This window comes from Amphiprion ocellaris, chromosome 16 (genome assembly GCF_022539595.1).
Source record: "Amphiprion ocellaris isolate individual 3 ecotype Okinawa chromosome 16, ASM2253959v1, whole genome shotgun sequence".
Taxonomy (NCBI): Eukaryota; Metazoa; Chordata; class Actinopteri; family Pomacentridae; genus Amphiprion; species Amphiprion ocellaris.
Genome location: NC_072781.1, coordinates 9,625,798 through 9,769,032, shown reverse-complemented (window position 1 = coordinate 9,769,032; position 143,235 = coordinate 9,625,798). Strand labels below are relative to the sequence as shown.

The 143,235-nt window shown below is 40.5% G+C and overlaps 8 protein-coding genes and 1 long non-coding RNA gene across 23 annotated transcripts; 3 read left to right on the top strand and 6 right to left on the bottom strand.

Moving 5' to 3' along the window:
- Window positions 1–10,110: 10,110 nt before the first annotated feature.
- Window positions 10,111–40,419, top strand: pax2a (paired box 2a). Of its 13 annotated transcripts, none has more exons than XM_055018399.1 (13): window positions 10,112–11,239; window positions 12,695–12,860; window positions 13,417–13,437; window positions 13,917–14,114; window positions 17,634–17,719; window positions 17,877–17,996; window positions 18,959–19,003; window positions 25,816–25,991; window positions 27,981–28,101; window positions 33,955–34,170; window positions 35,791–35,892; window positions 37,319–37,405; window positions 37,552–40,419. In XM_055018399.1, exons 1-13 carry the CDS (start codon window positions 11,197–11,199, stop codon window positions 37,671–37,673), a joined length of 1,503 nt encoding a protein of 500 aa, XP_054874374.1. In that variant the 5' UTR covers window positions 10,112–11,196; the 3' UTR covers window positions 37,674–40,419. The 13 variants fall into 13 exon arrangements, with proteins under 13 accessions (XP_054874377.1, XP_054874374.1, XP_054874375.1 ...); XM_055018401.1 differs by having other exon boundaries at window positions 10,118–11,239; window positions 37,533–40,419; XM_055018402.1 differs by lacking the exon at window positions 18,959–19,003 and having other exon boundaries at window positions 10,111–11,239.
- Window positions 40,420–77,211: 36,792 nt separating this feature from the next.
- Window positions 77,212–85,630, bottom strand: LOC118470858 (uncharacterized). Its single transcript, XR_004848030.2, has 3 exons — window positions 85,126–85,630; window positions 78,570–78,672; window positions 77,212–78,040 (listed from the first exon to the last, which is right to left on the bottom strand). It is a non-coding gene; the product is annotated as an uncharacterized LOC118470858 (long non-coding RNA).
- Window positions 84,448–89,234, top strand: cuedc2 (CUE domain containing 2). Of its 2 annotated transcripts, none has more exons than XM_023278252.3 (9): window positions 84,448–84,584; window positions 85,352–85,434; window positions 85,525–85,668; window positions 85,776–85,837; window positions 86,515–86,648; window positions 86,731–86,898; window positions 86,982–87,046; window positions 87,128–87,188; window positions 87,286–89,234. In XM_023278252.3, exons 2-9 carry the CDS (start codon window positions 85,361–85,363, stop codon window positions 87,430–87,432), a joined length of 855 nt encoding a protein of 284 aa, XP_023134020.1. In that variant the 5' UTR covers window positions 84,448–84,584; window positions 85,352–85,360; the 3' UTR covers window positions 87,433–89,234. The 2 variants fall into 2 exon arrangements, with proteins under 2 accessions (XP_023134020.1, XP_023134021.1); XM_023278253.3 differs by having other exon boundaries at window positions 84,461–84,584; window positions 85,264–85,434.
- A 105-nt stretch (window positions 89,235–89,339) lies between these two features.
- hif1an (hypoxia inducible factor 1 subunit alpha inhibitor) lies at window positions 89,340–98,381 on the bottom strand. Its single transcript, XM_023278250.3, has 8 exons — window positions 97,973–98,381; window positions 94,981–95,231; window positions 94,290–94,438; window positions 94,014–94,159; window positions 93,655–93,761; window positions 92,678–92,741; window positions 92,466–92,576; window positions 89,340–92,163 (listed from the first exon to the last, which is right to left on the bottom strand). The coding sequence occupies exons 1-8, from the start codon at window positions 98,150–98,152 to the stop codon at window positions 92,107–92,109; spliced, it is 1,065 nt and encodes a 354-aa protein (XP_023134018.2). The 5' UTR covers window positions 98,153–98,381; the 3' UTR covers window positions 89,340–92,106.
- Window positions 98,382–104,224: 5,843 nt separating this feature from the next.
- On the bottom strand, window positions 104,225–109,719 carry wnt8b (wingless-type MMTV integration site family, member 8b). The gene is made up of 6 exons (XM_023278251.3): window positions 109,495–109,719; window positions 108,792–108,825; window positions 107,587–107,725; window positions 106,870–106,995; window positions 106,615–106,757; window positions 104,225–105,485 (listed from the first exon to the last, which is right to left on the bottom strand). The coding sequence occupies exons 1-6, from the start codon at window positions 109,563–109,565 to the stop codon at window positions 104,916–104,918; spliced, it is 1,083 nt and encodes a 360-aa protein (XP_023134019.1). The 5' UTR covers window positions 109,566–109,719; the 3' UTR covers window positions 104,225–104,915.
- A 2,486-nt stretch (window positions 109,720–112,205) lies between these two features.
- scdb (stearoyl-CoA desaturase b) lies at window positions 112,206–123,982 on the bottom strand. 2 transcript variants are annotated; one of them, XM_023278268.3, is made up of 6 exons: window positions 123,826–123,982; window positions 120,000–120,242; window positions 117,193–117,323; window positions 116,621–116,826; window positions 115,362–115,594; window positions 112,206–113,832 (listed from the first exon to the last, which is right to left on the bottom strand). In XM_023278268.3, the coding sequence occupies exons 2-6, from the start codon at window positions 120,223–120,225 to the stop codon at window positions 113,633–113,635; spliced, it is 996 nt and encodes a 331-aa protein (XP_023134036.1). In that variant the 5' UTR covers window positions 120,226–120,242; window positions 123,826–123,982; the 3' UTR covers window positions 112,206–113,632. The 2 variants fall into 2 exon arrangements, with proteins under 2 accessions (XP_023134036.1, XP_023134037.1); XM_023278269.3 differs by having other exon boundaries at window positions 123,774–123,926.
- Window positions 123,983–124,337: 355 nt separating this feature from the next.
- On the bottom strand, window positions 124,338–128,473 carry trmt2b (tRNA methyltransferase 2 homolog B). Its single transcript, XM_023278245.3, has 2 exons — window positions 127,433–128,473; window positions 124,338–126,737 (listed from the first exon to the last, which is right to left on the bottom strand). The coding sequence occupies exons 1-2, from the start codon at window positions 128,297–128,299 to the stop codon at window positions 126,117–126,119; spliced, it is 1,488 nt and encodes a 495-aa protein (XP_023134013.2). The 5' UTR covers window positions 128,300–128,473; the 3' UTR covers window positions 124,338–126,116.
- Window positions 128,474–128,534: 61 nt separating this feature from the next.
- dnajb12a (DnaJ heat shock protein family (Hsp40) member B12a) lies at window positions 128,535–134,131 on the top strand. The gene is made up of 9 exons (XM_023278247.3): window positions 128,535–128,692; window positions 129,050–129,227; window positions 130,031–130,176; window positions 130,273–130,443; window positions 131,504–131,583; window positions 131,709–131,818; window positions 132,176–132,348; window positions 132,663–132,805; window positions 133,514–134,131. The coding sequence occupies exons 1-8, from the start codon at window positions 128,560–128,562 to the stop codon at window positions 132,782–132,784; spliced, it is 1,113 nt and encodes a 370-aa protein (XP_023134015.2). The 5' UTR covers window positions 128,535–128,559; the 3' UTR covers window positions 132,785–132,805; window positions 133,514–134,131.
- A 402-nt stretch (window positions 134,132–134,533) lies between these two features.
- LOC111573893 (DNA damage-inducible transcript 4 protein-like) lies at window positions 134,534–137,164 on the bottom strand. The gene is made up of 2 exons (XM_023278248.3): window positions 135,639–137,164; window positions 134,534–135,399 (listed from the first exon to the last, which is right to left on the bottom strand). The coding sequence occupies exons 1-2, from the start codon at window positions 135,796–135,798 to the stop codon at window positions 134,900–134,902; spliced, it is 660 nt and encodes a 219-aa protein (XP_023134016.1). The 5' UTR covers window positions 135,799–137,164; the 3' UTR covers window positions 134,534–134,899.
- Window positions 137,165–143,235: the final 6,071 nt, after the last annotated feature.

Below are 143,235 nucleotides of genomic sequence, written 5' to 3'. Positions count from 1 at the left end.
CCAGGCCATTTTTTTTCCTGTTATTGTCGGTGTGGAGGTGGGGAGAAGAGCAGAGAGGAGGCGTCCTTTGGATCCCCTGGGAGTGAGGAACCCCTCTCCATATTCAGAATATTCCCTATGAAGTTCAGAAAGAGATATCAATCTCACTTTGAGGCTCTGGGCCTTCATTTGTTTGTGAGAGATGCGGAGCGCTGCTCAGATGACTGTGCCAATTCTTCAAATCCCACTTACAGTAGGAGTTCACACAAACACGCACACTATACACTGCAGAGCATCTGCCACTTTCCCCAACCTCTGTGTCTCAGGCATCAGTGTCTGTAGCGGTGGAGTCTGCACTGTGGCGCTCGAAAGCCTTGATTGAGGAAGCAGTAGTAGCTCTGTCAGCAGCTGAGAGTTCGGAATGAAAAAAGCATAACATGGTTGTTTGGGCACAAGCAACACCATTGTTTATTGGATAAATGGGTTATCTTTTTGCCCGTGTGACATTGTTTAAAGTAAAAGGTGAAAGAAAGAGAGGGGGCCAGAAAGACGTAGCTTGCTGTCAGTGCAATTCAGATTTCCTACTGGGATATTTTTCTCTCTCAATAAAGGGTTGATAAGCCACTGACCTTCCAACACTTGTATTATTTCGGTTTCATGTCCTTCCAAATTAAAACACACACTCAGACCTCCCAACTACTCTCTATCTGGAAGCAGTATTTCATATACTGACAGTGAAACATTAACCTGACACACCAGATGGATTCTAACACAGAGTTTTCTGAAGTTGTCCTGGGAAACTTTTTGGAAAAAGGAAAGCCACTTTCAAAATGTATTTGTCAAGTCACTAAATGAACTGTCTGTCTATCATGGGTTAACTTCAACTGTGGCACCTCAAACATGTCAGCAGCTGGCAGTAGTTACTCATAGAATGCTAATCTGTGCATATCTTAAATCCTTGCATGATGGATTCTTGCATGATCTTGTGAATCTCGTGAGAATCCAGCTGCGTTTCAACATAAATGAAATACACTAATTTAGCAAATAAATTGTGTAAAATGGTAACTGTAACATCCCTCATCTGTATCTGGTGAGCTAATTGAAACAATTCTACCAAGCTGAAATACAGGTGATGTGACAGAATGAAACATGTCAAATAAGGATTAAAGATCACGCATGCATTAATATTTCCATGAGCATTATTTTCATTGTGTTCACTATTAAAATTAGAATCATGTCTCAATGTTTTGTTCTCAAACACATACCGCCTATTTGTGTGAGATGAAGAGAGCGTTCGCCCCTTTTTGGCGCTCTGGGCTGATAATCATGATTAGAGGTAAGAGAGCAATTTGAGGGAAACACATGTTAGATTGCCACAGTGGAACATAACACTCATGCTCCTCTTGTAGATGGGAGCTTCCCAGCTACTGACAATACAGCAAGAAGGGCCAATAATGATTCTAAGAAGTGAAATAATTACATGCATCCCTACAAATACTGCCATTGTTCACCTCAATGAACACTCCCTCTCTGGGTTTCTGCCTTTCTCACACTGTGTTTGGTTCATGCTCATGTGCAATAAATGAACCATCACTCTTGCCAGATACTGACATTTCAAAAGGTAGCGCTTGACAGATTGAAGTGTATTTTTGCTTTGCTCCTATTTTTAATGCCTTTATTATTTTCTTAAAATCGTACATTTCTGCTCTGTCTGTCTTTATTGGTCCCTCTTCGCACCAGCTTTGCTGCTCTCTCCTAAAGACACCGCTGTGTCAGGTGTCCAACCTGGCTGTGGTTTGGTTTTAGCAAGGCAATGGGCCATGCAGGCCTTTTTTCCCCACAGTGGGATTCTGAGTGGAGTCTTTGCCCTCACATGCATTCAGTTGGGCCTGCTTTACCAACACTATTGATTGCAGGTGATGTTCTGGACTCAGTCCAGCTGACCTCGACGGGGAGTTAGATATATCATTGTCCGAACAGGAACCTCCAGAGACCAGACAGAAGCAGCAAACGTGTTAAGCAGTCTGACTTTGTCCAGCCACTACATCTGTCAGCGCTTTGGACACATGCATCTGGCCGCTCAGCACAGAACATGAGACTCAGTGATTTCAACTGTGAAAGCGAGAATAGATCCTCCACAGAAAAAGGTTCACGTTTCGGCTGCTGTGTTACTTAAATGACCATCCATGCACCACGTATTCTTCAACTGCTTCACCTTCTCCTTTTGCCCGCTAATTAGAAATCTTAATATGCAATCATGTTAACATTGGGTCTAATTTGTGCTCGGCGCCTCTTTGTTTCATACACACCTCACAGCAATTGATGGATATCCAATGAGACGCAGAGTCCCTGCCAAAGGGAGTAGCTCTGCAGCTTGTGACACATCGCTGAGGCTGGGGGGAAGTACGCCTTAAATTAATTAACATCGGACCTCTTGTAGCTGTTCACTTCTGTAAACAAACATTTTAATATGCAGTGATTAATTAAATCTGCCAAGCTTCTCTGCCCCTCCCATAGATCTTCCTTCACTCTTACTTTCCCCATCCGGTTAAAGAGTTTATTATGTGCTGTGTAAGATTCACATCTCTTCAAGTTGCAGATTTCAAAATGTTTAACTGCAACCTGATGAGAGACATTATATTTCTAGACTCCCATTTGCATCCAGAGTTCTCATTTCAAACAAGGTGGATGCTGTAAGGAGAAACGGTTACTTGGCACTTGTGAGGAATGGACCAATAAATCGCACATTGCACCAGTCCTGCCCTCTTTAATAGCTTGTGGGTTCTGGCTGTGAGAGAACAAAAAGGTAGCAAAGCCTCTTGGGCTACTTTGACCGACTGCAATGAATAATGGTTGGTCTGACAGATATTCACAAATGTGTGTTTTTGACATCCAATATACTGTACTTGTCTACTATGTGTGTCTTATTCTCTCAGTTCAATATGATGTTAACAGGAAATGAATCTTAAATTCTAAAATGCAGACGAAATTTAGTCAACTGTGATCAAAGTTCCCTTTTTCCAAGCACATGCAACATATAACTGTTTATCTGACTGCACTATAAGTATAGGATTATGTGTAAATAAGGTCAGACAAATAGTAATACATGTTAATTCTATAAATGATTAAACAGGCATTGAGTGGAATCTGTGGGCCAACTATATTAGAATACAAGTGTGCCAAAAATCTATGGCTTAAGCAAGATTTCTTAGTCAAGATAAATAAATTCAAACACCTCAATAAATCCCTCAAATTATCTACAGTGGATAGTTTTGCATTTATCACATATTGGAGAAAAATAAATAAATAAATGAAAAGATTGCACGAGTTTATGGAAATCCAACATCAGCAGGGAATGGATGCGGACTCAAGGGGCATCACTGCACAGGTAAGCTGCTTTTGGAGGGTTCATGTAAATCCTAAAGTCCAAAAGTCAATTACTGGGGCATCTCAAGCGTGTGTTACTGAAAGACTCTGATGTTTTATTGAAGAGAGGCTTTAATTCATCAGGCTTCTCAGCTCCCTTTCATGCGGCTTGGAGAGGGAGAGCATGGTACCTCCTTCAGATGGCCAGTGTCATATATCACACACACACATAGAAAGAAAAGAGGGAGAGAGAGAGAACACACACTAATGCCCAAAAACAACTCTCAGGTGGTCTGCTTCACTCCACTGACCAGACCATTACCCCCTACACACACACACACACACACACACACACACACACACACACACACACACAACACACACACAATACACACAGACCACACAGACTAAACAGGAAACTCTAACTCGACCATTCAGCATCTTGTGTTCTTCCTGTGCCCCATTATCAGCGTTTAAAATAAGCCAAAGACTAATTTTGTTTAGCAAAAACACCCCATATTGCCATCATGCAGTACTTGGCCCTAAGATTTAACTGTAGCGCCTCTTTTTTGTTACACCTTGGTAGCTCATTTCATCACAGCTGGCTCGATAGTTTAGGGAGGTGGGAGATACTGTGTTATCCTGCCATCGCTACCTGCTGATCACAGCGTGTCTCTGTGCTTAAGTCCCACTGGAATATTCATAAACAAATACTCTTTGCAGGCTGACACACACCATCACAACAGAATGAGCGCTCTGTCTGTCTCTAATGTCTCCACAGCTGGAATTAAGTCTCATGGTGGCATTGCCCAGAGTAAGGCAAGCAGACAGCTTATTTTTCCACTGTGATTAGCCAAACTGTGCTCCTCATATACAAATGGAAATGGGATGTGCATGAGTGTCCCCCTCTCCTCACCCTCTCTCTCCCATCTGTCAAGACAATAGATTTTAATCTTTAATCCATGAGCAGCCATTGAATACTGGGGAATTACAAATTACAGATGTTTTACGGTGTTTTTTTTTCTTTTTCCCTCCTCCCAGAAGATGTCCTGCCCACTGTCTGTCTCCCCTGTTTGGGCCCTTCAGCTACATACTATCATGATGTTAGAACACACAAAGGTGTTCGCACTCTCGCGCTCGCTACAAACAAACACGCACAGCGGAGAGAGGAGAGAGACACACACGACGTACGCACATTTCACACACTCATTCTGTGCCATCATGGTACCATATGACACTGTCATCATTTGGTAATTAAACCCTTGCTGGCTTTAAATATGAAAAGCTGGCAAGAGTTGATGATGATGATACTGGCTGTCGCTCAGCCCAGATTTCCAACAAACCATCCAGACACCAGGCAGGAAACATATTGTCACGTTGTTGTCTTAGTTTGGCCATCCATTTCCCCCCAGAGGGAAAAAAAAGATGCACAACAAGATACAAGATATATAATTGGCTATTTATATACTGTTTAGAAATTTAACAGCAATGGAAAAGTGTTGAGATTTTTTGTTAATATGCTTGAAAAAACTGGAAAAAAAAAAAAAGAAATATATCTGACTTGAAGCCGGTGTATGGTGTGATAAATGATGGGCACAGCCTGGTGCATAGAGTTACAGTGGCCTCCGAGCGAGGAGAGGGAGGTGGTGCCAGGGAGAGACGGGGGGCATGAAGGGTGAAGGGAGGGAGGTTTATTTAATGTTCAGCCCATGAGCAAGTGGGACACTATTTTAAAAAAAAACGGGGGGAGGAGAAGGGAGGAGGTGTGGCGGTGGCAGTGGCAGTGTGGTTGTGGTGTGAGGATGAAGGGTGGAAGTGCAGGTGAGAACTTTGGCTGTGTGTGGAGGGGAGGCAGGAAGAGGTGGGGGTTTTTAACAGACACATACCTCAACATTAGCCTGGCCCCCCCTCATGATTCACCACCAACACACCCTCCCTTTCAGCCCGCTGGCAATCTTGGACAGAGTAGATACTGTTGACCAGTCTAATGGACTACGCCATAAGATCTCTCTCTCTCCCCCCTCTCCACAACACCATCCCACCAAAATCACTCCACTCCTTCAATTTTCAATCTGCCTCTCCTGCAGACTCCGGTCATAACCCGTAAATGTGGTGTGTGGCTCTGAGAAGAGCTTAGGTTCCATTACTGACAGCCCACACAGCTTTATGGCCATTTAAGATCCTCGATTTGGGTTCCTCCTATTTGGATGCTCCTGCAGACCCCCAGTGTGTAGCGTGAACAGATAGAGGGGGAAAAAATACTTCAGAAGATCACTAATGTCCAGGTGTTTTTAATACTCACAGCAAGTGTGTTATCTTTGCCAGTCAGCTTTTGTATCATTATAAGCTACCATAAATAACAAAATAAATAATTACATATAATATAAATATATATAAATATACAATTTGAATGATATTAAAATCTACAAAACATAAGAATAGTTAATGAACACAATTTATGCTTCCATATTTACTTTGTTTTTGTAGTTAAATAAAAATGTGTGTGTTTTTCAGTCACATTTTAGGTGAAATAATGTATTTTTACATGATCTATTTTATTGTTAAAATAAGTGCACCTGTCATGAAAAGCTGATGTTTTCAAAGGCACCCAGTCTCCTGTTGAAATGGCATTTTAAGTAAGGAACAGATCTTTTCAAGCTCAGTGTAAAGTGTTCCATAATATCCATTACTGGTCCTTGGTCCAGTGGCAGTCTTATTGCCATTTCTGAACTTCAAGCACTGTAAAGAGTCTTATAATACAAAATGTTTGTTAAATAGCCGATAGAGAAGCTATAATCTTTTAATGTTGGATTTTATAGCTTTACCACGCTCTGTCGTTCTTGTGGATATTGTAATATTGCATTTTTACTGGTTATTCATCTGTTAATGTTCCAGTTACTAAGTTTTATACTCTCCCTTATACATTTTCTTTTTTGTATTCCCTTACACTGTTAAACACACAGAAAGTTTCCTGTGGGAAGTTTGTCTATAGGTGAAATCTGGCTGGACTGAATGTGCGGTTTTTAGTTTAGTTTAGACGTGGGGGAAGCTGAAAAAGATCAAGCATTGAAAGATGTACTGAAAATGAAAAATTAATAGTACTAGTGTGTGTGTGTGTGTGTGTGTGTGTGTGTGTGTGTGTGTGTGTGTGTGTGTGTGTGTGTGTGTGTGTGTGTGTGTGTGTGTGTGTGTGTGTGAGTGAGAGAGAGAGAGAGAGAAAGAGAGAGAGGCCTGCACACAAACTGCCATAGCCTACTTCCAAAACAAATATTACCACATCATTGCTATTAATAATCATAATTTCCACACGTGCTTTTTCTTTTGCAAAACAGCTCTAAATAATTTCACATTTTAACAATTAAAATAAAATATTTTATTTATTTATTTATATATGTATGTATATATATATATATATATATTTATTTATATATATATATATATATATATATATATATATATATATATATATATATATATATATATATATATATATATATATATATATATATATATAAAGTTAGTTTTCAAACATATAATATTTCACATTAAAAAAATAATAAATAGGCTACATACTAGCTCATGTGAAATACGATGTTTAATAATTAAACTGAGTAAAACAATCGATGATGCAGCTGTTTGCAAACTAAAATCGTATTTTTTCCCCTTTTCTTTTACACATTATAGGCAAGTTTTAGATCCTTTTAATTCAGCACCTGCAACAGTCTGTGTTCTTTTGATTTCTATTTTTCTCGCTCCTTTATCAATTCGTAGCTCATTGGAGCAGGGTTGCTTCCTCTTTTTGTTGTCGCCTAAACCGTTTAGTTTTGGATGATCGGTCAAAGATTCTGACAACCAGCGGGGAGAAGCTCGACGCCCAGCCGGGGAGGGAGCGCAGGAGGCCGGACAGATCTACTGGGCTGCATCGGGGAGACGCACCATTAGACAAGGGAGAGCCATGCCTCACAGCGCGGGTCGATCAGGTAAGGATTTCTCCCTCTGACTCATACTAATGTCACTGCTTGTTTGCAGGTATGCTGGCTGCACTGTGCGGGACAAGACTGTGTGGCGGATTCAGCTTTGCGCTCAAATGCTCATCTGGATTTTTATTTCATGTCATTATTACTAATACTTCAATCAGACAAAGAATTATGCGGTTTTCTTTCTGTATTGTGCAATAATTTTACACTGATTTTTGTTGCCATATAATGTCAGAAATTAAGGTAAGAACAATGCATTTGTATATTATTATTATTATTATTATTATTATTATTATTATTATTATTATTATTATTATTATTATTATTATACAAATTGGCTTAATAGTCTATTAGCATCACCTATATTCTTGGGAGTGTAATTGAAAACATAGATCACAATCTAATTCACCTCTCAATTTTGGGTTTAGATGGGAAGATCAATGGAAAACAGTTGTAATGATCTAATTAATTATGGCAAAATTAAAAGCAAGTACAAAATCAATCTGTGATGGTGTCGAGAATGGAGTCAAATTGATATCCATCTGCTCCCGTTATAAAGCACATGAATAGGCAATCTAAGGACGCAGCTGATATCCTGCAGTTTGGCATAGCCTACCCATATGGCTTTGAGTGTCAGGAGACTCCAAATCATTGTGGGATGTTGCAAGTGGCTCCTGATATGATGCTGATGTTTTAACTAATGGGGGGAAATATATTCAGGGGAGATGTGTGGAGAATTAGCTCGAATTTTGTGAGGTTTGAGGTCAAAATTGGCTTAGAAATGTATTAAATTGAAAAGATGAAAGTAGTAAGTGTGCCACAAATGGAAGGAAAAAAATTAATGGTGTTCATAAATCTAATCAAATTGGGATTTATTTATTTTTAATAAATTGTAATATTGCCCCATTCTTCAGTATCCCACACCAAAGTTATACAAGCTTTTCTCTTTAGCCCAAAGTAAAAGTTGCAGTGTAATAACGTAGTGTAGTTAAATTTATTCTAAATTCCTCACTGATTAAAATGGAAACATTCTCATATTTCTATTCACTCTAATTTGGTAACTTCCACATCTGCAAAGAGATATTCATATTCAAATAAATATCTAGCTTTTTAAAAATATTTTTGCAATTATAGCTTTAAAGTGGGCAATAAAAGGACTTAAAATATTTGTGGACCTCCTGCATCGTCTCAAACAACAAGAAGGTAAAAACAGAAAATTAATTGCTGACCTGAACGTGCGTTGCAGGCCATATTTTTCAAAAAAAAAAAAAGAAAGAAAATGATTTTCTTTGGAAATGAAACACCCTTCCCTCCTTGTGTCTCTTTCTTGTCTGTCTTTCTACTTCAATATTCTTATTAAAATTATTATTATGATGACAGTTATTACTTAATATTTCCATTTACAATAGGGATGCTGTGGACCCTTTTTTTTAAAGGAAACATTAAATGAAACAGGAGACAGGCCTGCAGGATCTATAACTATTTAACCTCTACTGATTTCAATAAAAGCATTGTGCTTAGAAAGCTGGAACGTTTGTGTAATTGTTTTAAGTGTGAAATATATTAAAATCAGCTGTTCTCATAGTGTGTGACAACTGTCCCGATGCTCTTTATTCTATAATGTAGACAACAAAAAAGGGGAGAAAAAAATCGAAAACAATAATCGCATTAAGTCCTTGGTGACTGGAGCTTTTAAAAGAGGGTGAAGTCAGGACTAACAGTTTCTTAATTATCACGCCGTTTGTTTTCGCTGTAGCGCCGTGACACGGGGACGTCACCGTGGCAGCACAGAGGAGGTACGGGGGGCAAATAGGGCTGTTGTGGGCGAAATAGCAGCAGCTTTAGGGCAAAAGTGCACTGACGTGTGAAATTACAGCCCATGGTGCTACATATTGTACCAGAAGCTCCCTCCCCAAAAAATGCAGAAACAAAAAAAAAAAAAAAAAAAAAAAAAAAAAAAAAGAGGAATCGTCCTCAAACTTGTCCAGAGGGTGAAGCTGGACGCAACACGATGCCATGAAGTCCACGAAAGCTCCAAATAACAATTAAAGATCGTTGCTGTTGCTGCTGCAAAAATAAATACATACATTCACGCAAGAGCTGCACGCACGACCACTGTAAATGTCATCTATATGGAGAAATACATAAAACCGCAGCTAAATACCAACTGAATTTTGCATGCAGAAGTTATTAACCACCTGCCTTTTATTTTTAATGTATGGAGGCTCTTTGATTGCATGTTTTTCTCTTTGTATTCTTCTGGATTGGCTCTTACCAGAGAAGATTAAGAGTGCGTCATTCACAGCAGTCCTACCATCAACCCTTGACCCGGACAGCCTCAGCAGCATCCTGCCCTCCTGCCTGCCCTCCTGCCTGCCCTCCTGCCTGCCCTCCTGCCTGCCCTCCTGCCTGCCCTCCTGCCTGCCCTCCTGCCTGCCCTCCTGCCTGCCTGCTGTCTGCAGGAGCACAGCGGCCCCTGCGGAACTACACTGTGTGAGCGCCATCTACAGAGCGATGCTGCGCACAGGCGGCGAGCAAATGATGAGAGGATGATGATGATGATGATGGCCTACTGACTGGCTCTCCCTCTGCAGGCTGCAGCTCACCTTGCACACCTCTGCTCTGACCACACAGACAAATACAGTGTGGGCATGAAGCACTGCAGCTTTATTTTACACCTGAAAACTAGTTTTTCACTCGATCTCATCCACGCGTAATTCACAGTTTTGTTTGCTTAAATATGTTTGGAGAATAATTTAGGATAAAGACGCTGGGGGGGAAATGCAATCCATCCCTACTGCATATTTGAAAAAAAATATTTTAAGACTCTTCACTCCTCACAAGGTGAAAATGAGGAATGATTCAATCTCATTATTATCTACAGAAACATTTTGAGGATCTACAACTGATTGTTTTAAATGTCTTGTTTTAGGCTCTGTAACTAAAATCTTCCACGTGTGCATCCCTGAGTCCCAGTCTCAAGTGTTTCTAGTGGGAGTCCTGCATGAAAACGTCTGATCGCAACACAGCCTGGCAGTGCTTTACCTCTCTTCTACCCCCTGCCTTTAATTTCCTTGATTCCTCACCCCAAAGTCTCATCATTTCCCATTTCGTCTCCCTCCCCTTCCTGGCTGTCGGATGCAGGGACCTCCTCATTTGAGCTGCAGGTTTTTACGTGGGCGAATCACAAAGTGTTGGAATCTATTGCCTTTGTCTGACAAGTCATCCATCTCTATGCAAGGGGATCTGTAGGATGGATGTAGGAGGGGGGTGATCTGTGGGACTGCAGCTTTTAGAAACAGACACACAAGGAGAGGGGTTTCATTCTCAGCCCAAAGCTTCGCTCAGGCACAGCCCATTCCGGAGGAGAGGGGGACACACTGCTCTGTACTCCGCCGTGTCCATGTTGTTGTCATCTCCGCCCCTATCTGATTAAACCACAGAGCCTGCCGCTCCACCAAGCCGTCCACAGGAGAGGGGATTTTTTTTTTCCCGGCCGCAGATTGCAGATCGGAGCTGTGGAGAATCAGCAAATCTTTTGTTTTTGTCCTCACGATGTCCGTTAAACACAAACAGTGACCCGGTTTGAGCCAATGTTGCTGCGACTGGTGCGCTCTGCACACGCGTGGGTCATGCTCTGCACCTGACAGCTCCTTCTGCAGACTTTTGAGTTCAGACTTCAAACAGGAGGGAAAACTTAGCATCGCCCCAAGAAGTTGTTCACTGCTGCAGCCTGCGGACTCTTCCACACGGACTGTTTTACACCAAAATATAAATCCTTGTTGTTGTTGTTGTTTTTTTTACTCCTTTAAAGCTGCATCACCGAGGCGAAACGGCGACTTCAGTCGATTACCTTTCTTTCCTTTGCTATCCAATGGATATTCACTGCAAAGCAGACCCCTTCTCAGCGATGCACCGTGAGTATGCTGAATTAGTTTGCACACCGAAACATCCCTGCGATGTGACTTAAATACCTGCACAAATTAGATCCAGTGCGTTTGGAACGATTGTGCTTAAATTAACGCACAAATCAGGCAGTTGTAAATACCTAAATGTACATATGAATATATATTTATTTTAAGTTCATTAAGGCTCGTTATTCTTGGACGTTTTATTTCTGTATCAAAGGTGAACACAGCTCTTGAAGATTTAAGATATTATTTAATTCCCCAAGTCGTTTCCTTCCCTTAAAAACATTGGCGTTTTATCCGAAGAGTCGTTTTTTTAAAAATAGTTTTAAACGTGTTAATTTTGAAATAATAAAACGAGATTAAGACAGAGAAAATAACAGCTGCTGAAATGTTTTATCTTTTAACTTTTAAACGCACATGGCACACTGGAGAGTTTAGTTTTTACGCTTATTTTTTCGTGGAGTTTGTTGTGGAAACTTTATTAACTCGGAGTTCAGTTTAAACGGGAGGATATAAGCTGCTTCATACATTCACTGTTAAGTGAGAAATTAGAACAATTTAAATACAAAGCTTTTTATTATGCGTGAAATGACAGTTTCCTTTAGGGGAGACAAGAGCACGTTGTGTGTAAATTGACGTTATTCTCTCACTTTAGATGTGGGCGGTAAGAGAATATATAAAACAATAAGCCAAAAAAAAAAACAAAAAACTGACGGCTGTAGTTGTTGTTGTAGTAACTGCTGGTTTTTCTTCACGTTTTCCTCCATATGATATGCGTAAAGAAGACCCGGACCTCTGCCTAAATTATTTATCCCCTCCTCATTCGCACAATCCGCGTTGGTAATATGAGTTATCAAAGCTTATTTTAATTATTTACAACAATTGTGCAAGGAAAATTAAACAGGTTGAAACATAATATCTGCGACATGTGTTAGGCTGCAGTGCAGTGGAGATGCTCTTGGAAAATATTGCCTAAGCAGGCCAATGTACAGGGAGAGGGCAGTTTTATGTTGGATAGCTTCTTTAAATAAAATAAAACAAAATAAAAATATAGGGGTGTTTTGATTTTTAGTAGAATGTATTTAAATTTAAAATTTTGCACATTGCATTTGACAGCAACATGAGATCTTTAAAATGATGTGTATTTTATTTTGAAAGCTACAGTTAAACACCTATCATGATTTAAACCTTTATTATTATTATTATTATTATTATTATTATTATTATTATTATTATTATTATTATTATTATTATTATTATTATTATTATTACTATTATTATTATTATGTGCAGATTTAAGATATTTCAGGCTGCAAACATTTCAATGCGTGTGTGTTTTGCTATAAACACAATCAGCACAAAATAAAAGCATTGCACGCACACGAAGGGAAAGCGCGTATTCCATTCTGCAGGTATGTAATGTTATGTCCTCCGCCTGTGTTGCTGTTGTATCCCACGCAGGGCACGGCGGTGTGAACCAGCTCGGCGGGGTGTTTGTGAACGGCAGACCCCTCCCGGACGTGGTGAGGCAGCGGATCGTGGAGCTGGCCCACCAGGGCGTCCGGCCCTGCGACATCTCCAGACAGCTACGGGTCAGTCACGGCTGTGTCAGCAAAATCCTCGGCAGGTAAAAGGGGGGATCCACTACCAACCAGAGCCCTTATGTGTGTCAAACATCAATCTTTCTATAGCTCCTATATATGCGCACCCAGCTCTATTTCAGCCTCAGTCATCGGTTATATAGGCAGGTCATTTTTTTCTCTTTTTTTCCCCTCCCTTCTTTATTTTATTTTATTTATTTTTTTTGCTTGAACACAGCAGTTTTGCGTCCGAGATTTTTCCATCCATCACCTGCAGCCTCGCAAGAGAAAAGCATCATAATCATGAAATAAATGTTAGGAGGGGAGTTTAAAAAATATCCAAGAGAAATATGAGGCTGTTTAATATTACAGGAGACTGTGGATAAAATACTACAACCATGAGACGCCAATTGGAATATTAGGCAGATTAAGAAAACCACAACGGCCAGGATCAACCCAATATTACAAAAATATAGCAATACGTACTGTCCGTTTCTACATTTTTCATCAGTGTAAAAGCTACTTGAAACCTGAGAAATTAGGTCATTTTTACTTCAGAGCACAAATGCTGTGAGATAATATTTTGAAATATATTTTTTTCAGCTATCAGAAGGCATTTCAGAGGTATTTCATTTCACACACACTGAATGTTTGTCACCAACATTTCCCAGTAGGTCATGGTGGCATGTCGTGCATGCTACTGTAAGCTCATGCAGACTTGAAAAAAAAAAAACAGGTCCAAACTGTGCTCTTACAGCTAAACTGTCTTATTGTTCTGTCCGTCTCACTGCTCATATTGTTTCATTTTAATTACACTGCTTTTCGTTGAAAATCAGCTCTGTTCGCCTTCCAGCTGACACTCAATTAGGCCCATATTACAGCACATTTCCACGCCAATTAATAGATTAATGCCGCCATCATATTCGTAGGTTTTTTTTTTTTTTAATTGTGCAGTATATTGTAACTGCAGAAGGTCGATGGAGATTTGTTTCCACACAGACGATTTTTAAAAGTCACCTTTCTCATTGATCACACGAATGAGTTGATTTTGTTGAATGAAGGAGGGATCCAGATTCAGGAACACTCGCTCTGTCCCCATGCAGGTACTATGAAACCGGCAGTATTAAACCCGGAGTCATTGGTGGCTCCAAACCAAAGGTCGCAACTCCGAAAGTGGTGGATAAAATTGCAGATTATAAGCGCCAGAATCCAACCATGTTCGCTTGGGAGATAAGGGACCGACTACTGGCTGAGGGCGTCTGCGACAACGACACGGTTCCCAGTGTTTCATCCATCAACAGGTAGGTGGTAATACTTTTTTTTTCTTCCATTTTATTATATTCTGGAAAGCGTGCCAAATTGCGTAAAGGCGCGTAAATTCGTCTTGAAACGAAGCTTACTCCTTTCTAAATGTGTGCATGCACATAAGGTTAAAAGAAAGTGTACAAGTGAGACAAACAGGATTAATCAGGTGGCATTTTCTTTGCTTAAATCATCACCGAAATAAGCAGATAGCTCCTTTATCTTCGCACACAAGGCTGAACTATAGTCAATTCCAGCCGAGCCTATCCGGGGTGGTCTCACAAGTGCAATTCAATCCCCTGTGCGGCCCTCCACAACACAGCCAGCACGGGAGCTGAGGCTGGGGCCACGAAGAATCACATCTGTCTCGATAAAAACCGATCAATACCGCGTAACCAGATCCAGAGGCAGAAGGAAATACCCAACAAAGTCGTTCAATACGCGGACCACACTGCGACACAGGAGGCAGGAGCCTCTTTATTGCCAGACAATTGCTCTGTTTTCCAACACCGAGGTGTGGAGCGACAACAGAACACACATTTAGGCTCATAATATGGTTGAACAATTTCTGAATTATTATTATTATTATTATTATTATTATTATTATTATTATTATTATTATTATTATTATTATTATTATTATTATTATTATTATTATTATTATTATTATTATAAGTAGTATAAACGTGGAAAATTGGAGAAAATTTAAATTTCCCTGTCCTGGAAAAGTGTTGATTAAATGGACTATAAAAGAGTTTCTGTTCTGGTGAAGCAGCTAAAGCAGCAGACACCCTACACCTTCACCTTTCCCACATGAAGCGGTGCAGCAGTGGACAAAGTATCTTTAGACAGAGGACGGTGCTGGTGAAAAGCCCCACTGCATGTGTGCAAAGTGAAAAAGCCCCGTAGTGCTCTGCCAGTGATGAACTTTGGTTAGGAGGCACTGTTCCAGAGAGCTGGTCATCAGCATTACATTTTAATGAGCTGAAGAGAGTCTCATAACACATAGCAGCTAAATGCAGGAGAGAGATGAATCTTTGCAGAAAAAGGAAAAAAGAGAGAGAGAGAGAAAGAAATACTGGGAATCTGCTGTGGAAATTATGGTGTCAACAGGTTCGATGGCACAATTGTTTGTTTTCACCTGTTGTGCATAAAACTGAGGAAATAAATTTATGATTCAGTTTTTGTTTTAAATGTTACTAGAGGAAATGTTTGTGATAATAAGTTCACTTTGAGCTTTGTGTAAGAGCACAATTAGGAGAAACTGTGTCCTTTGAAACCACGTTGGTTTCAACAGTAATGATTAACATCGGACTTTGTGAAAAGCATGGCCTCACAAATCACAACAAAACAATCAGCGGACTTTACTCTTGACTTTTGTTCCCTAAATTTTGCCTTAAAATAAAGGTTAATCAACATTTTTTTTACTGCACAAAACGCACTGGAGTATTTTGATATTCTCAACATTAACTCCACTCATCGCTATAATTTTCACATTTCAGGCTTTTTAAAATATTGTTTTAATTTCTTGCTGTTGTTGTTTAGGGAGGGTTGATGTGGAGGAGGAAGAAAGGGAGGAATAGAGGCAGGCAAAGGGAGAGAAATAGACAGTGGACCCCTGGTGGTCTCTGTGGTTAAAGAGCTGACCTCTGCTCTGTTGACTAAAGAGGATGTCCTGGCTTTAAACACATTTTTCCTGCATGAATTATTAAAGATTACACAGAGACTGGGTTGCACTTTGTTTTGTTGTCGCAGAGAGGAGTTTCCACCCGCTGCACTATGCCCAGTGGACAAAGGCGTACCCCATAAGCGGCTTTCAATCATATTGATCCACATTTTAATATTTCTTTGGGGCTTTTTTTTTTTTAACATCAGCCAAACACCAAAGTCGTTAATTCAGTCATCCAAATTGCTTATTCAATATCAACAACACAGACTCGAAACAAAGTCCTTGAATTTATGAGACTCCCTCGAGTCATGAGGTCAGATAACTGTTGTGGTGAGATGTTAGAAATTCAAATAAAATATTGATGTGTGTTTTCTGGAGGAGACTACTAGCCTTTGTTGCCCTGCCTGAAGGAGAGAGTATGGAGGACACATGAGATAGTGAGGGGAATGAAAAGAGTCTGATGTACATTTTTTGCCCCAGAGGAAGTTAACCCCATAGCTGCCTGATTCAGAATTGATAGCTTATTGCTGGATGCTGCATGCACATGTGGACGTCATTCGCCTCATCTGCAGTCTGTAAAAGTCTGTTTTTGTCACACCTCTCGAGTGAGAGGGCTTCCATGTGGGATTTCTGTTGGTGTACAACGCTGCCTGTTATTCAATGATCTCACGTTCATCTGTCAATCAAAAGATTACCATAGTCATGGTTTAATGTAATGCGATCATGTCCCATAAGAGCTAAAGCTGAGCTCGTGTAAATCCCACTGTTACAGCTTGTTTTGCTTAAAGAATTACAGCAGTCATCAAATTTACGAATGTAAAATCATCTCCGATTTAATCAGCATAATTTTTTAGATTATTGTGACACCTGCTTTTATTTAGTTTTCTATTTCAAAGTGCACCACGGATTAAAAGACACTGGATGTGGCAGTGGTCTCAGCTTGGCCCAATAAGATACTATTGCTTTCCTGTCACATATAATTTATAGATCACCATTTGCATCTGCTGTTCCTTCGCCAGCATTTGTTGTCAACTTTTCTATCTGGGACTCCCAGTCAATAGGCTCTGATCCTCAGTGAGCCTGGAGGATTCCTGTGTGCTACACTTAGCAAAGTAAAAAGACACACAAAAAAAAAACTACAACAGACACCTGAGAGGTGGCAGTGAAATAGAGACAGAAATACAAAAATTGAATTGGAGGAGAGCAAAGAGAAAGAAAGGAAAGAAAGTGATGAGGGTTTTTTGAAAGACAGCCATTGTAAAGTACAGTACAGCAGATAGCACCAGTGGACAGCAAAGTATAAATGAAAAAAGAGGATGAGGGTGGGAGTGAAAGATCAGGTTTGAGAGATGGCGAGAGAAAGAGAGAGTGAGGAGAAAAGAGGGAGTGGGGAGCAGGAGAGGGAGATTATTAGAGTTGGCCAGGTAGAGCCAGTGAAGCTGATCATTGAGGTGAATTGATGTGATTTCATGCTTTGTTTGCAAGATCATTCAGACCAAAGTGCAATGAAGACTTTCCCGCCACATCACATCTTACTGGTATAGGGACTTTATCATATTTCTAACCTCAGAATCCAGCTAGATTGAATCCACAATCTCAGGGGGCAGCCCCTATTCAGCCTCACACAGGAGCTCAGAGATTGCCCCCAAAGCCCCGAGATTGGCTATTTGTGACAGGGGCCTGAATATGAGGATACAAGCGCCCCAAACGATGGAGCACTTGTACATGCACAGACGTAAGTGGACGTGATGTGCCGCGTTTAAGTGTCCCGCGGTGCCTGGTCCGGTGTGAAATCTCAATTCTCTGGAAGCGCTATTGATTGATCCGTGTCTGTTGTTCACTTTGCCAGGATTATCCGCACCAAAGTCCAGCAGCAATTCCACCCGTCCCCCGATGGATCTGTTACGCCGCTTTCCACGCCGGGCCATACCATAGGTGAGTGCGACACAGACAGATTACAGTCAAATGAGCCAATCAGGGCGGCAGAAACAGGGAGAAACTACGACCCGTATGCACCCAAACACACACACAAATAGCCCACTCGCTCCGGCAGATGCTGTACACACACACTAACTCAGCTTTCTCCCATCAGTGCCCAGCACAGCCTCCCCTCCTGTGACCAGTGCCTCGAACGATCCCGTAGGATCCTACTCCATCAACGGCATTCTGGGTATTCCCCGCTCCAATGGCGAGAAGAGGAAACGAGACGATGGTAAGGGAGACACAAGATCCTTTTTGTTTTCCATCCTTTTAATTCTCTTCATCACTCATCTCCTACTTTTTTTTTTCCCTGTGTGTGAAGAAGATGGCATTCATGACAGCACTGCAGCCAAGTGTGTTTCTGTGTGCTGTCTCCAGTGACTTGTTATGTTGTATATCAGGCAGGGCAAGTGTTGAGAGAGCGCTGTGATTCAATCAGCTTTTTGATGCCCGACGTTTTACCATACAGATATGCCTACAGAGCTGCATCTCAATTTTATACCACGCTCAGACGTACTGTAGATATTCCATATAGCTGTCATACAACTCTAATCCCCCTTGGCAAAGCATCAACACTGCTGTTCTGTGCTTTCATTCCTGCAATGCAACAAAAAGCAGAAAAAGAAGCTCCTTTTGATCCCCTTGCCCAGATGCTATCAGCTAATATTCTGCACTTTATAAGAGTACATTTTTGATCAGATTTTTTCCTTCTATTTTACTCAGTGGTGATGCATTAAAATGAGGCAAAAAAAGAAGCATGAAGACATCAAGTAATAAAGTATTTTTTTGACTTTACACTAGCAACGGACTGGCAAGCAAATAGACCTAGATACGCTCAAAGATTAAGTGGAAGCCTATCCGGTCCAAGCCAGAATTTCTCATTCCTAGGCAAAGAGAGTGGACACACACTGCCTGAGGGCTAATAGATTATCGGTTGTGCAAACAATTGGCTTTTTTTAATGCCTATGAATTAACATGTCCCTGGTGGAGGCCTGAACAGGTGTAGGAACAGACCGGTGGAGGCAGGGAAGGGGCTGCTCGTGTGCCTGTGTGTGCCTGTGTGTGTGTGTTTGTGCGTGCAAATGTGTGTTTCTGTGCTTTGAGGTGGCTGATGGGATGATATGGTTGACAATGATCTCAAAGAGCACTTATCAAAACAGGCCACTTCCTTCTTTTATGTTTCTGTCTCTTTAGTTCTCTGGAGTGGCAACCACTTGGATGGAAGGAAAATAGGACATTGTAAGTTCAAGTTAGACAACCTTCTCTTCTGCTTTGGTCAATCAGACCACAATACTCTCCTCTCTCTTGCTGTTTTTTTTTTTTGTTGTTGTTTTTTCTTTTTTGCTCTTCCAGGGTTATGAGTTTATGAGATGTGGCGGGGGAAGATTTTTTCCAATAAATAATCTCCCGAGAAATTAAAATGAATTACGCTAAATGACTGTGGAAAATCATATTTTCCATGTAATGGCATGCAGTTCAATATACATTAATGCGCAGCGTAGCTTATTTAGAATTGTTACCAGGCAAATAATAGCTGTGGATTTTCAAAAACAAGATGCAGTTTATTGGAAACTAAAATTCATTTATATTTTTAATGACTCTAAACTTGACAATTCGCTTTAATTTGGGCTGTGATAACAAGAAACCCGCTGCAGTTTTTGTGTTTGGTTATTTGTGGTAATTTTCAGTTTCCCACAATTTTAGATCTGTGCCTGGGTTGTTGTATTTTTTATTGTTTTCTACAAAGTAAGTAGGGGGGGGGTCTCAGCAGCAGCAACATGTTTCTCTGTCAGATAACTTAGGAAACATATAATTAAGCAAAGACATAAGAAAATAAATAAATGTATTGGAAACAAGCAGAGATCCAATACAAATGGTTTTCACATTGTGGACACTATTCTTTGGACTTTTTTGCATTTCTGTACCTAATCAAAGACTGTAAGCTTCAAGGTGTCACATGTTTGTGCTTTTATTGTGATAATTTTACCATGCTAAATAGGAAAAACAAGCATTGTACAGTCTTTCTGGCGCTGGTGTTGTGAGGGTGGTGTCTGTGATCCTGGTGTGACTGAAGTCGGTGGTTGCCCTTTTAGGAAGAAAAAGGTCCCCATTACTGCAGGGCTGTAGAGATAATGTAGTGTGACACGCGTTATGTACACCAGGTCCCCGTAAGACGAGCTTCAGGGACATAGGTGCCATAAGAGCTATTAATCTGTCCTTGTCATGTGTTATTGCAAATTAAAAGTAGCATGTTACACTGGACGCCTTTGAGTGAAGATGGGAGGTGGAAAACGAGAGACAGAGGAGCAGGGTAATGAGAGAGGGAGAAAAAAAGTGGGCTTTATGAGGGGAGGAGGGAAGGAGGAGGTCCTGGCGGCCTCAATGAGAATTGAGCAAGGATTAGTTTTAGGATCTGTGCGTGTGTACGTACACACCTATGCACGGGAAAGCGACTTTTATGTGTTTGTGAGTAACTTTTGTGGCTTCCGATGCTCTTCACATAGCGAACATAGTGACATTTAAAAAGAATTTGCAATTCTGCAGAGAAAAGCTATTAATTCACAAATTAACATCTCTCCCCCCACCTACACTCCCTGCCTCTATCTTGGATGTGCAAGCTATCGAAAAGACAAAAGAAATAGCCTTAAGGGGGGAAAAGAGAGAGTCTCAGTCCTATCTGTGGAGAGATTGGTTTGCATGTCTGCAAGCAGCGATACCAATTATGCCTGTGCTGGGAGAATGCGTCTCAATGCGCCCCCTCTCCTTTACCCCCCAACACCCCCCACCTCCTTCTCCCACCACCGCCGCCCCCCACTCCGAATCTATCCATAGCCAGATTTATTTGTGTATCTCATTACAGGAAATGGAATGTTGTTCCTGCCAAATGCATTAATAGTGAAGTGGGGAAATTAGCCTGTTGTACAGCTTGCTCTCACTCAGTCATTTAAACCTATGGTGAAGGTGGAAGCCAAGAAAAGACAGAGAGGATTGGGTGACAACTGCTGTGTGATTTCAAAATGTGTATTACAGTGCTAGAAGTTCATGCACTCGTTTAAAAAAAAGTTTGAGCTCTTTCTCGGAGTTAATTTGGAGTTAATTAATATGTGAAATACCTGATGTAATTTGTTCGTTTTTTATTAGTGCTGCGGCTAAATTCAGTACAGTGGCAGGTTACTGCTGACCTTCCTGCTGTTTGCAGTCAGGTTGATGTGACCTAACTGTATGTTTCTCTCATCACTGGCTCACCACGTCCTGGACGGAGCCCAGTGGAGCTCCTGGGGAGGACAGGCAGTAGGGTGCTACGGTGATAAATTAGATGGAGAAAGGAAAGGTCATAACTTGTGATTGTAGCGTGGGTGTGGGATGAGTGTAGAAGGAGCTGATGAGTGTGTGAGAGGGCAGAAAAAAAATATGGCCTAGCAGGTTGTTCATTCATGACATAAAAGAATGATCGCAGGCAGCAGCCGGAATCATATCAACCTTGTTCAATAGCTTGAAAAAAAAATGAATACAGTCGCTGTTTTGATTTGTTCCCATTTGATATTTGGCCCCTTTTGGAGAATGCCCAGAGAGTATCTTTTGACACATGTGACCCATTTGCAGAGTTTAAATCAGTTAGTGTATGGATTTGAACCTGGGCCTACACTGGTTGACTAGTCAAGCCACTCCATGACAATGAGTCAATAGAGGATCACTTTAGAAAATAAATGCATCCAGAGCGAGACAGAAAAAATGGAATCATGAGCGCCATGATGGCCCTGATGGGGTGTGTATGAGAGAGAAAAGCCCAGGTTTGAGAGGGGCCACAGAGCGTAACATAGAGACAAGAAGCTGTTAGGGCCCTGACAGTAGAGGAGGCACAAAAGGGTCCACATTGCATTCCTCCCCCTCCTGCTTCTCCGCTCTATCTGTCTTTCTCCTCAATGTTTCATTTCTCCTCTTATTGTCCCCCTTCTTCTCGCCTGAGTTTTGCGGTTTCACCATTTGCATCGAGCAACGCGGCCGTGTGAGACCCCGGTTGTAAACAATATACAATGAGATCAGTTGCACAAAAATATAAAGAGGAGGGAATTCACTCAATGGAGAGGAATCGTGTCAGAGAAAAGTCAATTACGGGCAGCAACGCCGAGAATTAATGGAGCGATGCATTACTCAGCTTGAGGAGGGAGAAATGGCATGAGAAAAGTAGGGATACGTTAATTGCATTTCCACAAATACCCACCACACAGGGTGGCGACGTTAAACGACTAGCTGGTCCAGAGGAGGGAGATGAAATCAGAGGAGGACAAAGAAAAATAAGATGGGAGTTAGGTCATATTAGAGTGGGAGTGGGTGCAAAATGTCTTTAATATAAAGTCATTTTTGGTGGTAATCGAGTCCTAAATTGCATATTTTCTTAAAACCAATGAAAAAAAAGATTATTTTAACTTGTTTTTAATGCAAAGGCCTATTTTAACAATACAGTGCAGCAGTCTGCAGTCTCTTTGATAAAATTTAGATTTTTGCAGTGTGTTTTAAACAGTGTGTAAATATTACCTTACATTTATTTGATACCTTTGTCCAAATCTAATTTTTCTCTCCAAACACACAACCGTGCGGACAGAAGTATCCAGGAATCAAAACGCCAACCTTTACATTTAAAGACCAACTCGCTCAATCACTTAATGTCATGGACTTGCAAACTGGATCCAAATATTCTCTGACTTTTATTTACTTATTGTAAACTTTCTGCAGTTTCAGAATATAAAATAAATGAAAACAACTGGAGTGCTTCAAAATACTATCGACGCAGCCTCAGTGCTGGCAGTGAGAGCAAATATCAAATAAGCATCACTATGCCTGCTGACAGTCAGTACACTGGTTGGTGGTGCTAAATCGAATTAATAAAGCTCTTAAACATGCCACAACATAACAGGATCTTAACAGCCATGGCAGTGTTGCTGCCTCTCTCCTCTCTCTCCCCCACCCCACCCACCTCTCTCCTTTCCGCTTCAGAGGTTTCATAAATATAGCTAGCTTACAGGGAAGGAGTGTTCACCCTCTGGGTATACCAGTTTGTTTGTGCTCGCTCTCTCTCTCTCTTTTCTTTTTTTTCCCAAGCTAAACAGCATTTTTAAAAGCATCAACGAATGATCCACAATTTGCAATAGCATCATTTCACCTATCAGCGCAGGACGAATAAGTAAACGGTTGACTCACAGCCTCTGATCTAGGGAACCCCATGTCATTGATTTACGGCGAGAGCCAGGCAGTGTGTAGGAATTCATTTGCCTTTCAAACGAGCCTCCACCTCTACTCTTCTCTGAGTTATCTTATCACAGGAACAGGAGAGATGAAAGAAGGACATTAAGTGCCACCATGCCACCGCAGGACGTTAACATCCCCCTTAGAGACAAAGCAAAACACAACAGCTTTTGATACCACTGAGATCTGTTTTACAATACTGACTGTCACTAGTTAACTGAGTGTGTGTTTGTGTGTGTGCGTGTACAAGCGTGAGTATAAGTTTGTGAAAGGAGTACAACAACTTTTAGATTTTTACAGCATAGTCCAAAAAAAGACCAGTTGCAATTTCATATCTGTTGTTGATTTGGTTGTGCAATGAGTTGATACAAAACTGCGCATTCCACTGAAAATGTTCAAATCCGTGATAAAATATCTCACTCGTAGGCACAAAAAGGTCACAAAGCATCTACTCGAGCTGATCAAAGACGGTATTTACCAGAAAGTGCACCACGTGTTATCGTCACCATTGGAGATTCTTGTTTTTATATCACTTTGTCTCCTCACACGTTGGTGTTAAAACAAAGAGACGCAGTCAGCTGGGGCTGTGGGAGTGATAAGAGAATACCTGCTGAGACACCCAAAGGGGTTGAAGAAACACTGAGAGAACGAAACAAGCCAGTCAATGAGACACACACACACACACACACACACACACACACACACAATCTGACAGTCGGGCTTCACACTCCACTTGACACGCTGACTGTCAAAGGATGAATCAGATTTATTGCAGCTATCTTATGATATGTGTCAAACATGAGCCACTAATGGCAAATTCTGAAAATAAATGATTTACTGTTACTCCTTTTTAAAAGCTAAATCAGGATTTTTTGGCCACATAAATTTGAAACATATTCACATAAATAATTTTGAAAAGTGAGAGAATAATGAGAATAATGTGCGTATAATGTGATCAAACATTCTGTAGCACTTTGTTTTATTTTTTAAACCTTTCGTGCTGCTAATACAGGTTTAAATACCTGCCCATCAATTAACAGTTTCCAAAATCCGCTTCTTAGTTTTCTAGTTATGCTTTTATTTAAATTTTCATCACAGAAATTGCACCAAAAAGTATTCTATGATGGGAATCTACATCCTTTCACTGCCAGTTCAGAGGCCTTATTAGGTGTGTAAAGGGGGTGCTGAGTATAAGCATGCTCCTCTGTGCTGAATGACAAACACTTGCTATTGATCAAGCTTGCCTCTTTTCTCAGACCAGCTGATATGAGGTAATTAATGACTCTATTTTCTTCTGTACCACAGACAACAGTTGAGTTTCATACAGCAACACAACTGCTGCTCCACCCCCAGCACCCCAAACCAAGGGAGCTGTTTGAAAAGAAAAAAAAACAAGAACCTGTGCTAAAATATTCTGTAACTCGTAGCAGAAAAAACACACGTGGCAGGAGAAAAATCTGATTCCTTAATAAATGTTACACAAAGCTAAAGTCAATATATTTTACTGGTGAAACACACACACACACACACACTCTGTCATACACAATTGCAGTCCTCTATTCCATTCTCTCCATGGATCTATTTCTTGGTGCGAATCGGGTTCATCCTCTGGCCTCAGCCATTGAAAAAAGGTCAAGCAGCCGAGCAGAATGGCAATAACGCCCCTGAAATGGTACCATCAGTGGAACATGATTGATCAATTGAATTCCATAGCACAGAAAAATGTGGGATTAAGTAGAGTATTATACGCACAATGAGTTGAGGCATGATGTTCATTCCAAGTTCATTTCGCCTCCCTCCTCTGCTAGCGGATCAGGCAATCAATAGCGGCCTTGCATATCATATATCACCGCTGGCTCGCCCAGGAGAGAACATAATCTGCTGCAAATTTAGAATGACAGATTTGTACGGGAGCTAAAGCCCTCATCCGCTGTTGGTGGCGCAGTATAGAGGAGGAAAAGGGGAGGGTGGTGGGAGGCTGCCAGGAGAGTGGAGGTTCCTGGAATGCTGGCTGGAGGTTTTAGCTGTAGATTTTTTTTCTCCTCTCGGTGCTCAGGACATGATGAGTGAGCAGAGGGAGAGCTGCAGTGGCGGCGTTGGGCTCCCTGGCCGAGTTGATAGGGTCAGAGATCAGAAGAACGAGGGAAGCACAGGCTCATTTGTTTATATAGAGTGTGACCAAGTGAGGAAATGCATACGCTTGCCCTCGACGCCCCGTCCTCATTGGGCCCTGAGTACCATCCCCACTCCATTCTGTTTTCCACAAGACAGGCAATATGTGGGGGATGGAAGGGGAGAAAGAGAGACAGAGAGAGGCAAGGGTAATATGTTCAGGAGGAAATAGTACAGTTAAATAATGGCTCTCCATTTCCCGCTGGCAGAATGAGAGGCTCTGTATGTAATCGCCAGCCCGACTTTCTCCTCCTGAAACACACGGTCTCCCTTACAAGTATATATTTGCACTGAAGGTAATCCATCAATTACCATAGACCTATCACATGATGACCGCGCTGATGGTGGCTGCGATGGGGAGGTGGGGGGAGGCAGGGAGCTGAGCGAGTGAATGCATGTGAGAGAGGAAGAGAGAAAGTGAAAAGAGGGAGATAAAAGCCAGACATGATGGTGGGTTTTCCTGAATTTACTACTGCTCCTCATGCCATCACTCTCATACCCGTTGAGCTCAGAGATTTTTTTTTCCCCTCACGTTTATCTCACAATGCTAGAATAATACCAAGTAAAAAGACTGGAGTCTGATGCAGAATGCTGTCTCCCTTTCCTCTCCCTCCTTCTCTTCTTCTTCCCTTCAGATGGCTCTGATGGTTCAGGCCCGGGCAGCGACTCTCAAGGCAGCGTGGAAAGTTTAAGGAAGCACCTGCGAGCAGATGCCTTCACCCAGCAGCAGCTGGAGGCCCTGGACCGCGTGTTTGAAAGGCCTTCCTACCCCGATGTCTTCCCCACTTCAGAACACATTAAACCCGAACAGGTGTGACACTCAGATTTCTTTCTTCATATTGAAATTCAACCGACTTTCTTCCATGCCTGTCTGTGAAATAATTTACACTGACTTCCAACAATTATATTGTGAATTTGGTAAACATGCTGACACAGGTGACAAAAAGCTCCATGCAACTTCTTGCTCATAGCAGCCTACAAGCCTACAGCCTATTACAGCGGATAACCTTTATTTACATTCATTAGACTGTTAAACAACAAGAGACTATTAATTTTTGCATTGGAACTCTATGTGGGTGCCCATGCAGCCTTAGCAGTGCCCTAATTGAGTTCATTTTCATCTCTGCGCGATCGCGGGGAATTACAGCGGCGATAAATCAGAGGGACAGCCCCTCAGCCTGCTATACAGCCCCTTAATGCAGCTAATTACCAAAGTGATTTCTACGGCAAGATCAATACCAAAACGAATTGGAAATGACTTGCAATCACAAAGAGTGGAGGAGAAGGTATTAAAAAGGCGAGCGGGGGGTAGGGGAGGGGGGGAGAAAAACGGCGTCAGAATGGTCCAGAAAAATCAGTTTTAATTTAATGTAATATTAATCAGACTGCTTTCCACTCTTTCCGCGCACCTCCTTTTTTCTCCCTGTTTCCAACACCCCCTCCTTTTCTTAAACTGGTGAAAAGGTGGGATATTAGGCTATTAGGGGCTTGTCTGGTGTCTGCGTCAGGGCATTAAAAAGCCATTTTGAAGAGGCCAGGCTGAATAGGCCTCATCCCTCCCACACTTCTGGCAGCCATGTGGTCAGGTCATTCAGGCCCCTCTGTGCTTGCCACTCGCCCTCCGCCCAGCCCTGCCCAGCCCTACCCACAGCCCATCTGCATGACAAAATGGCTCTTGTGCTGCTGAGGCCCAGCGGAATAGAGAGGAACATCCAGCCTAGTGCCAGGGAACAGTTGTAAGCAGACAATTAGAGTTTATCTCGGATAGAGGCAGACAAGACTGGGGTCACCAGCTCGGCCCTGTGGGACCCCAACCCATTGAGACAAACAGATGCACACACGCACTCTGAGACAAACACTCGTAGACACAAATGTGTGCACACACACTTATCCTTTCAAAAGAAGAGCTGGGTCAGGAAGTGTCATCTCATTAACAAACAGGATTCATCACAACGGCAAGCGGAGTCTTAACCTGAGATTAAAGTGGATAAATACTAAAGAGACTAGTGGGAAGTCTGATCCTCACATGAAGTTTCGCTACTGCAGCGCAACAAACTGTGAAACTGCACAAACATGAAAGATGGCTGAAACTGCACCGAACGTTTTATTACAGCGAAAAACAAATGCAATGAAATCCTTCGATATAAAGTAAGAATACACATAAAAGACTGAAAGTTATAAAGCAATACATGCTATTTTAACATTTTATTAACCTAGTTTTATGTGTTCATCCTGGAGGCAAAGCACAAAGGCTGATTTTGAGGTTGTACTCCCCTTTAAAAAAAAAACACACCACATGTCTCTCCTGTAACAAAGCCCTGAATGTCTCCTCCCTTGACTGGTCACAGGGATGACTGCAGTGGAGCACAAAGAGCCAGCTGACACCCCGTCCTTTGACTCCTCTCCCAATCCCTCTCTCATCCCGCGCTCCCTTTCTGCCTTCTCCTCAGACAAGCCCTAATGCATGCATACATCATCATAGGTCTTGGTAAAGCACAGGGAGCGGGGACGGGGGGCGATGTTCACAGAATCCACCGGAAATATTCAGAGTGAAACACAGCGAGAGGATCACGCACAGCTTCCTCAAATACACCAGGGGAGCTCACACAAACGTATTTCATATATCGTCACCCAAAGCGGCGAATCTGCTCCAAAGGTGGCATGCTAAATGAGCTCACCTGCAGTGCATGAGTGATATTAACCAGATCGTGACCTGATCTAGTGGAATGTTTAATTTAATAAAGGCAGTGTGAATTGCTCCCTTTGACTGCCACCTGCTCACATGTGTGTTTGTCTACAGGCGAATGAGTACACTCTACCATCCCTGAATGCTGGCCTGGAAGATGTAAAGCCGAGCCTTTCCACCAGCGCCAGCTCCGACCTCGCCTCCAGTGTCTCCCAGAGTTACTCTGTTGTGACAGGTACAATCTGACTCATGCTACACTGAACCCTAAAAGAATACACACGGCTGCAGCAGGCCAAAGACATGTGCACCAAGGTGATCAAATTTAGTCAGTTCTAAGCACACAAGCACAGCATTTATGCAATCAAATTCTTCTGACTTTTCCTTTGTCTCCTGCGACCAGCCAAGTTAACCACCTTTCTAAAAGTAATGTATACCAATTATCGCCACATGTAGTTAGTTGCAGCTGGAAACGATGATAATCCTTATTTTCAATATACCTCTATGGTGTCATTTTACCCTCAGGCTATGGAAGATAGGGATACTTTCTTTCACTTTTACACTATTAGTACTCCAACTTAAAAAATCCACTTCTCCATCATCCTTGAATCATCAAAAGTTTGACTCCTGTGGCACGCACATTTTCCACTAATACAAAACTCCTCTCACCAAATGAAAACACTCTTTCAAGGCACTTTTTGAGGCTCTCTGTTTATTTCTAAGACACGGAGCGAGGTGATATATCATCTGAGCCCATTAAATCCTACAGGTCTTTCACACACCGCTCCTAACTGGCTATTGTGTTAGCCTGGATTGGCCCGCTAACAGATTGACTGGGGGCACTTCTCATAAGAGACAGCTGCTGTTCTGCCACGACACGACGTTGTCATCAAAGGCTATCATAGCCTGTTGATTGACAGCGGCTGGAATGGCACTGTGGCTGGCTGGCTGCCTCACGCTGTGGAGAGAGAGAGCGACCCAGATACAGATGAGATGCAGACAGTGAAAGAAACACTGAAATTACAGGGGGTTTTTTTCCTGATTGCTGTTTGTAGTAGTAACTCCCACTGAGAGCCAACATGCAGTGGCAGGTGCAATGTATTGAATATCTTGTAGTATCTGTATCATCTAACCCACACCAACCCACCGTGGCTTCTTTTGCTCAACTGTCCAGGTTGATGGCCACCTGGTTAATTGAAATATTGTTTCATTGTGGCTGTGGAGGCTCTTTCCCAGGAGAGGTTAGGTTTACTGATGGCCACACCGACTCGAGAATAATATGTCAGCCTTTTAATAAAAGTCCCATAATTATGCAGTGGGAATCAAAGTCAATGAGTACGCTCTGTGTGTGTTCGTGTGTATGTGTGTGAGAGAGTAAGCAAAGAGGAGGACAGCATGATTGAAAACTGCAGCCGCCCTTCTCATATGATCCCTATAGTCCAGCCACAGACTCGGCCACAGAGCTATGGGAAAAGAAAGACCCCCTTTTTATTCCTGAATATGTGGGAGGTAGCTTTGCCCCAGAAAGTTGGGCCTCAGGAGAAGAAAGGTGTGTCTCTGTCTTTTATGCTGGGCTCCTCCTATGAAAGTGGTCTCGCTCTGGGGAGCACACTCATAGCAGGTGGCCTCCAAGCCACCTGGGGGCCTGGGGCCTCCTAAAGCGATACATGTGAGGGCCACAGATTGCATAAAGAGGAGGCGAGCAAACAAAACTTTCTTTAAAGTGGAATATGACAGCATGTTTGGGCGTAGCCATTTTTTTAAAAAAAAGTGCTTGAGTATTTTGAACACCAAATGAAACTCAGAAGTAATATCCAGTAAACTTTTATTACTCAGTTTCTACTAGTATGCAAAGTAATGCATGAGGCATTTGATTGTGTGTAGGTTATTAGCGCATAATATTATCTTTTCTGCCATTAGCAAACCCTGTAAATAGGAATGTGTGCCAAGGCTGAAAAAATGCTAAATTACCTTCCTCACTTAGGCTGGGATCCAATTATCAATAAATTATGTTCTCATACTGGATGGAGCTATGAGATTATATTCATTCTTTAAGTGTTTTCTGCTCCCAATTAAAATTCATGCAGTTATTGATCTTGTTGATTTTTATGTCCTGGAATTTGCATAATCTATTAAAGATGAATGATTAATGAAGTGCTCAGTTTTCACATTCCAGGGGCGCTAGTGAAAGCAATGTCGACAATCTTTTGTGTCCTCTGTTTACCCTAATGTGTGAACGAGATGGTTACCTAGAAGGGAGGGTGGCAGGCAAATCAGGGAGAGATTTACTGTACTGAAATGCACCACTGAGATTTAAGCACCTATGTCCTTAGAAAAAAATCCTCACATGTTAATATCTCTAAATTTAAATATGTAAATGACATTGCAATGGAATGATGCTATTCTAGTGCAACAAAAATGATAAAATTTGAAGGAAAATATTTTCCATAAGAGAAATAAAATGAACCTAGCTGTTGCAAATACTGGCATATATATATAAAAAATATATTGAATGGCTTCATATATTTACTTATTACCTCATTTAAAATAGCAATGGCTGTGACCAGTTGGGTAAAATTTAAATGGACTGCTTGTTTCTACTAGTTGTAGAGAAGATGTTGTGCCTGTCTGGTTTTGTTTCTAGTAGATGAACACTGCATTGTTCAGTGGATACAACATGCCATGATTCACCGCTGGTCTCTGGCTCTGATCCAGCATTTTTGTGTGTCTACGTAGTTTTTCTACTGATACCTAAACAAAGCAAGCAACATAAAGTATCCTCTAGATCCTGCACATACAGCTATTTCAATTCCAGCAACTTTACATGTGGAACACAGATATTATTGTATATTATATTTTAATATGCTTTACAGTACTTTAAAAGGGTTACACCCAATGAGAGTTCTGTGGTCTCTATGCAGGCTGGGCAAGATATTCACTCTCAACAGAGCCTGTGGGACAGCTAGGTGTAAATGGGCACCCCTCTGATCTACTACCACTCTAGCAGATGTGACGAATCGGTGGTTTTACGTTTTTATCTGTTTAACTGTTTCTCACTCTCTCTACGAGCAAAAAGTGACGAAACTTGACAGACAAAAGAGGTGAACGCTTTATTTGAGGTTAATTTTAGCTGAAATGCAGACCACACTGAGGCTCTTTTTATGTGTTGGCAGTACCAGCTTTTCTCTGCTGGGTGGCAAACAACAAGCAGCCACCGAACCTGCGGTGCCTGGTGTGTGGCCTGCTGACAAACGGCTTGTCTCAGCTCAGTTAACACCTGCAGCCCCAAGCTTGGAAATTAATGTTTATATCACACCCTCCTCCAGCAATAGTACACTAACCTTTGAGCACACATTTGATAATGTATGGCGTTAAAGCTGTGGATGGGGAATTCAGGCTATTTGGCGCTGCAAATATTCCTTACTCATTCATAATTAGATGGAGACTTTGACCGTTGGTTGAAGGAGTTATAAATACTGCTACAATGTAAGAAAGTAAAATACTGTACTTGAAGTAAACATGTCCCTGTCAGGGTAAATTTAACATTTAATTCTCTACAGACTCCTCTCCAGATGACAGTTCCCTGACTACAGAAGAGGGAAGTTTTGCTTTGAACATACTGGTGGAATGGAAAAAGTTCTCCGTATAGATTGAATGTCAGCCTTTCAAAGCGAGAGTTCTACCTTAAATGGCTTGCGCGCTGAAGTTCCTCGGTGTACATTTAAAACTGAAATGCTCACTTGAGGGAAGCCTGTTGTAGCTATATCTGGAAACATCACTCCCAGGATTGTTGTAGATTCTTAACAGTCCATTTCTATGGTTGATGGGGTCTGTAGATGTGGTATCAGTGGAGGAGCAGAGACAGATGTTGGAGAACTCTATACCATCTCCCCTCTCTCGGAGATGTGTTTGCTGAGGAGAAAAGTCCCCGAGGACCCTAAGTTTATCTTCCATCTCCATCATCAGGGCCTGTGATTTGACAGACTCCCTTTACCCGGGCGCTGCCTCGTCTCCAGGACAATAAGCAACACCATGTCTGATTAGTTTCAGAGTTCAGTGGTCTTGAACGCAGCATTTGTATCGGTTGTTGTTGCGTCGTAACCCCTGTCTGTTTGACAACGGTTGCTCGGGCGCTGAGAAAACACAAGCCTACAGTAGTATGCAGGAAGTCTCAGATACAGTGTAAACAGACTTGACCTGTTCCTCGTGTTTGATGCCCTCATTCTCGTCGGAAAGCTCAGATTAATGTGTTAAAGGTTAGCTTGGCAGTACCCTGACAACAAGGCGTTACTAAATTTGATAATATACCTACATGAGCAAGGTGCACTTAAACAATCCATTTGAGGCCATAGCTGCACAGTCCACTTCCTGAAACTATGATACAGAGTGATTGGATTATGTTTCCCTGAAGCCAAAACTAGAGGAGAATGCCATATTTATCATGTTTACATTTTTTTATTCTGATATTTTAAGGTTGGCTGCAGTGTTGTTTTCGGCTTGCTGTGCATGAATGTGAGTAAAAATTGCAGAGCCTCTATTTTAAGTGTACGTGGAATATACTGTAATGCTGTTTCTCACTAAAGCTAACTGCTCCATTGTCTTTTATAAGTGAGTTCCTGTTTTGTGGATATGTGCATGTGTGCAAATCAACTGCAGCGTAACTGGACTTTGGAAAGCTGTTCTCACTTTAAAGATTTTAACAGTCTACGTGTTAGCTATAATTAACTGAAGAGCAGAACTAAGCACAAGGGATTTGCCGTCGTTCCTACATGCAGACCCCATTTCCAATAAATCTATGACATACTTAGACAGTGCATGTGACAAAGTTTTGGTCCGTCCAATTAAATGCAAAGCCCACTCATTAGAATATTTCTGTTCTAGACAGAGATTCATAGCAAGCATCCTTTTTAATGATCGGCTCATACGTTAAAAACGTTACATCGTGTTGTTCTATAGCAATGACATTTGTCAGAGATTAGGTGGGATGAAGGTTTTCGCTGTAATTGCTGTACCTCTGTGTAAATCCACATTTACAGCTGTCACAAAGAGGGAGAATGAGATTTGGAGAACCTGCTACGATTTTTTTCCCTCTATGGGAAAGCAGTGAGTTACATTGCCTGATTCTCTGGTATTAGGTTCTTAGGGCTGACAGTGTTGCGTCCCCCTTCCATAGAACAGCCCTTATCTTAATGAGGAATCGCAACACACAGTCCTGTTGTAAAACAACAATGATGGGGGAAGCAGCTAATGAGGCTATCATGGTGTCGGGGAAAGAGCCATCTCTCCCTACAGGCCCCAGCAAACAGAGCAGCCTCATGCAGTAGGCATGAAGAGGCCAGAGACAGAGTTCACATTGATTGCATAGGTTCGCGAGGCAGAGCCGATGAAATGAAAGATGCCAAGACTCATCAGCCAAATTAGATCAAAGTGTAGAGTTTTGAACTGTCTGCAAGCCGATTGTTTGGTTATTTGTGGGAGTGATTTTGTTGTGAGAAAGCAGCCGTGAGATTATGTTGTTTGTTTTCCCAAAACCTTGGGGAAATTTTTTACGCATTTGAGCTTGATTGATCAGGCGCGATGTGTTGTTGCAACATTTCACTGGTGTATGTTTCCACTTAGTCGAATGAATTACTGCTGGGTGCATATGAGATTATTAATATAAGCTATGTAAATGAAAAAATCAAGTGCTAAAGACTGTTTATCAATTCAGTATTCATATAAAATGTCTAGTCTCTAGTTCTTAGAAGCTAGGAAGTTAATGTATAATAGCAAGTACGCGTCTAGTAAAGTCTTTAGATTCTCTTTAATTCATACGGCTGATAAGGACTTGAAATCTAGACTGTTTTCTTCTTGACTCTGTGGCAGTATTTGGCTATGTGCATGACAAATCTAAAAGCTTCTGCCATGAGAGATATGATTTTTTTCTGTCATTTCTTTGCCTTTTTTTTTTGTTATTTGGACATTCATAAAACTCTACATTCATCTTATCATACATGTGTGATTGACTTAAACATGTGTACAGTATGTGTGGAGTTGTATGTCCATGGCATTATATCAAGTTTTTTCTTTTCTTTTTTTCCCTACCTGCCAGAATCTCACCCGTCATATCCACCTTCCATGTGTGTAAAGCGGGAGCCCCATGAGGCATCCTTTGCCCCCTTCACCCCCTCCTCTGTTGGGGATTCTGCTCTAGCTGACATCTTGCCCCACCAGTCCAGCCTCTCTGTAGATGCCTCTACTCCCAGCTACCTTGCTCATGCCCACGGTCCCTGCTACAGCCAGTATGCCAGCCAGCCCTTTATAGCAGGTACAATTTCACCCATAAGGCCCCGTAGCCGGATAAAAATCCAATCAGTCTCGCTCTGTTCAGTTGATTTGCCTTTGTGTTCATTTTTAGCAATTTCGCAATTCTCAATTATACACCAGATTAAAATGGCCGCCTCTCACGTTGTTTTGTGGCCTAACTGTTGTGTATACAAGAGCAAAACTGACTGTTTGGCCCTCATTAAGAGCAACTGCTCTTGCCCCCGTTCCACCCTGCTTTTCTCCACATTTGACCCCTTGCTCGTCTCTCGGGTTAACAATAGCACTCCCAGTCTTTCCAGCCTCGTGACAGGCCCAAAGTCTGGGGGGCCAGAGGAGGCCAAAAGAGAACAAGGGCGGGAGGGAGAAGGGGGGGGGGTTTCAAAAGCAGAGATGTAGGGCTGATGCTGGGCCTGCTTTGGACCAATATCTCCTAGTTCTGTGTGCCCCTTCATCCGGCCAGGCCCGATGCTGTCACTGTTAATTACAGGGGTGAATGTGGAGCAGAGAGCAGAGAGAGCTCTCATTGGCCTGATGCTGCTGTCACTTTTAGCTGGCGAGAACATTAGTGCATTACAGTTACGTTGTTGTAGCCTCTGATTAAAGGATTTTTTTGAACACAAATAAGTCTTCTCCAAATTTCATGCAATTTGTTTTATGATAGAGACGAGTGACATCTTTAGGTTTGTAGTGCATCTGCCCCCTGCTACCCCGAGCGTACTGGGAAATAGATGGACAGCTTACAGCTTATGATGGTGCAATATTTTACATATTTAAGGTTATTTTTTTAGCTGACCTATTTTTCTTTAGAAAACCGCAAATTGATCTTGCATAAGAAATTAAATGGTCTGATGGACTGCAACAGACAGGGGGGGCTTGTTTTTATATGCATCATTACACTTTGGTGATTTTTTTGTGTATGTTTTTCATTAAATACCATAATTACAGTAATGCAAGTTTTAAAAGTTGTAAAAAAATGTGTATGGAAAATACAATAATACAATGATACTGTTGCTATGGGAGAAGGTGTAGAAAAAAGGTTGCTGGTACCTCGGTAAATGACATACCATCTCTCTTAAATATTAGAGATTAAGTATACATACAGCAAATTCACAAAAGCAAATGTTTTTAAAAAACTTGCCATGTGCATGACATTTTTTAATCAACAGTATAAGAAAGCTTTAATTAATGGATCTGGCATGTCACAGAATGTTGATAATGATCCTACCGGTAAAATGTTCACTGATAATCTATATTCTTTGCTTTCCTACAATATCTGTTCATGCAGTACAATTTCAGCTCACACCAAACAAAGCATGATATAAGCACACTTTTTAAAAATCCTTTTTATTCTTACGTTTAGGCACTAGGTTGAGGTTAAAGATCGATGAAATTAAGGTCAACAGCGATTTTAAGCTCAAAACACAACATGTGAGGTGCATTGATTTGAAGCTGGGGTCTCTTTCTCTAAATTCTTTTGTTGCCTAATCCTAATCACACATGTGGCTCGGGATGCAAACCCTGGACTGGTTTAACTTGAACTCTCTCAAGTAGAAATGAAGGTTACAAATTAAGCTCCCTTGTGCACCCTTGTAATACAGAGCATCTTTCTGTGTACCTGCAGGTCGAGACATGGCCAGCACCACCTTACCTGGCTACCCGCCTCATGTCCCCCCCACAGGACAAGGCAGCTACCCCACCTCCACCCTCGCTGGAATGGTTCCTGGTAGGTGATGCTACTCCCCTTTTTATGATGCCATTAATTTCACTGTTAGAGGTTTTGTTTCTGCAGACAGTCCCCTTCAGGGGATCTCGTAGAACTTGAGGTCACTTAAGAGTACACATGTATACTAACAAAAAAAGTATATTTAAAAAAAAATGGAAACACACAGTCAGTGTTGAGACAGGGGGAGGAACCTTATAGCTTTGTTCTTGACTCAAAGGATTGAAGCGAGCTTGTTATAGCTTTGTTAGACTGCGGTTAGCGTGTGGTTAGCGTCTGTGGATGAGGACATTAGATGAACTCGATAGGCGATCACCACAATCAGTGGCCGTGAGATAGGACAGTTCCTCTCAGTTACACTCCAGCTCCCAGCGCTCATTACCCTCGCCGTGTCCACACAGCGCACTCTCACCAGCCCCGTCGATAAACACTGCTTTTGCTCCTCTCCTCGCATCCCCGGACACCCAGGGCTGCAGAGCGTATCTCTTTCCCCTCTACTTAACCTGCAGTTCAGGTTCACAGCAAACAGTTAAGGGTCAAAACACAGAGGCGTGGAGGGCCTGTAAATATTTAAATCACTATCTCTCTCAGGGATGAGCTCAAGTTACACAACCAGCAGTGAGGATGCTATAGATGCCAGCATGTGTAGATCTCTCCTCCAAACAACTGAAAACACAATTCCCCTTTATTGCTGGGAGACATGTACCTTTCACACTGACCAACAATCAAAGCTGGTGCGCAGCATTTACAGGTGAGGGCAGTGTCCGTGAAGGCAACATATCAGAATATAAACAGGGTTTAAAGTTAATTTTTAAAACTAAATTAGGAAAATTTCATATGCTTCTTAGATTGTATCCTGGACAGTATAGATAAACCAAAAAAACAAACAAAAAAATCCAGCAGTTGTGGGTTTTTTTCACCTGGTGGCGAATGACTAAGATTTAGTGACCGGCTCCAAACACTGTTAAAGCAAAAGCCATTCTTCAGCAGCTTCATATAAAACCCAGCCTTTATAGTCTCGTAAAAGAAGGAAACCTGTGGACCCCCAGCATCGCTCTCTGATATCCCCTCACCCTCCCGTCCTTTCCACTGCACAGGGAGAAGGACAATAACGGTCTCCGAGAACCTATTAGGGAGTTTTGAAGCAGAGCATAATTGCTTAAAAGCAGGACAACAAAAGCACTGAAGTCCTAACTTAGGAAAAGAACAGAGAAAATCCTAAAGACTAACAGAGAATTAATAAAACGATCAATTCACTTGAAGTGACTGTGGAGTTAAAGCAGCCAGGACAAAAATTCCTTGTTGTGTGAGAGGATTCGAATGTCGCTGCAATGCAACTTGGTGAAAATACAGTTTTGAAGCTTAGTATTTTAGAAAATACCAGTTAATTCTGTTCACTCACGGTTGTTTGTACCTGTTTGTTGTCTAGGAGGGGACTTTTCCGGAAACCCTTACTCTCATCCACAATACACAACTTACAACGAAGCTTGGCGGTTCAGCAATCCAGCATTACTAAGTAAGTGGCTTAGTGGAGTAATCTCCAGGCTCCGAATATTCTCTGTTGTTGGAGTTTTACACACATTTGTCTTCTATGATATTTGATCTCGTGGTTTCCAACGGCTCGCTCTTCTGTTAACTTTCAGGTTCCCCTTATTATTATAGTGCCGCATCCCGTGGCTCCGCACCTCCCACTGCTGCCACTGCCTACGACCGCCACTAGTTACCCTGGAGACCAGCTCAAACTGCAGGGCCAGAGCTTCGGCCTCCATATTGTCCCTGTCTGAGAAACACTGAGGTCGAAGGGAAGCGAGGTGGAATCCTAAACGAAAGCCCGTCATCTTGTGGAGGAAGAATGGGCGAGGTCGACGCCGGTGCACCCAGCTTCAGCGTTACACTCTTTGGATCAAAAAAAAAAGGGGCCCATGGGCGTTGGGAGCTCACCTATCATGCCCTCACTCTCTCACAGGCCTGAACATTTCCAGAATGACTTTAAGAGATTATATAAATATATATATTATAAAATATAAATTGAAGAAAAACAGTGTGAAGAATACCATGTGGAAAAAAATGTTGTGGGTTTTTAATTTTTGTTTCTTTGTTGCTGTTGTTGTTGTTGTTATTTTATTCATGGATCCTCACATTCCTTTATGTAACGAACTGCAGTATTTTTCTGCTCTGAAGAGAGAAGTCCAGGGGAGTTGACGGTGGTCCCATGGCTGGATAATGTAGCGACTTGAACCAGTGTTGTGGGGCCCCTCTGACACTTAATGAGATCCTGGCTCCACACTGTAGAACAGGCTTTACTCCGGTGCTTTGACTATGTCTTTTGCTCCCATTTGACCTAAATTATCAGATGAACACAGCATGCCCTGCAACATCCACCGACCCTATAGACCGATGGCAACATCATACTCCCTGTGGCAAACAATCAGATGTAAAAAAGTAAATCATCTTGCAAAGTATTAAAAATGTGGCGACCGTGACCTGAAAATGGTCCTGCCATAATTTTAAATACTTTAAATTATTTTTTATGTCACAATTTTTTAAAGTTTTATCAAAGGCTTTTCTGAATCGCTGTCACATTTCCCTCATTTTCCAGTCATGTCCATGTCCGTGCATGGTATCCTCATTTGCTCTTTTTTTTGCACTATAACCTCTGTTTATTTGACTCTTTTTTTTTTGTTATTCAATTTGGCACATTCGCTTATAATTAAGTTTATTTAACCAGTTTCAAAGCATAAATTGAAAATATTTATGTTGTATTGGTGTAAAAAAAAACCACACACAAAGAAAACAAACATCTGTTTCTGTGTGAACATCTTTTTCCAGAGTAAAAGTGATGCTTCCAAGTTTCTGAAGACATTTGCAAGTCATAGCTCTTTGGCTACACCAACAGATCCTTCCAGTTCAGCTATACTTCATTCAGCTACTTAGTCATACCACTAGATGCCTACACAGTTTAGAAAGCTGTATGCAGTTGTGCAAGCCAACTGCAAACTAGCTTCAACAATTGCCTTACAAACCTGTTTTTTCAACCTAAATTCATGCCTGTTCCATGAAATTAATTGCCTTTAAAAACATGTATTCACCACCCTCCATTAAGTTCCACTCTCCATAGGGGCTGAAAGGAAATACTGTTTCATTTTGCGTTTTGGAAAATATGTTGTGAATGTACTCTTAACTACATTTGCCAAAGACTTAGTTTGATATTTAATATTTTATTTACAGTATATGTATGCATAATTAAAGCAGTATTATCTTTTAAATAAGTCAACACTGAACATGTATGTCATGGCTTTTCAACAGGTGAACAACATGATGCATATGACTGTAATGGAAAAGGTGAAATTCAGTGACTCAATACTCCAACAATTGCAACTCAGTGCTGCTTTATAGAATGATTTGTGAATAATGTGAAGACAATTCTTCTCTGTAAATATAATGTCTCTCACACACACACACACACACACACACACACACACACACACACACACACACACACACACACAAATACACACACCATCGCAGTATCATACTAATGTACTGGCTCCCTTTGTAGATATACAGACTGAAAAAAAAACACATGCATTACATTTGTGTCTTAATGTAATGTTGTGCTCTAAGGAAAGGCACAACTGCTGTATAACCTATGGCTACGTCAATAGCAGGTTTCAGATGCTAACATCACATAGGTTGTCTTTGTCATTTTATTTTATTTTCATGATATCGTCATGATGATATTTTATGTCACTATGCAATGAGTTTAATGGCTTTCTGTATCATCTTTTGTTGTCGGGCTCAGAATAAGTAATCCCCATGGAGAACAGCATAAAAAGTACAAAAGACCTCCAGTGTGAAATGATTATTCTCTGGTTTCACTTTTGCTCCCCCCTAAATGAAGATGTGATCAAACTGAAGTCCTTGGCAATCGAAGATATTGTCCTGATTGCTGTTTATAGATGTTGTGGTCATTATGTTAATCCAAATTACAGTGATCTGTGCCTCCATGTATAGAAACACATCCATACTTATTCCCAGTCACCCATCTCTCCTCCCTCCACTCTCCACTGCTACCAGTACAACTATTTAGCATAAGGCATTCAAGATTTCTTTACTACTACACAAGCTAACGCATCATCTGTTACCGGGGTTAACTGTCATTGCTGAGGGCACCAGATAACAGAGAAACAGACTGCGGTCCTGCTCTTCAGGAGAAGCTATCCTCTACAAATTGCACTTGGGATTTGCCTATTTCTGTCTACTTGCAGCTCGACATATCTGAAAATGAAACACTGGCGCAGAGTGCGAGCCACCGTCATTTGGGCAACGTCTTTGCTTTAGGAAGTGGAGCACCTCTGCAGGAATGAGTCTTCTGCTGTTGTAAAGATGATACAGGAGATGTGTCATGGACATAAAAAGGATTTCTGATGAAAATCTATGTGGAAAGCCTTGTGGCCTCAATCATTGTTCTGTTTCGGTTTCTGTTCCAATTCTTTTTGTGCACATGAGAAATAAATTCTTTTATATGTCTGTCGTTGACTTGGCGTCCCCTCATTATTAACCCCATAAGAAAATGATTCAGGGTTCAAGGTTCCCGGGAAGGTGTATCGACGTTTGATTTTATGAACAGTCGGTACTACACAAGGCACTCATACGGGTTACAGCTCTCCAATATGAAATCTATGAAAGCCACACAATACACAGTTATGTCTGGATGACATATAAATGATGATTACAGTTTAAATTTGCCCCAGTCTTCAGTAAAAAAAAGACAATTTTGTGTATTAACTGACTGAAAGAAGGGGGTTAAACAATGCAGCTGGACAGTAGAGAAAGCAGGAGAGCTTTTCCCCAGCTTCTGACTCCAGTATATTTAATGATGCATTGGTTTGATCCTGCTATACCACACTGCTGCTGTCTCACTTCCACTCTCCACTCTGAAACGCACAAGCTCAGCCAGTTGTAATTCAATTTCTCTGCTTCCTCTGCCTATTGTTTATTTCATGGATCCCCTGTGAAGCATCAAAAGCTGCTGTTTCTGTCAGCCCCTAACTGTCCTATGTGTTTGTCATTCAGGCCTTGTTAAAAGATAAAAAAAAAAAAAAAAAAAAACACACATACATAGACTCTAACACTCCCTCTTCTCCCAGCTGAGAATTCCCAGTGGTAAAATTATTCCGTTTAGATGGGAACTTTTTTGTCACTACCCTGTCTAAATTGGCATATCTGGCTCTCTCGTAGAAACCAATAAACTGTGAACCCGAATGCATCTGTCAGTCAAGCTCATCTTTACTTTAGCGGGCCAGATGACAACAACAGGAGAAGAGACACACACCAGCAGAATGGAGCCCACTGATTGGCTCTCATCAGTTAGGCATTACGAAAAGCACCTGTCATCTTCGGGGCTTCTCAAACCGGCACAGAGAGGCCCTGCCACAGGGGCCAATGGGCCTCGCGCAAGATTTACTCAAACACTTCACCCTCATTGTCAACTTGGCTTGGTGATGCCCTACAGCTAGGCCTCTCTGGCATGATTCGTGTCTGTCACTGATAATATATACAGCAAAATAAGCCAGTTTTAAAGAGCTACTAGGTGGCCACAGTATGAAGCAATCCCTTGCAAATTTAAAGTTTTAGGCACCAATATGCTGCATTAAATTATATATATATTTTTAGATTCCAATTCTAACTCAGTTTCTAACTCGGACTTCGTACGTATCTTAAAATAACATGGGTGACTGACAGCACTGGAGGACACAGATTTACTCAAGTACTGTAAAAATTTGCAGAGACTTGAGTATTTCCATTTTTGCTACTTTATACTTGGATAACACTTTATTTCTTGGAAAAACTTGCAATATTTACACTGACATTTAACTGATAGTTGGAGATAGCATTTATTTTTCACTAGGATTATCTAAAACTACAAACTGACAAGCTTACAACATACAAAATACATCCATAAAAGAAAAAACAGTGTGCAACTCAAGCCCTTGTCACAGGTTTCACATGTTTTGAAATGGTAAACATTCTCATTAAAGTGACATTATCCCTCTAAACTTCCGTGACAGTTTCATTTTAACTCTTAAAAGTCACTAAGGTCAAACACACTGAATATTTCACATTAATATTTTATTTAGAAATCCCCAAAAAATCCACGTTTGTGTCAGAATGTTTACTTTTCTTCTCGCACACATGCTCTTTTCACAGATTTATCTTGTGACCCTTTAGACAAGGAAACATTGGACTAAGCTGGCTAACACTTAACAATCAATGCATTGATTCATTAATATTAACAACTAATACATCGTACAGTAATAAATGCTTCATAGCTGAGTAAAGATTCATTCACCGGTGGTGAGCAAGGTGTTCACACTGAACACAGATGCTAAAAAACTACAGTTTACACACCTTGAATTTAACATTTAGCTCCTACTTTTTGTGTAATTATCTATAATTCAGAACTCAATGAATCCTATGGTGTCATACAAATGCAGTATTTTTCAAAGGCAAGGAGTGGTGGTGGTCTGGCAGTGACGTCCTGTCATCTGCCTGCATGGAAGCCTGTCATCAGCCTCATCATGTGGCTGTCATAGTTGATGCTAGTGAGGGGAGAGGCCAACCCTGCTGCGTCAATCAACGAGCCCTCATTAGAAGCAGTTTTAATTAGTGGCTGCACGGGTGCAGTATTGTTCACAATGCTGCCTTCGTTAACTCTGTTAACCCCAAATGGATTTGTGTTGGGGAATAGAAGCACTACAGTGGTCTAGTGTTGTATCATGAAGCTCACATGTGTTGCGAGTTACAAAGATTTATTTCTTGAAGTGTTCCTGAAGAAGTACCTGCGTGTTTACTGGTACCAAGAATAAAAGGTGTTGAAAATTTAAATAAAGGTTGGCGAAAATGTCCTTGTAAAAATAAATCATCATCGCACATGAAGATTATTTCAGAGCGGCACAGGAGCCACGAGAGTTCAAGCCTGGTGTCTGATGATCCAGATCTTGACAGAACAATGATTATGAGGTTATTTTCACTGTCGGCGGGTGAGACCATCCAGGCGACAAGAACATGACTTTGTGATGTTTGTAATGAGTGAGCATTGATTGACTCAACACAGCCTAAAGAGGTCTCCTCCATGTTCAAGCTCAAGCGATGCTCCGGCTCTTTGTGAATCCTGTTCTGTAGCATAGTTTGCAATTAGAGTAATGAGCAGTCGAAGAGCTGTCTGGAGAAATGCAATTGCTGCGTTTCTCAACCTAGGCCTCATCTGCCAACTATATGCTATTATACCATTCCCATCCCTGTTAGATCAGTCGGCACCGCAGTGCAATTTCCCTTCAGGAGCTAAATTATCGTTTTGAACAGCGATTGTGCGACACATTGTGTAATTAAGAACTAAATATGCCTCGCTACCTGGTTATGTCACTCTGTTTAGGAGTTGTGGTCCGAAGGATGGCGTTGCCGTGTTTCTGTGCGCATATCAAGAGGTGGGGAGGGATTCAATGCTGGGGAGGAAGTGTGTAGGGGCGTAACAAAAGGCCAAAATGTGTAAAATGGGGTAGCACTGACCTGCGTGCCCCCTTCAAGCTGAGAGAGCGTCTTCTGTCTGACAGAAGGGGTGGGATGGGGGGGTGGGATGGCAGAGGGGGGGCTGATTTGTTTGAGTCCCAACTGTTTTGGTAAAACAGTTCAACAAGAGCATCAAGCCTTTTGCAGCTCGAGCAGGACGGAGGAAGAGACGAGGCAAAGAGGGGAGAAAGAAAAGTGGGAGGCCGCAACCGCCAACCCCCACCACCACCTCTGACTGGCTCCCCACACCCCACACTTCATACCACCCCCCCATCCCACCCTCTGAACTCACACACACACACACAGACACACACACATGGAGAAACACAAACTCCCCAACACCTCCACCCCCTCCCCTACCCAACACCCAGTCACTGTCAGGCCAAACACATGATGAATTGCCCTGTCAACAGAATTCATTCAGGGACCAATTAATTCAGCAGAAATGAACTAGAGCCATCAGTCGCTGAAAAACTCAGTGCAAAGAGAGCAAAGTAGCCCCACTTCAGAAAACGAGGAAGCGAGGGAGGGAATGGGGGAGAGAGGGGTGAGAGTGTAGTGGAGAGACGAGAGGGCAAGCAAAAGAGAGAGGGAGAGAGAGAACCGGAGAGAGAGCGTGGTGGAAGTTAGTCTGACAGAAATTGGTCATTTAATGCTTTAGCGCACTGGAGACAGCCCCTGTCATAGACGAAGGCATGGCAGGGGCTCCCCTGGTATTTTATTTATTAATTATCCTATGCAGCGAGGGGCCTTTAACTGTCTCAGTCCAGCCCCGTCAGCCCGACTCCCTGTCATTTTCTCTCCACAAACAGATCCTTTAACACCGTGCTCCAGGTTAATGGAGACAAAGCCAATATCCAACCAACCTTGCCTTCTCCCCCAAATACAGTATTCATCTGTACCTTATCCAGGTAATTATGTCTCAGACGATCTCCTGAATATGTCGTTGGGATGCTAATAAACCACTTTAGAGCTGGCGTGCAGAACACGTCTGACCTTTTCAACTCACTGCTTCATGGTGGCTACACCTCCCGAGGACGGCAGCAATTATTTACACCTTATTGGGAACTGCATATCATTGGGAATAAACACAGTCCCAAATAATTTAATGATGACTGCATATATTAGTCAGGAAATAACCAAGACAAACTCGTGCTTATTTCCTCATAATTGACTGCTGATATGTAACATGATTCAACGTGAAATCTTCGTTGATAAGCGATAAGGCTTGGCCAAGTGGAGCTCCCTGTCAGGGGAGATTTGCTCATAGATCTCAAACATTTGTCACCTTAAATGCTCCGTCGCTGTTTCCCAAGCTCTGCTGACAAAATTCAGAACAGAAAGGTGCTTGCCAGAAGCTGTTTTGTTGGTGGTGACAAATTAGCGCTGTGAAGGACGATATCAACACCAGCTAATTAAGGTGTCGTGTGATTTTGGGCTCCAGATCAAGAATCTGCTGATTCATCCCACGGGTGATTATCGTGTCCATATGGTCAACGTACAGCGCGCTATGCTCGGAAACACTATCAGCCCGCTGCGGCGCAGGCTTTGCCAAAAGTTTGATCTTGTCTTTTGTGGCTGTGTTGGGTGGTGTTCATCACGACTCTGAATTATTAATCGCATCTTTTCTTTAAGCCCAGGATCCTCTAGTGGAAAACACGGGATGAGGGGCAGCTGGGAGGCTGCCTGCGACTGGCTGCCACTCTTCTCTGACATCAGGAAGTGAAATTCAACGCTGTTTCCACTGTCGTTCATTGATGGGCTTGTGTATCTTGGATGCCCCCTTCTTGGTGTCACTTAGTTTTAAGAAATTATCACACCTCATGCAACATAAAGGTGACTTAAGGACAGGTTTTCTGCTTTACATGTAAGACTGCAGAGTGTCTCGAGAGTAAACAAACCTACAAATATTCTTTACTACTGACTTCAATTTCATGTGTCAAATTGATTAGCAATTTCTCTGGGGACTCATTCCTTTTCTCTCTCTCCCCCCTTTCTCATTCCTCTCCATTCAGTCCTTTACTGTAGTGCTAAGAACAGTGAAAATAAAACCTAATAGACAACAGTGGCATACAAGCCAAGTGAACCTGACAAATGGAACAGAAAAGCTAACAGAGAAGAAAGAGGTGCTTAGGCCAACTGTCACAGGTAAAGTGCTTTCCTGATTTCTGTTTACTCACCATGCTTGAAACTTGACTTGTTTTCCTGCAGCTTACTGAAGAGATTCTGTTTGTGAGTCAGCTGGTTGTCAGCTTGTCTCACAAGCAAAAAAAAACACTCATTTAGTGTCAGATGTGAGAGGGAAAGAAGCTACCAAATGCATCTTCTCAGAGTGTGATCGCACAGCCCACTAAAGGAGATTGTTTTGTTGCATTTTAAAGCCTTAATTCAACTGTTGTTCAGTATTTAAGAACTGCCTCATTCAACCAGGAGACGGTATATTACCAGCAACTGAAACTCACCCAAACACAACCTCTGCTTTGCAACAAACTTCCATACAACTGGAATACACGCCATGTACAGAGCCTCTATTCTCTGCAATGTAGAGTGTAAGGGATTAGAAGAGCATAAGGATGGGAGTGAAACCTACAGAAAGAAACTGCCTATGAACAGAGAGGAGATGTGCTGTAGAATATAATTAATTAAATGAGACTAATTAGGAACATGAGAGCAGGTGCCAGGCTATGAGCTGACAGGGAAGACAGCGAGACAACATGCCAGCACAAAAAAAAAAAAGAAAAAAGAAAAGCACAGTCACAAACACACATATGTGCACAACCAAACACACACACATTCGAACACATATGCACACAAACACACAGCTGCGGTTATGAGGGTGGATCGTGACAGGCACGGGGACAAAACAACTTTCTGCGTTTTGTCATGTGAAACCCCGCAGGAATACTCATGACAGGAAGCAAAGACCCAGGCACCATGGGGGTCTCTTGCCTTTGTCTCACACACATTCTCTTTATTATTTTGTTCTGCAATGGTGGAAGGAAGTTTGCACAAGCCAAAGATTTCTCTCTCCTAATTATTTCAGCACTTACTCAAGACTGCAAGCTGTGTAATTCACAGACTGCTTTTCCTCCTCTCAGACCTCTTAAAATGCACCTCATTGTGGAGCTGCTTCAACAGGGTACTTCTAAAATGATGAATTTAAATCTGACGGGGTTGAAATTCATTGAGAAAAGTAGAATTTTTTCGGTTCGATGAAAATTTGCATCGTTATAAAAGCATTATTCACTGAAAATCATGGTTATTAATATAAATCCAATAGAGGATAGAGTTAATTAGAGCTAAAGCAATTAGCTGCTTTTCAAAAAATTGCAACTATTCTAATAATCTAAAAACATCTGGAGTTTTCAAGCGCTAATTCCACATATTTGCTGGTTCCAACTTCTATAAATCGTATCTCTTTGGGGTTTTAAATTTTTGTTTGGACTAAAGAAGTAACATTAAAACACCATCTTGGATTCAGATCACTCTAAACAAGAGTAAACAATTAAATAAAATAAATAATAGAAGGATCTGATAATGAAAACAACTGATATTTGCAATGAAATCCAACAAGTTGCAGAATTACAGGCCACCTAGCAATTAGCATCAGTTTCTTTACCACCTCGTTCTTCTAAAGAGAAAAAACAAAAGTTGACCAAAAGGCAATCAACATGCACCGCAGATTTTTTTTAAAAAAAGTCCTACTACTGCCACAAATGCTTCATACATAACATCCAGCCTTTTCAGATATGTGATACATAAGTGACAGCGTCAGCATTCTGTCATTCAGACATAGGTCATTTTTCTGTTCCTCTCACTTAGCCAGCCCATTCGGTACAATGTAAAAGTCTGGTTGCATCTCTGTATCATTATGCTATAGGGGGAAAATGCTCTGTTTTCTTTGTATTTCTTTACACCAATCACAGTCATCTATGACTGCATTAAGTGAAGGATGCGGCAACAGCCTTCCTTCAAAATAGTGACTAATGGCATTGTTTTGGTGGAACATTTTCATGCAAGGAGACGGGCACTGTGATTCAAATGGATAATCCACTGGAAGAAAAAAAAAAGCGAGCAGAGCTGCCTTACCATATGATCCAAATCCTCAGCCAAACTTGGTAGGTTGCTAGAGGTTGTTGTTTTCTGCAGCCAAGTAGATTTTGAAAACAGTAACCTGCAGGAAGTAGAGTAGAGATTACTTTTTCATTAATGTTCCTCACTGCTTAATTCAGAACTACCCACCACAGTGACAGAGTGAGCCACTGTATGCAGGCAATATTTTGCGTTCACACGAGATTGGACAACACATCAAATGATTCATAACACATAATAATGTACGAATAAACAAAAGGACTACTGTAAATCAAAACTGATTGCAAGCTTATCGAAGCATCCAAATAACACCCTGGTTTATTTAAGATTTTCCTCATCACTGAAAATTCTGTCCAAGCGTGCTAATGAGCTACTACTTTATGAAAAGTAAAATAAAAATATCAGCTGTAATTAAGTTCAGAACACAACCTGAGAATCGTCAATATGCAACAAATGATTTAACTGCAGTTTCATGCAACTCTCTCACTTTAGACACGCTAGCATGGATCCTGCTGCTATTTGATGTGGCAGGTATGTAATAAACTCAGAAGAAAGGCTCCTACAAACAACTGGAAGCAACACACTACACTTAAGCTCCTGATAGTGTGTTGTGGAAATAACAAACAGATTACATTCATTAATGGTGACTGGTGTCTGTTTTTAATTGCAGTAAAGTTGTATTATCAGGAACATTTTAGTTTGTAGCCTGATAGGTGCAAAAACTTGAAGCATTTCTCCGTGCCTATCAGTTGACATGATGGCATAAAGACCTGTTGAAAGAGATGCAGAAATGATATGAGGTCCAGCCTAGTAAGATTGCCATCGCAGTGCTAGCATTCTAAGGACAAATGAACCTTTCCTGTAAGAAAAATGAAATGGCACAAGTGTGTTTCAATTTCAATTCTGACTTAAAATTGATTTGCAAAAAGTAAAATAAAATGTTGGCCTTTTGGTGCAGAAGTAAGTTTAATTATTTTGTGAAGTGAATTTCAGCTAATTTTAGTCCAACGGTATCAACAGGGAGTGAACAGGTTCTCCACAGAAGGGCTGTTGTTTCTTGTCTATTTTCTGGTTTACCTGGATGAAGAATCTCAATCCAACTAAATTTTGATTGGCTCGCTGATAAAGAAAGATAGTAAAGTAAGCAAAAATATCTTGATTTGAAACATATTTGGGATACAAAAAAATCACAGTCCAGCAGAAAATACGTCTTCTTCCAAATGTAATTGAGAATGCAGTTTATTTGTATAGGAATGTGATATTTCTTAGACAGAGCTGTTCCATTGCACTTAGGGGCTTTTATCTTCAGGTGAAAGAGTTTTACACCCATACCAAGCAGTTTCCACTCAGGTGTTTTTATGCACAAATTGAAAATGTACAGAAAAACTGCTTGATGAAAACATAGCTTGTGATGGATGGATGGATGGATACAGGATCTGTTTTATTTCATCACTTCAGTCAAATTATGAAATGGATAAGAATATGCACAATGTGTGAAGAGGATTTCAGAAACAGCATTTTCTAAAAATCTTCCAACTGGAAAGTAACGGCTTCTGCAATGTATCAAAAGGATGGATTTTCTTTTTTTGATGTTACAGTTAGTTACAGTTTAAAATTAGTTCTTTTAGCTTCAGGGAGACAAACAGGAGAAGCAGTTTTGACTGGGAGAACTTGGTGAAACCTTTGACTTTTGGACCATCAATCACAGTGGAACACCAAGGATCTACACCTAACTTTCTTTCTAGAAAACACACAACATAACAGCATGTAAAGGGCTACATGGTCCTGCAGCCAAGGCTCTACGAAGCAGACAGCTCAATATCTGGCCGTAGTGCGGCTTGTCAATGCAACACCAAACTCAAGACAGAGAGAGATGGGGGGTGGGTGCAGGGAAGGCTTTTTTAATTATCTGTGGTTGGGTCCGACTGTGCATCATCATTAGAGAGACTAAATAGCAGTGGTCACTGACTCAGGTAGTGGTAAACGGCACAATTAACAAGCTGAGGAGGGAGAACTGTATTCAATTTGAAAGCCTTCTCTCCTAATCCATCTCCGGTGATCAGCAGTGCTGCTGAGCTACGCCCTTTTACATTCAATTACATTAATCAGGTTATTACCCAGCAAAAAGTCAACATTTTAATCAAGAACTGGCAAAGTAGGGCAGGACATTATACCTAAACAGCAAAGTGGCAAAGCATGGAAAGCTTTTTAACTTCTGGAAGCCTATATTTTGTTATTAATCACATTCTAAAACCCTCAATTTTTGGCATTCACCAGAATACATATGTCATCATGTCTACATTTGTACAAGTCTGAATTAATCTCATCTTCATCCATGAGCGCGCACAGCACCCGTCAAGAATTCAGGCAGGTTTTGTTTTTTTTACTCGTCTAGGCTGCAAATCCTCTTGGATATAATCCTTGCAGGTGTGTAAAAAAACACCTGCAGGGTTCACATCCCAATAATTCCCTTTATAGTCACAAATTCCTTTGACATACTCTGGAACTACATTCTCTAACATAAGTCATTATTAATATATGGATATCGGTTGAAACAACTTGTCTAAATGTACGCCTCGCTATCCACTGCAGTCAGGTAGGGGATTATTTCATTCACAGCAGAAAAAAGCCAATTAATATAAATATGTGCTTACTTCACAACCAGTTCAGGTTGACTTTGCTGACTGATTGCTGACTGAACACACAAAGTGAATCTAATTTAGTAGAACCTCTGGCTAAGCAGTAGTTTCTCACCCATTTTCTCCCACTAACAGGGAAGAAATCAATTCCCTGGCATCTATGACATTCAGGAGATGCTTGTCTTGTTTTTATTTTATTTATTTTTTATCTCCACACTTCTTTTTGCATTTTGGCTTGTTAGGAGTTCTGTGATGGTTGACCCAGGGATTGGGTTCTGATTAAGGGAGGGAAATTCTTGTTGTCCACCCCATAATGAGAGAAGACAGAGGTGAGAACAGCTCAATAGGAGAGATAACCACTCTTTGATCCAAACGGTCATGCAGAACCTATACTCGCTGCATCGTCAGAAAGTGTGCTGTCGAGCTTCACGCTTTTAAATTCCCCCTCAAAAACTTTCAAAAGGAAGAACATGATTAGAGAAAGACGGGTTTGTTATATTAGTAATAATGTAAAACTAAACCAATTTGAGTTTGTCTCTTTTTTTAAATAATAAAGCTGGCAAATGATCATATTGTTTCCAGGTCACAGCCTGCAGACTACTGCAATATAATAATTGACTTCTTACACTCAGTTACACACAAACAGCAGCCCAGCGATACGGCATCTTCACACATTTTCAAAATATTAAACTGTCTAAGTGCCATTTCTGAATCCCCACTAACAAGACCCATCTCAACTTAAGATGTCTTGTTAAATTGAGACCTTGTTCCCCAGTGGACTTAAATGTAAAACATATCTCTACCCTTGACAAGCAATGTTAATCCATTTAGTGTAACGAACTAACATGTCCCTAATTAAAATATGCCTTTTAATGATACATACTGACATCCTGGAAAACACTGTCACGCTTCCCTCCTTTAATACAGGAATATGCTAATTGCTTCAGTAACACTGGTGTTCAAATCCCAAGGCTACCACAACATCCTGAGGGAGTTAATGTGCTGGGGTTTTGAAACCTTTGTTCATAAAAAAAAAAAAAAAAAAAAAAAAAAAAGCCCCCCTTGAACGTACTGTTTCATTATGACCATTTTGGCCACAGGAAAAATGTCAGGGAGCTTGAGGGACTGGCACTGTTGATTTCCATTCATTTACAGACATTCAATTTACCATTCAGGAACCTCCTGGCCTCATTCTACACCTTTTTAGTCCACCACCTCGCCTATAGGTGTTGGAGGGCAGAGAGAATGCATCAAGCTTCCACCCCATCCCATGGCAGCTCATTTAAAACAAATCAGGTTGATTGCTGAGTTGCTGCGCTCACAAGCCCAGGTGATAAAGCAATTAAAACTCTCTAATTCTGCAGTTCGGAAAAGGGCAGTAGGTAATTAACTATATATAATGTAATCCTTTTGTAAGCCCCTCCGCATCTGATTTTTGTTTCGTGATGTGTGAGGATGTTTGATGGGCAGTAAGGAACTGGTTCATGTGGGTGGGGTTTGCAGCCCTCTGTGGCAGGGACCCTGGATGAGAGTAGGGCTTCAGTTAATAGGCTCTCTCTGGACAGATGAGGTCCATTAGGAGGTTAATTTAAAAATGAATAGAGGACATACAGAGAGAAAAAAGTGACAGAGACAGAGAGAAGGCTGAGCACAGACCATACACTACATAAAAACAACAACAACAACAAAAAAACAACAGCATCAAATATGTATTTTCCTGTGGAGCAATGTTGCTAATTAAACATGCCACCATGAAATAACTGCAGACCCAGAAGATCCATTTAGCCATATTCTCACAAATGACCAAATGAAAAGTGCTCCACAACAACCACAAGTGAACCCTATCACTTCCCATCCATGAGGCCACTTCTTAAACATTGAGGCATTGTTCAGATGCATGGACTGCAGCCCCTGCCTCCCAATTTCCATTTCTTTCCCCCCTGCAGAAAGGCTGAATCTGATCCGGACCCATTGGTGTGTGGATAATGAAGGGGTTACCAGGAGCTGGGAGAGGCCCAGTAATTCCCTGCACCAGGGGACTGGGTTTTTGGGTGGGGTTTGGATGAGTACCCCTGCTCTGTGATGCATGCACTCATGTGAGCTTGTGACAGCCTTTACCCAAATCCAAGGCCAGACATAGACGCTGCATGTATTATATAGAGATACAGTACAGAACCCAGCTTCAAACGTTTTATTGCTGCAGAGATGCTTTCTTTCCATACAAATGGAGCCCATGCTGTATAAATTAGTATTTTCATTACTTTAATCTTCTGCCTATATTTGAACCGGCGGCAAAAATCATTGCATCTGGTTGAGTTTCAGTGCAGCTTTTAGAAATATGTCTCACTTGAAGTCTCAAGCAACTGATAACAACATGGAATCTAAAGGACGTAAATAAAATCTTAAATGTTGAGCTGAGTTCATCATCCTTTTTTCAGCAGATGTGGGAGTAACCCCACTCAATCTAAGGTCACAAAAATTAGCATATCATTTGGCAAAATGGTTAGGCAATATGTGGGCGTCTCCCTAAGGGGGGTCACCTTAAACATCAGTGTTAAGGCACCAAGAGACCCCTCCGTACTCCAGGGTTAAGTATCTCCACTTCATTATGATAAAGATGTGAACAACTAGCCAACCTACCAACGCTTTCAATAGACAATGAAATCCTGACTCATCCTCTCTCAGGACCCGGCATGAGCCTCCATCCATCATCTGAATACTCCAGGCCCGAATCATTGCCGATCATTATAGTAACAGAGAGAGTCCCGATGATTGGCCGTGATTATAAGATCACAGGGATCTAAGGGGTGATCCATCATGCCTGGTGGCACACTAACACCTCTGTGTGATGGGGTTCACCTCAGGGGTCAGGGCCAGGTCAGTCAGACGAGAGCCCCTCCACACAGAACACCTCCACTGCTTCCAGTTATCCCCCAATGAACTCCCAAAGAGCCAGGGACAACCTGTGCTATGTACAGTTTGATTAATTAATCCCAATGAATTAGCAATCAGTAGGAATATAGGTAGATAGATAGATAGATAGATAGATAGATAGATAGATAGATAGATAGATAGATAGATAGATAGATAGATAGATAGATAGATAGATAGATAGATAGATAGATAGATAGATAGATAGATAGATAGATAGATAGATAGATAGAACTACTCTCTCAACAGAGGTGCCACTGACCCCATCCGACTGAAAAACTGGTGCAACACAACAGTAACCCGAGGCTGTGTGTTGTCATCCAAATGAGATAAGTTTATTTTCTCTACACCAGCATTTGTTCCATCAGCCTGTAGGGTCGCAGACCACGCTAGGAAGCAGTGGGGAGTCCCTCTCAGCACCTGCAGCTCTAGCGAGGTGGCCCGCTAGCAAGGAAAGGCTTTGGCCGCAGCCCAAATATCTGCCTACACCTTCTGTGCAAACGCTCCAGCCTTAGGAAACCAGGAGGCAGCAATATTGTGGAACAAATGTCCTCTAATCTCAACCTGCTGGTATGGGTCCTTGGTGGGGCCTCCTTGTTGTTCCATCCTTTGCCTTTTTGCTCTTAAAGTGTGATCCTGGATGGTGGTGACACCGTGCAGTGTTACTGGTTAAAAAAAAACAGGCCACGCCTGCAGAGGAGTGACGACACCATCTACATCCATCTACATCCATCTACATCCAGCTGCATAGTATTTATTATTATCAGCACATCATGCACTCATCAGCAGTTATGATGTGCTAATGATCTATGGACAGTGAAATAATTTCATATGATAGACCAAGGAATGTAAGATTGTTGACTCATAATGAATAACTACAACGCCTCTGTATTAAATTATTTAACCACATTAATACATTCTGCTTCTTCACAGGATATTTTAGAAAAGTGTATAAGTCCATTAACATGTATTTCTGAAATGATTATAAAGCAAGAACTAAATTATATTCAAGCAGGATACTCACTTTTCAATTGAATTCTGTAGTTAATCTGTCAGATGTGCTCATAAAATCGCATTTTTTGTGATGCTCTCTTTTGCTAGACTTCTCAAGAGTATATATATATATATATATATATATATATATATATATACAGATTTTTAGCTTGATTAACCTGGAGCATAACTTGTGAGGATCATAGCAGCTCATTAAATTCGTGAACCTGATTTTAACATTTGCTGTTGTAAAGTTTAAAACATTTGGGGGTGATGTTCGCTGCTCAGGGAACATTCAGTACTCTTGCAAATAGAGTGCAATATGATCAAATATATTCAGAAAATATATACAATATTCAGGCTTGCAAAGATTTCCCACACAGAGGTCTTGTATCTGTATGCATCCTAAAAGAGAGATGAATTGTGGGAAAGCAAGGTCACCCAGTGATTTTGAAGTGTTATAGTGTAGTCTCTTCATAAATCTCCCTGTATATTATCAACATGTTAAGTTCATGCTAATATTTTATTCATCAGGGCTGAATCATCACCGGAAGCTGCCTTTGAAAATAAAAAAATGAGAATTCTGTCTAAAATTTTGATTGTTTTGTGTTGAGAAGACATTTTGGGTAAGAAATTGTAGTGCAGATGAAAGAATGATACAGTAATAACACTCAGTTTTGAACAACCACTACTCTCCCCTGTGTACTGAGGCTGCCACTCATCAATACAAAGGTTAATGCACACTGAGGTTACAGGCCTTCATTGGTCTATAGATCTCCTAGACTTTTCAGCTACAATCAGTATTACTCTATTAAGATCACGACATGTGGCCAATCAGAGAAGTAGCTGAAGATGTTATCTATAATTCTGAATTGGTAAATAAAAATTTGTCAGTAAATACATTACCAGACATTTAGTGTGGAGCTGTTTATCATGAAATAATGAATTATGCTCATGATACCAAGTGAGGCTCAGTGTTCGTTTAGGCTAAAGAAATTTATAAGACAAAATCGTACAGATATGAGACTGTTCATTTAAATTACTAAGGGCTATACTAGTGCATACACAAAGGTGTTTAAATATTTGAATGAGAGAAATACAAAGTAACTAGCATCACCTACGGTAAATTACTTACCGAGCCGTGTTTCTTTTTTAACAATAAATATGATGCACATTGAAGTGGATTACACTTTTGTCTAAGTGTCACTATTCAGGATTTATTTAACATCATATATCATTTGATGAAAAATTAGAACTCACTATATTTTAATTGCAAACTGAAGTAAGTCTTTATCAACAACTATAACAGCTTCTGTGGGCACCTATAACAGGAGTTTTATAGGGTAAGTTGTTGACAAATACTATACACTGTGTACTATTTATTAATGAACACTTAAAATGTCTTTAAGCTGTGGACTAACATGTTACAATGCATTAAACATCATTATTAGAATGTATTCAATATTTATACTGCTTCAGAATGCTAAAGTACCCCGCATGACCCCAACAATGTGTCAATTTATCATCTTGCTGTGTGGTTTTAATCTACCATTTATTGTATATATAAATAAACTAAATATGTCTGATACAACTGGAAATAAATATAAATTATCCTGGCTTTGGAAATAAATTATCCTATATTATTTGTACATTTCAAAACTTAGATTTTTATCCGAGTTCCTGCATGCAAAGTCAATTCCAGTCCATTCATTCACTGAACAAGACCTGTGTCTTTTGTAGCCCGGCACACAGGAAGATGCCCTGTCAAGTGTGTTATTGGAAAATAATATTTGAAATTATTTTCCTGATCACTGACTTATCTCTTGGAATTTTTCCACCTCCAGTGAAAAGTTCTGCAATTTGAACAAAACAAACAGAAAAGCACTCATCTACAGTGACTGAGATTTATTTTTACTGTTCCAAAAACTGACTTTCCATTTTTCATAATCAGTTCTAATAGATAACAATTAAACCTTAGAGCGCATGAAAGAAAGGAGTTTTCTGCTTTGGGATTCAGTATTCGCATTGTTCAATGTTCACTTTTTTGTTAAGTTTTTTTTTTAGTTTAGCTGCTAAAAAGGAGGAGACTATAAAGGGAGCAACACATAGCAAAAGGGCCAAAAAAGACCAGAGATCAATCATTCTTAGCTGATATGCAGTATATATATATATATATATATATATATATATATATATATATATATATATATATATATATATATGTATATATATATATGTATATATGTATATATATGTATATATATGTATATATATATATATATATATATATATATATATATATATATATATATATATATATATATATACAGTATGTGTGTGTGTGTGTGTGTGAGAGAGAGAGAGTGAGAGTGTGAGAGAGAGAGAGAGAGAGAGTGCATTTACTTCAAATGAGCAGTTGACTGGGGGTGGAGAGTGTATCTATGGCAACAGTCTGGTCCCCAGCTGTCACGGTGAAGAAGAAGATAGGTGCCATGAACGAGAAGACCACTTAACCTCAGCTGCTCCTTAGCTTAGGGGAGTCAAGATGCGGCAGAAACCCTTACAGAACCTCACTTAATATGTAGACAATAACCCCCCCTCAGCAGACAAAAGATGACTTCAAACCAGCTAGTGGAGATAAAAAAAAAAAAAAAAAAGACCATTGCAGAAGCTCCTTTTCAGAGTGGAGTTCACTATCACAAGCTCCAACACAGCAGATGGAATGTTTTAGGGGTACGAGAGGGGGGAAATTGGCAAAAGCTAATTCAGTCTGGTTTAACTGGAGAAGTGCTTTAATTGTTAACTGTTAACTTCTGATAGAGGGATGCCAATTTGCAGCAGATTTTTAACTCTGCTGTAACCATCTGCCAGACTTACATCAAACTACACAGAGTGAATACAAAACAAACTGGTGGAAATCAGGAAGCAGGAGTTTGTGTGTCTGTGGAGGTTTCTTTAAAAACAGAAAGATATACTTTATTCAATTGCAACTCAGGAATTCTGTTCATATATTGCTATTTTGCAAGAGATACTATGTTTTGAGTGGTATGTAATTGCATCTCAGTTACAGTCTTGGTCTGTGTAATGAGGAAATGATGAAGTCACAAAATGTCCTGTATTAACATTTTGTGACTTTTAGGTCAGTGAGGTCATATTTCATTTCATTTTCTTATGTTTTGTGTCCTCAAAGCACTGAGTATTTTTTAAACCAATCTAAATCTAACCACACAGAGGATTTAGGGAGCCCAGCCTATATGTATACAGTATATAGCAGTACACATTCACATAGATCACAGTATTGTTTGCTCTAGTTATAATAGCAAAATAATAAAAAGTAGCACATAGTTATTCAGATGCCATGCAAATTAAATGCCTTCTGTGCTGTAATCTGAGTTATAAAACCATTTTATGAAGTACATTTGTTTGCAAAGGGGGTCAGTATAGTACCTGTAGAAAATTAGAGACACTACAGAGACAGTAAACGCACTGGATCATAACACCGAGGGCTGCAGCCAACAATTATTTTGATTTTCCATTACTCTGATTAATCGTTCAAGCATTAAAATGACAGGAATTAGTTACTCACAATTTTCTGTAGCCCAAGGTGATGTCTCCAAATGACTTGTGTTCTCCAAACAACAGTTCAGAGATAAAAACATATTAAATGTACCATGATATGAGTCAGATAAAAGCAGCAAATGCTCACAGTTGAGAAGCTGGAGCAAGAGAATGTTTGATGTATTTGCTCAAAATGACCCTAACAAAATATCTGCTACTTAGTTTGCTCTCAGTTAGTCAATAAATGAATCAACTGATCATTTACAGTTCTAATAATAGCATAATCATTTGCATTCATTATATGTGTGTTGCGGAGACTTTAAAATGACTATTTCTTAGCAGCGCTAGTTATTAGAAATGAAACTTGACACTCCTGTTTTGTGGTAAAAAAGGTGTTTGTAACTTACCAACTACTTCTTTATCAGCACATAGAACTTTTACGTAACATTGTACCCCAGTTAATGGGTAAAGACACCGTAAACAAAGAACGCAAAACTCCCTTTATTACACCTGCTGTTGAAAAAGTGAATAATTTGGGGGTCACCAGCTAACAATGCTGGAGTGACTGACTTGACGTCGGAGGGAAGGTGGTGGGTGATGGTGGGGAGGCGGGGAGGGGTGAGTCTGACAGGGTGTCGTCGTGGCTGTGACACGTATTGCCAGTGACAGAGGTTAGAGGGTCAGACAGGAAGGTCTGTTGTTATGAAGGGGAAGCGGACTACATTGTGGAGCCCTCTGACTGAGCAGCGATGGCCTAATCAGGCTTTGTGGCTGCTGTCTGACACAAACAACACAAGCTCTTTCTGTGTTTCCTCCTCTACCTACCACTGTCTCTTTGTCTGCTCCTGTCTCCAACCCTCGTCTCTACATCCCAAAACCCTCTCCTCATCCTTTTCCCACAAAGCAATCTTTCTTTTCCTCTCTCTCTGTTACTTCTTTTTACATTTTTCCCCCCGTTTCTCTCTCCGCATCATTCTATCCCTCTGGCATCACTTACTCTGGCTTTCTGTATGTGCATGCATTTGTGTATGTGTGTGTGCCTTCGCCTCAGGCCTTCCCATGGGAGGCTTCACAGGCTTTAGAGGCCAAATGAGGTGTAAGTCTATTAAAAAGGCAGCGCCAGTGTGCAGATTCCCGGTATGGTATGTCACTGAAGTGCAGTTAATTTCCACTTGATCAACAGTAGATGTGTTGCAGAAGTGAGCGCAGGGAGACTGACAGGTCAGCATCAACATATCTACCAGCCTTCTGCTTCTCTTAGCAGCCTCAGGTGAACCTTTAAGGCATTCCTATGCTGAAGATATAGCTGTTAATGAAGTTTACGTTGCAAAAGCAGCCCACTGATCTTGTGGCGAGGTCGGAGCTCATTCCAAACACTGTCAAAGTTTCCACATAAATTCCGGGAATGACAGATTGGTACTGCATCTCCCTGCAGTTCATTTGCAATGGAGATTCTGTTGATAACCATTCAATAGAAACAGGACAAAAGAAGTATGTTTGTAGGCACCACATAGTCTGCTGTTAGCATATATGTGCCGCAAAATCCCATGAAAGGACAGAGAGATTAAATAGGCCTGTTTATTCATATGAAGATGACAAATGTAGCGAGCTGGAGGAAAACGAAAGGCTCCGAGGACACTCTATTTATTATAAGAGCGCCTGTGGGTCATTGTGTTTTTATCTAAATCAGGTCCCAGCCCGTTTTCCAACCCACACCGCCAGGCCAGATGCATGCATTTCTGCTTAACCTATTTTAGTTGTTTAGGCATTTTTTGAATACATTTTTCTGTGAACATAAAGAACTTCTAAGGTGCATATACGGGCAATGAAACACGCCGATGACCCCCAAAAACTACGGGAGATGATACTCTGTTTCATTAAGTATAAATTATAATCAGCAACTGCTGTGAGTTGCTCTCAACAGTGTGTGTATTGTGAGCAAAGTGACATGAGAGCAGCGTAACCAGAGTCTGTCAAGGCTAATTACAGGTGATTCTGAGTGTAGCTTGCACTGCTAAAAAATTTAATTTGCTATTGATTTGATACTTAAATGGTCTACGTCCATTCCTATCATTATAACATGGAAGCAGGGCTGCCAATACAAAAAGACTCTTCTCAGGGTGACTGTGAGGGAGTTTTTGTACACTCAGCACCAAATTCTCTCGCATCTCAGTTTATTAAGTCACAAATGTTGGTCCTTTCTTCAGAACTTATGATGTGATTAAATATTATGACAAGGTGCAAAAATGTATCATCATTTTTGCAATAAAATACAAGAAAAACTAGACAAATTGAGAATTCAAAGCGACATGAACATTTTTAACATAGGAAGGTTGTCATTTTAACTGGAAGAAAACTGCAGTTAAGTTGCAGGAGGAAAATTGAAAAAAAGGTGAATGTCATGACATCAAACACACAATTCTGAAGAAGTAGTACACCTAATTTTTGCACTTTGTCCTTAACTGACTCAATCTTCAACACATTTTTGACAGTGCATTATGATGGTAATTACATGCATAACACTGGGTATTTTCATTTAAATAACATGAAACTACTAGTTTTTATGACTAATGAAGTCAAAAACTTGTGTTTATGCTACCAATCATTAAGTAGGTGGTAAAGCAAATTCCTCTAACTCACTGTAGTCTGTTGGTTAAACATAATTTTCAATAGAAGTTGTCACACGTTAAAAACATTATTGGAAGCCGTTTTTATACTTTTCAACCATTTCAACCATTCATTTTTAGAGTGCACTGTGTACATAGATTTTGATACAGGTCCCAGGCTCCTGTACTATTTAACTGAAAGGATTGTGAACAAATATATCTGGACAGACTCGTAAATACTATATTCAACTGTAAAGAGAATTACCTTTGGGTTTTGATTTGATCTTTTTTTTATAGACATGCAACTTGTCAATGTCATAACTAAATGCACATTAGTGTTCTGGTTTTGTCTCTTGTTCCAATTTAGATTTTTAATATTGTATTTACATGGCAGATAAGATTAGTTATATATATTCATGAACACTGCAGAATTCTTTCTTCATCTGATCACTGCCAATTACTAACAAGGACTACAATATAATGCACTCCTGAACAAAATCTTAAGACCAGAGGGGGAAAATTGCAAGTATTCATTTTCGCACTGGTGGATCATAGCTATGTTGTAAGTACAGCTTCAAAAATGCAAAAATAACAAACAGGAGCAAGAGACAAAAAACAGAGAGTAGGTAATTTATTGAAAACTGCATTTAAACTCAAACAGGCTGTTCATCAGCTGATCAAAAGTCTAAGGCCATAGTCTTTGAAAGGCAGAATTTGCACAAAAATCTGTCTCTCATGTCATTTTCTGTTAGGTATTCACACTGTCATGACCTCCTGACAGCAAATGCAAAAAAGGCTTTCTGTCTTTGAAGGTGGTAGGATCGCTGAGCTGCACAAGCAAGACCTCTCGCAACGCGCCACAACTGCCGGGGTTGGACGCAGTAAGACAGTCATTTTAAATTCCTTAAAAGATCCTGAGGGGTACAAGTCAAAAAAGTCAAGTGGTAGACCCCCCAAAATTTCACCTGTACTGAGCCAGAGGGTCCGACAGGCTGTCCATGAAGACAAAGGCCGATACTCGACCCAAATTAAGGCCCTTACTGATGCTGACTGCAGCCCAATAACCATAAGATGGCATCTGCAAAAGAAGGACTTAAAGAGAAAAAAACATCTTCAAAGCCCCCGTCTCCTTGAACAAACTTACCCATCTGGACTTTGCAAGGAGCGCCAAACATGGGACACTGAAAGGTGGAAGAAAGATTTATTCTCTGACAAGAAAAAATTTAACTTGGACAGTTCCGATGGTTTCCAACGAGATCCCACTGGAGATGTTTTCTATGCAGCACAGTGGAGGAGGTGCCATCATGATCTGAGGTGCTTCTTCCTTCAGTGGAACAATGATGCTGCAGGTTGTGCAGGGGCATGAAACGACGGCCGGCTATGTGGAGATGTTGCAGTAGGCATCCTTCTGGACAAAGCGCCCTCATCTGTGTGGAAATGACTGGGTTTTTCAACAGGACAACTCTGCAGTTCACAGCGCCAGCCTGACGAAGGACTTCTTCCAGGAGAATAACGTTGCCCTTTTGGACCATTCTGCTTCCTCCCCTGACATAAATCCCATTGGGAACATTTGGAGATGAATGGCAAGGGAAGTTTACAATAGCGGACGTCATTTTCAGACCGCAGATGCCCTTCACGAAGCCATCTTCACCACATGGAGCAACATTCCCACCAGCCTCCTGGAAGCACTCACATCAAGCATGCCTAAACGAATTTTTTGAAATGATCAACAAGAACGGTGGGGTTCCTCATTACTGAGTACTTTTATGACACTTTTAGTTCTGTTTTGGGGGTTTTTTTGGACTATGGTCTTAAACTTTTGTTCAGCGGATAAACAGCCTCTTTGAGTTTAAATGCAGTTTTCAATAAATTGCCTACTCTGTTTTTAGTCTCCTGCTCCTGTTTCTTCCTTTTGCATTTTGAAGCTCTACTTAAAAAATGGTTACAATCCATCAGCGCAAAATATGAATACTTGTAATTTTTGCGTATATGAAGTGCATTACTAATGTCCAACTCTCCCTTTAATTGTAGCATGACATACAATGTTTATTGCATCCCTTTCTATTGTCATTTCACTGACTATCTTTATCTTTAGATCAGGATGGACCTATAGATGTAACAGATGTCTTCCTGATCACAGTACTTCAGTTTCTGCAAAAAAAGCCTCATTCAGGGCTTCTGGAATGAAGATATAATGTTTATATATGCAGAACGTTCAACTAGCATATTCCAAAAAAACATGATTGGTAGTTATCCCTAAGCAGGATGTGCAAATGTACTCTATGTCCACATGTGCCAACCCATACATCAACACATAGTGAATGAACTGCCAAATTTGCACCGTCATGACAATGTAAAACGTCCTCAACCAGATTCATAGAATGCAAAAGATTAAGTTGTCCGTCAAAGGAAGTTTCTGACTTGTGGCTCTTGGTGACATAGTAACTATTCTAAACTGAAACATTTTTGAAAGCCATCACGTTTTGATAAAGTTGGGCAGGTACCTGTGATCAAACTGAGTATTTCGCTATAGCCAACCTGCTGTGTGTGCGGTGGCTGAGGGGGGCTGAGGTCAGTAGCCCAGCACTGACCTCTCTGGGCCCATTTCTCTGACAGACATTTGTCACTCTGTGGAGGGCTGTGTGCGGTAATAGATTATTGACCACCTCAGCAGCCCCATCACTCCATACAGCTCAGATCCTCAATATAGCCACCTTTATCACCTCACAGAAGACAGAAGAAAAGACAGGCAGCAACAGCATGAGGAGCACATGTTATGATGAATGAAAAGCTGATACTTTAAACTGAAGCACCGCTGTGTCTTATTACATGCATGTGAATTATTGTGCCTTCAGGAAACAGAGCAAGCCGACATTGAAACCTGACCACACAATGGCTCTTCAGAATGAATATCAGTCTCTGAATTGCTGCACACAAGCAGGAGGACACTGTATGTATAGAAGTCTATTAATTAGAAAGTCAAAAGCTGTTCCTTTAAGAGCGGATGCGACACTGGTCTGTCTCTGATGAATTAGGGGGAAAGTAGGTCTTTCCTCCATATTGTGTGTTTTGTGTTTTGGCACATTCTGGGGTCCTTAATTGTATGATAATTCATCTCGGAGCACTAATTTACCCCCTGCCAGTCGTTTTAAATGTTGGACCATTTTGTGAACCAGCACTCAGAATTAGAAATGAGCCGATGGCTCAAAAAAGTGTGTCTTCCAGCTAAGTAACATATTTCTACCCATATTTTTCAGCACTTTTTTCAACATTAGGGCTTTGGGCAGATGAGTTCCCATATGTGGTATTTTCTGACAGAAAAACATTGTTTTAATGTTTGATGTTTCACAATTTGCCTCTGTGTTGCTTCTCAACAAAGTTTAATGGTAATCATTTTTGGATAACAGAAACAAAACCCTTGGCTTTTCACAGTAAGGCTTATAAGAAAGGGAATAAGTTGTGAAATTTATAAATGGTGGCACACAGAAAGCAAAAATAGCAGGAAACATTGTGCAGCAAATTAGCACGCATACATAATGATTCAGAGCCAGTGCAGTGTGATGGCTTTGATGTGGCATGTTAGGTCTGCAATATGTCCCTCTCCAGCAATTCATATAATAACTACCTGCTGTTCAGATTCTTGGGCCCTGTCTGTCATGCGATTGGGGGACATTTAGGCTTATTTTGCCATTGCTTATTTAGCCACGGGAGGCCTATTAATTTCAGCAGGCCCTGTCCTCTCCAGGGGCGATCACTACCCGCAGCACGCACGTCCCATTGTTTAGTTCCATTTACATCTGTGGTCAATGAATAATGACAGCTCCAACACAGCAAAACACATACTTGCACACAATGCACAGGGACACAAATAGACACACAAGCTGAACACAGATTTCCCAAATGTAGGGTTAATAAAAAAGAAAAATGGAATTTCTAGGATTTCCGTGCTTTATCTGCAGAAAATTATGATTAAAAGCTGCATAATTTCAAGCGTAAAGCAGTAACTTTCCTTTGTGATTCTCCGCCCTGTTAGAAATGCTGCTGGTACGGCTGTTATTTTGGCACCCTCCCAACCGTATTTGACCCATTAAATTAGCCACATTGGTTGATATGGTGCCATGCTAATGTTGAGGTTTTCTCTCCATCGGGTGCACAGACTCCTGGCACCCGGTATTTCGCACTGGCTGTGCAAAAGAGGCTGTGCCACTGCTACCACACATCATAGAATATTAACCCTTTTCTGTTCCATGGCAAATGCACCAGATGGCACAGCACAATAACAGCTGTCAATTTCAAGGCAGTGCCTCTTTGGTGGATTTTTCCCCCCTTGCTCTTTGGGACGCTGGGAGGATTTTTTAAGACATAATAAGCGAGCTGATGTGCTGTTTCATATCGTAATGAATCAAATGTAAGAGAGGAGCAAGAAGCGTGTTTCCTCCCCGGGAAACCAAAGAGGTGTTACAGAGCGAGTGCAACAGTCAGCTGCAACACACAGAGCGCTCATACAAACACACACACATGCAGCGTGTGACGGAGCTGTGGAAGAGGTTTTGCACATTGAAATGTAAGACGCCAGGTTGAGGTTTCCCCTCCTTGCACCCGAGTGATTGTAACAGTCATGAGATGAGGTCCCTGGTGCCCCCTCAGCTGCCACTCTAGTTAAATTAAAACTGAGGCCACCAAATACATTCCTCATTGTGGGCCTAAAACGTAGGAAAGTTGTATTTGGCCCAAGTGGCGGCTGGGGAATTGTCCTGCTCACCCAGTCCCATTCGCCTTATTTACATGATAAAAGCTGGAGTCAGGAAGAGCCACAAGCCCTGGGCTGTGGTGTGTGTTTTTTTTTTTCTTTTTTCCATTTATTCATTTCTTTACCAACATCACTTCTTCTCCATCAGAGACTGGTGAAAAAAAATCATAGTAGCAATTTGGATTTAGCTTCACACAGTCCCTAGGAAACAGGCCAGGGAATTGCCTCTGCGCCAGTCACATGTCTCTACCTACATCTCGCCTTGTGCTGAATTTGAGGAAGAGAGAGTGTTTTACATACCTCTGATTGTCCCATCATTTTGCGATTTGCCAAGCAGGACTTTCCCTGTTAAGGTTTGAACAGGGCCATTTCTCCACTACTTTTATTCTCAAGAGCATCCCCACCTGCTCCAAGATTACAAGAGTATGAAAGGAGTAATATGGATTTTTTTTTTTGCCTTAGTCTTCTTTTCAGGTCAGTCAACTGACTCTTCTGCTGGAGTTATGATAGGCAGACACAAACTGTATAACTGTCACAGAGGTCATCTATCCCTCTCACACTCTGCTTTGTAACTCAATTTCCCACCTGGCTTGAGCTGAGGGTGACACACAGAAGTCAATTCCAATAGCAACTCCCCAAAGTGCACGTCCAATCGAGAACTCTGCAGTTTAACCTGAACGGACTTCATCAATCGCAGAGTTGAGGTAAATCAATTTTGAATTGACCTAAGTCCCAGTGCTCTTTCAGGGGACACTGCATTGTCTATACGTGATGGCTGTTCGCACCTGACTCCGCTAAACGAATCTGACTTAATGACATCACACTGGAGCGTATAACTACCATGCTTGCCAGCGATCCTCGCTCGCATTTCTTCTCTGAGAGTCTTTTATGCCACAGGTTTTCTCGCCCAAGGCTAAGAGGAGAGAAGTAAAGTCAGCAGGAGGTTAAATCTATACACATCTCCTGAGATCTCATCACGCTGATCAGTGTAAGAACTCATAGCCCTGCAAATGTCTGAGCGCTTGTCAATAGTAACTCTCACTGAGACAAAAGTGTCCTAATTAGAAATTGAAAGTGCAAACACATTTTATCTCTGTCTGTGATGGAGGGAGAGCCAGAGGAAAAAAGAGGGAGATGATGAAAGGCTAGTTAGGTGAACACAACCCGGGAACACACATATCAGTAAATCTGCATGTGAGGATCGTCTATTTGTAATTTTCATAATTAGCAGTATACCTTTAACGTCTACAAACGCCTTCTTCATATCCCCCCTGCCATTTCTCCCAAATGGTATCCTCCCCCTTAAAGATTAATTGAAGCTGGGATAAAACAAAATGGTTCCCAGGGGGTGGCCCACTGTTTGTTATTCATGTGGGTCTGAAAACAGCAACAGTAAATCCTCTAAGTTGTTGTTAAGCTGGGGATATTACCATATGTGTGCCATTTCCATAGACTGACAGCTCCCTCTGGATCAACTGGGGACTATTGATCTTGCAGCACTCCATTTCAAGTTAATTGTGCTTGAAATGAGGTCCACACTCCCAGGCATACCTTTGTTTGAAAGGTGGATATTCGTTTTTATTTGGCAGGATGTTGATATCAAAGACACAGGATATATTCCATATTTCGTTTATGTTTATCCTGCAGAAGCAGTTTCTCTTGCAGTGATTGGTCACACAGTCAAACGCGGATAATAAGCTAAGAATGCTAGAGCTTGGTTTGAGTGTTTTCCTCTACTGTGATTGGACAGAAATAATGCTCCTCCCCTTCTGATAAAGGAGGCAATAGAAGGAGTAGAACATTATGTTCATCATGTGGTAGAAAATATGAGGTCTTTATGTGAAACAGAGGAAGTGTAGGTAAAGTTATGATTCCATATTGACCAGTCTTAGAGAAAAAAATGATGAGACGGATTCATGGATTATTTAGGGGTCATCTTTTGGCCCTGATATTTTCTATATAGTAAAATAATGAAACATTTTCAAACATATATTCATGTATGACTAGTTGACAGTTTGCTTTGAAGATTTTTCAGTTTCATCTGTTGTTTTATGCAAAAGATTGTGATTTAAGTTTTTAATTTCTCCTTGGAACTGTGTTGTTTTCATCCTGTATGTCAGAAGTAAGACTAAGCGCCTGCCACAGAATTCCATCTAGAGAAAGAAAGCAGACTTTCCCACCAACTGGCTAGTGCACAAACAAACAAATACTTGAGTCAGTATTTCATCTACTCATTTGCGGTGATTATTCAAAGAAAAAGCCCAAACAGGGAAGCCTGAAAGCTACTTACTCAAGGCTCTGGGTTTTTTTTCTTCTCCTGGCCTTGTTTGGTTTTAATTCCTAATCACAGAGATATTGTCTACCCGGCAAACTTGTTCCAGACTCTCAGGAAGGTGAACTTTGCTGCTAGAAAGCACTGAAGGAACACTGAAAGTTTCACAGCGTTGTGGCTACTGTACATACAGTATAATCCCTGTCATGATTAAGTGCAAATCGGATTAGCATATGTGACATATGTGTGTTTTTATAGCCACTTTTGACAACTCCACAGAAACAGTGTGAGAGGTAGACTTCCAAGGAATGAAGCAAAGTACAGCCTCATTAAGACAAAAGAGAAAACGGTGAGGTAAGCTGTGTCGCAGCCCAAATACTGCCACTCTCACTGATTAAACCTCTCAGTCTCAACTGCATCATAATCCTGCCTGGAACTCATGAAGGTGGATTCTTTAGGAGCGGGAAGAGGAAAAAAAAACACATCCAGAGAGGATGCCAAATGAGTGTCAGTCCCAATCTGAAGACCATCTTGGACTATTCCCACTGCTCGTTCCTGCGAGGCAAAGAGCACTTTGCCGGGATGAGAAAGGATGCAAATTCCATCTTCCCCAGTAATCACTCCCATCCCAGTCTGATGTCCCTGACTGTTGCTGGAACCATATCTGGTTGCAATATCAGACAACAACAAATAAAAGGTGTGTAATGGGGGACATTAAAGGGGCCAGGGCATAGAGGCAGGATTTAATTTGCATGGCAGATTAGCCTTCTAGTCCCACTGGTGGGGCAACAGCCTCGAGGGCAAAGTAACCCTTTTTCCCCTTTTCCTCCATCTCTTTTATTCCTTTATTAATAGGATCTAGTCTCTTCAAATCCATTAAGTCAATTGAGAAGGCTCATATATAATCTGATTTCAAATCCAGCATGAAAATGCTTAACCAATGGCACTGACTCCACGCTGGGTTTCCTACGGGAGGGTCCTGTGTAAGAGGAAGGAGACTCAGAGAGAGGATCTGAGAAGACTATGCAAGAAGGGCAATTATTTATGAAATCTTCTTTAAGCATTGGGTAACGTTATGATGATGTTACTGAATCATGCATAAAGTTGATTTTTATTATTGCTCGACATTGCAAAGTCAATAAATCATCCTGCATCTGCATTTACAGAAAAAAACGAAATCTTGGAGTGTTGTATACAAAATAAATACATGTTACATCTTCCGGGCTACCTATTTCCAAATCCCAGAGGAAGAGAGAAAGATTGAAAGAGAAAGAGAGAGAGAGAGAAAGCACGGCTGGAGGCTTTTTGGTCTCTGCCCTCTGCGCACTGGTCTGACTGGGGCCAAGTTACGCCTCAGTGCCCCGGCGAGCCTCAGCTTTACACAGGCAGACAAATACACACACACACACACTCACAGCTGGGGTTACCAGTTATTAGACAGCAAGAGGAAAGAGCCAAGTACACACTTTCACAAAATCATGCATTCATAAATACATTTACACACCCTAAACTCTTCTCTCTACATCACATAACTGAGTGACATGGAGGCGAGCGGCTTGACAGCTTTGAAATGCTGCATAAAAGGAACAGCGATTACAAATGCGAAAGGTTTGTAATGAGCTGCGCGGGTTTTCTCTGTCAAAACCTTATTGAATATATTTATTTTATTAAATGAAATTGATCTCCAAAGCACCGCATTTGATAATAATCTGAAACATCTAATCTAAAATCATTTTGCCATTATTTATTCAAGCTGCCGCATACAAAATCAAAATCTGCGAGTGACTGCAGAGGTGTCTTCTGTATTGACTTTGAACTGTTCGTCTAAGGTCTGCCAAATGCATGATATCCGTCACTAAAGGTGCATTATGAATCTTGGGATGTCAACCTTGAATTACATCTGTGCACCCGCTACACCCCCCACCCCAATCCATGTCTTATTAACATAGAAGGAAACAGCAGCAGCAACAATGTTTTGCTAACAGTTCATGCATTACTACTCAGGGGAGGTTTAGCACCATGCATCCCTGCATCTCAAACACACACACGTGCTCCCCTGTGTGATCCAGCGGGGGAAAAAAAAACATAACACAACACTGCTGATCAGAGCTGCTCAGCCCGCTTGCTCTGCACTCGGGGCCCCTGACAGAAGCAGTGATGTTTGAGATGCAGGGAGCCCTGAGTTTGTCCATCACTGATTAGTAAAAACTCTTCCGAGCTGCAGCTGATACGCTCGCTCGTGGCTCTAGACACGAGCCTCGAACAAGCTTATTTATTACAATAAGATGCAAGTGGACACACACGTAAACAAAGGCACACCAAAACACACGTGCATGAGGTGTGTGCACACGCAGGCAAACGCTTTACATGTGAAAGGACTGTTGTTTAATTTGTAAAACACTGCTCACCAAAGCTGGAGCAAAGCAGGCAATTAGAGGCTCTTCTTCCTGAGCACTTGACTGTATTCCTTTAACCTTTGCACAATGATTTATGTCAAAGGATTTGTCACCTTCGCAGTGGGGCCTTCGCACACAGCTTTTCAAAACACACAATAGGGGGAAAAAGGAGGGGAAAAAACTTAAAATCCTCCTGTGAGGATTTGGGAACTTATATAACTCCCAATTATCAAAACTTCTTCTTGCAGCCTTTGCAGGCCTCCCCTCTGTTTGTCAGACTCACAAAATATCTACAGTGCCACTGAAGAGTGTATAATGCCTGTGTGCCCACATGACTGGCGAAAACACTCCTGCTCTTTCTGCCCCGCTGAGTCCTGCTGCATAATGGGGGTCTTGAAGGCTCTGGGCTCAGAGCAGGCCTGCCTAACAAAGCCTTGGTGGCTTGCAGCAGACAGGAGAGTGTGTTTGTGCGCTGGTTGCCAAAAACTAATTTTCAGGAGGTTTTCTGTGGGATGCAGTGGCAGCAGCATGACAGTGTGAGGTTTAGATATCTTGGTGAGCGGGGAGGGCTGGGGTTGAGATATGTAGGTCTTTTGTGGAGGTCCAGAGAGTTGGTTCAAGAAGAAGAAGTTCACAAATTGGTAGTTCAGAATACATTTCAAAAGTAAGCAAGGTTTGGCTTCTTCTTTTTTTTTTTTAACTTTTTCACCCCCTTTTTTTGTTTGTTTCATTGCAATTCTTACATTTCCTCCGCTCCATCAAGCAGATATTGGAATTAATTTCAGATTAACCACTGAGAAATCCACTTTCACCCAGCTGTCAGCTAGCACAGTATTTATTTCACTCACTCTGTATCCGTGTCTCATGAGCATTTTTATCCTCTATCCCTTTCGCCATACACTTTCTTTTTTTTTGCTCCACAGTAATGTACCTGTTTACCTGTTGGGTGGTCTTGAGCTGGGCTAAACTAAAGCCCCAGTCCCTGCAATCTAAGTGTAGAGTAGCTGCTAATCCGATTTCAGGAAACAGCCAAGCCCCCACCTCCCTACCCTACAGCCCCCTCTTGCCTTTCACCATCCCAGCTTACCACGTCTCCTCAGAGAGGGAAGGAAGTAAAAAGAAAACGGGCAACATCGAAGGAGAGACGAATATTTAAACTTGGGGTTTGGTAATTGGAGCGTTTTTCAGCTAGTACTTTAATAATTCACGACTACATAACCAGGCCTCTTACATGTCTCTGGCCCTTTAATAAGGTGTGACACTGAGGACATATTACCTGCTCACTGGCTGGTCTCTCCTCTGAGTCCACTCTGCCCTCTTTGGGACGTTACTGAGGCCAAACATAAAGCCGTGTTTCATGGTGCTGGGGCTTATCTGGCCTCTGAAAGTATGTGAGACATGCCAGGAAACAAAGAAGCGTCTCTGCGCCCACTAGCTGGATGAGCATATCCCTTTCACAGGCCACACACCTCCCTGGCTTTGCTTATTTGACGGGCTCGTGGCGGTTTTTAGTGGAAAGAGACTGACCAGCACGACGTATGGACCAGCTGGATGAGAGGAAGAAGTCAGACTCAACATCAGTCTCCACCATATAGTTAGTCTCATATGCTATGTGTGACTATGCCTCAGTGTGCTTTGAGAAACTTCAAATTCTGTTTTCTGTTTTAGTACACTTAGGTGACCACGCTGTTAATAAATTCAATTTTAAAAACTGCATTTCAAGAGTTTCAGATCTGAAATTTAGCAAACAACAAATCATTAACTCAACAGTTCTGGATTAAATGGAGGTTGATGAGATTTTAACATTTCTTTTCAAGGTAATTTCCCTGTAGCTTCCTATTTCTTCAATTAAACACTTTACAAGAAAAACAGAACGCTTTGCTAAAAAAAAAAAAAAAAAAACTGAAACAATCCAATTAATGCAATAAAGATTTAATTTCTTAAGTAAAAGTAAAATTACTAGAAGCGCAAATTCTGTAGAATAGATCCTGATGGATTGTTAAATTATTGATGCAGCATCTTTTTGTCTCAACCTATACTAGAATATTTCAACAGATAAAACAATTTATCTGTGAAGTAACTAACAACTACACACACACATAAAAAAGTGCAATCTGAAGAGAGCAAAAAAAAAAAGAGATATGTAATAAATATTCAATTTCAACCTATTTATTTCGCTGGAACCCAAAGATTAGGGAGTGCAAGATGATTAAGCAAATGCTTCATTTTGCATGACCCATATATACAGCGTCATTGTGAGGAAAGAACTGGGCCAGAGTGACAATATAGTACAGGCTGGTAACAGATTCTGCTCACCCTAAGGAAAGCATGGCCTCAACTGGCCAAACGTGAGCAGTACAACTCGCAGCACCTCCCAGCGTTCTCTGTTTTTGTACAGACACTGACCAGATAGTACAAAGCCGTACAAAATATACAGTGTAATAAAAATACAAATAATAAATTTTTTTTTCAATAAATTTTTTGCGCTGATTTTGAAGAACAGAACAAATTGCATATCGGTGTGGCAAACGAATTTGCCCGGTGAAGGAGCATGTGAAGGTGGAAAAGACATGAATAAATGTGCTGTCGTATATCTGACATGATGAAATCCCTCAACACACAAACACACATACGCATGCATTCGCTCACTTACACAAACACTGGTGTTAGGATAGCGTTGTGTGTGACATGAGGGGATCGGTGTCACTGTGTCACAGATGATCCCTGGTGTACTGTGTGACAGCAGACACCCTCAGGGCCCTCCTTTACTGCTGAGGATACAACAGTCCATACGGCATCTGTCGTACCCACTGAAAAACAAGTGAGTGAGTGTGTGTGTGTGTGTGTGTGTGTGTGTGTGTGTGTGTGTATGAGGGGTGGAGGGGGGGTCTGTATTTTACATGAATGTTTCTCAGGGCACACTGGTGTTTCTGCATGTGTGCGCATGTGTGTTCATTTCTGATTCTGCTTGATGTGTATTTACTTCGTGCGATGCTAAAATTCGCTACAACGTTTCTTTGCTATAGAATCCACCTCCTGCACCCGCCAGTGTTGTTCCTGCTCATCCCAACCTTCCAGCTACCTGCCAGTGTGGCTACCCACCAGATTAGCCCCCATCCTCCGGAGTTCCTTCTGTGTTTACTTGGCCCATCTTTAACGACAGGTCACTGTGGTTGCAGCCACTAATGACCTTGGTCTAGCACTCCTGCCACAGTAGGATTGCTCCATAAATGGTCAGTAAAGACTGAATGTCTGAGGGTTAACAGCCCCCACTGTCACAAACAAAGGTAAATAATAGTGACTTGGTTGTGATTGTGGTAGGGCTTCTGTTCCTTCTGCTGCAACTCTTTCCTCAGGTTCTTTTTAGAGAGAGCGAGGCTTTATTGCCTGAATTAGAAAGATAGTAAACCGGTGTTCATTTGCTTTGTCTATAGGATATAGTGAGAATATGTGTTGTTCATTGTTTTGTTTTGTTTTGTTTTGCAAAACAAATATAGTAATATATTATAATATATAATAAGTAATATATAATAGATAGATAGATAGATAGATAGATAGATAGATAGCAACCCTGTGCCAAAGACAACAACCATGGGGAAAAATTTTGGTATCAAAATCAACATTACAAATAAAAGATTATATTCAACATTACAAACAGAACTTTGTGCAAAAATTCTATGATAAAATGCATCTTAAAAGCGTAACTGCAGCTACTCTGTTCAGATGGGACACAGAAGAACTGCACAAACACTGATCAAACCGTCAAAAATTAATACTGTTTAAGTACGTATCCCACACTTTGTGATTTCATTGACACCCCAGATTCTTCCTGTACAGCTTCACAGAGCAACTAGCACGGCAGTAAATGCTAGTCTTGTTAAAAAAAAACTAATGTGATTTCTTCTATTCTTTTCTATTTCGATGTTATAGTAAGGCCTTGGTATATGTTGTAATTTAAAGGGTATATACTAATATAAACAAATAATAAAGTACATGATGACGTTCATGTATTAAATCAGCAACATTTTTAAGTTTTCAAACTCAATAAGCAATGTCCAAAAAGGCAAAGCACTTATTTGTTTAACTGCTGTGTCTTTATCAGGGCAGCTGAGGAAAGTGCTGATCCAACACTTCTACAGCTGCCGTGAAGAGAAACCTCTTGAAAAGGCACCAAGTAGCTCGGTCCATTCCCTGGGCAGACACAGACAGACTGCCGCAGATTAACTGGTTTTCTTAATGTCTCCTCCTTGGCAAAGTTTCTTTCAGAGGGTTGAGAGGCAAACAGGCCTCAGTGAAAGACTCACTCCCCATTAGTGGAGGTAAATGGCTCTTCTGTGAGCAACCGGTTAAAGCAGGGTGGGATAAAGGACCTCTCCACACACTTCTTCAACCAGATTAGAGAGGTGACTCTTGTCTCAAGGATGTCAAATGTTTATATGTGCATGGGGAGCGCTCTACCGTAGGAATCACAGCAGTGTCACAATTACGTTTATCACCAGGAATTCACGAGGCTCTTGTTGTCAGCAGTGGAGCAGCTCATGATGATGCATTCGAAACTCTACTCTTACAGCAAAGCAGTTGTGTTTTTAGTGTAAGTTACACCTTGAACCCTACTATAACAATTGCTTTAGTATCAAATATTAGAATAAATCAGCTTGATGTCATGCAGCACTGAAAACAACAATTCTGCCATTCAAGGGAATAAAACATAGAAAATAAAGACAGAGAGGTTGACAGTTTGACGATAGTTTGACTTGTTTTTTTTTTTTAAATCACTTACAGTTTGGTTTGAGATGCCAAACTATTACAATGCATTTTTTTTCTACACCACTACTTTTAACTCCAACTCTGCCTCACTTCTTGAAGGTGGAGGAGGAGGGGTGGACTGCACCTAATCGCAGGTTCATTGCTTCCTTGCCAGCTACCAGCCCCTGATTGCATTTCAGCCGAGAAGTAAATACTACATGCTCAGTTACCAGGTGAAATCAAGCAGGCAGATGTGTCTGCAGCCTCAGTAGATACTCGCTGGACCCTGCCTCTGTCTACCTGTGCCACAGAGTTTCTCGCCAAGTCAGCTGCTGCTGATCCATGTTGCTGAGTAGGTACTGGTGTGTATATATGTGAGTGTCTGTGAGAGAGAGGAAACTAGGGAAAAGGTATAGGAATAATTTAGCTGACTTAGCCTGATTTTAAGAAATAAACATGGAATACAGGGTTTAAATTTGTAAGATTTGAGAGGCCATGTTTTAGGCGATTACATGCAATCATACAGAAATGTGACTAAATTTCAAAAAAACAACTCCAAGTAATACAAATAGTTTTAGATTTCCACCTACATCTGGCCTGTTTGTTATGAAGAGAGTAGCAGAGGTATGTTTGCCAGAGAAGGGGTGAGAATACAATAGCCCTCCTTCCAAGGGTCTGTAACTATAGACTCTAATAAAGTCACTGCCTGCAAATAAAGAACCACTGCTCAGCTCGTGTTACAACAACAAGGACGGCATTATACAACTCGGCTCTGTTTTGAAGCACACCACCAAATGTTAAAGAGCACGGTATCAAATATTGATGGTCCAGTAATGCCCTATTTTATTCTATTTGTAGAACAGCTGATAATGACTTTATATTATTGATGCGACTGTCTACTGATGAATAGTTCGATGTAATATTGTATAAGGTTCCTTCCTTTGGGGATAGTGTGCTTTTGTGTGTCCTAGAAGATGGCTGGCTGATGTTAGTGTATGAACTTTGATACGCCTATGCTTTCTGATCTGAACATTTGCAGACTTATATTGATTTCAGAAAAAAATAAACGCATTTCCATCCAATCACACATTATAAATAAGTTATGTATTTGACATTTGACTTGCTGGTTTATTCATCTTTTTCTAACAAGTTGTTTGGAAATTGTGAAGATGTTGATCACTGCACTGCCCAATTAAGTAGCATTAAGTGTCAAAATCTTAAATAAACTTAAACTTAAATCATTAAAATTGCAGAAAAGTGCAGCGTGGTGTTTGTTTTTTTCAGCACGACATTGTTACAAATTAAATTGAATTAATATAAAATTAAATGAAAATGCAAACAGACTTGTTAAAGGTAAAATATTCAGATGTGACAGAGTTGAGATTGACCAAATATTCCTCTAAAATGATAACTTCCGTTCATAAACTCTCGTCTTTACTGTGTCAGCAGTTGCCTACCAGTCAAAGTTTGAAGGAGCCACTCTGCAAATTTCAGGCCTCCCCGCTGCTAAAGGTTGTGACCCAGCTTTTTATTTTTCCCGGGGCTGTTGGGTTAATGAAGTAACAACAAACTGGGCCTGCGGCTAATTTGGAGTGGCACTTCCTGGCCCCTCCTGTCTCCACGAAGACGTATTTCATTTTCTCTTATCTCTGCCTCGGTCATGTGGCTTTCCGCATGGACGCCCTTGTCTCCCCCAGTTGCACGAATAATGGAAACTTCGTTAATGTCATTAATCTGCAGACCAGGACATGAACCAAACACGTTTAACCTTTCTGGGTCTGCCTCTGCCACGAAGCTGTAGTGACTCGGAGTGGTGGGACAGTTACTGCTCAGTGTGACATGTAACGATTCTCTTGTCCACCTCAATTTTCAGCATCTTATTTAGCCACACGACAAAAACGCGAGAGTCATATACAACATTGCAAGGCCTCATATCAAATAAGCTTGCTAAAATGCTTTTTTTTTTTAATGTAGAGTATTCCACAAGGTCCCCTGACACGGAAGTTTCAGTGGGAAAATGATCCCTGCATCTCTGAGTTTACACTGAACATCTTTTCTAATCACTTGAGTGAACGGGTGTTTATAGATGACAGCATTCTCACTTCCACCATGCACATTTAAACAATGGTAATGTCAAAAGACTGCCTAATGACTAATCAGGTGGCCGTGATTCATGCCTCGTTCGAAGCTCTTATTCACACATTCCACCAGCGCCATGAATGGACACTCAGCCCCACATGTCATATACTTTCATTCATAAGAAGAAAACAGGAGAGGGGGAGTGAGGTTGGGAGAAAAAAAAAGAGAAATCTCTCTGGTAGGATGGGTAACCCAGGGGACATTTTCTTTTGTGTGGCGCTCAGCTTATGGGGCCAAATGCCAGCAGGCTTACCTCGGCACTGTCTGTCTGTGTGTGTCCCCTTTTCCTTTGCACACAGTAATTAGGAGGATCTTAATGGAGAGGGGGTTTATTAGTGTCTGAGGAAGGCTTTAAACGTCACTTTAATTAAGGGGGATTCGACAGACAGCTTGTGTGGCGATGTCACCCGTTTTATAAAATCCTTGTTTGGGCACAACAGGAAAATAGAAGTGGGTCTTGAAAAGGAAAGGGGGGAAATGGCTTTCCAGAGGAAGATCGTCTAGACCTGCGGTCAGAAGCAGAATAGATAGTCTGACCCTGGCTGAGCATTAAGATGACGATCATTATCTGCCGAGAAATTCCACATGTGTGCATGCAGAGCGCGAACACACTCCCTCAGGAGGGAAAAAAAAATATCAGACAAACAAACCCGCCTGCACCTCTGAAACTGTTTCACTCAAAAGATAACCTCACTGCTAAAATTTTGGGGGGGATTAATTTATTCTCAGCATATCCTATGGCCATTCATGCAGGATATAAAATCCTAGATTATTTCCTGCTTGGTTAACCCGCATCCGGCCAGTCCCTCTCACAAAGCCATTCTAATGTTGCCATTAGTTATGCTCCTCTGGTGGCCAAAAGATTGATCCCGGCGACTTGGAAACCAATAAATGTGTACATGAATGGCAGAGAGAGATAACACATTTCCCACAGATAGTAGGGGACCGATCGGTACAGAAACATGATTGGAAAAAGATGATTAATGATATAGTATGTGAAAATAGCACAATAACAAGAAAATTCAATTCAGAATTAAATACAATCACCTTGTTCTTTTTTCTTTTTTATGATGCTATGTTTAATTCATTATTTGCATTTTCAGATGTTGTCTGAACTCAAAAAACTGCAAGAATTACTATATTTCTCTAGTTGTTTGACAAAAACTATTCATTTAATATGTTTTTGTGTTAATTAGTATTAATTAAGTTTTTATTTTAGATTTCATTTGATGGGGAAAAGTCAGAAGGAAGCTTTTCAGTCAACAAAACAAAAAGGAAACTAGCATCCCAACAACCAGAAGACAACATGTACTCACTCATAAAAGCTAGTGTTGTCTCAGACATCATGAGGCTATAAAAGTAGAGTCTTCCACAATAACTGCAGCTGCTGGGAGCCTACAGAGGGGATCTGATAATGGGCCTGAGGGGAAACGACAATGTGTTCAGGGACCAGGGATTGTCTGGAAGACAGATAAGAAGACACAGGAACAGGTTATCAGCTAGTTTATGAGGTGTCACTCTGCTCAAACATTCACCTGTTCCACCGGAAAATCACACGATCAAAAACAGGCGTCCCATTAATTCACACATTGGATCTTGCTGTAATGACTCATTTAAATGGAGGCATGTTTTGCACATTTTACATAATGTTAAGATTGTTTTATGCAGGATTTGCCTTATTTTGTAACATGGCAGAGAAGCTTTTTTAAAAACTTTATATGTATGTAGGAGGGAATTTTAACTGAAAACAGCACCTATCCTAAAGGTTAGATTAACAACAACATTTGCACTGTAAACCTGTTACATTCTGGTCAGTGTTCTGTGAAACAAGCATGAAAGTTTTAGTTAACTTGTCTAGTTGCAATTCCCGTAATTTAATATAAAGAAAGGAATTATTTTGGAGGGAATTATTTTGTGTTTTGAGTGAGCGATGCTGTCAAAGAGTGAAAAAACCATAATGAAGGAGCAGTTTGAGTGATGGTAGCTGACCTGCCGAGTACAGGGAGGTGATGTGCCTTGTGGCGCTACTGGACAGGTGCTCTCAAAACACTTCCTAGTGGAAAACCATGGCGTCACCGCACCCTGGGCCATCCTGAAAGAAAGTCAGAACACAAACCTTTAGTTGACTGTACATTTCAAGCACCAAAACAGGAACTTTTTCTGCTTATCATTTCCTATTAACCCCATTGTACCTGTTTGCAACATTTAGTTTAAGCTATTTTGCAAAACATTACTGACTGCTTCATTCTTTAAATGATACAAACAGGACTGAATTATTTTTCACGCAAAGAGGAATTACTTGTGTCACAATAAAATCGTTCGAAACAATATGAGACAATGCCAATTTCTCTTCTCATCTGACTTCCGCCATTCATGATAACAATCACAACATTATGAATAATTGAAGAGTATTTTTTGCTATCATCTTTTAGCAGCCAGTCGATAACGACAACGCACAGGGAATGTATGCTTACTGAAATGGTTAATTGCAAAATGTTGCTAAAAACTTTACTTTGTCATATCACTCACAGTGCAATAGAGTTCACATTAAATAACTTGGTTGCATGCCTCAGTGTGCAGACCACGACGTTGGTAAAACGGAGAGAAAATTTCCTCTCCATAAAAAAACATAAACACAACCTCCTGGAGGTAGCTCAACTGCATGGGTACATTCTCCAGATTTTTTAGCATTATTCTTTCACCCACATAAATGATCAAAACAAATGACAATCTCTGTGCAAAGAAGAGACGGAGCCCACAAAAGGGAGTCTGACAGCCATTTCCACAACAGATGTTTTTACAGAGGGGTGTCTTCTCTCCGCTGAGCAGTCTCACACATGAGAGACCCCCAAAAGCTTCAGAGAAATGTCCAGAAAACCAACATGTAAATTTGTAACTGCCATGTCGCAGACTGGCGGGCCCACGCCAATTTTATTTCCTTTGGAAAAAAAAAAAAAAGGCATGTCCAAATATACATATCAGCATGGATGATTTAAAAAAGGTGAAGAGATAGAATTCGAACTTCAATATCAGAAAAAGACAACAGACAACATCGTTATGTGTTATCATGAAAAGATAAGTCCCTATTGATCCGGGTTGTGGGCAAAGGCTGCACTATTGACAGGAAGACAGAATATGTCGGAGGGGCGATATTTCATACATTTGGCCTGTTCACTCCATCACTGTGAGAGGGTGTTTTTTCTGGGCTGTATATAATAACACGTGTGCTCTTTATTTCCCTCAGATCAATGGTAATGCGAGGGAGGCCACGCAAGATGGATGCCATGGGCAGGTTAACCTATCGACTGCTCAACAGAGACACACAGACCAAGACAAGGGAGACCGATCCATTTACTGAGATGAACCCAAGCTAGTTGTGTTTTGAATCGCTCTGCTTATTGCACCCATCTGTTGTAGCTCGACAAAACTCCTGCAAAACTGTAACACAAACACTGCATTCAACATCTCCTGTTATTTACCTTCATAGGTTTATCTACTGTTTGTACATCTCCGAGGAGCTGTCCGTTTCTGTCTATTAAATATATGATTTTTCAGATTGATTTGGAGACGACAGTAAACGTCGTCTACACTTTCTGTCTAATGCTGCACTCTTGTGAATCTTAAAGCTGGTTGGGGAATTTGAAGGGGATGAAAAAAGTGCCAGTGGGCTGCCTGGTGACCATATCCTGGAGACAGGATAGGAGGCAGACGGGAGGGCAGGCTAGCCCACACAGGTGGCCCGGATCTGGACCAGGTCAGCCTCGCCCTCGGACAACAAGCCAGCTAATCTCACTCTCAGGCTCCAAGTTCTTGTAGTCACTTACCGAAAGCTTTTCATAAAGAAAAAAAAAAGTGTAAAGGTAAAATTTAATTAAAAACACATGCCAACTTTGGTCTCACTAATGTTGTTAATATTGTGTTTTGTAAAAATCTATACACTTTCACTTCAAATTATATGATCTTTAAAACCAAGCAAAGGAAGGTGAAATTATTAGTAAGTCTTAGATTTGATTAAAGATTGTGAGGGAGGCCTTATATTGTAAAAGTTTCGATTAATTAAAGTGCACTGTGCTTGAATTCACTCTGTAAATGCACCTTTTGTAATGCTTTGGAACAGCTATATTGAGTGTTTCCGTTTTTTTGAACAAATTCTCTGTCCAATGAATGTGCTGATCCCATCTCTGCTGCACAGGTGATTCAACTGAAAATATCAAATAATTCTGTTCCTTTCTATTGTGGATGCAATGCTACGCGTTCACTGAGAAAATACAATAAAATCTAAATACGAAGTCACTCTGGCTGAACTGCAAATCGAACGTTAATAGAAGAATACGGTTCCAACAGACAGCTCCGAGCATTATTGTCTAAAGTTGGGTAAAGGGTAATTAATTTGGCAGTAAATCATTCAGTGTTTTGGTGAGCCTGATGAGAACTGTAAAATTATTTTTTTTTCTCTCTCTCTCAGACATCGCCTCAGCCAACCCCCAGTCCCTATTGTCTGAGTGAAAATGGAAATCTGTGCCACCAGTACAATATCCACATTATGTGCCCTGCCTCGACATTGTTGCATGACATGCTTGATTGTACTCTGGCATATAAGAACAGAAATATATAAACATACCATTAGCACATATTAAGGTTTGTCTCCCACTTACATTAATGAATAACGAGTGAGGTTTTTTAATGATTTCTTTCATGTTTGAATAAAATGCCTCTTAGACATTTGTAAAAATGTGTTTTCTTGTGTTTAAAAGCAAAAGAAATGCATTAATTTCCAAGCTAGTTTCCTTTATAGACATGACATTCAGACAAACTAAAGCAAACTTGGATTAAATACATTATATAAAAGTATGCATTTACTTTTTACTTCTTTCTGCCACATACATGCAAAAAAAAAACAGTCACAAGAACATGGCTTTACTAAACCCCCTCTATTTAAGACTTAACCTTCTCATGTCTCTCTCACATCTTTGGTTCGAAGCTAAAATAAAAGTGCAATAAAGTTCTTGGGATTAATGACAATATAACATATTTGTACACATTAATTTTGATCTATTGTGATGCTTTTGTGTGTTTTACTGTTTAAAGTTTGTTCCTTGTGATGCTTTTTGAGAAGAAGCGCAACAATATAAGAAAAAAAAATATTACAAGTCAGCATTACGTGGTTTTGTCTCTAAAGTCTGATTTCACTCAGTTGTTATATTCTAGCTCATTTTAGTCAAATGAAGACAGGAACTGGCCTGTGTGCAATATCTTATTATGTTCATATTACTGGTGCAGCACTGACTGAAGTTGGTCCAGTACAACCAGTGCATGCAGGTCTCCCACTCACACAAAAGCACTGACTCATAAAGCAATTGCTTCGCCACTGTCTGCACTAAGAAAGGGAAGTCTTTGCTCATAAATCCAAATCGGACAAACTGACCAAACATAAGTTACTAGAGCAATCTGAGTTATTGCTCCCAGACAGAACAAAGTAAAAGTGAGATATAACCATCTTCCATCACAACACAAGCTACACCAAACAACAAACACAAAGATGTTGCTTCTATGCTCTTGTGTGTTTTACGATTAAGGTGAACTAGAGAATTAATAGGTGGATTTTTGGAGCATCCAAACATCCCAGAATGTTGTAGGTGTGATAAATGATATATTTTAAATCGCTTTTGTTGCCTTTTTTTCTTTCTTTCTTAAGCGCATGCCATCTCTTCGAAAAGTGCATGAATTCCTGCTGTCACTAATGACTCAATGCTGCCACCCAGTGTTCACACATCTTTGGCTTCAAAAAGAAGAGAAAAAAGGAGAGCTTTAGTAGGTCTGTCAGCATGAGTTAATTTTAACCACTGAACTCTGAATTGGAGAAGATGAAAAACATGATTATATACAGGACCCCGGGTGGTTTTGTGATCATTTCGCTTTATAGCTAAATGTGACACTGCAGTTAGGCTTTTTTTTTTATTTTGCATAAACAAGCATAACCAAAGGCTGCCTGAAGTGTCGGCCTGTGCAACTGTAATAAAAGTGCGAAGATAATATTGCAATATATTGATGCTCTGCGCTGTGTGCAGGCGCATTGGTATGTGTTGTACGGCTTTGCAGGCTGTTCTCAGTGTCAGCTGTGAACACACGTGGAGAAAACCAAGATGCTGTCCTTCACTGTAGATTTTACATGCTCTCCCGATACCTCAGCCCCACCTGTCTAGCCATGAGCTCAGAGTTGAAACAGAGTTCAGCCAAGTTGAGAATTGTTCTTGCTTGTTTTATCAGCAGCCGTGTACCATATTTCCCCATGAAATACTACAGCCGGCAAGAGATACTGCCAAGGGAGCAAGGAAACAATTGAATGGGCATTAATGATTTACAGCTACATATCTGCTATAATACCAACACAGGCGGAGGTAACTGAGAGCAGGATCTGATGACATCATTGATGTTGCCTCAGATAACACCTTGATCATCAACTATGTATGGATCTGGCAAAAGATATAAGATAATGTCCAAGTGAGAGTAGACAGTTTACCAACCTAGCGTAGGTTGGACCAGAGATCTGACACTGGGCCAGGAACTAAAGGTGGGTCACAGAAAGCTTCAAATTAATCAAGGTGACAAAACGTGGTACTTTTATAATTGATTGTAACAGCCTAGGTTTACAGCGGAACGGGAAATGTGAACTCCCAGAAAGACAGAAAAAGATGGATGACAGCTGGAATATAGGAAAAAGATTTCAACGCAAAAGGCTACTATGACCTTGAACTGTTGCTGAAAACTACATAATATAGTCACCTATATTTGCACACAAATATGTCTTCTCCTTTTTGTTCTAAGCAGCATCGGATAGTAAAGCTATAAACACTAGGGAAAAAAAAATCACAATTATTTTGACAGATATTGCGCGTAATCAATGGTGCCAGAGACCATCAAAGATGCCACTGACTACCAAAGATGCCACTTGAGTGCCACAGACTACCAGTGAATTGTCACACACTACTACTGAGGCTGCCAGTGCCACAAGGAGGCTCTGGGCCTCTCTCCTAGATTTGCTCTTCTCCACAAATTTGCAGCTCCAAAGGATTTGATACTGGAATTGGCTATTTTGCGATTTGCAATAATACAAATCCTCACAGGAAGAAGCCAATCTGGGGCATTTTTGGTGAGAAAATAACTTAAATCATAGCTGATCAGTTCATCAATTAGTCAACTAAAAGTTTCAGCTTCAGTGTTGAATCTCTGTCTTAAACAGATGAGGGTGGATTTCTATGTGATTGTGGTTTTACATGTGACCATTTAAAAATGTAGCAGCCACGGTAGACTAAGACTTTTCTTAAGTAATTTGTCAGAATGTTTTAATTGACAGACTCTGGCAAAACAGTGTTCTCCTATCATGCGCCATGGTCAAGGAATAATCTTCAGAAGAAAAAAAAACTTAAACTAGAAACATTCATATCCATTAATGAGTTTAAGAATATCATTTTTAAAAATACAGTGATGGAGGAATGTCAGTATTTTTCTTAAGAGGTCCCTGTCCTTGAACAGCTGTCAATCTGTTTTGTTATTTTATTGTTCATTGTTTATTTGTGTATCATGTATCTGTTTTATAGAACTTCTAAATTTTGTATGGCTGCTACCTTGGTCAGGTCTCTCTTGTAAAAGAAATCTCTAATCTCAATGGGACTTCTTGGCTAAATTAAAGATAAATAGCTTCATTAATTAAACGAGAGACCTGTTGTTCTTGCAAAACAATAAATAATAAGAAAAGGAGGAAGAGGGGGAGAAGAAACAGTTCAATTCGGCTGTACAATAACGCCAAAAAGTTTTAGCACAGATTCATAAAACAGCAGCTTCTTCTAACCAGGCTGTTTACATTGGAGGGAAATGACGTGTAATGTTTTGAATCGTGCGGGCTAACAAGCATCACGGATCCTGTACAACCACTGCACTGACCAGCCTCCCCCTGACACATTTGGGGAAAACCTTGAGCTTCATGTCTCCATAATTTCTGTCGCAGTGAGTTTTACTGCATTAAAAGTCGTGCCGTTGCAAATAACGAGCTCGGTTCGGTTTGAAACGTTAGCTCGCTTGTAGTTGTTAGCTAGCACTTAGCTAGCGCCAGTTGTGCTACGTCCTGCTGCTGTTTCTCCTGCAGGATATTTAGACAAAGGTTATCCTTGTTGGTGAAAGAACAATGACAGCGTTGAGAAAATATGATATATATGCGTGTGTGAAACAAGCTGGATAATTGCACACGGTACTGTATAGCTTATGGTAGCTTAGCCGTGATGCTACTAATTCACCGTTAGCTCGTAACTAGTGTCCGTGCAGCTGCAGTGCTAACGCTAGGCAGCAAAGCTAACATAAGAAATGTCGTTTTTCTGCAGCACATGAATGTATTTGACCGCATTGATCACATAAATATATTAGGGTGCTTTGATATTGCTTAGTGAAGACGTTGAGCAGTTTCCTCAAGTTATCAGCGAACTTGACATCATTGTTAAAGTGAATTCAGCTGTAAAGTTAATGTAGGAAATGTGTACAAGTCAATGCTTACCAGAATGCTAAGATGCTGCTTTCACAACCAAGCTTTCATAACACATCGTTTTGTAACGTTGCCATTTAAGTCAGAGCTGAGAGTGTGCCATACTTGGTGCATGGGCGACAACTGTTGGGTTTGGTTTGGTTATTTAAGGGTCGAGGCTGCTGCTGCTGCTCACTGTGGTTGCCGTCTCTATCTGCTGAACTCCAGCTCTGTGCGTGTTTCCTCTGCTGCAAAACAGGACAAAGCCATGGACCTCCACAAAATCATCCACAGTGCGCTGCATGAGTTCATTCAGACTTACATCCCTGACGCAGATCTCAGGTAAGCAGATGTTTCATCCTTTCAAAATAAAATTTCAAAAGTCACGTCACGTCAGTTTTGGAGTCAACTTCTTTTTACCGTTCATTGCAGCACACTGGATGATGTTCTTCTGTCTTACATCACTGGAGTCCTGGAGGATCTTGGCTCCCAGCAGAGTGTTGAGGAGAACTTTGATGTGGAGGTCTTTGCAGAGATGCTAGAAGCTTACATACCTGGCTTTGCCGAGATTGACAGGTAAACAGAAGGTCACGCCTTCTCTGTTCTGATTGGGAATAAGCAAGATCAGGAAACTGCAGTAGTCTGCCAGTTATTGTTAATACAGGTGTGTTTTTGTTTTACAGTGTCAAAATCTGTGAGATGATGTTCAGTCTGGCTTCGAAGCTAGCCACTGCTCGGACCTCAGGTAGGTCATTTATTAATTCTTATGTTGACAGTAGTGGCAGTGTTCGGCCTACTACACATGTTTGTGAGTTTCTTTTTTTTTATCGCAGGATTTTTACTCCTTTACTGTCAAAAGAATCTCTGTGCACATGTGAATGCAAAAACACAACTGAAGTACTGTCAAGACTATGCTAAAAAAACAGGTGGTGACATAAGCAGAGTATGAAAACTATGACAGTAGAAGCCTGAAAAATAATTATTACCTGTTCTGGGGCACTGCCAACAATGACGCCTCAAGGAAGGGAGGAATATATGTGAACATACAGTTCCTCTAAAGTTAACATCAGCAATATTTTGGTCACATTCAACACTGAGCAAAATGACCTCACATAAACGAAGGAGGTAATAGGACATGCTTTGACATCACAAGCAAAAAACTTTTCTGTCTGGACACATCAACATTTTCAACAGAATTCTCTGAATATGTTCACTCTGGAAGGGGGTATTGTAAAGCTCCCAAGTGTTCGCATGTGAACAGAAGGCCAAAATGTATGGAAAAAGCTGCATTTTAAATAATACCTGTGTGGTATCCTCAATTTCATAGTGTTGCCGAATTGTTGCACTCATTTTAGATTGAGATCATCAGCTTAACATTTACACTACAATGTGCTGATGTTAATTTGTTCGTTACTTTTTTAGCTGATGAAGAAAATAGTGTGCCTAAGGCAAGGACAGACGAGGTCTCATTGAAACTCACCACCCTGCCCAGTGAGCCACCACCAGGAAGAGAAACACAGTGCCTTAAAACACAGACAGAGGGCGCCACCGCCAAGGTATCGCTTCAGCACTTCTCTGCAAATTATTTCTCCTTGTGAGTCCTGCTTTAGAAATTGTTACATCTGTGTGTATGTTCAGCCACCAGTGTCTGAGTGGGAGGCTCAGGAGCAGCACCTGCTGGAGATGTTTCCCAAGTGCAGTCTGTCTGAGGCTCGCAGCGCCCTGTCTATTGCCAAAGGAGACATGGAGGAAGCTGTGCGCCTTATCATAGAGGGTGATGTCCAGCTCAGCCCCACTCCTCTAAATGTGAGTCTCTGCTTACACACAGAAATATTGCCGCTTTGCTTCCCCTCAGCCTTCCTCATGTTCATGGTATCCTGTTGTTTCAGGTAAACCATGGGAAGAGTATTTCCTCGCTGGCAGACCAGAAACTCAAAGAGAGCATCCTTGAGAAGTGAGTAAAATCACTAGTTGTGTCATCAACAAAACTGTCTTTGCTTATTTCAGTGTTTGTGACTATGTTTCATCATATTAGGTACATGCTAGTGGACAGGGAGGAAGATAACAAAACACACCGGCCAGTCGCCCCCAAAGATGTAAGCCTCTTGCTATACTACATTTTCACATCAAATCTGTTTCATGCAGTAACACTTGTGGCTTCTGGTGTGCTTTTTTTTGTTGTTGTTGTTGCAGGCTCCAAAGAAGCTAGTTCGGTACCATAGTAACCAGGTTGTAACCACGAAGGGAGAACGATATCAGCTCGTGAAGAAAAACGAGACGGAGGACATGAAGAAGACGTATGTCAACCTCAAGCCTGCGCGAAAGTACAGATTCCATTGATGACGAGTGCAACACTGTAAGAGCAGCGAATGACAATGTTGTTTACACAGATTTTAATTTATTATGTTTATTTAGCCGGAATTTGTTAGATTTTTCCCAAACAATGGAAGACGTTTGCTAGCGTGTCAGTGGCTTATTTTGAACAACCATTATATGCCTTGGTTAAAACATTAAATTACAGTGTTTCGATTGCGTTACCGTTTACTTGAGGAGCTTTTGAAATTATGTGATATTTTGGTCAGGACATTGTAACTTGTGTTCTTGTTGGTGTAACAGCCTAACCTAACTACTTTTGGCCATCTCAGCCGGTCTGATCTTGCACTGACAGTATTGGTTTTTTTTGCATTTTAATTTTCTTATGTTTTTTTTTTTAAGGTGTATTTTCTTTAACCCAGTAGAATATAGATTCATAATTATGATATGACATTGCAAGTGGATCTATATTCAATTCTGTAAATAAGTTCTAGTGGTGCTGTAGAGTTTCTTCTGGAAATTACAAGTCTCAAATGCTTTTTTTTTTTTTAATGTACATACACCGATTAGCCAAAACATTTAAACCTCCTCAAATCTTTATGCTTATACTTTTTTCTGCTTGTAACCCATCAAATTCAAGAACTGTTCACTTGCTGCCTAATATATCCCACTCCTTGACAGGTGCCATCGCAACAAGGTGTCGCCAACGTCACCTTTTAGTGGTTTCAATGTTGTGGCTGATCGGTTATTTCAACGACACCTATTTCATTAATAGTTAGATTTTTATATCATACAGGATTACAATGCTGTGAAACATTTGTTCCAAGCCTTGTGTTTTGGAACAATTTGTTGAGCTACACAACTGGTATATAATTGCAAAATTGAAAAACATAACCTTGGCTTAAAGTCCTATTTGACAGCTTGTCTTTATGACATGCGAGTCATCAGCAGCCTAAGATTAAATATTTATCAGTAATTCAACTAAGCCCTGGCAGAATAAGATGTGCACTTATTTTTCACATCTTGAATATATATATATTTTTAGTCACCTGAAATAGAAAACACAATCATGATCAGTGAATTGTTTAATTTTATAGTACATATAATTCATTTTTCCCAAAGGTGTACCAACTTTTACAGCAATGTAATTTCAGACATAATGAAGTGGAGGACTATGGTTGCCCCTCTCAAAAAAAAAGAAATAATGTTGAGTGAAATATGCTGCTGGAGGACTTCATGTTAAAGTTCATTCCAACAGTAGTATCTTTATTTTTGATATAGATGTTTAGATTTGCAAAGTCTCCAATTATGTATTTGTGAAAGCAGAAGGTTGTGTTCTTTCAGGGTCTGTTTACATATTTACCGGAGTAGTTCTGTATCACGGCTCCTCTCATCTCATTTGTGTTCTGTGAACTTTGCTTCGCTTGTAATTGTTGGTTGTGGAACTTTTGATTATGATTGGATTCTTATTTCCTGTTAGTTGTATATTAGGATAAATGGATTGGTGAGATTTTTCCTTTACTCAGATATATTGTTGTGTTCCTCTCTGCATCCGTTAGGAGCAACTATAAGCAATTGTTTTAAACTGGTAGTATAATATTGTTTTTGCTGAGTGTAGTGTAACACATTTGAGTGTTGAAAAGATGCATTGTTACTGATAGTTGTCATTATCAGCAGCAATGTTATCTTTAATTAGTATACGATGGTGGTACAGTAGAGCATGGAGAGGATTTCTTGATGATGTTTAGTCACAACTGAGTTGTAACCCCTCGCTTTGAGAAACTGCTAACGCACAATTTATAGTAAATACTAATTTTTGTAGACTACAATTCACATTGTGTGTATTTATTTACTCTTCTTAAAGTACTCATTTGAAAGTTTCAATTAGAGTATTTTGCGTGAAAGCTTTCCAGCAATCATTCACAATTCTGCAGTTTAGAACTTTTAAAACAAACTTTAATCAGAGAAATAGGGAGACCACATGTTCAAACACAAAAAAAACAGGCACCCATCAATAAAAACATGCCTCTATCTCTATGAACTGTTGTCATTCTCACCATTAAAGCTGTTTAATGCCAGAGTGAAAACAAACTTTTTTTTTTTTTTTTACCATAAAATAGAAAATTAAAAATCGAGCTTCTGCAACAATTAATGCCATGCCAATGTATGGCAAGGCACATGACGTAAACGATTAACTTATCAGTAGAAGAGGATGAAATATCAGTCTTTTGTCTGGTAAATTATTTTTTAAAGAGGAATTATCAGTCATTATTTGATCATTGTGCAATTTGTATTAAATACATATGCACATAATCAGCAGTTTAAAGGTTGAACCTTAATCAGACAAAACTCTTGAAAACTTTTAAAGTTCACCATTTGCTGGTCCATCCAATTTCACATGCAAAAATGTTCTAATCATGAAGATACTCATTACTGGTTTGTGTGTTGGTTTGGCACATACAGCACAGTATATGAAATTATCCCCTTTTTATCATGTAAATCTTTATAGTGATTCAAAAGAGCACTTTAAACTTGCACAGCTATCTTTCAAGTTGCTTTCACTTTGAGGTCTTTAAAACATGTCTGTGCAAAAGTAAAAATAATTGGATTTCAGATGATTGTTAATCAACAGGTATCAGGAATTCAGCTTTTAGTACAAACTGCATCATCATTATATCTCAGATCTGCTGCATTTACTACAACATATTGAACAAGAAAAGCACTCAGAGAGCACAGTACTCTGCCAAGGCTGCTCAGTCGTTGTATGATTTCTGGCAGATCAGTCCCGATACGTCCACAGCGTTGGATTTGTAGTAGGATAGCAATCATGTGATCGTCAGCAGGCAGCTGATGTAGCGTTCACTTGTTGTCACAGTTAAAGTGATGCCATGCCGCTATCTCACAATGATTTTAGGGCTGGTCCAAATTGCAATTTCTTTGCTCCAGATATTTCGGCCCAATTAATGACGAATATTTGAATATTTGGTTCGTTGGCCGGGGGTGGAGGTGAAGCACATTTTTGAGAACTTTCATCTTGCTTCTCAGAGTGTTCATTGTTGGAGTCCGACAGCATTATCATAGCATTAGCATGGATATCTCGGTCTTCGGCTTTTGTCTTCTGTTTACTAACACAGGTGAACTGAAGTGTGACATCACGGTTGGTAGGTCCGCCTGATACAGCGGGGGGCGAGGAAGCAGCAGATCCGAGTATTCAGATCTCAAAATTGATATTCAGATACCACCACAACAACCAAATAATTGGATATTGAGATCCAGCCCTAAATGATACAGAAATCTTTAACAAAATCCGTGGATCCAGATTATAAGCCGCATCACTGCCAAAATCTAATCAGGTGGTCCTTGTGTCATTTCTGACCTTCCCTGAAAATTTCATCCAAATCCGTTGTTCAGTTTTTGAGTAATGTTGTGCACAGACAGACAAACACACGTATGCCGATCGTCACATAACTCCGCGGAGTAATTATTATATTGCAGCGTAGATCAGGTAAGACGTCAGGTTTATCATGCATTTGCAAACCTGACCACTAGATGGTGCCATATATTGCATTGCAATGGCTATACTAAGCAATGTTCCAGCGGATCTTCCTGCTAGTGCAGTCAGCTAATAGCATTTTAACATAAATCTATCATTTATGCAATTTACTTAAACCACTTTTACTCTCGTTGTTGTTATTATTATTGTATTACTCAGAAATTTCACCATAACACAGCAGCCTCCTGTATTTTCTTCTGAGTCTTAAAATTAACTATTTGCAACCAAAATTACACTGTGTAATGTAATGTCAGCACTCCCTCATCTGTTTCTAGTAAGCAGAATAACACATCCAATAAAGTCCTTGAAATACAAATCAAACAAGAGCATTTATAAAACAAAAAGCAATCACTCTGCTTTAAAAAAAAAACTTAGCTTATAGAGGTCACATATTCCTTCAACTGAATATATGAGCACCCTTTTATCACAGCCATACATTTTAATCATATTTCATCAGTTTTTAACTACTGTACTTCTGTGTTTTTAATGCATGTGCCTATGCTGTCTACGTTGAATCAAAAATCTTGCCGATCACTGCCCTAAGCCACGTCACTAGTGGAGATAATGTAGATAAATATTTTCAAGTCACTCAGTAGCATAGCTGTCTTTGTGATAAAGATGGAGAATATGCTCATGTAAATATTACTAATCAAGCCACAGATGAGTTAATCCATAATAAATATCCGCTGTTTAACTGATGTGTACTGTATATAAAAATATATAATACCCTTTAATCCATCCATTAGTGGTCAAAATATTGAGGTTGCTCCAAAGGTACCAATCTCAGACAATTCCCGATTAAAGCTAATACTCATTAGCTGGACTGAACTGTTAAGAGAATACTGATTGACATAAATACATGTAGACTTGCATCCAATTAGGTTTCGTCTTCAAGGACAATCGAAAAAAGTCTTCAAGTAGGTCGAAATTCCATGAGTTAGTTGGAGGATTTTTCTGTAATTGTTGTGTTTGCAATGACGATGGCACTCGGAGACGACTGAAGCAGAATGGTTTCAAGACGGCTGCTCATTGCCATGCAGTGTTACTTAGCTCCAAAGACAGATTGCGAGTTAAACTCACCAGCAGTGTCACTTTCACATGCATACAGTTCCTGAAGCTGTCTAGTGAACAGTTTTAATGGCGGGCCTCTAACTGAGATCCTGGTCATATCGCCCCTTGATCATTGTTTTCAGCAAAGGTCCGACCTACAGAAAAACAAAACAGATTTTTGTTTAGAAGAAGCTACTTCATAGAGTCAGACATGATACATTGTTTTACTCACTGTCCTAAACTGCATATATATCTCTCCTTTGAACTAAATCAGGTAAGCCATAAATATTCACATTAATTGGGTTGCTGGAAGGGTCGGCATGCCCTGGGGATTTCATGCAACAGGTGACCTAAATGTGGATCTGATTTGATGTTCTAGAAATGGGCAGTGACATTCATGTGTGACTTATGCAATCAGTACACTGATAAAAGGAAAGGCAGTATAAAAAGCTTTTACTTCATGTGGATCTCCAAGTGCTTCTCCCAGCATCTTCTCAATATTTCTCATGATGGCCACCTTCTGATGAGCTCGCAGAGGATATTCTATCCTTTTCGGTGTGGGGGCGCCCTGAACGAGAGAGTCAAATATGAGAGAAATCATTAGGAAGTGCAGTGGTAAAGATAGCACAAAGATTAACATAATGGTTGTAGTGAGTTCAATTTGCATACTTTGTACCAGAAGTTTACAGTGATTGTCACTCCACCATTCAACAGTGACTCAATGTGATGCCACCTGAAGAAGGAACAAAAATATAATTATCAAAATTCATCAAACTGGCTGTCAAAGAGGAGATGTAAATTTTAGCAAATTTCGGGCTACATCTGGACAAATTGACACATTTATAACATTGACCTACATGTCTGTCGTGTACACAGTTCTCTATGTGCACATCTACAAGGGATTTTATTAAAGGCTTAAGGAGGTTCTACTGTTTTATATTTTTTCTTTGGGGTGATACATGTACAAGAACACTGTAAAGAATAAATGCAAAATACATGTGTGAAGTGATGGCTGCTAGTCCGACTAGGCTTGATCTTTGAGCTCACGTACAAGTAGATTTCTTCTTGAAAAACACAGACCACAGAGACCATATTCTATGTACTTCCTCTTCACTTGAAAACTGTTACTGAATGTGCAGGTTTATGCAATAAAGAGAAATCTACCACATAATGCCAGCTCCAAAACACAAGCAATACAATAAAGTCAAGTGGCATTTCTAGAACTAAAGCTTGTGCAAAGAACTGTTGATTATTAGTATAAAGTCTGTGAAGTTTGATGACCAACAAGGAAAGTACTATATATCGACATATAACTGTTATTACTATTTGTATATTTCTTCTTACCAATTAAGGGCTGTTTCTAAAATAACCACCAATGCCCTGCATTGTGGATTTGTGCTCCAACACATCAACTTCATTACTCACAATCGCAGCTGCACTTCGGACACTTTTGATGACACAAATGTCTACTAATTCAGAGCCAATCAGTAAGACAAAATGACTAAAGGAGGATTCTCTAACAGCTTGGTGAGCTTTGAAATTCTGAAAGCGTATGAGCGAACGTATGAGAGATTGTTAGCTTCACTAAGTAAATGATGCCTGTATGCATAATTTCTACAGAAAAGCCACAAAGAAGTACTTCTTACCAATACATAGGGATGTATAGCACATCTCCAGGGCCCACTACAGCCTCATAGCCAACAACATTTTTAAAATTGGGAAACTTCTCATAGTCTGGGTTATCAAAATCAACCTAGAAAAGAAAAACAGACATCGATTGCAAATTGTGAACACACTCTTGTCCATGCTTCTTTACTACATGTAAAAGACACTTCTGACATTTGTAAAATTTAACGTTCATTAAAATATAGCTCCATTTCTTTATAAAAAAAAGTATATGCTTACTTCCAATGATCTTAACACAGCCTTTTTACATCTTTATATCAATGTCTTTGAGTAGTTATGTCAATAAAACTAGGTGTACTTCAACACATCTTCAACTTACTTGGCTCTGTCTGTCACATGGATGATGGACAGGATATGGATAGAGATATTCAAATTGGTCTGGAGGGAAAAGAATGCATCTCTTATGGCCTTTGATCTGTGCAAAGAAGTTCTGCTGCTCGTCGTAATGTGCCGGCGTCACATTGCCTACGGTGAGAGAGAATGATTAGAAACTGTAATGTGCAAAACAAGAGGTGAGGTCAGATAAAACACTTTTATTTTTTACAGCAGAGATTGCCTTTCTTCTTCAGTGGATGGCTAACTGGCAGAAGCTTACCCTCCATGCCTATGAGCAGCAGGTTGGATGTCAGCTGTCCCCAGTTCCTCTTGGCTTGCTGCTTGTTGATCCAGTTCCAGTTGAAACCAAGAAAGTCAACAACTATCTTCTTTCCTACTGTGTCATTCAGGGTCTGCTGCAGATATACTCTTGGAATTCATGAGAAAAGACACATGCAAAGTGTGTGAGCCACTTTAAACAAGTCGCAATGCAGCTCATGTTCAAAACCTGTGCGTATAGGATTTCTGCTTGTTTACAATGTACTTCTATTTCAGCTGACTACATCTCCTTTAGACTGAAGAGCAATATGACATAGGGGTGGGTGGACAGTGTAAATCCAAACTGATAACAGCCAATGTGAGTGTCAGCAAGTCCAACAGTCAGTTCTCTTTAGTAAGTGATCTGGGTGTGTGCCACCAGGCCAAGTCAGGTCACAAGAATATGCTGCTCCCCTGATTCTCGTGCATAAACGCTTAGTCATTTGCTCAACTTTCCTTTGCTGAGAAAACACCCTTCAATGTCAAACACATATGCAAAACAATCACATCTGACTCTGACACCTGGCTGATTCAATTTTAAAGAGTGAAATTTAGACTAAGTATCATCCCAGACAAGGTTAACCCAAATATAGCTTTCATAATATTGCCACGCAGCAGTGCAGAGGTCCAATTAAAATATCTTCATATCCTACCTTTCTTCTCCTTCCATTTCCTCCGTTTCATGCATTTTATCCACAAATTCAGAGAATTTCATTTCCATTCGTTGAGACTTGGGGACAAAGTTCTCAAAGTTAGACATTTTTTTCTCATCGTAGTAGAGGAATTTGTGCTTTTCTGCGATGTAAACAGAGAAGTCTCCATTTCCAATGTTCTCCTGGAGGTACGCAATGTCCCATTTGAGAGCCGGATATACAAGGTTCGTGTCTGTTAAAACCACCGGCTCCTGCAAACAAACAGAGAACATTTCAATACAAGAATTTATACTTGGTTAATTCATTTAAATGTGCGTATACACTTGTAAATATAAGCTAGATCTCTCTAAGCATTCAGAAATAATCACTCTGATCCAGCTAAAAGGATTATCAATTATAAAGTGTTTGTTCTGTGTGTGTGTTTTTTAAATAATTACTAGTGTGTTAGCTCATAATTTCATTAGGATTATTTGGTGAATATATGAGTTTTTTTCTGGCAGCAAAAAAGTGCAATTAATGGTTTCACTTAACATCTACTTTATTGAAACATTTATCACCATAAAAGTGATGTATAAAAATAGGTTAAATATACTTGCAAAAATGGGCTTTAAAGCGGCCTTTTCGCGTTTTTAAATAAAAGACTCGTTGCATGAACACTGACAGTTGATGCACGAGTATCAGTTGCAGCACTGTCCTGTGTAATCCATACATGTGTGCAGCAGACACGCTCAGCTCTGAGGGCTACGTGACTAACTGAACGTAGACCGCTGAGCGCGCTCCCGCTGCCCGCCTGCCTCGCACCTCACCGGTTTCACTTTCGCAGCCGCGTAGACTTATAACGATGCTGGAATACGCACACGCTGAAAAATTACCTGCAGTGCGTTTATAAATGCACCGACTCGGGTGCTGATGTGTGCTTAACTTTCCTTATTTACAGCAAAGAAGCGACACACACGCCGCGCGCCGCTCTTTGGTTTTCACGCCTGCGCTCTGCGTGCGTCGCTTTGGATAGTTAAAGAAATGCATCTTAACTTCTTGAATATGCTTTGATTCCACTTGCAAGATTGCCGGAACATGCACATATCCTCAAAATTTCTTTTAAATGGATGTTAGAATAATCTAATAAGGAGACAGCATATGAAGATTTGGACACCAGTGCTGCTCTACTGAGACTCTATTGGAAGCAGAAGAGGTCACTCCTATTGTGAGCCACGATATGCATAACATCACCATAAATTTTATGTTTTTATTCACATTCATTCATGGTTTGCTACAACAGCAGCTGACCTCTCCAGTTTCTGCATGCCAAACAAATAACATTCGGTCTTAACTTGTTTTAGGTTACTTCAGTCAATAAAAGAATACTTGAGACATAAATGCATGCATGAGTTTATAGCTTTCAACTTGGTGTTTGATAATAATATTAATCATATACTACATCAAAGTTAGTCTTCTGTTACCTCTGACTGATTGTCTTGCCCTCCTAACCTACTTTCCCTGCATATTCCTCATCCTTGTGACTTCTTGGACAACCTAAGAATTTTAAAATTGTATGTAAAGATGTAATTCTTAGTGTTTTTCACACTTGTTTCCAAGTGTAAAAAGCTCCAATTCAGTGTATAACAGCACGAGTTGAGGGAGTTTTCACTTCACTTGTGCCATTATTTGAAGGCCATCAAAATGAAGTGAAAGCGCCGGAGTTCCTTTGACAAGACTGTTGTTACTATTCTTGGAAAACATTTCTCAAGAGCTGAAAATGGTCTTGGTTGGTGTACAAAGAAAAGCAGAGCAGAAAAAGGGAAACTGGTTCATTTTGACAAATATTGAAGATGACTAAATTCTATTCCTGTATACACTAATATTGACAACATGTAAGTGAAAGGTTCAGATCGCCCAACAAAACTGAATGTGTCAGGGTCCTCCTTCATGAAAAATAGTGCACTTTAAGACCAAATGAATTGTGATATTCCTCTGAACAAATGAAACTGTTGTTTTAGCTGAAATGGGAGTCTGACTGCTGCTGACTGCTTTGTTATTAGCTTTCTAGCATGTTGTATTTATGTGCAAGCCTCAATGGTATCAGACCACAAAGGTAAACTACTCACTACTTGGATTACCCTTGAATTTGACTCCTTAAAGGCTGTGCTCTTTAATTATGTCAGCTTTTCCAAAACTATAAAATGCATACTGATGACAAGTAAAGTCACACTTTAGCATAAACATAGAGTGGGGCTGCTGCAGAAACTTCAACTTTATTTGTCACTAATTCAGATTTATAAAGCTCAATTTGCCTGATTAAATAGATGAATGGTTTACAAAATGTCAGAAAATGGTCATAACCTCATCATAACCCTACTTATACATATGCAAATTTCACTATTTCATAATGTACATATTTCATCATGCCTGGTGTATTGTCTCTCCCTTTTTTATTATGATATCTTTATCTTTTTTACCCTGCCCTACTTGTGTAATTGTGCTTCTTCCTGCCTTATCTATATCCAGCTGCTGTAACGTGAATTTCCCCGGTGAGGGATCAATAAAGTTTATCTTATCTTTTCATATATTGTCCTCAAATGTATTACATTGATCACAACACAAAAATAGCGTCCACAGAAATATTCTAATGTAAGAAATTCAAATGTTTGATTCATTTATTTTCTTTAAATATTAGTGAAACTGAAAAATCGATTATTATATTAAATGTTGATTAATTTAATGGTCGACAGCCATTCAGCAAACAGTGCATTGGTTGAGAAATCAGCCTTAACACAATTCATCACTTTCAAATCGAATACCGCGTTATGTACTGATAGATAACGTGCACTAATGACTGTTTTTGACCTAAATTAGCTACAGCTTTGATCTGTTATCACAATAAGGTTTATGGTGCAGTTTGCTGATATGAAACTGCCTGAAAAATCATATCTGCACTGCCAAAGCAAGTAAGGTCAGTTAAAAGTTCCGGCTAGCGAACTTAGCATGCGTTTACCTCGTTATTTATTAGCATCTCCGCTCTGGGGTCCGTGTGAGAAAGCCTGGGGATGGGCTTGGTGGGGAACGAGTATTTTCGGAGCTGAGATTCGTCCCAGCCGCGGCTCTGGACGCCGGAGAAAGCGGCGCCGCTGTCGCTCGGCGCCGGGTCCGCCTCCACAACGGTCGCCGCTGCCATGGTCGTCGACGGACACCGCTTAGCTGCGTCCGTCCTGCTCACAATGAAACCGGCGGCGGAGAGCGCCTCTTTCTCCTCCACGCTTTCCTGCTGGGACGCACAGTCAGCGGCGGAGCTCTCATACAAGCCCTGCCATTCACAGGCATTAATTTAATAACGGGAACTCGCTCCGTGCTGTCTCCGCAGCTCTGCTCCGTGTAGGTGTTTACACACGGCGTTGACAGCCACCAAACAAACGACGCACACTCCCGAAACATTCAGGGAAGCACTTGGCGCCATTTTAAATCCAGAATATCCAACAGCGACCCCTGCTGCTGCGGATGACTCAAAGGACACAACGTAATGACGTATTGCTGCCACAAGAGGGCGCTGCTGCATTTACTTTTCTATCTGAAAACGATGAATTAATCTGTGATAGATTTGAAGTTACATTTCTTTAAATCGAGTGTGCAGCTAAAAACTAGGCGTCTTACAAGGTTTGTCAATAATTTGTCGCCCTTGGGCGTACAAGTATTTAAAAATCAAACCAAGTTTATTCATACAGCACGTTTTAAAACAACCTGAGTTAACCAAAAATGCTGTTATCTTGTAATACAAGCAGCAACAAAACTATGTGCTAAAAGCAAGCAATCTGTGAACAAAATAAAAATCAATACAAAACACTTAGAAAATATACAATAAACAGGATAACTGCTTAAACAATACACTGTATAGTAACATAAATATAAAATACTAAAATATTGGGACCATTGCAACCAACCAAAAGCCACAGAAAAAATACGTCTTTAGATCTTTCCAAAACTTTGCCTGACATGCTTGAATACTGTACTTTTTAATTACAGTAATTGTATGTGATAGAAACATATTTTGCAAATATAAAATATTTCATACAAATATGTGATCTTTTTATAAAATATGAGGAATTGTCACCAAGCTAAAAAAAAAACCTGTCTGACTAGCATGCATCTAAATCAGTACTGATATGAATAATAATACTTCAGTTTATTGTTAAACTGATACAATGGTGGAAAAACTTAATTGTAAGTCTTCATATGAAGTACTCCCATTCGACATATTTAAGGAATATACAAGCATTTAATAAATTATTTGTAGCATTTAGATTATAATGTAGTTGTAAGCAAATGGCATGTTAAAGTGCTTAGTAATGTACAATAGTGTGTTCAATAAACAATTACAATAAACAACAATTACTACATCTCCTATGAAGATGTTTTTATATTACGGCAACTAGCTTTCACTGCATTATTATTAATCATTATCTGTCTCCACTTAGGAGTACCCAATGGACTTACAGTTGTTGACAATATACATTAATTATACATTAGAATATATAGATTATGCATTATTAATGTGGAAATTATTTGTTACAGGTGGTAGCTGTTTTATCGCAGACTGAGCTTACAGTTCATATACATCCTCCACAGCATCCCACAAGGGTCAGATGGTATACGCAAGACATTCCTCATAACACTCCTGTTTTTAATACGTGTAGAAATCAGAGTAACTGACGGGGGAACACGAATACTAAATGCTGATTTCCACAGAATCAGAATTGTAATTATGGTGAGGTTCCTCCAGGTCACATTAAACATAAAGCAATATAAAGTGATTTCTTTTTAAAAATTAAAAATTTAAATAATCGGTCCATTTGTATCAGTATTTACAATGTGTAGGGGGGGAAAGAACTTATAGGAATTTAAAAACTGAGAAGAAGAAGAAAGAAAGAAAATTGACCAAGCCAGAGGCATTTCAAATCTAGGCAAAATGATGAAAAAAAGAAAAAACAGAGACATGCATCCATCAGCTATTTGCACTTTCTCCTGTAGAGGGTCACAGTAGGCTGAAGTCTAACTCAGCAGACAGTGGGAAGGAGGCGGAGACCTCCTCAGACAGGCCTTCAATCCAACACAGGCCTAACGCAAAGAGCACGACAGCCATGCATGCTCACGCTCTATTAGCCAAATTAGAATCACCATTTAACCCTGCATGCATGGTTATGTCTGTGGCAGGAAGCCGAGGCAGCCAGAGAAAACCTCACATGCAAACTCCACACAGAAAGGCCTCAACCAATCAGCAGGTACAGGGACCAGACTGAACCACTGCACCAAAGAGCTGTGAAAGAACTTGGTAAAGCTGCATACAGGGTTTGAAACAGTATAAAAATGCTTTAAAGTATTTTACTTAACTGTGATGTTGAGGCAGGAGACACTTTATTGATCCCACATAGGGTAAATTCACATATTACAGCACATATATATAGATGAGGCATTGCAAGAAACAAGACAAGAAATTCGCTGGATTTTGGTTGAGTTTTTTGTGAATGTTCTTAAAGAGAACATTAGAAGTTTTACTGATATATATGTAATCATTTTAGATTTTTTAGGATTTTTTTGGGAAGATTTTTACTCATTTTTTAAAAAATATTTACAAGAATTCTCTTGCCAAATTTGGGGGATATTTTTAAATAAAGCTTTTAAGGGAAACTTTTAAGGAATTATTTGAATTTTCTTCCTGAAGGTTTTGCAAATTTTCAGAAATCTGGGGATTTTTTTTGCTGAATTTTTGGAATTTTTTTCAGACAAGGAAACAATATTTTTTGGTGCCTGTAAATGAGGACAACGGGATGGTTAATAGATATTTCGACCTGTCATAACACAACTAAGGCCATTTTTGTTAACAATTAATCCCACTAAGTGTCAGATTGCAAGTGAATCAGTGTAACCTGCTGTTTTCCTGCCATGACATGTCAGTGTCTGGTCTGAAAAAGGGTTTCATGGAGCATTTTTATAGAATTGTTGCTACTTTAAATTAAGATCTACTTCTTCCAAAATTGCTAGTTTGAATAAAGTGATGTACAATAGGAACACTTAGTTCAACAGTAATATCACTAATGATATATAATACAAGACAGATTACAGTGTTTTTAGTAGCTGAAGTTTTGAAATCTCCTCTGCTCTCTTTGTCTTTGTGTCTGTGGGGAACTGTGGCAATGGAAGGCTGAGCAAACACCTCTGAAATCCTGAGCCAATGTTTGGCTGTGGCCATCATAGCCTCAGGATTACTATATTGATCACTGGGCGATGCTTCTGGAGATAACAGAGGGCAGCACGCACTGTACCTTGCTCGTTGGACTGATCAGCTGATGAGTCCTTGTTCCTTTTTGTCAATATCAGGCTGGTTTTGAACTACATGGGGCGCACCTTATCAATCACTTTGATGATTGTTAGTCTAGACAGAATTTTAAAGCTTCAGAATGACATAATTCAAGCTCAAAGACACAAAAACATTTGCTCGTAGGTGTTTCTCTTGAGTCAGGGTATATCAGCAGATTTCTGGACTGGCTGGGCTCCCTGGTGGGTTCCCATGCTCTGTGTTTCCTGTGCAGATCAGTGAGCTGAGCTGAGCTGAGCTGATCCCTCTGATGCTCATCTCCCCCACTTCTTTGCAGCTACCCACAACCGGGAGACTGAACACCCCGGTGAGTCGCAAGAAAGCTTGTATCTCAATCCTAGCTGATAGGAACAAACACATATGCCGCTGCCATCTTCTCCACCAATAGACGGGCAGCTGACAAAGCAACTCTCAGGCAATGAAGCAGTTTCCTGAAACAGGAAACATCCGACAACTGCTGCAAATGTGACTCATAGCTAGTGCAATAATTGCGAATAAACGAGCACATGGTGGATGTGCCGCTCATCTGTACTCATCTGTGTTGGCTTTCTCTCACATTCGTGCTGACCCTCGCCCCTGTAGGTGTTGTAGGTCCAGAACCCCTAAGCCATAAATCCTATTAGTCGAGGATTCTCTGAAGCATTATAAGTCGTTTTCCCAACTTTAATTGTTTGCATTATCATTTGCTACCTGAGAGATAAATCAATCCACTTTGTGCATATTTATTTATTGTCTTTAATATGCCAAACTTGTCTGATAAAGAGGCCCAGAAATCTTACTTTAAACAGAAATTCTCCCTCTTAACAAACCAAAAAAAATCTGCTGTGTTTTAAAACTGTATAGTTAAAAGATTTATCTCTTGTGCCTCTAGATCAGAAGTTTAAATTGCTTATTTAAGCGGTAAAAGAAGGCAACAGCTTTAAGCCCCACTGTTCCTGTGTTGTGTCGCCTCTCTCCCTATCACCTCGGGCTCATGCGTTATGGCAGATTGAAGATGGCAGGGCCAGCCTGAGAGACGGAAGTTCAGACCCCTCGGTCGGAGGTCGCGTCACTCTCTGCGTGGGGGGAAACCATGTGTCCTGATCAACACTATGTGCTGTTTCACACGCCCACTACAGCATTTGTTTCATGCAGTTCAGCTGTCTTCCCTTTCTTGCAAGTGTGTGATGGTGCATTTGAGGAAATGACACAAGTGCAAGACAAAGAAAACATTTTGCATGTTTTTTTTGTACTTCAAGTGTTTGTCTCAAACTGTGGTTGCTCATGTGAATCTTGTGCTTATAGTGGTCCATTATCTTTTGAACATAGAGCACACCTGAGATTAAAGACAAACAGTAAGGTATTGTACAGCAGGGCAAAGACTAAGGGTTACAGTGGTCCTCTTATGCAATGTAAGCGTGAATTTACTCGAGAGCTGACCCATAATCTCTGTTTTTCTCAGCTGAACTTACTGTCCGGCGCCTGAGGTTAAATCTCCAGGTTGAGCATCATGCTATCTTTATATGCTGCCTTCTAGAGCGATGCCCTCTTTGTCTCAGCTGCTGATGCATAATTGAGCAGGCGAACAGATGTGTAAAAACTGCTGAGCTTTACAACAAACATGGTTTTCATGTTCAGCTTTTTACTTCAGTTTTTGGGCAACCTTGTGCTGTGACTCACTGCATGACAGCATGAGGAAGAAGTCCAAAGTTTAATCCAAAATAGTTGTCCTAATTGTATTTTTGCATTACCTTTGACTATACTGAATGAGTCTTAGTCACTAACACCAGCAAACTGCAGAACCTCCACAGAGCCGCGGGGCTAAAGCTTTGGTATGCCGGATCTTTTGTTGCTGAGAGGGTTTTGCTGCATGCCAGGCCGAGCAATCCAGCCAGCCCACAGGGGTCATCAGAGGAGAGAGGAGTTTTGATTATGATCATTATTTGGTAAATAAGATGTCAACAAGGTGTTTCCTTGACACTTTATTGAGTAAAAGGAGGAAGGTGCAGAAATGAACGCCCCCTTCTCAATGGGACCTCTAATCTCCCCTTTCATGTCTCTTCTCGTCTGAAGGGTTTCAGCCTCGGCTGCCATGTGCTAGTCTGCCTGGGCCTGGCGCTCCTTACTTGCAGGTGGGGTGAGTATCCTGGCAAGCATGTGTTTATAAAACCCACTTGTTTGGGCACAATACTTGAACTAACTTCTTTTGAGCGAACAGTGTGAATCTGTGCAAAGCCTTTTCCCAAAGTCCTTTAGAAGGCGACAGCCCATTGAGAGTAGAGAAGAAGGGATTACCTTCCTCGACAGTGGTGCATTTCCGAGAGAGCTGATTAGCTCTGCATTCATTGTTAAATCGAGCAAAGGAAGGCCCTAGAGGAGTGAAAGGATCCAAATAGGTGGGCCCAGAAATAAAACAGCCACAGGAAGCCTTGCACAGGCAACCCAAAGTTTTCCCAACATTTCTTTCCCCCACTCCTAAGGAGGTGCGGCGTGAAAAAGAAGATTAGCATACAAAATTAGAGGCGGGATGATTTTTAAGGGCAACTTGCCTCATGCCCTCCACCCCCAAGGCCCTACTCTGTCTGGACAAAGTTAATTAAACTAGTATTAAACAGTGAAGAAACTTCCAAGCGCTCAGGAGTTAGGGGGCTCTTTGAGGATTACCATGATGAAGGAGAGAACGGGAGGTATTTGTTGAGGCGAAATTGAGAAAGGCGTGTTGGAAGGAAGAGTACGCTGGAAGGTTGTCTATTCTTGTTTGTTTGCCCCAGAGTGTCCTAACCCGAGTGGGAGCAGACTGTGAAGACTGTGGTCGTGTTTACTCCAAACCATGAGGTATTACTGTCACAAAGAGTTGTGTTAAAGAAGGACGGCCACTTTCTTCAGGCTGAATGATATACACGACTGAAGGATTTATTATTCTTTCATTTTAATAGAAAACAAACCACAAAGGCAGCTAAGAATAAAGCAAAACTAGGAAATGCTGTGCAATAAATTAACAATGTACAGTACAAAGTGCTTCATTTTATGTACAATTAAATACAAGAAGAGGGCAGCAAAGGTCAGGATGATGGGAGAGCAAGCTTTTGTCAAAAATGGCAAAATATTTCTTTGTAAAATGAATTCAAAATTTAACAGCGATAGTTGAAATGTACAAAGAGGACCTGACAAGTTCTTGAAAATGTGGATTTTAAAAGTAATTTATGCCAAACTCCAATCGCTAGACCACTCATACAACTGTTTCCAAGGTTTTTGGGTCTGTATGAAAATAAATAAACAATGCTGTGGAGAATTTTCATGTCAGAGAAAACCTCTTCAAATGCCCAGTGATTTTTCAAGATGTTGTAAAAAATATAAAAATATATCTTAAATACATTTATACCAAAAATCCTACAAAAGTTGTAAAACCGCCCCTTCTCATCTCCTCTATCATGTGGCTTTGTGCACGTCCCACTGACATGAACTTTTAATACAAAATGGACACAGAAGATGGTCTGAAATTACACTTGTTTGCTAAGTTTTAGCCCAAAACACACACTAACAGATCACGCATGCAGAAGCTGCAGTGGTACGAACATGATGACAGTGATGCTCAGTGCTTCTTCCTCAGTCTGAGGTTCTTCCGACGGTTGCTGGCGCTCTCGTTCCTTCCCCTCTGACCTCCTCTCTTCACACAAAAGTACTTGGTCACTGTCTTTCTGCACTGCTCACACTTCACCGCGCAGCACCAGTGGAATTTGCAATTACAGCTGGACACCATCTCGGCTTTGCGTTCCTCCACAGCGAGCCCACACTCTCCACAGAGTCTCTTGCAGCTCCGCTTCTCCCACTTGCTCAAGTTCTTGCCCTTCTTCAGGCACTCGCGGCCTTCTGTGCCCGCTAACCCCAGGGTGCGATTCTCCAGGCAGTAATCGGGGGAGTCTTCGAGGTGGACCAGCTCCTTGCGAGAGATGGAGCTGAAGGTCTCGGCGATGGCTCCTCGGCTGGCTGCACTGTTCCCAGCACCTCGCAGAAGATCCACTTTCAGGGCCCTGTGGTACTTCTCCTTCAAGTAGTTCCCCACTTCTCTGAACTCCGGCAGCTGCAGCCAGCAGGTTTGGGTGGTGCAGCTTCCCGACACCCCATGACACTTACATGTCCTCTGCATGGTTCCCTTCACAGCCTGGAGACACAGACAGAGAAGATTCACGTTAGCGTTTACAGTGTTGAAGTTGTGATTTGCTCTAAGTGTCATAGGAAGCAGCATCAAAGTATAAAGTGATTGTGCTGAACACACAGCAAGGTACAAATGTGTGACATGTTCCTTGTTTCTTGATTGATGTGTTGTGAGATTAATTGATTGTATTCTCAGTTTTCTCCAGTCAAGTCAAAAAAAAAGGGATGAATGCACTGAAAGGAAGTTTCTTTGTCGCCCTCAGTGTCTCCTGACTTTACCCGACACGAAACAGCTGTCGGTTGAAAAGGGGCGTTTTCTTTTGGCGAGGAGGGGATGAACTTTCTGTTGAGGTGAGGCTGAATCAAAGTTTCACATCGAGTCCCATTGTCCCCCCTAGTATAAATAGGAGTATTTATTTAGCATGTTCATTATCAACATGTTTTCCAGAGTGAGAAGACCCAATGGAGAGTCCCATTGAGTGGAGAAATGAAAAAGAAGTTTTTCTCTCTTTCTATCCCCATTTTTTTCTGTTACAATGATGCTCCAGGTGCCATGGGGATCCCAGGGCCCAACAGGGGGGGGCAAAGGCACCGTAAACAAAGAGCACTTCAGCTGCATGCCTGTGGTCCCCTCAGACTCCCCCGGGGCCAAACAAAGACCAACATAAATGTGGGATCCTTATTGCAAGAATAAAACTAAACACTTATTTTAAAAAGCAGAATAATACAGAATGCTGTGCAATGTCTGGCTCCCCAGGATCTCTAATTAAGCTTGCACCAGTGATCCTGAGATTCTTGAGTTGAGGTATTGTCATAAGGAGCATTCAGCACGGGTAAATAGGCCCTTCTGGTACACCGAACACACTGTTATTATTGGGGACGAGTGGCACCTCACTTATAGCAGCGTGAAAGGGATGCTTGGGTGGCACACTCAGTGTAATTCTGAGCAGGGAAAAATGATTCAAAAGGTGCTTTACACTCGCCAATCAGTTGGAGGGCCATGAGAGATTCTCAAAATTTCAACCGAGCTGCCACCCAGTTTAAATACTGTACGGCTTAAATTAAGGTGTTAACATTGTATAATTGTACCACATCTTATACTGAGGGATTGTTGATCGAAGGAGCACCTACTGTACCTTGCGCCCAGCCTCGTTATTGTGGAGATTCATAGCTGCTCGTGCATCCTGCCCAGTCTCCAAGGCATCAACAAACTGTTTGGAGATTGCCTCGCCAAAGCCGACGTTGTCACTGCAGCCGCCCCACAGCCAACCATGACCACCTAGGAGCAAAAAAAACAGAAAGAATTATTGCTAATAATTCTTTGAAAAAAAGCACAAATGCTCCATTTTCTGCAGCAGATATTTGTGTACAGGTTTGTGCGTTTCTCTGACCTCGTTGTCCATTCCTGCTGTCATCGCAGCCGCAGTTGTCAAAGTCTCCAAGGCTGCAGTTTCTGGTTAAGGTGTACATTACACCGGCAGAGCTGATGGCGTGGACGAACGCTGTCTCTCGATTTGCTGTCAGCAGAGAGACTCATTAAATTAACATACTCTCGTTGCATCATGCAAACCACTCAACGCATCTTCTCCTCTCTGTAAGGGCAATTAAATGCAGAGCTAGTTTCTGTTTTGCTTGTAAATGGCTTGAAGGAATGTATTGGTTAACCTCCTGTGTTCTGTTCTGTTATCATGGAAGCACCTTTGATTCTACTTATAAAGTGCACCTAAATCAAGCAGCTTTTGTATTACCTGCCCAACACATTGGCCTCTTTGTCCCTGCAAACCTCAATGTATTGCATTCATAAGCTGCAGATAGAGGCGGTGATTCTGTGGGGATGTTTTGAAATGGATTAGCGTGTTTGTTCTGCCTCTAGCAACTGTAACTATCCCAGAGGCTGATGAATCTTTTGACTAAGCAAACATTTCTATTTCACAAAGGAATAAAACCCTCCCCGCCAGCACAGAACCTTGGGACAAACAGAAGCGCGGGGCTACAAAACACTTTTTTAAACACCTTTGGCAATCCATTGGCCGTGCTTCCCATCTGGAGCTGGGATCTCGCCCTGGTTGCTGTGCAGAGAGTTAAGGCTTTCTGGTCTCTGGACTTACCACTGCGCAGGCTGCTGTGTGTGGACAGCTGCAGCGCTCTCTCGGGGCAGTTCCAGCGATCCCATGCAAACTGGTATTTGCACTCCTCAATGCCACTCTGAGCTCCGGCCGCCACACTGCTCGAGTAGATCAGGTATGCCTGAAGCAGCAGAGAGATGATGTAAACCCAAAGAATTATACGCGTACATAACCACATTATGTTAATTTACAACAAAGACAATTATTTCAAAATATGAAATGCTTTTAAAGCGTCTATTATGATTTGATAGCCTGTAGATCCACTGCAGATGACTGAAATAAGGACTGTCTTTGAAGAAGAATTGTCTGATTTAAGTTTTTGCATCCTGTCTAAAGAATTCAACCCAAATAAGTAGCATATAAATTGCATCAATAAATCCTTTCAGACAGATACCAGAGTCAGTAATTCTATTCTGCAACCCTAAAAGAGTCCGTGCGGCTGAAAACTGTTCCCACAGTTAAACTTTTGCAGCTATTTTTGAGTCTTAAACAGATCCAACAAGCCATCAGAGTTCTTCAGAGAATTTCTGAACTAAACTTGAGTTCAGAAGAACCAGCAGTATCTTCTTTTTACATCTACATCTTCCTACTGTTGACCAGTACATAACCTAAATGTGGGAGAAGTGGACCAAAGGTCCTTAATGTTTTGGAGATTTGGATCATGGTTTTTCTGAGTTCAAGACAAAAAAAAATCTGAAGTGAGTCAAACTGAACTCAGACACATACTTTTTAAAGTCTATCAGAAGCAATGAATGCAACAACTTGTCGAACTTTGTCCAAACCAGTACGCTCTGTGCTTGGCTTTCGCCTGCCTCTCTGCTGCTTGTTCACACTGTGTGAATGATAATATAACTAATATGTCTCAAGTGGCCTTCAGGGAGATGGAGTACCACCTCTTTCACTGGCTCACTAATGATGACCACCCACTACAGCAGTGCCTGCCCTTGCCTCTTAACACATTCAACCCTCGAATACACAGAGCCTCTGAATAAGGTCAAGTGTATGGAGGGGGGAAAAGAAATCACAAAAGGCCAAGAATATCACTGATATAGTGCCATTGTTGCATACAGACAGGTACCGTAGCTTGTCCATACACTTGAGTTAAGATACCAACAAGGAGCACGGTTTCTCTCCCTCTCTCTTTTGGGAAAAGGAGAGGAGAAAAGATCAAAAGAAAGTTGGCTTACCTTGGGTCCAGTCATCAAGAAATTATTCACTGACCTGGAAAAGAAGACAGCTTATTCACTGGGGGAAGCTCAGTGTCCTTCACAAATTCCTTCGCTTACATCTCACATTAGTGCACTTTGTAACATGTTAAACAGTGACACCGGTGGGCATCCAAACCTAAGTGAACCAAACTGCTGGAAAGTTATGGAAATGAATGAGCCCAGACACCCTAAGGGCCACAAAAATCTCATTCTAGTCATATTTTTTTTTAAGAATGCTGTAATAAATTTGGGAAATTCATGGGTAAAAGTCATCATGCTTACCATTATAAGTGTTAGTAAATCATTATTAAATGCTTTAAATGCATCATGGCAGCAGTTTTAAGTGTTGATAGGCTGCTGATTTTGGTCCAGACCATCCCTGTTTTCTTTAGAATCAGGCCTCAGAACCAATTAAAAGGACATTTTCACCAGTTCTCTTTTTAAATGGTTTAAAACTCATCTATAAAGCATCTGTAAATGATTTATTAAACATTAATAAAGCCATTAATCACAGCTAACAACCCATTTATAAACGCATGTTATTAGAAACTTCCAAAAAAAAATCTTGGAAATTTTCTAATTAAAATTATGTGTACCTCTATGTGTTCAATCAAGCAATATTAAGCCTATCTAATGATTGAGGATGAAATGCATGAAAATTTGAAACAAAAATCAAACTTACCAGCAGCAGTAGGACCGCATGTGAGCAAGGAGAATGAAAACGTAATAGAAAACCTCCCAGTGCAAGAACATCCTGACAGGTGAGCTCGTCCAAAGCCTGCAGACGCCGTGGAGATGGAGAGGAGACTGAGCGAGCAGCACATGAAACTTCACCAGGGCCTTCCAGGATTCAAGGAGGGGGCTCTGAAATGGAGCTGCTCTCGTCCCAACAAGAGATTATCTGCTTAATTAAAGATTTTCCCCCTTCTTACCCTCTTGGCCAATCAGAAGTATTGCAGCAAGGAGCGACTGAGATGATCAAAAAGGCACCCTGGGCCTTCAGGGCCGGGCAACGGTGAGCTCCCTGCCTCCATTCAAGAGCGGAGGAAGATCTGTTTAATCCCACAGGAAAAGTGTAACACTGATCCCCCGAATTTCTGCTCGGAATCAAGGTTTATTCAGGATATCTAACGCGCAGCTGATTGCCGAGGATTAGTGGGAGATAGGTCTGTATTTGAATTGTTAGTTTGATAGGACTACTAAAAAAGTAATTCATGGTTTGACAAAGGTGTGATTAAATCAACGTGTATCGCATTGAACCACGGGGACTATTACTCAGCGAGGACGTGCACAGACCGTTTAATTTCACGTGGAATAGAACTGCAGCAATTAAATCACAAATTCGGTCATATTTTCCAGAGAAAATATCCATTCTTTACAAAGGAATGAGCTGCAGGTGAATGCGTAAAACGTGTCCATCTCCGTTGCGCACAAGCGACGCGCAGTTTAATTTGTTAGAGCTCAAGGGGATGCGAGTGTTTTGTAGTATTTTCTGCACATTTCTGCAATTTTCACGTTCTTCCACAGTATTATAAGGTTTTCTAATTCACCACAGGATGATTTTAATTGGTTTAAGTGCCTGGAGAGTTGAAAAGAGACAGTTTCTCCGAGTGATGATCCCCCCGGCAGAAAATAAAAGGTGGATTGGGACACAGTGAAGGCCTACAGCTATTGATTAGATAGCCGTAGAGACATTTGCATCACTAATCCAGACGGTCCTTTCCTAACACTGGATGAAGGGTTGTTCCCTTAATAACCCAGTCTGACCCTTAGGTCCCTTTCCTTTGGCGCAGGCAGGCCTTTTGCAATCTTCTTGTGTGCAAATTAGGATTAGAGGAAGAAAAAAAAGTGATTTGAAAGGAGGGGGAACTTCTGAGGGATGTTTTTGGATTAAGATTTAAAGTGAAATGACAAGTAAACTTACAAAAGCATCACCAAAACAGAGCAGTTGCAGGGCCATTTAGTGAATAAGTCATTGCCCAAGAGTCTAAGCCAATGTTCTATAATTGTTCCAAGTAGTTGCACTAAAACGGGACTTTAACTTTTGCACAATTTTTTGGGGAGTAGAATTTATAATTAGGCATAATGGGAATTAATACAGGCAATCCCAAAACAAATATACATGCTTTAAACTTGGAGTTAATTTATCGGAATCATTTCAATCTACCTAAATTTGACTCAGATTTGATTCTGATTCTTCTGTAAATGATCAGCAGCAGCACTCTCATCGAGCTTCAGCTGTCTGACAACAGTGAACTGTCTGAACTGTAACACTGAGGTGCTGCATGCCCAACAGAGGATGGCCTGACAGTCAGCAGCCAATGGACAGAGGGCTGATGTCACCGCTGGGGCCACAGAGATCAGCAGTAATGACACCACTTACACATTTGGACTCAGACAGGTGGCTGCAACCCAAAACAGACTGCAGAATTTTGATTTTCTTCCAAATACAAATGAACATTTAATGCTTTTCCACTGACTACAGATCACTACGATACTACCTGATTCTGTCACTTGCCATAAATTATCTCTCCAACAGAGGGAGCAAGTGCAAAAAAAATCTTCAAATGGCTGAAGGTTCTTTGATGCATAAAACCTTTTTATAACCCAAGGAAGTTGCCGTTTTTTGTTTGTTTTTTAAAAAATGCATGAAATACCGGTACATGGTGCAATTCTTTGGAGCTAGTTTGTAGGACACAATGAACTTGTAGAAGAGCTCAAGAAAAGCTCAAACCATATCTGCAGATCATGTAAAATTGTGTAAGTGGTGACAAGCAAACTAGCAACATGTGAGGGAGACACACCAGCAAAGCATGAACAACAGAAGTGGATCTCTATCAGCTCAGGCATGCAGGAAGGAGACAAGGCTTTCAATTTAAAAGTACAAAATGTCTGAAAAGAGGCGAGGCAGATGCTAGAGCTGCAGTGATTGAGCAGCAAGATAAAGAGAAAAACATGCAGAGACTGTTAACTCCTGTTGGATCAACGTATTGGATCAGTATGCAAATGCATGCTGTGCTTTCATTGTACAACTGTCAGTGAAGAGTCAGTGATTTTGGCAAAGGTCAAAAAGGTCAAATAGCACATGTGACGATGCTATTGTAGTAAAGTCTTTATTAGTTTCCCAAAACCAAAGATTATGTCCTTAAATATCTTAAATATTCATTTACTATCAGAGCAATAAATGAACCTGAAATATTTAAATTTAAGCTAGATAAGAGGATTTTGAGTTTTTTCTTGAAAAAATTTACTCAAATAGTCATTAATAATTAATTCAATAGTATACAACCAATCAATTAACTAATCATTATAGCTCTACAGTATTAAACATCAAGCTGACAGCAGCTTGTTTCTTTATTGTACAACTGGTTGGAAAAAATGTAACAGAAATGGTATGATCATAGTTTTTTTTATTCAGTATAGGAATAAGGAGTATTACAGAATTCCAACAAAAACAGCAAAACATACTTGGTCACACGTAGAAAATTTGGTTTATTTACGGTACATACAATACATACAAAAACATTCTCTGAAAAAAATGTGCCGTTTTTAACACTGTAGAAAATTGTTGCTCTGTAAAAGAGATTACAATGTTAAGTTTGAATCTTGTTTCAGAGCAAAGTATTTGTTTGATTAAGGATTTGTTGGTTTTTATTATAAATGTGAGATTTTTTTTTTTTCCCCAAATGTTCCTCAAAAGCGGACAGACACCAAACAATGATTAAACAGAAAAATTCAAGCCCTAATTTATTTCTAGAACTTGCACTTCTTGACTTTTGTTCCAAACAGGTGTGCAAGCCTCATAAGGCATTTTGGGAAAAGACTCCTGACATGTTTCAGTAATATCACGCAGCACGAAAGGTAAATGCATCTTCTACACATGCCTCATTGGTCTTATCTGAGGGGAGATCATGACTATTTCAAATGAATACAAAACAAATGCAAAGAATCATGATTTAGAGTGAGAAGTTTGATTTAATGTTGCAGTCCAGAGGCACCTACATGAAGAGGGCTAATGATGAAGTCTGAGGTGGCTTCACATCTCAACCGGAGGTATAAATTGCACCAAACCAGAGAATTTAAGTCCCATTAAGAGCCCCCGGAACAGTTTGATGTCAAAGTATCCCCAAGTATTTGAACTGCATCACCCAGGGTCACCCAGCTATGACAAATGGGGACAGGTCAGTAGAAGGCTGACTATCTTGATGTTGGCCTTGAACACAGCAGCTTATAGTTCAGTAAGACTACTAGCTTACCCAAAATAGAGAAAAGCTTAGCTTAAAGTAGACAAATATCAAGATATAACTCCACTCTTCATGGAATGAAACAAAGCATTACTGAGAAGTTAGGGCAACAAAAAAAAAAATCTTCAATCTTGCCTGCAGAGAAACCTCACTATTAAGGGTTTCAATAAAGCTTTCAAAGTGCTGACGACTATTAATAAATAGCAAATTAATAAATACAATGTACAGTAAATTATTACTGCTTTGACACACTGCTCAGACAGACTTGCTTTAACGTCCTAAGGTGGCTTCATTCTCCTTGTGCCTGTTTGATATTTTTGTGAAAAAGCTGTGCTTGCACATGTAGCCAAGTCACTACCTGTGGCTAATAGTCGGTGAGGACACTTCAAAACTTAAAGAGACCCACGCATTTTAGGGGAAGGTCTACAACTCTTTAAAGCCAAAATTAGTCTTGAGAAGAGGTTTAACATACAATAAGAAGCAAGAGAATCACCAACCCACCAGTGAAATGCAGCTATAATTGTTGCTACCGTGTGTCTTGGTTCGACATGTTGTATCAGGTGCCGATTTGGGAGCTCAGCCACTTTTGTAGCTGCCATCACCCGTTCGCTGCACGCGAGCAACGATCATTTCCTTTGAAACCCTCCTGCAGTCCTTTGCCAAACCCGTGAAGCACATGAGGTCGATAAAGGCTGTGGTGAGATTAAGCTTGCAGCCAAACTCACTGGTGGCGTAGTCGAAAGGGAATGTGTGATGGTAGTTATGAAAGCCTTCCCCTGAAAGACAAAAAGAACTTTCTATTATTCCGAGCACATCACAGGATTGTGGCAACGTGATAAACAGATGCAAACAGCATGTGACTGGTAATTTGATTTAAGGCTAAGTGGAGGCATTGTGGACTTCCTAAAAGCTGACAGTCACTTTATGCAATTCACAAGCTACTTTAGTCTGACATATTATACTCTACTGAGACCAGTGACACAAGGTAAAACTGTACACCTATCTGAAGTGGGGTGAAACTAAAACGTTACTTTTACCTTCAATCACTGGATGTAATTCTGTGGAATTCTAAGGTTTAGGAGTGATTCACCAGTATGTATGGAGCTGCACTGCAGACTGCAGTCCATGTGTACAATTAGAAGCAAGGTCCCAGCTAGCTGTCATGTTCAACATGCGTCATTCGTGAGTCTGCATTCTGTGGTCTGTTATCACTGTGACACCGTTTAGCTGTCATGTCAGTGTCCACATATAGTAGTCAAGTAAAACTTCATCTTATCTTTTATCAAAGTAGAATCAACACTGCAAACAATGAGAAAAGATATAACAACTTTAGGAGATACTGTAACTACAAATCCAAGGGAACAATGCAGTACAAACACCTGATGGACACACACAAAAAAATGCATGTTATACATACTGTATGTGTGTAAACCTAACAAAATGTATTTTTTTTTTTTTTTTTAGGTTTTTTGGGGGGGGTTTCTTTAAGTTAATTCCAAAACTCTGATCTAGTGTTTCCTTGATGACTTCCACATGAAATAGGCTACATCTATAGATACAAACTTCTGGTATTCAGTAGTAAACAATCCAGGATTTTCAGATTTTATCATCAGAAACTAGCAAATGTGAATTTAAGACACTTTACTACGTGTGTTTTACTAAGAATGTGTTTACTACAGCTGGTCTTGGTGCTTTGGTACAAGCAATTCTTGTGGAAAAACTGTGTAACAAGTTAAATGACAATCGCTGGGAGGTGAAAATGACTTCAGTACATAATTGTTTCCAGCACACTCCTCCTCCCCATTTACTCTCAGTAGCAAGAGAACATTTAGTTAGTTGTACGGCAAGTTTGGTGCAAGATGATGTAAATTCTGGTAACATTGCATGGAAATACAATTGAAATTGAAATGTTTGCCAGAATTGTGCATTCCTTCGCAATCGTTAGCTAACTTGTGAAGTTAGTAGTGTTTTGCAGTCAACAATGCTCAGTGCTGTTTGCAGTGGTGCCAGCCATCACAAAGAAAGTCTTGTCTCATGGGAAACAATGTTGCTAAAAATAACAACAGTGTACAGCTCTCAGAAACAACTAAACATATAGCTTGAAAGTTGACCAGTTCTGCATTTGTAGAGCCCTTTTACAGACACCCGACTGAACAGCCGTAAGATTACCCAACTGTGGCTTGACAAGACAAGTGATGAAAAGTCTGTTCAAATATCCCTCAGACACATAAAGACACTTATGTAGTCACAATGCAGTAGAAGCACATTGTCATAAGACAAATAACAGTGAGCAATGAATCCTTACCTATGGCACTGAAAGCAACCATTGGGTTTTCTCTCGGGTTAATGGTCTTGTCATAAGGCCTGTTGCCCCAGATGTGTGCAGCGCTGTTGACCAGCCAGGTGGCATTAAGCACCACAGCGTACCTCAGGACTCCAGGGACGAAGTATCCCACGGTTAAGGATTCACCCCAGAAGTACCAGGGTACCAACGTGGGTAGAAGGAAGCAAAGGGTCACCACAGACAGCTTGTAGTACCTAAAATGAAAGAACAAATTGTATCACTCTCACTTGGCCATAATTCAGTTTGATGTCAAAACTCACACAATACATTCTACAATCCAGTAAAATGCTCTGGATGCAAACGAAAACGACATCAAAATCTGTACCTATATCAGGGTTAAAGCTCCCATAAAGGCCACAAATGTATTTCTTAGCATAATTATCTGCAGATAATTTGCACATTAGTTGACTGCACACAGTCGACAAGAGCTTCTGACTGGGTGGCTCTGACCATTAATCCCCTTTGTCTGAGAGCAGAAGTAAAAATCTGGGACTGTTTCCAGGGGAGTAGAAATGTTGGCCAGTCAGCTGATACTAAGTGGACACACTATGAAGTGTTATCATGGTGACTGTAACTCTACAAGTACAACATCCTGCAGAGTCTGAGCAGGAGCGGAAATGACTTTTGATAACCAGACTAAAAGTAACAGCACAGCCTGGAATCTGTACAGGCTGTAGCTATTCTGCATTAGTGATGCTACATTCAGTGCCCTTGACACCTGATGGTGGAGCTCGGTGTTGAAATTTGTATTACATATCCATGAACCATGAGGTTTTTGTTACTTTTCCTTGATTTCAACCACAAAGTAGTTGTGACAGTGAGATGATTAAGGGAGTGTCAACCCGCAAAATGCCATTCTTCTTGCCGTTTTGCATTAACGTTTTGTCTGATACACTGAAGAAAAATAAAGTGCAGTTCATATTACTATTTGCAAATAAGTTCAATGAAAATGTACCACCGTAATTCAGGTGGCATTTTATTTTTCCCTCAGGAAAGCACGCACTCAGTTTACATTTTTGCATAGGCAAAATAGCTGCAGAGGAGATATGCTTACTGCAAAACAATAAGGAAGTACTAAAACTGGTAATTCTGGTAAAGGGTGGCAGTAGCTGATTACATGCAGTTGTTATGACTGACAAAGATCTGTTTTGTCTTCTTTTTTGAGCTCCTTCCATGTTTGACAAGTAAACCGCAAATCAATCTCTGTAATGTTTTCTCACCGTCTTTGGAACATAACCACTTGATCTGCCTTCAGGTCTGACAGTTCCAGCTTCTTTCCCTTTTCAATGACGTCTGGATGTTTGCGAACCAGGAGCCAACCAACGTGAGCGAAGAAGAACCCCCGTTTGGCATTGTGGGGGTCTGCGTCTGTCTCGGAGTACTTGTGGTGGACACGGTGGTCCCTCGCCCATTCATAGATGTCGTTCTGCACACACAGAGACAGCCAGAGATAGAGATGATTATGTGAGGCACCTATAGATAATGCATGTTAGTTTCAGATCACCAGATTAAGGTCAGTGATCGGGTGGTGGAAGAGCAGTAATGCATATCACTCAGATTACACATTTTTTTCCTAATACTGTTATTCAGAAAACTATGGCAGTGCCACTTCATTTTTTAATAAATGATTGGACAAGTAAATATGATAAATGTCAAACATTGACTGCGAACATAAATGCTGCAGAATATAAATAAGGCACTGATCTTCATATCAAAAGTGTAACTGCTGCCAAGTCAGGAATGGGAATTCATGTGAAATATGTTTAAATATTTACACTGTTGTCCGTTTTACCTGAAACGCCATAGAGTTGGCGAGAGCGAGGAAGACTCGCAGGGGAACAGAAGCCTTGTAGGATCTGTGGCTCCATAATCTGTGTGCACCAGCAGTCACACCGAGAGCACTGATAAAGTAGCACACTGCAGCTGCAAGAGAAAGAGAGAGGTGGAAAAGTGAGGCATCTCATGGGAAACTGTCACCACTGCACGGAGATAAATTTTACACCCATGAGCGCAAAGTCACTGGGACACCATGTTCTTGTCATAACACTCAGCCCTCTTTGTTCAGAGAAAAGTCATCTATGCAGGGAGACGGGATGGTGGGAACACACAGGTCTGCCCTCACACTTTTGTTGTTCTAAAACTGCTGAATGCATTTCTATGTGAAGCCTAGACAAGACTTGTCCAGGATTTGAGAACCGGGGGCTTCTGATTGGCAAAGAGCATTCTGTGGTGGTGTCACGCAGCTCACAATGGGATGTCTATAGGAATGGTGATTGTGCTTTGTCTTCCCCAGTGAAATAATATGCAGCTCAGCATTGCAAAGAGAGGGGAAAATTATGCAGTGCCAGACTGGAAACAACGTTGAGATTGTTCAGGAATTTGAGTCATGCCTCACTTGTCTACATTTATAGAGCACAAATTCTAATTATTCAGCAAACTGTTTGACAACTACCACTGAAATTCAAATACTTCTAATTTGGGAGATGCAACAATCAGCCATAGGTTTGAGCTCTGAAAGATGGCAGAAGCTTAGAAGCGTGGACATATACAGAAATTAAGAGTATGCTCCCTCCTGATTTCTTTTTTTCTGTGTTTTTGTAAATCTTGACCACAAAAAGAGGGTACACATGATACGAGTTTTAAATGACAAGTCTATGTATTGAAGCTAAAAAGTTATCTAAAACCAACTTCTTGTGTGTGATGAAGTGTTCGCCCCTGAGGCTAGCTCCACACTAATAGCTTTTTATTTTAAAATGACATTTTAAAAACAAAGACACTCCCTGCATTTTGCAATTCTTCCAGAAATATTCTCAGTCCAAGCCTGAAAACACGTATTACATGCCAGTGTAAACAGAAACCAGAGGGCCGAGATGCAGTGTTATGTGACAGGAGGATACAAACCAGGAAAGGACATGTGGACCTAATCAGGAAGTGAATGAGGGTGTTTGCACCATTGTTTCCAAAAGTGACTTAAGTTTCTGAAAATCTTTCCCTGTGAGGAGGATGTAAAAAGCTTTCCAAAAATTGTGTGTAGACAAAAGATCAAAACACATAGAAATGACCATGTTTTTTTTTTTTTAAATCCACTTATTTGCTGACAATGCCTTACCTACTATATCAAAATGAAAAAAAAAAAAATAAATAAATAAAAAATCTACCAAACTGATTACAGCTGGACGAGACTCACGCAGGTCTCTCTTCTTCAAGGCCTGTTCAGGCAAATCAATATGTAAAACAGGGCATTTTCAGAAGCATGAAGTTAATTGGTCTCACCATTAACAAGCTATGGCAAAATCAAAAGACATTTCTGAAGAGGGACAGGTTACAAAACCTTTCCTTAGGCTCTTGAACTCAACAGGTCAAAAGAAAAGTGGGAACCACAGTGAACATCTGCATAAGTGTCCCACTTCCAAGTTTCATCCAAAAGCAGTGTGACCACTATACAACAACTCGTCCAAGAGGTCACAGAAGATCCAAGAAAAAACACCTGAGGGATTGCAGACCTCTTTCACACACAAAAAAAAAAGGGTCTATGTTTATTACTCTGTCTAAAAAACACTGGGCAACGTGGCACCCATTTGAGGATGGTGAGACAAAACTCACTGCTTACCCAGAATACCATTACTGTTTGTCTAAATTTTGCTACAGCGGATGACTCTCAAGTTGTTCCGGAGAATGTTCTATGGATTGATGAACACTATAACTACAGTCAAGCATGAAGGTGGTAATATATAATGTTGTTTGGATGCTTTGCTGCTTCCGGACAGCTTGCCATTATTGATGGAAACATAAATTCTTCTCTCTTCTAGAAAATTCTAAAGGAGAACTTCAGGTCATCAATCTGTGACTTGAAGCTCACGCCCTACTCGGTTACACAACAGGACACTGATGCCAAGCGTAATAGTAAGTGCAGCTCTGGATGGCTCAAAAGGAATAAAATTAAAGTACTGGAGTGGCCTAGTCAAAGTGCTTGACCTGAACGTGATTGAGATGCAGTGGCCGGACCAGAAATGAGCAGCTCATGCTCTCAAACTCTCCGATGTGGCTGCACTAAGCCAAGAAAAGTTGATCAGATATCCAACCACAGCAATATCAAAAACTGAGCTCTGCTTTCTGGAAGCATTCGGTTGCAGTTGTTGCTGCTGGAGGTAGCACAACTTGCAATTAAGTCCAGGAGAGCAATAAGTTTGTCACACTGGCATCCAGGTATTAGACAGCCTTTTTGTTTTAACAAGTACAATCACAATTAAAACGTGTGTTTTGTGTGTACTCCAGTTGCCTCTGTCTTATAATGAAGTGGTTTAAGGATGTCACAGAGTTCAGTATGGCAAACGGACAAAAACAACAGAAATCAGGGAGGGTTGAATACTTTTTCACTGCCCAGTATGCTGAAAATTACAAGGCCAGAGTGACTCATTCTCCATTATGCCCATTGGCATGATCCCTCGGGCTGTATGCACTGTAGTTAGCAATGATAATACAACATCAGCACATTCTGTTCTCTGACTCTGGCCCACAGCAAGGAAAAACAAACAAACAAACAAACAAACAAAAAACCCTGCACAGCTCAGCCTGCTACAGTATTTACAAAATACTTACTCCATGCAAGAGTAAAAGGCGATGCGGAGGGAAGGAGAAGCAGTCCATACAGCGCACCGATATGTAGGAGGGACATGAGTATGATATTTCTCCACACCAACATCCTCGGCGGTTTCCCCTCTTTCTCTTTGTAGGTGTCGTCAAAAACATCATCCGTAGTCTCTGCCATGGCACCTCCGTTTTGCTGCTTGTCGGCGTGCTGGTTCCTGGTTTCGGCTTCGGTCATTTTTTCCTGTGGGGGCCCTGTTGTAACAGCAGTGCGAAAAGGGCGAGATGTTGCTCAGTTAAATGCGCACAGCGGGATGCAGAAACGAGAGAGGAAGGTACGGCGGCTGGCTGTGTTCATTCAGCAGCGCCGGGCTCGGGTAGTGGCTGCAAGCATGCCTGTCTTCCACTGCCATATCAAGAGTCATTTATCGGGTTTTTTTTCTGTTGTTGGTTTTGTTCTTTTTTTTTTTGCATTACGCTTTAATCCTATTGGCATTGTTTAAATAGTAAATAGCCCACGCTTCACTGTCATAAGTTACATCACTTTCCACCGCCTCCTGATTCTCTTAGCCAAGCGACTTATGACACGTCGCTGCTGTATGCGACTTTTAAACTTTTACATGTGTGTTTAATCGGATAGTAGTTTTCCACAGCATACAGGTGATGTTCCACCAAGACAATTCTTAGTGGTAGAGTTCAGGAAACAGGTCGTTATGGTTCCACCTGTATATCATAGACAACGTTGAAGTTCGACTCACGTTCGAGCAAGTTAAGGAAAACGTTAAGGGAAACTTAACTTAGACCTGATTCTCCGATTTGTGTAGTTTAATGACACAACATTAGACATTTTAGGTAAAGCCAAATGTATGGAACAGTGATTTTTGTCCTTTCTTTGCATCCAGACCACATTAGACCAGGTTCAGTTCCAAAACCCCTTTTCTAATGTAAACTGAATTCTCCCCCGAGGCAAAAAAAAAAAAAAAAGTCAATGATTTGTGAAACCTTTCATGAGTATGTGGAAATGCAAAAATAGAAATTACAGGGTTTTTTTCCCATCTGGACCACATTAGACCAGGTAAAAAAACAAAACGAAATAACTATTCCCACAGAAACTGTGTTTGAAAGACTCTGTAAGTTCTGTATGAAAGTCTGGTACTGATTTGACTTGTTTATATGTAGTGACATTCTATATTTGTGGTCTAATGTGGTCCAGATGCACAACAAACTGTCAAATGTCTCTTTATTGCAAATAGCGTAAAGGCTTCACAAATCAGAGACTGTGGTTTCAAGATTCTGAGCCTCTCTGGGCTAGTTTAGTTCTGATTTGATCCATCCAAGCACAGTGGTTATAGACATTTTAGGTAAACCATCAATGCTGTCTAAAGACCACTTTCAGATTTGGGGAACCACGTGTGAAAATGCCAAAAAGGAAGCTTTCACTTCTTTATTTCCATGTAGGCCCTTAAACCAGGTCTAGAACTAAAGGAGCACGGCCATTAAAATGGATAATTCACCATGAAAAAAACAGCAGGGCTGCTTTACTGCACCAGACATGCACCATGCTTGGCAAAACTTGGGTGTTTTCATTATTGCTTGCTGTCCAAAGGTTGTTGGGGCTTTTAAAATACTAACACACAGACAGTGGAAAGGGAGGAGAAAGCAGTGTGATGTGTGCACACAATAGCAGGTTTATAGCTGCAATCTACATCTGATGAGTCAGAATGGGTCCACATAAAACACGGGTCCAATTCCAAAGGTGTTTGAAAGACTCTTCAATCTCTGTATGACAATCTATTCCAAAATGATAGTGTTATGTGTTAACTCCGGCTGCAACTTGGATGGTTTTCTTGATTAGTTTGATCAACAAAATATCTGAAAATAGTGAAAAAAGTTGATCTGGTAACATCCTTAAATGTCTTGTATGGTCCACAACCCAGAGATAGTCAGTTTACTGTCAAATAGGAAGAAAAAAAATTGAAAATATTCTAATTTAAAGAGCCGGAATCCAAGAATTTGGACTTCTTCTTAGAAATGTACTAAAAATAGGTTGCGATTACTTTAATAGACCACAACTAATCAAATAACTGTTGCAGCTTTTGTGTTAAACTGTATACTCTCCAATATTTCTTATATACAGCATGTTTGTTTTACAAGTCTGTCAGTGTGACAGTCCTTTTCAGATGCAACTGCTGCAAATTCAACCATCTCAAGATTGTGTGATATCATGACGTGATATCTTGAGTGGTTCCAACGTTGCCAAAATGTGAAAAAAAATTAAACTTCCCTTTTCTTGCATTTTAACAAAAATAAAGATTTCACAAACTAATGACTGTGATATAAAGATATATTGTAGCTCATGTGGGATAAGGTAGCCTAAATTTGAGCCATTTACGCATTATGGTTTTAGATTTGTACCTGGTCTGATGTGGTCCACATACAAAACAAGCCGTGAAACCTCCCTTTTCTGCAGATTTAGAAAATAAAAGTTTAACAAATCACTCACTGGGGTATAAACACTTTTTAGCAAGGCAAAGCAAGGCAAGGCAAGTTCATTTGTATAGCATCCTTCATCTCCAAGACAATTCAAAGTGCTTTACATAAAACATTCAGAGCATTACAGTGAAGTGCAGATCGTTAAACGCTATCATGCAGATTTCATGCATAGACACATGAGAAAAGAAACGTTTTTAACCTGGATTTAAAAGTGTCTACATTTGGTGAAAGTTTGATCTCCACTGGCAGTTTGTTCCACTTGTTTGCAGCATAACAGCTAAACGCTGCTTCTCCATGTTTAGTCCGGACTCTGGCCTGGACTAGCTGACCTGAGTCCTTGGATCTAAAAGCCCTGCTAGGTTTGTATTCTCTGAACATATCACAGGTGTATTCTGGGGAGTAAACCGTTCTGAATAATCTAATTCAGTTTAGACCTGTTTTCATGATCTTTACCTGGACTACTGGGGTCCAGATGCAAAAAAAAAGTAGAGAAATGTCCCTTTTTTGCATCATCGTACATAAAATAACCGTTTAACCAGTTTGAAAGTGGGTTTATTAGGAGTGCACTTCAACTGTTACACATGGTTTTATAACATGAAGATTAAGTGTCCCTGAACTTCTCCCTTAACTGCCTAGTGAGAAGCTACAAAACAGAAACTGACTTCAGCGTGGTGTCTGGCAGGCATATGAACTCGATGTAACACACCCACTGCCACACAGAACTTCTCCCCACGGACCATGTCGCTGTAGTGATGCCACAGTGAGCCGAAAACTACTACTGCAACCAAAATTTTTATTTTTTTATTTTATGTTTTACCAATACTCCAAGCACTATTATTTGTTTCGTAACCTTACTGTATTATTTTTTAAAAAATGTTTCTAAAATAAACTATTTTTAAAAGGCCACCGCACTGTTCTCTCGTTTCCGGTCGCTTCTTTGACAGACGTTATACGTTTCCGTTCTGCTAAGCTAGTTATACTGAACTAGCTTAACAAAATAAAACCGTTAGCCGTATTGCAAGTTTGACCACTCACACTCAGTACACCACGAAAATGAGCGTGATATAACGTATTTTTACATCAGTTTAGTAAAATTATAAGATAAAATTTCTTACATTAATATTATATAAAGTTAAATATATCGGCGAAACAGCGCTGACGTGCTATTTAAGCTAATCTATTTAGCTGCTAGACGCCAGCATCCCAGTGTGGGCAGCTCCCAGTGCAACCTTAATGTGTCTAAACACCACTCTTATGTTACTCTCTTCATTTAAAAAATGCATATTTACTCACTCTGTTCTCTACCAGTCGAGGCAGGTAAGCTGCTGCAGAAACTCGAGCTCACCTGAGATGTAGGTAACGATGAGAGCAGGTGTTCGTTGCTCCTCAGTGACTGGTGTCCTCCCAGTGTCTCTGCCGAGGCTGTTTAAAAGCGCTCGATTGAGAAACTGATGCCATCGACTCTGGATGTCCCATTGGCTGTTTCCTTAACTGATGTTTACCTCCCTCCCCACTATCACAGTCACATTTAGGACCATAGCTGTTACCCAATCTTTCAAATCAGCATCTTGATCTCAGTTTGATACTTTAATCTGATAAAACGTTGCAAACAAAGGTCAACTGATCTGACACCATGATGTCATGCAGTGCCATGTGGCCATCTAGAAATTTGTAATCCAATGACTGTGATCTTTACCCCAAATTGACAATTCGCCTTGTTCCAAACAGTGAGGCATTCAGTACTGATTTCTTTGATGCTTTGCAAGCTTCATAGAACAGTTTTAAAAGTCTAGACTTTATGGTTGCAATATGTGGCCAAAACATTCAGATTTGTAGTGGATGCAAAACAATTTCCAGTTAAAAGCATACACACAAAAAGATTTATTTGTTCTCAGACATTAAAAAACAAACAGATGAAAATAAGTAGAAGCTGGTGTGAAATTTTGCAGCCAAAATGTGACTGTTATGCACCTGATTAGGCCAGTAAACCACAGAAACGCATAGTGAACTTTTTTTTTTTTTTTAAATGTTCAACTTTGTTAGTTTGCCAGAATAAAGGCACGTTCTTCAAAATAATGAGGTGTTTCAAGTGTCAGTGCATAATTTCATAAGTCTAGTTTGACTTCATTGTTGCAAACTGTGGTCAGAGTGTTCTAACTTTTGCAAAAGTTTATCCAATAGAGATACAAAAAAAATTCTCTCAGATGTTGAAATCAGCAGTCAGTTGTGGTCTGAGGCAGAATAGACACAAAGCATCATAGCGGAACAGAGAAAAATAAGGGGGGGTTGGTGTGAAACTTTGCAGCCAATGTGTAATTATTGTGACCTTTTTACATCTATTATTTAAGCAAAATGCAAAGTTTAGTGGTAATTTTTGATGCTTTGCAAGCTTTGGTGAATGATTTCAAATGTTTAGTCTGACTTCATGGTTGTAAACTGTTGCCAAAATGTTCCAAGTTTTGGTGGATGCAAAACATTTTCCAGTGAAAAACATACAAAAAAGATTTTTTTCAGATATTGAAATCAGCCGTCAGTGGTAGTCAGAGGTGTGAAACTTGTAATGTTGTAACTGTCTGTTACTTTTTGCATCCTTTTTTAAAGCATCGAATCTAGCCCAAACACTAATAGTTTTATTTCCAGATGTTGAAATCAGCAGTCAGTGGTAATCAGGGGCAGAATAGACAGGGAGGGAGTTGGTGTGAAACTTGTAATGTTGTAATTGTAACTTTTTGCATCCTTTATTTAAGCATATAGTTTAACCCCCAAAAAAACCCAAAACATCTTTTTTCCAGATGTTGAAATCAGCAAACAATTAAAGTCAAAGGCAAAATAGACAAAAGCATCTTAGGGACTTTTTGTAAAACTTTGCAGCCAAGATGTGATTATTGTGTAACATTATACATCTTTTAATGAATAATTTGGCCAATACAGCATAGAAATGTATTGTGAACAACTTAAAGTTTGCAAGAACAGAAGCAGAAAGGACTAAAATATGTGCACTGATTTGAACCAAATAACCTAAAAATTCATTCCTTGTCCTTCTGCTTATATTGGCACAAATGATTTCATACATGAAATCATCACCCCAGAGGAAAAAAATCCCCACTATCTTCAAGTCACGGCCACTTTGTGGCAATGCATGACTTCACATAAACGTTAATAACCTCTCTGGAACAAATACTGTCACTGAACAGTAACTCATTGTGTTATGAACTTCAGTGAACTGGAAATGAATAGGATGAACTGACAAGAATTGTGCAACATATGTTTTAGGTTTTTTGAATGAAAATGTGAATAAGCTGTAATGGCGCCACCTGCTGCCCAAATACAGCTGCTACAGGGACACTACAGACACTTCACAGTTTTCACTATTATACTGTTCAAATTTCATAATAAACCACAATCTGTTAGAGCAGAGCAAAGGCCCTGCATACCAAGAAAGGAGGTCTTATCAAGCAGATGAGTGCAAACAACATGCATGGATGAACTATGGGTGGAAGATTTTTGCAGGTGTTCACAAGCACTTCCGTTGTCATCCAGCATACAGAATACCATTATTCAGCTGCCTGCTTGTTATCAGAAGAAGCCAAAGTCATTCCTGTAAAGGCACACTTTCAAACAAAAAAAAAACATTTGCTACCTCTCAAAAAGTAGCACCAGTTCACAATGAGGAGTGTGTGGGAACATGTCCACAGGCACAGCCAGAATTGGAGTAAATGCTTCTCCTGTGAGTTTCTTCTTCGGGTCGGGAGCACAACAGAGCTCCTTGAAGTTTCTCATAGCCTCCCCATTTGGTTTACAGGAAACATAAACCAGCCTACGGATAGCAGGTTGGTTTCGTAAAGCACGGATCACTTTGTGGTGGAGGCCAGCTCGAGCAGGGTTTACCACAGCTGTGAGGCCTCTGCCTACAGAGCTCAGCTGAGACATGAGACCAGGAAGCACCACCTCTGCCTTCCCAGCGATAAACTCACAGTTCAGGACATTATTAAGAGCTGCGTTGTGTGTAGCATCTTCCACCGCCTGCTCTATGAGCTCTACACCGATGATTCTGTCCACTCTGGGAGATATCGTGATGCCAATAGCACCCGTTCCACAGCACACATCTAGAAGAGTACCACCAACTTTTTTTTGTCCTCCAGTTTGGTCAGCTATTGGGGCACACAAGTCTCTCACTGTGCTATACAGCACCTGAGCAGCTGCCTGGTTCACCTGAAAAAAGGCATCGGCAGAGATGCGAAACTTGAAGCCGAGCACCTATAAATGACAAAACAAAGGAAAATGTAAGCATACATGGAACTGGAGCAACTAATTTTTCTCTACTGTTTAAGAAAAATACCTGTGAGCATATGCATCAGTTTTATAGCAGTCGTGTTGCACCACACATTGTGAGAAAAAAAGAGAAAATGTCATTGTCTGAGTGGCCTTTGCTTGAGCTACAAAACTACTAATCTGTTTAATGCATATGAAAGACATGGACATTTATCCGTTGGAGGAGGGCCTAACAAAATGTGCCATCATACTGTATCATGCATAATATTTGTGACACTGGTCACTGATAAACTAAAATTCAGAATGATCTTGTCATTGCATGAATTCTGAGTCCTATAACTTCACAGAAGTACAATACTGAATCAGTGTGGTTCTCTGGTTTTGGTTGTGGGTCATGCTGACATTTTATAGTTCAGTCTATTAATGGAATTGTTTCAGATGTGCAGATGTGCTTGTCAGACTACAGACAGCAGCTTTAAAAGAGAAGTTCTGCTGATAATTGTTGATTTCCGTCCAATCTCTTTCTGTAAGATTGTCACCTAATGCAGCTGTTGAACTTATTTGTTAAAACTTATTTGACAGCTGGTGTCAAGACAAGACAAAAATAAATAATCTGATGCAGCTGGACAAGAGATTATGTTAAGTCCTCACAAAGTTTCAGTAACTTTGGCGTGCATTACCTCTTCATATATATGTGTTCTGCCATGCAGGAGTTGGTAAGGTGATTCCTCATGGGTGCAACGAGTCATGGTGCTCTCCTGGAAGAACAGGGAGTCCAGATGACACACTGATCCCGGACCATGCGTGAAATAATCCACCAGGTCAGCCTTATGGACAGCCACTTCTTCTGGGGTGAGCGTCTGAGGATGAAAGTACACTATAGCCATGGTGTGGCCCTCTGCATTGGTCCTCACTGTTACCTCTCTCCAGTGACCTCCAGTGTGGAACAGCAGGCAAGGCTCCAGCAAGGACAGGCGGATGAAGTCCTGGTAGCATCTTGCTACTAGTTTGTGCTTCTCTGGCATGTTGAGCAGCTGATCTCCATTGACGCAGACAATGTTTCCCTCCTTACCTGTGCCCACGTAAAACCCAACTGTCTTTTGATTTCCATCCACTCCTCTGTTGACAGAGAACGTAGACTTGTTGCGGTAGCCATCTCTAACCGGCGATGGCAGAATAGGAAGGACAGGAAAGCTGAGGCTGCATCTGACAGGTGATGACGAATGTGGCTGGAAGTCACCTAAAAGATGCCCTGAAAGCTGAGACAGTATCCTCTCCTGGTTCTTTTGCTTGAGCTCAAGCTGCTCATCATAACTCAGTCTCCACAGAGGGGTGACCACATCAGCCAATCTTTCCTCCCAGGACAGATGGTCAGCCCTGGGAACTTTCTTGTGACTTTTACTCCATCTTTTCTTTGATGGTAGTTTCCCTTGGTCAGCAGTAACTGAGTTGTTAGCTGAAAACAACAGGGAGGTTTTCGTCACAGAGCACAGGATAGCACGTTTGACAGATGTGACTGACCTGCTGCATGTTGTTGCCAAAGACATTTTGACTTTCAAAGAAGTTCCTGTAATGGCTCAGGATGCATTACGTGTCTGCTACTATCATGAAAAAAAGATAAAAGCGCTGTTTAAAAAAAATACTATGAGTTTAAATATTAGTGTTCAAGCTGACTTTATTCCGGGACTCAATGAGGCGCACGCTTGAGGCTCGAGCTAACAGTTGTGACGTCTTATTTACGGGACAGGAAGCGCTCAACGTCAGCCCCGTGCGTCTCGGGGCAAGTAAACATTTCCGCTGTGTCGCGATGGACTCAAACAAGGACGAAGCGGAGCGGTGCATTAAAATAGCCCTAAATGCGGTCAGCAACAACCAACCGGACAAAGCCAGGAAGTTTCTGGAGAAGGCACAGCGTCTATTTCCGACAGACCAGGCCAAAAGTACGTCGAATACGTCTGTTTGGGCGGTGACTTTATCTCGGGTGGTGGGCCGTCGCTGTGAAACCAAATCAGCTAACGTTAGCATAACCATCTTAACGTTACAACAGCTGCTCCCAAGTGACGCTGGTATTTGTAGTTTTTTCAGCCCCCACCTGCAGTTTCTGGATTGTATTTGGTTACTTATTGTCTTAAATAGTTGATTGTATCTCGAAGTTGGCATTCACAGTATTGTTAAACGTACTTTGTAGCAGCTACAATGCTAACAGTTAGCTCACTATAGTAGGTAGTGGATTAAGTAACTGGGAAACATAAACTCCGGTGGCTGCGTTGAGTAATATGGCCACACTCTCTTTACAGATTTATTGGAGTCGTTAGCGCAGAATGGAAAGCCTCCAGATGAGAATGGTGGTCCTGTGAACGGAGATGGACCCACTATGAGGCACCGCGGCGACAGAGAGGAGGCTAATGCGTCTGCACAGGGGGCCACCGAATCAGCCAAATCATACACAGCAGAGCAGCTGGAGGCTGTCAGAAAGTCAGTGCATGTTGATATAATCTTTTGCTTCAGTTAAAATGCATTGTGACACCCATTACATAGTAGGGCTGGGTAATGTTGACCAAACTGAATGTTAGTTACTAATGCTGAATTATTTATTAGGAATCTTTTATAGATGAGTCGATCTAATGAACAGGTTTGGGATGTAGTCTGAGATGATACCATTGTTACTGAGATGTGATGACCAAGCTGGTAGACAAGACTGTTGACCACACTCAGCTGGAGTAGTCAAATAAGTTAAATAATTTAAACATCAAGGGAAAGGCCAGACAAAAGATTTGAATGTAGTAAACAAGTGTTTAAAGTCAGCACACTGTAAACACATCTTCAGTGACACAAAAGTATTTGGAAGTGGCAAAATCAAATGCACAAAATAAAGCAAGGTTACAGAGCTATGCCCAAATTCATCTTTCTGCTGAACAAATGTTCACTGTGAGACTTCAGTTGTCAGATATTAACCTTTTGATGCACAACATGGGTCAAAAGTGACCCATATTCAATGGAAAATGGGTATCTCTTGACCCATGTTGTGCATCAGAGTTAATAGAGAGCAAACAGTATTCTCAGAAATCCACTGAAAGTGCACACACTGAATGTAACCATTTGAAAAGCATCACAGGGTTAACATATACATTCAAGTCCCTGTTTGTATCATTACTTTTAGATTAATTAGGTATCCATTTCTGTTAATGTCTCAGGAGTGTTGCCATATATTGTGTTTTCAGTGCTTGTTTGTTTTTTGTCAATCTACTAACTCTGTGTTGTTGTTTTTTTTACTGCAGGATTAAAAGTTGTAAAGATTACTACCAAATTCTGGGAGTTGAAAAGACAGCCTCCGAGGAGGATCTTAAAAAGGCTTACAGAAAGCTAGCTCTGAAATTTCACCCAGATAAAAATCACGCACCTGGAGCCACAGAGGCATTTAAAGGTAGATTAAAAATTACCTCTGTTGCTGTTCTCTGGAGAACACAGGAGCACAAGTGTACCAAGTGCAAAATTTTGTTATATTTTTTGTGTCTTTTAGCTATTGGTAATGCCTACGCTGTTCTGAGTAACGCCGACAAACGAAGGCAGTATGATCAGTATGGAGAGGAGAGAACGCACCCAACCAGACACAGACACCATCGTGATTTCGAAGCAGACATCTCACCTGAGGACCTTTTCAACATGTTCTTTGGTGGAGGTTTCCCATCAAGTAAGTAGATGCCAGATGAATATAGTATCAGTCAGGATTTTTGCTGTAATTTGGTACAGTGTTATAGAGACCCAAGAGCAATTTGTCATTTTGTCTAGTTTACTTGCCATGAAAACAACCAGGTATTTAATTGTTGTGCTGTAAATAAAATGACTTTCCTGGCAGTGATTATATACAATTACTAGTCTTTCCATTTTACAATTTTCCAAGGCATGCTGAAAATTTTAGATTGGCTTGTTGCTTTCCAAACATTTATAGGTTACTCATCATGCCAGAATGAAAATGAACCTATTCAGCTGGTTTTTGTCATTTCCATTTGTCTCCCTGCATTGAATTGGCTAGAAAGGGCGTGTTTTTAGAACTCAGCTGACACACTAAGACGTCAGTTGGCCAGTTACAGTCAGTGGTGTTTGCGTCACAATTGCCATTAGTTTCTGTGCTGTGTCTCTTGTCAGCCCTTATCAGCAGTCATTCTCTGGATTGGGGCAGCGAGCCAAAACCTTGCGTCTGCTGTTCAGCATTGTGAATCTAGTTATTTTTTGACCCCGTAGTCTTATCTTCCACAAGCTAAAACCACAGGCTGATGGCAGTGCAAACGAAGGCTAACTTTACAGCACCATTATCTTATCGTTGACATGTGAGAAGATTGTTTTATCAGATTCACAGCTGAATGAATGTGATTGTCTTGTTTTGTTTACTCTTCTCAGATGTTCACTAGTGTTGAAATATAGATTGCACAGGAGTCATTTTGGCAACTTTTTTCTCATGATTTGGAGTGCGGTATAATGCAGTCCATAACACAATTTTGGCATGGACATGCTAAAACCACTGGTACTGTCCTAAAAACCAGACTGGTCCTCCAAAATTACATGGTTTAGTGAACCTTACCTTGTAATTTGTGACGTACGTATTTGTGAGGTACGTAGTAATCATGGTGTCATTGACTTGGCTGAAAAGTTACATACTAGTACACTTAATCCTTGATTTTGCACAGTTTAAAGTCACAGCACTTTTGAGTTCTACATCATCTTTTATCTTTTTTCTCTTAAATTATTTCTAGGTAATGTACATGTTTACAGAAATGGAAGAATGCACTTTGCACATCATAACAGGCAAGAACGACGAGAACAACAGAGAGATGTAAGTCCTGTCTGTAATACTGTAATTATACTTGATTTTAATACCAGTTGATGTATTGTGTGACTTGTGATAAACAGTAATCAAATGGGGGGTTTTTTTGTTTGTTTTTTTTTGTCTCTGGACAGGGAGGCCTGGCTCTGTTTGTCCAGCTGATGCCCATCTTAATTCTCATCATTGTCTCTGCTCTCAGCCAGATGATGGTCACCCAGCCTCCATACAGCCTTAGCTACCGCCCGTAAGTGGTTTACTGTGTGGAGAGCATTTAGGGGTTGTGTGAGTGTGACAAAACGTGTCTCTCACTCAGTTTTCTGTTTGTTTATACTGTTTGCACAGTTTATACTATCCATACCATTTATACTGTTTATACTGCTCATACCAATATTTATCTCTACCTGTAGATTATCTATTTTTTCCACTGTATATACATAAATATCCTCATATATTAGTGTGTTCATAGTGCTCTGTCCATGCTGTTCATTCTGTTTATACTGTAGCATGCTGTATATTCTATACTGTAATAATGCACTTTACTGATGCTTTTCACAATAGAGTTGAATCTAATCTAATTATTATTATATGTTCTCTACATCAGGTCAGCTGGACATATCCACAAAAGGCATACATCAAACCTGAAGGTGCCTTTCTATGTGGGGGAACGTTTCAATGAAGAATATTCTGGGAATAACATGAAGAATGTCGAAAGAAGCGTAGAAGAAGACTACATCTCCAACCTCAGAAACAACTGTTGGAAGGAGAAGCAGCAAAGTGAGTTGGCAGCAGGGCTACACATAACAGTTATATATTAAGCTGCAGGTTTACTAATTTACACTGTCCAGTTTTACATATTACAGTTGATGTTTGATCAATTTAGTTTACAGTGCTGTAACCGTGTAGCCATGTGTAATTCACCTGTTTTCTAAATGTGGTGTGTTCATTGGGAGTTCATTCCAACAGATTTGAAAAGGAGTAGTTCAACACTTTTATTTTGTAGCAGCTGATGTACAGTGACTGAATTGTATGGTTTCAAGACAGTCGATTTTTGGCTACAGCACTGACTTACTGTCTTTTTGTACTTTCAGAGGAAGGCTTACTCTACCGTGCTCGTTACTTTGGGGATTCTGAGTTGTACCAAAGAGCACAGAGAATGGGGACTCCCAGCTGTTCCAGACTATCTGAGATTCAGGTTATATTGGATGGCTAGAAACCACTTGCACACATATGGGTAAGTTGCTACAAACATCACAGTGGATTGGCAGTATAATTGTTACTGTGTACTGCACATGAACTGCAAAGACTTAGGGATTTTTGCATGCTTTATGTGCCTATCTACAGATCTTACACATAGACTCCATTAATTGAGTCCAAACTTTTAGGCTGCTGTTTACATTCACTTTAATCTAGCGAGCATTTAGTCAGCTTAATTTTTGTCCATAAACTTAGTGTGGCAGTGGTAATGCTGCTGCAAGCTGGGACTGACATGAGATATTCAAGCGTCATGTGCAGTGTCTCAGATGTCAGTTTCCCACAAGCACTTTACAAGAAGCGTTTTTAAAGCCAGCCCTGATCACCACCGCAGCACTATCTAATAACAGAACTTTGAACAAGAAAAACGCATCAGTCATGGCAGTTGATGGGTCACTCGTATGTCTTGAAAAAAGATCAAATTAATTAAAAAATGCACTGAAATGAATGAAATTATAAAGTTCATTGCAAAGACATAGTATGTTTTTACAAACATTTATTGGAAGTGTAAAACAGCAGCAGTACACTGATAAAAACATACAAAATGATCCATGTGATCAGATTTTTTTAAGGTGGGCGATCGTGAATATGAATGTTTTTTGAAGTAGCATAAGTGTCTGAGCTCAACAAAAGATCTTGCAAAAAGTGAAGCTGCATTACTGTCTTTGATTCTCTTGTTTTTCCTCAGGTTCATCAGTACTTGAATCTAATTAGAAGAAATCGGTCGGAGCCCACTCAAATTGGAGCATATTTCTGCAGCAAACCAAGAGAATCAAAAATGCCTTACGTGCAGTGGGCAGCAGACCTCATCAGGGAACCTCTCTGCAACTTGTAGATTGACTTCCTGTAGAACTGTGAGAAGCTTTGAGTTGACTGCTGACATTATCTTACTCTAGTGTCTTTACCATGCCGAGAGTCCGCCGGGCATCGAGGGGGAAAGTAAGAGCATTGTTGTCTATTTGAACGGTAAACGAAGCTGCTAAGATTAGCTTTCTCTGTCCTGATCTTTTTGTTCTCCTTAAACATTTTGAGAAACCTCATGGCCTTCTCATAGACAGATGTCTGAGCCACTCACAAGGAAAGTGTGTAATTTTTATAGTTCCTACCAATGTAAATATTCATTTTACTTTTAACAGTGCAGGGTTTATTGAAGTCATTTACAAATAACGTTATGTGGATTTGCTTGTAGCCTGTTGGATCATTATTATTGAAAATTGTTGCACAAATAAAAGTAAACCATATTTATTAAATTAACATGCTAAAATTGTATAAAGGTTTCTTTGAATTAAATTTGTCCAGTGATTGACTGGTGCATAGTTTGTCTTTTACAACACAGGCAAGCACATGTTTTTGTGTCATAAATCCACACTTATTGAGTATATTGTGTGGAGCAATGACAAAATGAACTGAACTCAAAGCAAGCTAAATATTTTTGAATGTGATGTTATTCAGTGCAGTGTGCAAAGAAAATGGAGGAGCTACTCAATTGAATTAAACTAAATTGTGTGTGGTGGTCTGACAGCTCCAATATCTACAAAAAGATTGATTATATGTTAATTTAAGGATGAGCTTGATTGACTTTCCTATTAGTCTAAAATGGTAAAATACTGTATTTGTTGGTATTTTTGTATTTAAAGTGCTTCGACTGTATACTATGATGTGTGGATATGAGACAAAGACAAAGAAGAAAACTCAGCAACACAGCAAATTAATAGAAAATAATTTATTCTTTCATCTTCAAGTTGTTAAAAAGTACAAAGCACATAAGTTGCAAGTGGTAATGTTTGACTTTAAAATACATAAGCCATTCCCTTAAAGGTGTGACTTTACATTCATAGTAAAACAGACCTTTGTTCAAACTCAAGTCTTTGTCAAGTCACCTGCAACAAGGTCAGTAGCTGCCATCAGACATAAGTTGGTTCCAGGAATAACCATGTAACATACCAACAAAGATTGTTGTTTGTCTACCATATTGTCAGTGTAATTTGACAAGTACATTGGTGTATTTCAAAAGAAAACTATGTATCTCCCACCAGCCTCTTTTCACAGTTCATATGAATTTAGTTCATCTTAGTCAGCAGCACTCCTCAATCAACAGCTCCCCTGAGCTATACAGTTTCCTCTTGATAGCCCTGAAGCTCGTACTCAGCTTCAGGGTGTTGTGATGCCTTGCAGGCGTTGCAGATGTCTGTGGGGACTTGTTACTCGTAAAGAGCTTTTGAACCTTTGGCCACAACCCATTGGACTCAGGTCTCAGAACCAGTGTTACATGGAAGGTTGGAACCAGAGAGGGATCCACTGCGATTTGGTCCACAGTGCATAGAGAGCCCTGCTCCCCCCAGTCCACACACAGGTCGATAAGCGCTCCTTTGAGGCCACAAGGCTCACTGACAGCCAAGTGGAGCAGCTCCTGAGTGATGTTGTGCAGCAGACAGTCTGGTAGGATGATTTTGGAGCAGTCCAAGACGTGTGATGCATTGTTGAGACTTTGTGCAATAGTGGCCACAATGTCTGCTGCCAGCGTCTCCTCCAGGGGATAACAGAGGAAGCTGCTGTCCAAGTCTGACAGGGACCCTGAAACAAAGGAGGACAGGTTACAATGTAGTCTGGGAGTAGAGGATGCAACCTAAACTTCTTATTCAGTTTTCTGGTGATTAAAAAAGGGGGTTGGGCAACAGTCAAAGCTTATTTCTCCCATCCCCTTTGTTAAGCCAGTCTCTATTTTTATCCTCAAAATAGATTTTAAAAACAAATCTTTGCTACTGTGTGCATCAGGCTAAATAAAATACAACAAATCTCCCCCAGACACTCACCAGTTTCACTCCTGCAGCACTGCTCTGCTGTGACCCTGATCCCTTTCAGCTCGGTCAGCCTCTGCAGCAGGCTGCCCCAGGACAGCCGCTGGGATCCCCGGTCCTCCGCTGGGGAAGGAGGAAAGCTGCCATCCAGAGACTGATCGCAATAAAAAGACATCTTTAAAAGAATTTTAAAAAACTAAGATCCGAATGTAAGCGGACAAAAAAAAGTACAATGGTATCCTCTTGCAGCGGGTCCCCCCCTCTTACGAGCCAGACCAGCTGGAAAATACACTCTGCAACAATGGAACAAAGCGTTAAATACCCAAGCCACGAGGCCCCGCCCACTGCATTTCTCCACCAATCAGACTGCAGCTCACGTCCTCAGCTCTCCGTCCTGCCTGGTAACATTTGTGGCCCTTTGAAGAGGAGGCAAAGGCCAGACCCCCAGGCGGTGCAGGCGCCCGGCCCCCGACCAAACTTCTGCACGTAACTTCATGTTTTTTTTCCCAATAATTGACAGTTAAATGCCAAATCAAGCGATAAAACCTGGGCAGTCAGCGACCCTCGCATCCAATATTGAAAGACACACCCACCCAGATTTGGACAAGACAAAGCATGATGAAAGAAACGTTGATAAACCTGATTCATGTCAAAACTGTGGCTTACACGTATCGCACGTAGACCTCGTATTTTTTGGGCAGACAAACAGGCAATTGCGATTATTGGGACTTTTTTTTCGCAATCAGTGCATGATTTACTGATTCACTCATGAATACTTACTAAGCATTTGTCTGAGATCCTGACCTAAGCTCAATGGAGCTATTCCAGATAGAGTGCATTTGTATAGTGATATATTAAAGGTGTTATCATTATTAAATAGCTCATCCTTAAATTGAACCCAGATCTATACTCATCCACCTTTTAAATCACAAAAAACGTCAAGATCTTGGTTTTCTTGACAGTTTTTTTCTTGTTGATTTTACTTATTTAGACTAAATGTGTTAATTGTTTCACACAAAATCAGTATGTTTGCTTATTGTTGCAGGGGTGTAGTTTTACAGGGTGTTGTTTGCTTAAATGCATTGATATATATGCGTGTGTCATTTTGAAAAGAATCTGTTAATCTTCTTAGAGAACCAAACTTTTCCAACAGCTCTTCTGAGTTCTGAGTTCAGACATGTCCACACCCAGACCATCCCCCACCCTTGAAAAGACTCCACGCCTGTCAGTAGATGGTGTTTGCTTCCCAACTGTTTAGAACTGTGTGGCTTTTGGCTTTGTATTACTTAGTCTGTTTTTGCATGGCCTAAATGTCTGTTATATCCATTTAATATCTTGTAGGAACATAAGAACGTAATATAGGCATTGGCAGTCCTATTGCGGTGCCCCAACTTTGACTTTGTAAGAAAAAGTGAGACAGAAGTAGCCTCTGTTAACATGTGTATGTACCTTTGTATGCATTTAAGCATATTATAAACCCCACTAAATGCGTATATGTAGCTAACACAATGGTGATAATTGGTGACTTTCAACTGGCCATATGCTACCAGTCAAACGTTTGGGCACACCTTCTCATTCAGTACTTTTTATTAAATTATTTTCTACATTGAAGACATCAAAACTATAAAATAATACATATGGAATTATGTTGTAAACAAAAAAGTATCAGTATTAATCTACAATGTAGAAAATAATACAAATAAATAAAAAGCATTGAATGACAAAGTGTATCCAAACTTTTGACTGGTAGTGTATGGTTAACTGTCTCTGTGATGGACTGGTGATCTGTCCAGGATCTTTTCACCCTAAATCAGGTGACATAGGCTCCTACAACCCTCTACAGGATAAAGCAGTGTATAGATGATAAACAAATGGACAAAGGGGACAGTCCCTCAGAGTCCTAAATGGTGTAATACACTGCATATCCAGATGATAGCGCCACTAAACCACCTTTACTTTACAGACAATAGCTGCACCCAGTGTAGTGCGAGTGCATATGTTTTCACATGAAATGTTTGTGCCTGGTTGCACCTATTGTCTTGAATAAATGTGCCCATAAACACATAGCGTTTGACCGACCTTCTCCTATATGCATGTGCACTTTAATGGCCACAATTGCGTTTCGTTTTGCCCCTTTAATGCATCTCTGCACTCCGCATATGTCATTTAACTGAGCTTATGCTTCTCCATTACCCCTATTTAAGGGGGAGACATTATTTGTAGCATGTCATGGAAAAAAGGAAAATGGAAAAGGGGAAATAAAGCGTGACAGGCGCTGTGTTTTACAATTTAAACAGGCCTGAGAGAGCTGTTAGGCCGACTAGCCTCGGGCTATGCAATTCATGTATAATAAATCTACTACCAAATGGATTGTTAAGGAGTTTTTTTTTTCCTCTGGAACTTTAATCAGAGAAGCACTTAAGTGAATCACAAAGAAAAACCTGCCTATGTTTTTATCCTGAAGAACTATTTGTTTCAGTAATTGGTGCACAAATTACCAGAGCAATTATGATGCACTTAAGTAGAGAATGCAACATATTTACACCTGAATTAGCTCTGATATAACCTTCTCCTCCATGCTCTCATGTTAATTAATTCAGAAAGGGGTAAAAGGGTCCCTGAACTGTGCTACATGCTGCTGTGAGCAGGTATAGTTAACGTTTTTATCATTGCTCATGACATGAAAAATAGGGATGTTGTGGGTTACTCTGAGAACACGATTTCCACAAAAAAAACAAAAGACTTCTGCCATCCTACTGGTAAACATCTCATCATTCCTCTGTCACATGAGCACTGTGTTCATCAGGAAACCCTTTAGCAGTGAGTGCAGGACTGTTTGGCTTTGTGAGCCAGCGTTGCTTGAAGCTGGAGCTGGGACAGCATTCCATTTAAGTTTTGATTTATTGCTGGAAGAAGCAGAAACAGACCTGCACTCTCAGGGGAGGAGAAACTGTGATGTTTGGCAAATTTTGCTGAGACGCACTCTTCTTTATCAAAGCGTTAACACTATACACACCATTTCCAAACAGCCTATACTTCAAATCTTAACTTACATGTTAGCACATTTGCTACAGGATACAATCACAACCATGCTAGATCTAATACAAGCAAAACCTCCTGCTTGCTTCATATTGTAAAAGAAATCCAAATAGAGCATCACTACAGTCTGAGACATTATACTCAACTACATTAAAACTTAAACATAATGATACAAGTTGTGCAGTAACACTGTATACATGTAAAGTGCATCAGCTCAGTATATTTTTGCAACTGCTTTAATTCACATTTGAAAGGATCCATTCTCTGTAATACTAAATATACACATATTTTGTATTTAAATGTGACTTTGTGCTTTTCAAGGATTTACCGTAGTTGTCAGTCACAGAATATGAATAATGAGTGCAAATATATTTCTCCCTGAGAAGCTATTATTGTTTCCTTTCGCTGACTACCACCTTGACAGAAAACACCCAAAGGAACTGGATTATTTGTAGTTTCCAGTTTATGTGAATGAGTCTCATTATTTGTATTGACTGAATGTCATTTGACGCAGAGGCTACAGTGCTTAGTGATAGGTGCAAGGGAGTGAAAAAAAGAAGTCAATGCATACGTGATGAGGTGTGACCACACGACATCAGACAGAGAAAAGGATCCTGATCATTATTTATAAGTACTCTTACTGCGACTTGTCCCTGTGTGTCTCATTCTGGAGCCATGTGCATTATTTAGCAATGTTGCCAATGTTCTGCTTTTTGTGTTTGGTTTTGAATTAAACAAGACTTGCAGAGCTGTCGTGACTCCTCTTTGAATCTTAAAGTTTTCTGGATATCATCTATGTTTACCGGATTTATACAACCTAATATTGTTAATTGCACATCGCAATTTAAAGGAATGCATCACCTTTTTTCCCCAAGAATTGTGAAGGAACTGATACCGCTCTCATATCTGTAAGATGGCAAATGAAATCCATCCATCAAAAATGCAAAACTTAAGAATTAATTTTACCATGTTCAGCATCTTAGCTTAACATGCTAGCATTATACCATTTCATTTATTTTATTTTATTTTATTTTATTATGTTTGGTCATACATCAAAATCCTGGACACATTCAGGTTTCAATCTGCTGATGCTGGTAGATGATTAAAGTTATTTTCGTTCACCCTGAGGTAAACATTGCTGTGTATGGTGAGTTTCACAGCAATGCATCCAATATTTGTCAAGAAATCTCATTCAAAAGCTCAAATATCAACCTGAGGATTCATCATCTGGGGACCATTATTTTCAGAACCAAATGCAAAGCAATCCATGTCATGACCATTAAAATATTTTGATCGGACCAAAGAGATTGATCAATCAGCTGACAGCTAGAACACTAGAACAAAATGTGACATGAGCAAAAAACACCCAGAAACTGTTTAGAGTTCAGAGGGTACAATAAATGCAATGTCTGTTAGATCTCACTTAGGGTCAGTGGGTATCTCATAGGTCCACAGGTTTAGCTTTTATCTAGCTGTGTATTCTGGCCCACAGAAGCCTGCATGTTTTGTTAATGAGCATCATTTGATCTTTACATGTCTCCATCCTGCGGCCATTGTAGCCGTCACCACATTCAGACTGCATTCCCTCCCGTTGAGACACAAAGCATTAAACCTGAGGGAAACTGCACTCCAAGCGCTAACAGAGGAGAGTATTCAGACAGCTTTTATAAGGAGATTACCTGAAACCCCCCGTGGCTCTGTGACTCTAGAATTACTCAACCATTTTGCCTTTAACTGTCTCCAATAAATGAAATGAACATTGTTAGCCTACCAATGTTCTTCCCTCCTCTCTCTGGAGGATCCCTTCTCCGTGACTGTCACAGCACATCAGTCTGGGTTCATGACCAGACCTGCATTTGACTCTCAAGGTTCTCACCTAATGTATCTTAAAATGCATAAGTTAATCATGCTGCCATTTTGCTTCTTTAGACTCATTGGTCTTAGTTTGATTAATGTCACTGAAAGCAAAGCGGGCAGATTGCAGCAGCTGCTGAGCACCATCTTAAAATGGGTCAGTATATGAGAGCACTTAGTTTATCACAGGGACTACAAACGGAGTACAGTCCGGTTCTAACCAGCTGCAAATTTGTTGTTTGAACAGATGAATATTTCATTTCCAACCTGAGTGTGTAGCTTTGCAAAGTGAGCATACGTGTGTGAGACTCGCTGGATGCTTCCCTATATGTAGATTAAGACGTGCTCATTTGCTTCCCGACACTGATTTTATCACACCCCAGTTTCCCAGGTTGTATGCATGCGTGCACGTTCAGTTTGAACAACTTCCTGTCTTTTTATCTTCCCCTTGTAAACTTGATTGCGCTCGGCTGAGAGATTAGATGACGTCTCGTGCCTGCCTTTATTAAGAGGGTATCAAAGACACTCCTTTCGGGCTGCAATAAAGATGGCATCAGTTAATCCAGCATTTCAATTACAAGCTGTCGTTCAATGTGACTCTCTGGGGCTCAGACTGCAGCAGGAAGCGATATAGTGCAGATACACTCAGACACTGGAGCAGGGTACAGTGACCATGCTTTGTTTCCCTGAAATGTATCACAAAAGAGCTGTTAACCAAATCAACAGATTTACAGTGATGCTAAATGGGCAGCACAGACATCATTTTTCTAGCTGCATAAACTCTTAATATTAAGGGGCAAACCAAAACCTGTATGATCGAATGCAATTAACAATCAGTTACCTGTATCACACACTACTGACTCACGTAAGTCAATACAACAGCACTGCAGCTGATAATATAACCACTATTGTGAGCCATTAAATGTTCAGTTTTTGTTAAGATTGTCAGGGGGGTGTTGATTTAGCTCAGTTATAATAAGGCTTTGACAGCAGAAACAGCACAGGTATAATTAATACCATTAATTATGGCTGCTCTGCATTTAGGTGTGTCCCAGTTCCAGGGCCCTGGTATCACGTCCACTGCTTCACTGTCATGGCTTACTGGGACACTTAAATAGAACAGATATTGCAAGCACCACCTGTGTTTTCTGTGCTATTCACACACAACAAGCATTTTGGACTGATGTCATCAAAAAACGTGAGGTTCTATTTGGACAGAAACTCTCATATATCAATCAGAAAATGCCTGTAATTATGTGACAATCTATACCATTTACACTACGTGCAATTTTTTAAATGTAACAGTATTTTGACTCTAAATTATTGTTTTGTGCTTTAATTTTCTAAGGCAGTTGAGCTTCAGTTTTAATTATCATATTATTAGGAAGCTGTCGAATGGAGTTGACATTGGAGATTGCAGGAACAGCCATTAAAAGAGAAAATTATTTGATACTATGTGGTGGAAGAGGTATGGAGATCTTTTCCTTAAGAAAAAGGACAAAATTACAAAGCCAAAATCTAATTAGAATACCAAAACCTATAATACTGCATATACTGAATTGCCCATTTCAGAATAAAATAACTCATAATACTGGATTTTATTTAGTGATTCCCAAGTATATGCTTTTTCTGCAAAGTAACTAGTAAGTAAAAATGGGAAAAAGTACAAAACCTGCCTCAGAAATATAGTAGAGCATATAATGTAAGGCAAAAGATCATACATGACCTTTTGTCACAATTCTATATAATCTGTTTTACTTTTTTTCTTATATTTGCTTTCAAGACCTTCCAAAACCAGTATGCTTATTAACAAAGTTTAAGTTCATAGCCCCTCATCCTTTATTTCTTCCTCTGTCATAACTGCCTATAAATCCTTTCCACTCATTTTCACCTCTGCCCTTTTGGACAATATATATGTGGGACTATCACCAAGAGATCTGGTGGATCACAGCAACTTCCTTATAAGCAATACAATGCAGACGCCCACTGGTTGCAGCAGGAGAAAATGTAATTTTGAAAATAAAATAGAAGCTTCACTTCAGTCGAATGCAAGTACCTGAAAATTGTACTCATGGAAGTGTATTTATTCTCCACCATTACCACAACTTGCTCTGCCACTCGACAGGATAATTTTAATCTTAGAACAAGAGGGTCAAATAATTGGAAAAAACCTGATTATAACAGTCTATTATCCAAATCTGCTCACTTTAGAAGAAAAATATGTTCACCGACATCCTCATAACCAAACTTAAAAGGTGTTTTTCTTGATACTACATATGTTTGACATGAAATCAATAAATTGCTGGATGTAAACAACAACAGATTCATCTCCATGACGACTGAGTGAATCCATCAATCCGATGATGGATCATGTGATATGACATCCTATCATAAGTAATTTTGCATGTAAATAAAGTCTATTTATAAAGGACATTTTGTAGATGAGAGACCACAAAGAGCTTCTCCATTTAATTTTAATGCAAACCTGATTTAAGAAAATATCACTGTGATTGTGGAGCTGAATATTAGTTCAGAAGTTTTGGCATTAAGTGCAGGAAGACTTTTTCATTCAAACTAGAGCTGAAATGTTTAGGCTGGTCAACAGAACGTTTAGTTAATTGTCAGAAATAATTGGCAACTATTCTGATCACTGATTTTCAAAGCGAAATCCAAATATTCTCTATTTCTAGCTTCCAGTTTAGATGAGTGGCTGCTTTTC

What these genes read in the sequence shown, in the direction of transcription:
- pax2a (XM_055018399.1), top strand. Translation starts at nt 11,197, where the DNA reads ATGGATATTCACTGCAAAGCAGACCCCTTCTCAGCGATGCACC. An exon ending in AACACATTAAACCCGAACAG is followed by an intron (nt 25,992 to 27,980) that starts GTGTGACACTCA and finishes GTTTGTCTACAG; the next exon opens with GCGAATGAGTACACTCTACC. An exon ending in CCTCGCTGGAATGGTTCCTG is followed by an intron (nt 35,893 to 37,318) that starts GTAGGTGATGCT and finishes TTTGTTGTCTAG; the next exon opens with GAGGGGACTTTTCCGGAAAC.
- cuedc2 (XM_023278252.3), top strand. Translation starts at nt 85,361, where the DNA reads ATGGACCTCCACAAAATCATCCACAGTGCGCTGCATGAGTTCATTCAG. An exon ending in ATCCCTGACGCAGATCTCAG is followed by an intron (nt 85,435 to 85,524) that starts GTAAGCAGATGT and finishes CGTTCATTGCAG; the next exon opens with CACACTGGATGATGTTCTTC. An exon ending in TCAGCCCCACTCCTCTAAAT is followed by an intron (nt 86,899 to 86,981) that starts GTGAGTCTCTGC and finishes CTGTTGTTTCAG; the next exon opens with GTAAACCATGGGAAGAGTAT.
- hif1an (XM_023278250.3), bottom strand. Translation starts at nt 98,152, where the DNA reads ATGGCAGCGGCGACCGTTGTGGAGGCGGACCCGGCGCCGAGCGACAGC. An exon ending in AGATGCTAATAAATAACGAG is followed by an intron (nt 95,232 to 97,972) that starts GTAAACGCATGC and finishes GTTTGTTTGCAG; the next exon opens with GAGCCGGTGGTTTTAACAGA. An exon ending in GAAATGGAAGGAGAAGAAAG is followed by an intron (nt 94,439 to 94,980) that starts GTAGGATATGAA and finishes ATGAATTCCAAG; the next exon opens with AGTATATCTGCAGCAGACCC.
- wnt8b (XM_023278251.3), bottom strand. Translation starts at nt 109,565, where the DNA reads ATGTTCTTGCACTGGGAGGTTTTCTATTACGTTTTCATTCTCCTTGCT. An exon ending in ATGCGGTCCTACTGCTGCTG is followed by an intron (nt 108,826 to 109,494) that starts GTAAGTTTGATT and finishes CTTCTTTTCCAG; the next exon opens with GTCAGTGAATAATTTCTTGA. An exon ending in ATAACGAGGCTGGGCGCAAG is followed by an intron (nt 105,486 to 106,614) that starts GTACAGTAGGTG and finishes CTGTGTCTCCAG; the next exon opens with GCTGTGAAGGGAACCATGCA.
- scdb (XM_023278268.3), bottom strand. Translation starts at nt 120,225, where the DNA reads ATGACCGAAGCCGAAACCAGGAACCAGCACGCCGACAAGCAGCAAAAC. An exon ending in GTGGTTATGTTCCAAAGACG is followed by an intron (nt 115,595 to 116,620) that starts GTGAGAAAACAT and finishes CTTTCATTTTAG; the next exon opens with GTACTACAAGCTGTCTGTGG. An exon ending in GGTTGCTTTCAGTGCCATAG is followed by an intron (nt 113,833 to 115,361) that starts GTAAGGATTCAT and finishes TTTGTCTTTCAG; the next exon opens with GGGAAGGCTTTCATAACTAC.
- trmt2b (XM_023278245.3), bottom strand. Translation starts at nt 128,299, where the DNA reads ATGTCTTTGGCAACAACATGCAGCAGGTCAGTCACATCTGTCAAACGT. An exon ending in GAACACATATATATGAAGAG is followed by an intron (nt 126,738 to 127,432) that starts GTAATGCACGCC and finishes TGTCATTTATAG; the next exon opens with GTGCTCGGCTTCAAGTTTCG.
- dnajb12a (XM_023278247.3), top strand. Translation starts at nt 128,560, where the DNA reads ATGGACTCAAACAAGGACGAAGCGGAGCGGTGCATTAAAATAGCCCTA. An exon ending in TCCGACAGACCAGGCCAAAA is followed by an intron (nt 128,693 to 129,049) that starts GTACGTCGAATA and finishes CTCTCTTTACAG; the next exon opens with ATTTATTGGAGTCGTTAGCG. An exon ending in CAGCTGGAGGCTGTCAGAAA is followed by an intron (nt 129,228 to 130,030) that starts GTCAGTGCATGT and finishes TTTTTACTGCAG; the next exon opens with GATTAAAAGTTGTAAAGATT.
- LOC111573893 (XM_023278248.3), bottom strand. Translation starts at nt 135,798, where the DNA reads ATGTCTTTTTATTGCGATCAGTCTCTGGATGGCAGCTTTCCTCCTTCC. An exon ending in GTGCTGCAGGAGTGAAACTG is followed by an intron (nt 135,400 to 135,638) that starts GTGAGTGTCTGG and finishes CCTTTGTTTCAG; the next exon opens with GGTCCCTGTCAGACTTGGAC.